Source organism: Xenopus tropicalis, chromosome 5 (genome assembly GCF_000004195.4).
Source record: "Xenopus tropicalis strain Nigerian chromosome 5, UCB_Xtro_10.0, whole genome shotgun sequence".
NCBI lineage: Eukaryota > Metazoa > Chordata > Amphibia > Anura > Pipidae > Xenopus > Xenopus tropicalis.
Window position 1 is genome coordinate 150,927,167 of NC_030681.2, and position 129,925 is coordinate 151,057,091.

Below are 129,925 nucleotides of genomic sequence, written 5' to 3' on the forward strand. Positions count from 1 at the left end.
CTGTACAGGCTATGGGCAAACTTAGGGGGCTGTTCCTGCTGAATTGTGCTTAGTACAGGGGAATCCCTATGTGACATAGTTTTATGGTATCTCTCTGTACAGGCTATGAGCAAACTTAGGGGGCTGTTCCTGCTGAATTGTGCTTAGTACAGGGGAATCCCTATGTGACATAGTTTTATGGTATCTCTCTGTACAGGCTATGAGCAAACTTAGGGGGCTGTTCCTGCTGAATTGTGCTTAGTACAGGGGAATCCCTATGTGCCATAGCTTTATGGTATCTCTCTGTACAGACTATGGGCAAACTTAGGGGGCTGTTCCTGCTGAATTGTGCTTAGTACAGGGGAATCCCTATGCTGCCATAGTTTTATGGTATCTCTCTGTACAGGCTATGAGCAAACTTAGGGGGCTGTTCCTGCTGAATTGTGCTTAGTACAGGGGAATCCCTATGTGCCATAGCTTTATGGTATCTCTCTGTACAGACTATGGGCAAACTTAGGGGGCTGTTCCTGCTGAATTGTGCTTAGTACAGGGGAATCCCTATGCTGCCATAGTTTTATGGTATCTCTCTGTACAGGCTATGAGCAAACGTAGGGGGCTGTTCCTGCTGAATTGTGCTTAGTACAGGGGAATCCCTATGCTGCCATAGTTTTATGGTATCTCTCTGTACAAGCTATGAGCAAACTTAGGGGGCTGTTCCTGCTGAATTGTGCTTAGTACAGGGGAATCCCTATGCTGCCATAGCTTTATGGTATCTCTCTGTACAGGCTATGAGCAAACTTAGGGGGCTGTTCCTGCTGAATTGTGCTTAGTACAGGGGAATCCCTATGCTGCCATAGCTTTATGGTATCTCTCTGTACAGGTTATGGGCAAACTTAGGGGGCTGTTCCTGCTGAATTGTGCTTAGTACAGGGGAATCCCTATGCTGCCATAGTTTTATGATATCTCTCTGTACATGCCATAGACAAGTGATGAAGAATGCTTATATTGCTCAACCCTGCTCATTAAAATGAGGGTATATAATATATATAATATTTCGAAAGAAACACTAAGCTGTGGAAAACAATATGGCAGTTTCTACTAATTATGTATAAATATAGATATAAGGAATCTGTGCATACAGCCTACAGCAACCCCTGGCTCACTTTTCCTGTAATCTGGGGCAGAATGGAGGAGGCACAAGTTGGATAGAAATAAAAATTTGAGCTACTAAGATGGAAATTGGAGATCAATAATTAGTGATGGCTATTATTATTTTCAGGGCAAAATCTTTACAAGATCCAGTAGTGTTAGTGTTGCAATTAACCTATTTGACAAAAACATTACTCTTCAGATCAGCTATTTATGTCAACTTTATTTGTATTGGCTCCAGTATCTCATCATATATCTATCTATCTATCTATCTATCTATCTATCTATCTATCTATCTATCTATCTATATGTACACTTCAGACTTGCCATTGAGTTTGAAACCTTACTCTAAGATATATTTTCAAGGGGACACAAGAATCAATAAGGCTACAGCCACCCAAGTCCAGAGGCACTGCGTAGGCCTGAATGCATCCTCTGGGAAGGGACTGGGGCTGTGGGATAGCAGGTATAGTAGGGAGAGATGGTGCCTATAGTAGCAGTGGGGGGATAATAGCCTCTGGGAAGGGACTGGGGCTGTGGGATAGCAGGTATAGTAGGGAGAGATGGTGCCTATAGTAGCAGTGGGGGGATAATAGCCTCTGGGAAGGGACTGGGGCTGTGGGATAGCAGGTATAGTAGGGAGAGATGGTGCCTATAGTAGCAGTGGGATAATAGCCTCTGGGACGGGACTGGGGCTGTGGGATAGCAGGTATAGTAGGGAGAGATGGTGCCTATAGTAGCAGTGGGGGGATAATAGCCTCTGGGAAGGGACTGGGGCTGTGGGATAGCAGGTATAGTAGGGAGAGATGGTGCCTATAGTAGCAGTGGGGGAATAATAGCCTCTGGGAAGGGACTGGGGCTGTGGGATAGCAGGTATAGTAGGGAGAGATGGTGCCTATAGTAGCAGTGGGGGGATAATAGCCTCTGGGAAGGGACTGGGGCTGTGGGATAGCAGGTATAGTAGGGAGAGATGTTGCCTATAGTAACAGGGGGGGGGATAATAGCCTCTGGGAAGGGACTGGGGCTGTGGGATAGCAGGTATAGTAGGGAGAGATGGTGCCTATAGTAGCAGTGGGGGGATAATAGCCTCTGGGAAGGGACTGGGGCTGTGGGATAGCAGGTATAGTAGGGAGAGATGGTGCCTATAGTAGCAGTGGGGGGATAATAGCCTCTGGGAAGGGACTGGGGCTGTGGGATAGTAGGTATAGTAGGGAGAGATGGTGCCTATAGTAGCAGTGGGGGGATAATAGCCTCTGGGAAGGGACTGGGGCTGTGGGATAGCAGGTATAGTAGGGAGAGATGGTGCCTATAGTAGCAGTGGGGGGATAAAAGGGACTGGGGCTGTGGGATAGCAGGTATAGTAGGGAGAGATGGTGCCTATAGTAGCAGTGGGATAATAGCCTCTGGGAAAGGACTATGGCTGTGGGATAGCAGGTATAGTAGGGAGAGATGGTGCCTATAGTAGCAGTGGGGGGATAATAGCCTCTGGGAAGGGACTGGGGCTGTGGGATAGCAGGTATAGTAGGGAGAGATGGTGCCTATAGTAGCAGTGGGGGGATAATAGCCTCTGGGAAGGGACTGGGGCTGTGGGATAGCAGGTATAGTAGGGAGAGATGGTGCCTATAGTAGCAGTGGGGGGATAATAGCCTCTGGGAAGGGACTGGGGCTGTGGGATAGCAGGTATAGTAGGGAGAGATGGTGCCTATAGTAGCAGTGGGGGGGGATAATAGCCTCTGGGAAGGGACTGGGACTGTGGGATAGCAGGTATAGTAGGGAGAGATGGTGCCTATAGTAGCAGTGGGATAATAGCCTCTGGGAAGGGACTGGGGCTGTGGGATAGCAGGTATAGTAGGGAGAGATGGTGCCTATAGTAGCAGTGGGGGGATAATAGCCTCTGGGAAGGGACTGGGGCTGTGGGATAGCAGGTATAGTAGGGAGAGATGGTGCCTATAGTAGCAGTGAGATAAAAGCGTCTGGACACCCCCAAACAGAAGCAGGACTGACAGTCTTCAAACCCTGCCACCCTCTCCTCATTTGTTGCTATAAATCCCTGCCCTGCCTCATTACACCGGGTGCTCGTTATAAGACTATCCTTCCCATTACTCAATGCATACATCTTCACTTCTCATGAACACTTCTCATTATTATACAGAGCGGCTCATTATAACGACACAGATTCCCTGCATGTGTCGGAGTCAGGTCAGTACAGGGGGACGAGATGGTTAGAGACGCAGTGGAAGACTCTGCGCTCGCTTGTAGAACAGTCTATGCATTAGGACTGACTCCCACATTCAGCTCCCCAAATCTCTTATTTGCCTGTTATTCCAATTGCCCCCCAATACCAAGTGGCATTTAGTCTGGGACTGAGGGGTCTGACTGTGGGAGGAAACCTTGAAATCAAGGTTTCACTTTTTGTTCGGCAGCTCTCCAGCTTGGAGTTTCAGCAGCTATTTGGTTGCTACGGTCCAAATTACCTTAGCAACCAGGGTGTGGTTTGAATGAAAGACTGATATATAAATAGGAGAGGGGCTGAATAGAAAAATAAGTAAAATGAAGTAACAATGAAGATATTGTAAGTATAAAATCACTTCCATAACTCAGAACTACCCCGAGGAGCCAGCTCCTTGCACTCTGTGTGCTCTAATGAGCAGAACGCGCCAGGCCCTGGCTATGTATAGCTCACACTGTGGGGGGAAAGGTGATGGCAATGTGACAGGGGAATTAACAGATTTAATAGATTTTCTCACATTTAATGAGCTTGCATGAATTGGCTCCTTATACCTCCCCTTCCTTGTTGGTAGCCTGGCGGCTCCACTTCCTCCCACTGAGATATAGAAATATTATGCAATAAAGGGGGAACTGGGGGAACTGATGATACAGGAGGTGGAAACTGTATGGTCAATAGCAGAAATACTGTTTATGTTTAATATTTGCCTTACTATTCTCTCTCCTTTCAAAGATACATGCCAAATGCCAGCCGGTTGCTAAGGTCACCGACCCTGTCAACCAGAGAGCACATACATTGTGAGGTTAGATGCTTATTATTATTCTTTATTGCTGAATTTTCTGTTCAGATATTCATTTTATTGACATTCAAATGACTCATTTTTAGGGTCAGTAAATCTAGCAACAATATAGCAATTCAAATTCAAACTGGAAATCTGCAGAATAAAAACAGTTATATCATTTCAAAAATATGAAAATGAAAAATAATTGCAAAATATTTTAAAATTGGTTCATTGTAGGGTCACTGTAGCCTTTGAGTTAATACTGAGCAAATACACTAGAAGATAATGAGAAGAAAATAAAGAAAATAAATACATAGACAAGTTTCCCCATAAATTCAAAGAACTCACTAACCTATTTGCTTCTTCACTGCTTCCCCTACGAGCCCCTACTAGTCCCCTACTAGTCCCCTACTAGCCCCTACTAGTCCCCTACTAGCCCCCTACTAGCCCCTACTAGTCAAGATAATTCTCTGTGCAGTCTAAATAAGACATTAAAGGGTTCAAGACTAAATCACTAAATCCTTCCATCATCTCTGCAAGATTTCTGAAATGCAAGTAGGAGTGAGTTTCTCTGTGCCAGTTGCTTACGCACCAAGTTCTTTATGAGCTTGCATGGGCACTACCAATGGGCACAACACTGTATTAACAGGCGCACAAATGCCTTGATCATTATTATGAACACTCAAAGTAACAAGGTTACAGATATATAGAAACATTGGGGTAACAGTCACCCTGCTATAGTTCCAGGGGTACCCAGGGCACAAATAAGCACTCACCCCAAATCCCCCCCTAACTGGCCTTCAGGCTGGGCCCCCTTAGCCCATAACAAGGTTACAGATATATAGAAACATTGGGGTAACAGTCACCCTGCTATAGTTCCAGGGGTACCCAGGGTACAAATAAGCACTCACCCCAAATCCCCCCCTAACTGGCCTTCAGGCTGGGCCCCCTTAGCCCATAACAAGGTTACAGATATATAGAAACATTGGGGTAACAGTCACCCTGCTATAGTTCCAAGGGTACCCAGGGCACAAATAAGCACTCACCCCAAATCCCCCCTAACTGGCCTTCAGGCTGGGCCCCCTTAGCCCATAACAAGGTTACAGATATATAGAAACATTGGGGTAACAGTCACCCTGCTATAGTTCCAGGGGTACCCAGGGCACAAATAAGCACTCACCCCAAATCCCCCCTAACTGACCTTCAGGCTGGGCCCCCTTAGCCCATAACAAGGTTACAGATATATAGAAACATTGGGGTAACAGTCACCCTGCTATAGTTCCAGGGGTACCCAGAGCACAAATAAGCGCTCACCCCAAATCTCCCCCTAACTGGCCTTCAGGCTGGGCCCCCTTAGCCTATAACAAGGTTACAGATATATAGAAACATTGGGGTAACAGTCACCCTGCTATAGTTCCAGGGGTACCCAGGGCACAAATAAGCACTCACCCCAAATCCCCCCCTAACTGGCCTTCAGGCTGGGCCCCCTTAGCCCATAACAAGGTTACAGATATATAGAAACATTGGGGTAACAGTCACCCTGCTATAGTTCCAGGGGTACCCAGGGCACAAATAAGCACTCACCCCAAATCCCCCCCTAACTGGCCTTCAGGCTGGGCCCCCTTAGCCCATAACAAGGTTACAGATATATAGAAACATTGGGGTAACAGTCACCCTGCTATAGCTCCAGGGGTACAAAGGGCAGTACTTTCATACCTATTTATAAATAAACATTCAGCCTTTGAATAGTAACCTAACTACCCTTCAGGGCTGGAAGTAGAGGTAGGCAGAAGAGGCATGTGCTAGTTCCATTCAGGATGCTGCCGCTTTGCAGAGCAAATTGACTAAATTAGAGAATTGGGCAGCCAACTGGCAAATGACGTTAGGTTATGCACTTTGGTAGAAGTAATTTATGTGAGTTATACATGAACAGGTATTATTTTGGGCCACCTAAATTGTCAAGGATCTGGGGGTTTTGTGGAAAACAGACTGTGTAACTCTAGGCAGTGTCACTTTGTGGCTACTAAAGCAAATAAAGTGCTGTCTTGCATAAAAAAGGGCACTGACTCAAGGGATGAAACATAATTTTGCCCCTTTATAGGTCCCTGGTAAGGCCTCACCCTGAGTATGCAGTGCAGTTTTGGGCTCCAGTCCTTAAGAAGGATATTAATGAGCTGGAGAGAGTGCAGAGACTGCAACTAAACTGGTAAAGGGGATGGAAGAGGTTAGAGGTTAGACTGCCAACTTTGGGGTTGGTTTCTCTGAGTGGACATGATTACTCTTTATAAGTACATTTATATGACATTATAGACAGATAGAGGAGGATCTTTTTCCCATAGAAGATATCAACATACCAGAGGCCCCCACTTTAGACTAGTGGAAACGAGTGATTTATGAAATCAGCGTAGGTGGTTCTTCGCAGTGAGATGTACAGTTAGTATAGGTATATACAGTTTATATATATGAGTATATAGAAAGGTCGGTATAAGTATCTGTATATACATGCACAGGGGTTCATTTGGAGGGGTTAACTTTGATGGGTTTTTTAACTATGTAACTATAATGAAACTGCACAGTAGTCTCCTCCTTTATCCTTATACATCTGTTGCTTAAGACCCTCTAGGGGGTTCTGCCTCCCTCTTGACACCCCCTGTAGCCTAAAACTCCTTTCACATGATCAAATAAAGGACTCTTGATCCTCTCCATTTACACCTACATTTCATGGTAGCTACCATTATTTAAGGTCTGCAGTTTCCTAATATTTGAGGTTCAAATCTTGTTCTCCCCTCTGAATAAGGTTACATATAAATAAAAATATGTATCGGCCTGAGTTTCAAGCACATCAAGTACAGCAAATAAGCATTCACACCCTGATATAAACTATATGTTGGTTAAGTATTCATCATTCTGGGGGTATAGTTTCCCTTTAAAGAAATGCAGAAGAAATTAGTTGATTAACAGGCTTGACCAGTGAATAGATTTGCAAGTCTGGCTTCTGCTACATTGTTCCTAGAATTCGGACCAGGAGAGCAAAAAGGCATAGAGATACTGCTTTTAATTGCAGTTACATATAACTTTACTTACTTTTACTATTACTATAACTTTACTTTACTAATACACATAACTTTAACACCTCTGAATTTTTTTTATAGATATATATTGGAAACTTGCTTGGAATTACTATTTTTGCCATTTTCTATTACATGTTATCACTTACCTGGACATATGTTACTGACTTACCTTGGAAACAACAAGGATGGGTTGGTACCAGTCAGACAGCAGAGAAGGATGGGTTGGTGCCAGTCAGAAAGTAGAGAAGGATGGGTTGGTACCAGTCAGAAAGTAAAGAAGGATGGGTTGGTACCAGTCAGACAGTAGAGAAGGATGGGTTGGTACCAGTCAGACAGCAGAGAGGGATGGGTTGGTACCAGTCAGACAGCAGAGAGGGATGGGTTGGTACCAGTCAGACAGCAGAGAAGGATGGGTTGGTACCAGTCAGACAGACAGCAGAGAGGGATGGGTTGGTACCAGTCAGACAGCAGAGAAGGATGGGTTGGTGCCAGTCAGACAGTAGAGAAGGATGGGTTGGTACCAGTCAGACAGCAGAGAGGGATGGGTTGGTACCAGTCAGACAGCAGAGAAGGATGGGTTGGTACCAGTCAGACAGCAGAGAAGGATGGGTTGGTACCAGTCAGACAGACAGCAGAGAGGGATGGGTTGGTACCAGTCAGACAGCAGAGAAGGATGGGTTGGTGCCAGTCAGACAGCAGAGAAGGATGGGTTGGTACCAGTCAGACAGCAGAGAAGGATGGGTTGGTACCAGTCAGACAGCAGAGAGGGATGGGTTGGTACCAGTCAGACAGCAGAGAAGGATGGGTTGGTACCAGTCAGACAGACAGCAGCGAGGGATGGGTTGGTACCAGTCAGACAGCAGAGAAGGATGGGTTGGTGCCAGTCAGACAGTAGAGAAGGATGGGTTGGTACCAGTCAGACAGCAGAGAGGGATGGGTTGGTACCAGTCAGACAGCAGAGAAGGATGGGTTGGTACCAGTCAGACAGCAGAGAGGGATGGGTTGGTACCAGTCAGACAGCAGAGAAGGATGGGTTGGTGCCAGTCAGACAGCAGAGAAGGATGGGTTGGTACCAGTCAGACAGCAGAGAAGGATGGGTTGGTACCAGTCAGACAGCAGAGAGGGATGGGTTTGCACCAGTCAGACAGAAGAGACAGATGGGTCGGTACCAGTCAGACAGCAGAGAGGGATGGGTTGGTACCAGTCAGACAGCAGAGAAGGATGGCTTGGTACCAGTCAGACAGCAGAGAGGGATGGGTTGGTACCAGTCAGACAGCAGAGAAGGATGGGTTGGTACCAGTCAGACAGCAGAGAGGGATGGGTTGGTACCAGTCAGACAGAAGAGACAGATGGGTTGGTACCAGTCAGACAGCAGAGAGGGATGGGTTGGTACCAGTTAGACAGCAGAGAGGGATGGGTCGGCACCAGTCAGACAGCAGAGAGGGATGGGTTGGTACCAGTCAGACAGCAGAGAAGGATGGGTTGGTACCAGTCAGACAGCAGAGAGGGATGGGTTGGTACCAGTCAGACAGAAGAGACAGATGGGTCGGCACCAGTCAGACAGCAGAGAGGGATGGGTTGGTACCAGTTAGACAGCAGAGAGGGATGGGTCGGCACCAGTCAGACAGCAGAGAGGGATGGGTTGGTACCAGTCAGACAGCAGAGAGGGATGGGTTGGTACCAGTCAGACAGCAGAGAGGGATGGGTTGGTACCAGTCAGACAGCAGAGAGGGATGGGTTGGTACCAGTCAGACAGCAGAGAGGGATGGGTTGGTACCAGTCAGACAGAAGAGACAGATGGGTCGGCACCAGTCAGACAGCAGAGAGGGATGGGTTGGTACCAGTCAGACAGCAGAGAAGGATGGGTTGGTACCAGTCAGACAGCAGAGAAGGATGGGTTGGTACCAGTCGGACAGCAGAGAGGGATGGGTTGGTACCAGTCAGACAGCAGAGAGGGATGGGTTGGTACCAGTCAGACAGCAGAGAGGGATGGGTTGGTACCAGTCAGACAGCAGAGAAGGATGGGTTGGTACCAGTTAGACAGCAGAGAGGGATGGGTCGGCACCAGTCAGACAGCAGAGAAGGATGGGTTGGTACCAGTCAGACAGCAGAGAGGGATGGGTTGGTACCAGTCAGACAGCAGAGAGGGATGGGTTGGTACCAGTCAGACAGCAGAGAGGGATGGGTTGGTACCAGTCAGACAGCAGAGAAGGATGGGTTGGTACCAGTCAGACAGCAGAGAAGGATGGGTTGGTACCAGTCAGACAGCAGAGAAGGATGGGTTGGTACCAGTCAGACAGCAGCGAGGGATGGGTTGGTACCAGTCAGACAGCAGAGAGGGATGGGTTGGTACCAGTCAGACAGCAGAGAGGGATGGGTTGGTACCAGTCAGACAGCAGAGAGGGATGGGTTGGTACCAGTCAGACAGCAGAGAGGGATGGGTTGGTACCAGTCAGACAGCAGAGAGGGATGGGTTGGTACCAGTCAGACAGCAGAGAAGGATGGGTTGGTACCAGTCAGACAGCAGAGAAGGATGGGTTGGTACCAGTCAGACAGCAGAGAAGGATGGGTTGGTACCAGTCAGACAGCAGAGAGGGATGGGTTGGTACCAGTCAGACAGCAGAGAGGGATGGGTTGGTACCAGTCAGACAGCAGAGAAGGATGGGTCGGTACCAGTCAGACAGCAGAGAGGGATGGGTCGGCACCAGTCAGACAGCAGAGAGGGATGGGTTGGTACCAGTCAGACAGCAGAGAGGGATGGGTTGGTACCAGTCAGACAGCAGAGAGGGATGGGTTGGTACCAGTCAGACAGCAGAGAGGGATGGGTTGGTACCAGTCAGACAGCAGAGAGGGATGGGTTGGTACCAGTCAGACAGCAGAGAGGGATGGGTTGGTACCAGTCAGACAGCAGAGAGGGATGGGTTGGTACCAGTCAGACAGCAGAGAGGGATGGGTTGGTACCAGTCAGACAGCAGAGAGGGATGGGTTGGTACCAGTCAGACAGAAGAGACAGATGGGTTGGTACCAGTCAGACAGCAGAGAGGGATGGGTTGGTACCAGTCAGACAGAAGAGACAGATGGGTCGGTACCAGTCAGACAGTTTAAGTGCTAGTTTGGATACCAAAGGGATAAGAGGTAGTTGCAGCCAAAGAGATGCTTTATGAGTGAAGCCCCTACAGACCTGCCATTTTGTTTTGGTTGACTGACTGCTTTCCTGCCTACATGGAGCCCCTGTGCATTTAGGAGCTATAGTTTGGGAAATACAGAGAGTAAAGTGGGCAGACTTGACTGCTGGGCTCCTTGGAAAGCAATGGGGACCAATTTAGTGCTCCCCACACCCTTCCCACCAAGTGCCTGAGGAGGCCATTTTGAACTCCCCAGGGGGTTGTGGGTGACAGCCACACTGAGTAGGTGTAAAGGCGGGGCGGCGGAGGTGACGTCACGCACCCGGAAGCGGAGGGTTTCCCCCGTTTTGCAGGAGAGAGAGAGAGAGAGAGAGAGTGTAGAAGGAGGTGGTGGAGGTGGAGGAGGAGGAAGATGGCGGCAAAGTCGGACGGCATGCTGGGGGTCGGCTCCGGTTTCGCCCAGCTGCATAACCTGGACGAGGCTGTGGCCGCCGCTGCGGCTGGAGAGAGGGGGGGCGGAGGGGAGGACGGGGAGCCCGGAGAGAGCAGCTCCATCCACATCTGTCACTGCTGCAACACGTCCTCCTGCTACTGGGGCTGCCGGAGCGCCTGCCTGCGCTCCCTCCTGGGCAAGGGCAAAGGTGCGGGCATGCTGGGCGGCCAGGCGGGGGGCAAGGGGGACAGGGCCTGGCTGGACTGCCTCTGGATAGTGCTGGCCCTCATGGTCTTCTTCTGGGACGTGGGCACCGACCTGTGGCTGGCAGCCGACTACTACAGCAAGAGGGACTACCTGTGCTCCAGCCTCACCCTGGGCTTCGTGTTGGTGCCCTCCCTACTGGTGCAGATCCTCAGCTTCAGGTGGTTCGCCCAGGATTATACTGGCGGGGGGCTGGGGGCGGTGGAAGGGCTGAGCAGCAGGGGCCCCCCTATGATGGGGAGCATTCACCACCACTACCAGCGGCATCACCCTTCCTACACCGCCGAGAGGTTCTGCAGGATCTCAGTCTGGCTCTGGCAGTCTGTCATCCACATCCTGCAGATGGGGCAAGTGTGGAGGTAAGGGGGGCAAGCATGGGGGGGGCAAGTATGGCATGCTGTGGGAGAGTGGCCACTAGGGCATGCTGTGGGAGAGCGGCTGGTTGCCATATTCAGCCTGTGGCCCTCCTTGCCTTCATTTCAAATCTTTGCTGAGAGTTACAGTTGGACATGGGGTCTGTAGCACAACAACATCTGGAGGGGTTACAGGTTGGACATGTTACACAGAGAGGTCATACAATGCTTATTGCAATGGGTCAGGGAAGCCCAGTCGGCGGCCCTCCAGCTGTCTGGACAGGCATTGGTACCAGACACTTGCCCCAGCCCAAATGGCTTAGTGACGTGGCTAAAGGGCAAGGAATGCACGGCCTGTGTCCCTTTCATCTGGTTTGGGGCCAGTCTGGATGTCCCTGTTTGGTACGTCAGGAAAGGATTGACACAGATTGGTATGTGCCATAAATAATGGTATGGTAGTCAGGGGTGGCTCTGGTGGTGTTTAATTGCAAGTCCCAGTATTCATTTTGGGGTCCCCTAGCAGTTGACTGATGGCTGGAGGGCCAAGCATTGAACTTGCATAATTGATAGGTCACACAAGGATACAACATCCTTCCCTCCACCCAGTTTTGGGGAGTGCTGAGTACGCTGCAGCTTCCCTCTGTCTGATGTTGTTATAACCTTCCCCCCGTGAGTAAAATGCCCCCCTATGCCCTAATGCTGGGCACCAGGCAGTGATATGCACACCCAAAGCATCTGTCTGCCAATGTTCTACCTGTACCAGCCTTGCATCCCTGAGATATACGAGCCCCCAGCTGTCTGCACGAAGGTGGGCCGAGCTGGATAACCTTCCCGTACCATCGGAGGTGGGATTGCTCACTGCAGATTTCAGGCCACTGCCGTCTACACACCCCGAGTATACCGAAATCTAAATTGCTTTTCATGGAGTCAGTAGATACACTGAGGCTTCTGATGTGATGCGTTTTTTTGGAGGGGAATGATTAATTGTATCCGGCTGTCTGTTTGGTGCAGAGCTATAGTGTGTCTGTGTGTGTCAGTGTGTGTAATGACAGAGCCATAGTGTGTCAGTGTGTGTGTGAGGGTAATGGCAGAGCCATAGTGTGTGTGTATCAGGGTGTCAGTGTGTGTGAGTGTAATGGCTGAGCCACAGAGTGTCAGTGTGTGTGTGTATCAGTGAGTGTGAGTGTAATGGCAGAGCCATAGAGTGTCAGTGTGTGTGTATCAGGGTGTGAGTGTAATGGCAGAGCCATAAAGTGTCAGTGTGTGTGTATCAGGGTGTGAGTGTAATGGCAGAGCCATAGAGTGTCAGTGTGTGTGTATCAGGGTGTGAGTGTAATGGCAGAGCCATAGAGTGTGTGTGTGTGTGTGTGTCAGTGTGTATCAGTGAGTGTGAGTGTAATGGCATAGCTACAGAGTGTGTGTGTATCAGGGTGTGAGTGTAATGGCAGAGCCACAGAGTGTGTGTGTGTCAGTGTGTGTGTATCAGGGTGTGAGTGTAATGGCAGAGCCACAGAGTGTGTGTGTGTCAGTGTGTGTAATGGCAGAGCCATAGAGTGTCAGTGTGTGTGTATCAGGGTGTCAGTGTGAGTGTAATGGCAGAGCCACAGAGTGTCAGTGTGTGTGTCAGTATGTATCAGTGAGTGTGAGTGTAATGGCAGAGCTACAGAGTGTGTGTGTGTCAGTGTGTGTGTATCAGGGTGTGAGTGTAATGGCAGAGCCATAAAGTGTCAGTGTGTGTGTATCAGGGTGTGAGTGTAATGGCAGAGCCATAGAGTGTCAGTGTGTGTGTATCAGGGTGTGAGTGTGAGTGTAATGGCAGAGCCATAGAGTGTCAGTGTGTGTGTGTGTCAGTGTGTATCAGTGAGTGTGAGTGTAATGGCAGAGCTACAGAGTGTGTGTGTGTCAGTGTGTGTATCAGGGTGTGAGTGTAATGGCAGAGCCACAGAGTGTGTGTGTGTCAGTGTGTGTAATGGCAGAGCCATAGAGTGTCAGTGTGTGTGTATCAGGGTGTCAGTGTGAGTGTAATGGCAGAGCCACAGAGTGTCAGTGTGTGTGTGTGTGTGTCAGTATGTATCAGTGAGTGTGAGTGTAATGGCAGAGCTACAGAGTGTGTGTGTGTCAGTGTGTGTATCAGGGTGTGAGTGTAATGGCAGAGCCACAGAGTGGGTGTGTGTCAGTGTGTGTAATGGCAGAGCCATAGAGTGTCAGTGTGTGTGTATCAGGGTATCGGTGTGAGTGTAATGGCAGAGCCATAGAGTGTCAGTGTGTGTGTCTCAGTGTGTGTGTGAGTGTAACTGCAGAGCCATAGTGTGTGTATCAGTGTGTTATCAGTGAGTGTGTGTGTATTAGTGTGTGTGTGAGTGTAACGGCAGAGCCACAGAGTGTCAGTGTGTGTGAGTGTAACGGCAGAGCCATAGAGTGTCAGTGTGTGTATCCGGGTGTGTGTGTGTATCAGTGTGTGAGTGTAACGGCAGAGCCACGGACTGTCAGTGTGTATATCCGGGTGTGTGTCAGTGTGTGTGTATATCAGAGTGGGTGTGTGTGTGTGTATCAGGGTGTGTGTGTATCAGGGTGTCAGTGTGAGTATAATGGCTGAGCCATAGAGTGTGTGTGTGTATCAGTGTGTCAGTGTAACGGCAGAGTCACAGAGTGTTGGGTGCTGTCCGACAGCCGGTGGTGCTGAACTGCAGAGGGCTGTGCTGGTTCCCAGCGGCTGTGGGACACACCATTCCCTCACTCACACGGGGAAGCTCCCCCCCCAGCCATAGATTGTAGGGGCCGCACAGCTCCATAACAGGGTAATGTCCCTACATTCCCATCCAATCACTGTTCCTATGGATCCCTATCCCTTTGCCACTCAGTGGCGCTGTTTCTGCCCCAGATGCGGGGGGTATGTATGGGCCTGGGGGGGGGGGGGGGGGGGGGGGGGGGGGGGCAGGACGTAGATCAGCGTGCCTATACTCATTGTGATGCCTTGCAGCCTCCTGAGCAGGGAAACCGCCTGAATGGGCCATTTTTCACACTGAGAAAGAAGACGTCTCGGCTTTGATAAAGGTGCAGCCTTTTCCTTATGCCTGATTGGCCGCGGGATGCTATTAGTGCGCTCGTTAGTGTGTCCTACAGCCGACTTTGTAGCCCGCAGGCCTTGCCTTATATCTGTGCCTGTGCTCCTCGGCCGTGGCTAGTAGGCACCCTTACACATTTACCAGCCTGAAATTGTATTAAAATATCCCTCATTTCCCACTGCTCGGATTGGGGTTAAATCCTTAGCATTTGGTTGTTTGTAGTTTACTGTGCTCCACCCCTTATACATGTATAAAGTTTATATTGTGAATAAAGTACCCCCTGTTGTAACATATAGGGATATTATAAGCCCCCGAGGAGTTCCTTATAATATATAGTGAATAAAGTGCCCCCTATTGTAACATATAGGGATATTATAAGCCCCCGAGGAGTTCCTTATAATATATAGTGAATAAATGCCCCCTATTGTAACATATAGGGATATTATAAGTCACCATTATACAGGTCATAGAACTCCAAAGTGACTTCTAATATCCTTGTATTTTACAACAGGGGGCACTTTATTTATTATAATTTACAAGTTTCAGTGAGTCATGTGACAGAAATGATATCGCCAAGCTTCAATTATAACTGATGACATCACAAAGCACCATTTATAAGGATATAATTTACAGTTTGGTCCCATAGATATAGGTATATTATCTAAATGGGGCTCATTTTTGCTTTAGAATAATTAGAACTGCGTTACTGGTTGTCATGGGAGATTGCATATTGTAAGTAGCATATATTGACTGTAGCTATCTTGTTATGGGAAATCAGTGGGTTGGACTACAACTCCCAGCACCCTCAACTCCAAGCTGTTAGTGTGATGTTGGGATGTATAGTTTAAACGTATCTATATGGGCTGTAGGATCTTTACCACTACTCTGAGAGTGTTCGAAGGTATTCTAATTAAATTTGTGCACTTGGGTGGGGGTGGGGGGTAAAGAGGCTGTTCACCTTTGAGCTAACTTTTAGTATGATGTAGTGATATTCTGAGACAATTTGCAGATGGTCTTCATTTTTCATTATGTGTGGTTTTGTCATAATTTCACTTTTTATTCAGTTATCTGGTTGCTAGGGTTCAAATTATCTTAGCAAACAGGGAGCGGTTTGAATGAGAGACAGAAATATTTATAGGAGAGAACCTAAATAGACGTTTAAGATATAAAAAGTAACAATAACAATAAAACTGGAGCCTCACAGATCAGTAGTTCTCTGGCTGCCGGGGTCAGCGACCCCCATTTGAAAACTGGAAAGAATCATATGAAGAAGGCAAATAATTCAGAAACTATAAAAAATGAATAATGAAGACCAATTGAAAAGTTGCTAAGAATAGTCCATTCTACAACATACTAAAAGGTAACCACCCCTTTAAGGCAACCTATGGGGCAGTTCAGGTAAAACCCCCTGTGTCTTGTCGCCGCTCCGACTGCCGCTCGCTGTATCCGTGACCACAGGGTCCCACTTTCATACCTGGCTGGGACGTCGCTGCTTCCGAGGTGACACTTTTTAGCCAAATATCAAGGTCGGCGAATGTTTATTGATCCTTGTAATTAGCGGAAATATGGCGATTTCAGGAAACAATATAATTCTCGTTTTTCCCCCTTTGCGCTATATATCACTAAATGATCGTTTCAGATGTCTGACATTGGCTTTGCAGCTGTAACCCTGTGTATTTCAGTATTCTCGCATCCTTACAGCCAAATTGATCATTTAATTCCGACGAGTCATGTGACTGCCCCGGCGCTGTGATTTGTATCCCTCCCTTTCCGTGTATAAATGGTATTGTCTGAATTAGACACAGTTGTTTAGGAGGGACTCCTCTGGCCAAGCATGACTCTCAGCTGCCGCTGAATGGGATTTAGGCGTTTGTGCGTTTCGCATATCCGTACGGCTGAACCATTCCATGTGCGCCCCGCTGGCCTTACACTGTATGTGCCGGGAATGTACCATTGCTTCCTTACAGGGGGGTTCCGGTGTGAGATTTAATTGGGTGCAAAACAAGCTGTTTTAATGGCTTATAATTACCAGGAGTTCATTTTATTGTGTGGGTGTCGGGGGGATTGTTAGAAACGCATGCCTATCTGCCATCAGCGTTCCTGCATGGAAATTGTCTCTAATAAATAAGAATCTTTTGCTTCGGTTTAATAGAGCACTGACACCTACGCTCCCTGGAACCTGTGTTGCGTGTGAGATTAGCGCACTCTCTCGCTGATAAATCTGCCTTCGCTTTGCTTCCACGCACAAGATGGATGTTCTGTTGCCGGAAAATATTGATAAATGACTGTGTCTGGCTGCTCCGTTGCAGTCGTGGTTGAGCCACAGTTTATCCGCGTGATTCGTGGCAACTTGTTACAGATTGTAATGGGCTCTTGTTGCTCATTTTGGGCACCATGTTGGTCATTTTGGGCACCATGTTGGTCATTTTGGGCTCCATGTTGGTCATTTTGGGCTCCAGGTTGGTCATTATGGGCTCCAGGTTGGTCATTATGGGCTCCAGGTTGGTCATTATGGGCTCCAGGTTGGTCATTATGGGCTCCAGGTTGGTCATTATGGGCTCCAGGTTGGTCAGTGCCTGGGACTTTAGCAGATGGAAAAGGTAACAGGAGGTGCTACTTCCTGCAGTAGGCTCCTGCATGGGTCCAGTTGGGCAGGCCCGTACTCACACCTGCAACCCCCCCACCCAAAATGGGGTTAATTACCAGCCACAAGACCAGAAGTGACATCACTCCAGAGGCTGATCAACCAGGTAATGGGAAAGAATTACTTGAACAGTAAGGGGTGTATTTATCATGCTGTGTTAAAAGTGGAGTGAAACATTACCGGTGATGTTGCCCAGGGCAACCAATCAGTAATTAGATTTCTTGGAGAATTGTGCTTACTTCAGGGGAATGCCTATGTAGGTTCGATATGTAGTTGGGGGAGAGCCATAGTGTGCTGCTGCCTACACTGCTAGCAATGTTACTCATCTTGTAATGCTGTGCTAATGGGAAGAGACAGGCAGCCTGAGTCCTTCATAGAGGCATGTGGAATAAAGGCATATAAATATACATGGACACTTAAAGGGACACTGTCATGGTGTTTATGGGGCACTTTTTATCTCTAAATGACGCTGTTACACAGCAAATAATTCCCTCTGCCATTTAACCTTTTATTCTTGTACCAACAAATGTATTTGTAGCTGTAATATTGGTGTGTAGGCGCCATCTCAGTGCCTTGTGCCTGAGTCTGAACTTTCAGCCAGCGCTACACATTAGAACTGCTTTCAGCTAACCTATTGTTTCTCCTACTCCCATGTAACTGGAGGAGTCCCAAGCCGGACTTGGATTTCTTACTATTGAGTGCTATTCTGATACCTACTGGGAGCTGCTATCTTGCTCCCTTCCCATTGTTCTGCTGATTGGCTGCTGGGGGGGGGGGATATCACTCCAACTTGCAGCGCAGCAGTAAAGTGTGCCTGAGTCTGAGCTTTCAGCCAGCGCTACTCATTAGAACTGCTTTCAGCTAACCTGTTGTTTCTCCTACTCCCATGTAACTGGAGGAGTCCCAAGCCGGACTTGGATTTCTTACTATTGAGTGCTATTCTGATACCTACTGGGAGCTGCTATCTTGCTCCCTTCCCATTGTTCTGCTGATTGGCTGCTGGGGGGAGGGGAGTGCTATTCTGATACCTACTGGGAGCTGCTATCTTGCTCCCTTTATTGTTCCTAACAACAAATGGTTCTGTGGGTCAGTACTGGCCTCAGGATTTCTGGGGGTCCCCAGCTAGGGGGGATGTCCAACCTGCAACCCTTCATTCCCTGTTGTACTGCAGCCTCCTTGGGATTTTGGGAGTTGCAGTTCAGCAAGAACTGAGTTGGTCTAGTTCCTGGCCAATCACAGCTTCCCCTGGTTACAGGCCTGGAGAAATCTTTGTTGGTTAGAGGAATGGAACATTCTGCTGGTTACCAGTAAGTGCAGATTGTCTGTGTCAGAAACGCCTGTGGTCTCATTTCACTGCTCATTAAAAATGCATAAAGTACATGTGTAGTACCGGCCCCCCGGGGAGCCCCCAGCGCTGACCTCTCTTATCCACTCGCTTACGTGCAGCCTTTGTTTCGCTAAGTGGGAGGGGCCTGTACTAACAGCGTTATCTAACAATGGAATGAGTGAAAGGCGCCCTGTCTGCGCTCACGTCAGCCGATATAGGGGCAGCGAGAACTTACCGGTGAGATGGAAATAGGAAACCTACACTGTTATAATTTCATATATTTATTAAAAATGGGTGCCACTTGGGTGCCCCTGAAAGAGGCACCTCTGATTATATTTGAATTGAAATCAATTTTTTGTGTGCCATACGTATATACAGTACAGATATGGGATCCCCTATCCAGAAAGCTCCGAATTACGGAAAGCCTGTCTCCCATAGACTCCATTTTAATTGAATAATTCAGAATTTTAAAACTGATTTTCTTTTTCTCTGTAATAATAAAACAGTACCTGTACTTGATCCCAACTAAGATATAATTACCCCTTATTGGGGCAAAACAGCCCTATTGGGTTTAATTAATGGTTAAATGATTCCCCTTTCTCTGTAATAATAAAACAGTACCTGTACTTGATCCCAACTAAGATATAATTACCCCTTATTGGGGGCAGAACAGCCCTATTGGGTTTATTTAATGGTTAAATGATTCCCTTTTCTCTGTAATAATAAAACAGTACCTGTACTTGATCCCAACTAAGATATAATTACCCCTTATTGGGGGCAGAACAGCCCTATTGGGTTTATTTCATGGTTAAATGATTCCCTTTTCTCTGTAATAATAAAACAGTACCTGTACTTGATCCCAACTAAGATATAATTACCCCTTATTGGGGGCAGAACAGCCCTATTGGGTTTAATGAATGGTTTATTGATTTTTTAGTAGATTTAGGGGTAGGAGATCCAAATTGCGGAAAGACCCTTATGCGGAATACCCTTGGTCCTGAGCATTCTGGATAACGGGTCCTATACCTGTATATATGACATACTATATTCAGCTCTTCGTTGGATTATACTGGGAATAAGGTAAGAAGCCTTAGTATAAAGGTGGCCATACACGGTAATATCCGCTTACTTGGCAAGTTTGCCAAGCGCGCAACCACCTATGGGTGGTCGATATTGGGCTAATTCGGTGGTTTGGCCCCAGGGCCAAGTTAGGACGGCAGGTATAGGCGCCTGTCATTCAGGGACCGCATCGGCTCGTTGATGAAAAATCAAACCTGCCAGATCAAGATCTGCCCGATTTCAGGCCCGTCGGTAGTGCCCCTACACGGGCAGATAAACTGCGGAATCGGTCTAAGGGACAAATACTGGAAGCTAGAATTGGGCCATGTATGGGCACCTTAAGATCTAGATCTGACGAGGAACTGGTTATATCTCTGGAGACATTGGCATTTATCCGCTTAGTAGACCCAGCCCTGTGCCGCCTCCCGCCGCGTGTTTGTCAGGGAGATTAGAGAGCAGAAGAAAATAACCAATTGCTAAACTTGTTTGAACCGTTTGAGTTTGTTTTTCAATAGAAAAAAAAATGTTTGTTTCCTCCAAAAGTTAGAAAACAGTATTTAAGTGCAGCTGGTGCTTTTGGTGGCGCTGCCCGAGATTAGCCGGGGGGGAGGGGGGGGGATTGTTTGCTTCGTGCAGCTGCCTGGCACCGGCCCCCTTCCCACTCACTCGCCATCTGGGTACAGACAGACTTGGCCTGGGATTAGCTGTGAGGGAAGGAGTCGTGCCGATATGGCGCCACCAGCACGGAGATGTTACGCTGATTGGTGGGGGGCATTGCATGTCGGTGGGCACACAGGGGGGGCAGTAGTGTAACTGCCTACACATAGGCTTCCTTGGGCTCCTAGGCTTGTACCTAAACAATGATCCCCAATAGTCACAGCGTGAAGGGAATAAGGGAATAATACATTTGTATTGTTGGGTCTATAAAGAAGCACCCCCCCCTTTTTTTTTTTTTTTTAAAATAACTGTCCCCCCCCCCCCCTCCATCTTCCCTGCTATAACTTTTGCTGGCAGATTTACTAATATTCATTTTTTTTCTGGCCTTGAAAGTCATATAAACTCGAGATGGGATACATTTTTGAGTTTACGTTTGAAAATTACAAATTTGTTCAATTGTTTGGGATTGTTAAATCCCCAAAACATTGAGTTTAAACGTTCATTTCCAGGAATTCTCTTTATTTTTCCCGAACAGGAATTACTACAGCAGCCATTTTAGGAGCATCGGAACAATAAAGTCAAATGTTTAAGTTTTATTTGAAACTGGGTTAAATTGAAAACAATGATGGGATTAACTTCCCCTTGAAAATGTGTAAAAAGGAAAAATTATGGGATTTAACTTCCCCTTGAAAATGTGCCAAGGACAGGCTGTCACTGACTATTAGAAGCCTCTATAAGACTCAATGATACTCAGCAGATCAAACTTGCAAGACTTTTTATTTTTTTTTACAAAAAAAAAAAGTTAACTAAACATTAATAAATCACAAATTATGGGAGTTATTTTCGGAAAACTCAATTTTTGGGGGGGAAAATTCAGAAAAACTCGAATTTTTCAAGAAACAATATCCGAAAAAGTACTGCCAAAAACCAATTTGTAGATCTCGAAAATCTCTAGAAGTGAGAAACAAAACTGACTTTTTCTCAAAATTGCTTAGTAAATGTGCCCCTTGGTGTTTATGGAAGGTCCAGTCGCCAGACCCGCACATCCCTCCATTGCAGAGCGCTGATAGGCTGCTATCCCTGCGTATTACTGTAAAGGGGAGGAGCTTGCATTGTAAGATATTATTGGCCTGTTTGAAAGCTGCATTTGCCCAGAGCAAGCGAAATGATTCTGATTGGCAGTCGGCCCATTGGGCTCAGACATTGGGCTCAGACATTGGGCTCAGACATTGGGCTCAGACATTGGGCTCAGACATTGGGCTCAGACATTGGGCTCAGACATTGGGCTCAGACATTGGGCTCAGACATTGGGCTCAGACATTGGGCTCAGACATTGGGCTTGGCAGCCAGCTTAGCTACAAATGGTATAATGTGGTGTTACTTTCATAGATAATAAGGGTAATAATTACTTTTTTTTCCCAGTTACTTTCATTTGTCCTATTTTGGTTTTGTTTTCTTGGAATAAAATTTGGGGGGGGGGGGGGGTAATCCTGTTTCTTCTTATACATCTACATATATGTAACACGTATGGACTTCATATTCCAACAATTTGTCAAAATTTCACATGTTTAAAACTCATTTTTTTCATAAAGTCTGATTTTGTTTTGTTTTTGTTTTTTTAATACCTCTTACTGTCTCACCATCTCCTTTTATTATTTTGAAATAAAACCAGTTTTACAATTATTTGTCTCATTTTATTTTTGGATTTCCCATTGAAGGGCTGATTTATTCATCTTCGAGCGAGGGGGTCGGGTAAATCGCCTGAGAAATCTGCGGGCTGGGTTCTCTATCAGGGTAACAGTGTTTTACAATTGAAGACATTTTATATGATTATTATTGACATTTGTATTAGATGATTATTTAAAAAAAATGCACTTGATTTCAATAATTCTCTATTGCGGTGAAGGAGATAATTGCACTTTTAAATATATATATATATACAGTATGTGTGTTTAAATATATTCATAAATCAGCCCTTTATTGTATTTTTCTCTGTTTCCAGCACTTTGTTTGGCATGGTGAATTGGTGGTTGATCTGGGGATAAGTCAGATGTTTGTTTCATACAGGTATGGGATCCGTTATCCAGAAACCCGTTATCCAGAAAGCTTTGAATTATGGAAAGGCCATCTCCCATAGTACATGTACTTGATCCCAACTAAGATATAATTGCCCCTTATTGGGGGCACACCAGCCCTATTGGGTTTATTTAATGGTTAAATGATTCCCTTTTCTCTGTAATAATAAAACAGTACCTGTACTTGATCCCAACTAAGATATAATTACCCCTTATTGGGGGCAGAACAGCCCTATTGGGTTTATTTCATGGTTAAATGATTCCCTTTTCTCTGTAATAATAAAACAGTACCTGTACTTGATCCCAACTAAGATATAATTACCCCTTATTGGGGCAGAACAGCCCTATTGGGTTTATTTCATGGTTAAATGATTCCCTTTTCTCTGTAATAATAAAACAGTACCTGTACTTGATCCCAACTAAGATATAATTACCCCTTATTGGGGGCAGAACAGCCCTATTGGGTTTATTTAATGGTTAAATGATTCCCTTTTCTCTGTAATAATAAAACAGTACCTGTACTTGATCCCAACTAAGATATAATTACCCCTTATTGGGGCAGAACAGCCCTATTGGGTTTATTTCATGGTTAAATGATTCCCTTTTCTCTGTAATAATAAAACAGTACCTGTACTTGATCCCAACTAAGATATAATTACCCCTTATTGGGGACAGAACAGTCCTATTGGGTTTATTTAATGGTTAAATGATTCCCTTTTCTCTGTAATAATAAAACAGTACCTGTACTTGATCCCAACTAAGATATAATTACCCCTTATTGGGGCAGAACAGCCCTATTGGGTTTATTTAATGGTTAAATGATTCCCTTTTCTCTGTAATAATAAAACAGTACCTGTACTTGATCCCAACTAAGATATAATTACCCCTTATTGGGGGCAGAACAGCCCTATTGGGTTTATTTAATGGTTAAATGATTCCCTTTTCTCTGTAATAATAAAACAGTACCTGTACTTGATCCCAACTAAGATATAATTACCCCTTATTGGGGCAGAACAGCCCTATTGGGTTTATTTCATGGTTAAATGATTCCCTTTTCTCTCTAATAATAAAACAGTACCTGTACTTGATCCCTCGATTGGGTTTAATTCATGTTTAAATCATTTTTATTTAGACTTAAGGCATGGAGATCCAAATTACAGAAAGATGCCTTATCCAGGAAACCCCAGGTCCCGAGCATTCTGGATAATGGGTCCCATACCTGTACCAGAGTGAAATTATTCCTGACTTTTATTTTTTTCCCCATATTCTGAATTTTCCAGATTGTTAGTTATTTTGCTTAAGTATTTAAAAGTATCACCATAAATACCGATATATTGACCATAAAACCCCGCTATAAAGCGAAGCTAAGGGGGCTATTGTCACCATAAATACCGATATATTGACCATAAAACCCCAATAAACAGAAGCTAAGGAGGCTATTGTCACCATAAATACCGATATATTGACCATAAAACCCCAATAAACAGAAGCTAAGGGGGCTATTGTCACCATAAATATTGATATATTGACCATAAAACGCCAATAAAGAGAAGCTAAGGGGACTATTGTCACCATAAATATCGATATATTGACCATAAAACGCCAATAAAGAGAAGCCAAGGGGACTATTGTCACCATAAATATCGATATATTGACCATAAAACGCCAATAAAGAGAAGCTAAGGGGACTATTGTCACCATAAATACAGATATATTGACCATAAAGCGCCCCAATAAAGTGAAGCTAGGGGGGTAGTAACTTTAGGCAGGTTGTGCCCCCGTGCCGGGTAGCGCCAAGGCAATACATTTGTACAAAGCCGCTCCTAGTTATACGGGCAGGACAGATCCCTGGAGTATAACAAACTCCGTACAATACAACGCCGCGCTCTTTCTGGGAAGCAGATAGGACATTTTTGTTTTCTGTAATTAATTAGACTGATAGATATCAGTATTTTATTTTCTCCAGTGCGTCAGAGTGAGAGCCATTGTTATTATTCCCGCTCAGTCGCGGGCAGTGGATTCATTAGGAGATTGCAATCCGTCGCTGTGTGGGCACGAGTCGCAATTTGTTCTACATCGGAGACATGATCGGCCTCCATCTTGCTTTCTCCAACATAAAGGCAAACGTCCTTTTATTATGAAATCAAATCTGGAAATGCCTGATAGAAACCCACGGATTATTCCCATCAAGCTACACTTACCCATTGGAATTTTATGGAAATCGGCGTTTTCTGCACTACAAAAAAAATCCCGCTCATCGGTATTACATGGGTCGCTGTCGATGTTATAGGATTTCATAATAATTTAGATTAAAATAACATGAAAACCAGAGCAAGCTTTAAAGGGGACAGTCATTAAAAAGTAGAAAATCAAAGAGGGGCATTCAGGTTTGTTTGGTATTTCTTTTTACATTTTATTCTGAGGGTGTTGGTGTTTAAACGATATGGTTGCTAGGGAAAGAACAGTTGCCGCGTACCCCCTTTTTCAACATGGGCTCGATGAACAGTGTGCGGAATATACTCTCTGTCTATTGTTTTAAAGGAGAAGGAAAGATAAAAACTAAGTAATATATAGAGCCCTCTATCAAAAGAAACACAGGATTTCTTGTCTCCTTTTTTGTAAACATGTTCTTCAGGTATCTGACTTCTCTCTCAGAAAAATCTTCATTCCCTGGGAGTCTGCGCAGCTCTCTCCTCTTTTCCCTTCGCCTGCCCCCCCCCCCATAAGAATTCACTCCCTCTCCCATCAGAATGTGTGATCTGAGCTATCAGCAGCCAGAGCTGTAGCAGGAAGCTACTGAGACCAATCTAAAATGGCAGCTGCTATCTTAAACAAACAGAGGGAGCTTCTAGGGCTGTTACTCGGGTATGGTAATGCTTTCTGCAGAATAAAGGTCCCCATACACAGGCTGATTCTAGCTGCGCTGTGTATGGGCAGTACCGACGGGCCTGCCTGACTGATATCTGGCTTGAAATCGGGCAGATATCAATTGGGCAGGTTAAAAAAAATCTAGTCGGATCGGGGACTGCATCGGCCCCAGGGCCAAACAATCAGATTAGCCTGGATTCTCCCGATATTGCCCACCCGTAGGTGGGGGATGTCGGGAGAAGATCCGCTTGCTTGACGACATCGCCAATCTGAAGGTGTATTGTTCTAGGTGGCACTAATGTGGCAAATCTATTGGCAGTAAAATGCCAAAATGACTTTCCTTCTCCTTTAATTAAGAATTAAGAAACGGAACTACTTTCACTTAGTAAAACAAGTAGGTAGCAAAACAAACTACCAGTCGGCAGACATGCCTTCCTTAATGAACTGCTCCTTGTCTCATTGCCTAACAAAGGCTGAAGTGTATGAAAGGGATCAGTTTGTTTATACAGAGCTCATTATCTCAGCTGATTTTTTTAGTGAGCTTCCTAAAAGTTCCAAACCGAGTATGTCATTTAAACAGAATTCTCCCTTTCTATAAATAACGGCAGGATACAGAAATACATCAATCTATCCATTTTCCTGTACAGTATTTAAGACCTTCCTGGCTGCTAATTCTAAGGAACCGTAGAGAGCAGAGCCGCCTTCTCCGGGAGACTGTAACTAATGATCTGACTGGCAAGACAGACCCATCTGTTCATTTGTTAGATTTTTTTTCTCAATTTCTAAGAAAAGGAACTAAAAAAAAAATGTTGAGTCTTTGCTCCAGTCTGGCTCCGCATAAAGATGGAGTCGGGCAGTGAGTTCACTTAGAGACGGCAGACCCTATTGGCTCAGTTGTCCTGGGAGCCACATATAGCGTATGGCTGGGCCACTGCCGCAAACATTATGGGGACATTTTCAATATCAATGTCTTTTTTTATATATCCCCAAACAAAAGGAATTCTGGGAATGAATTCCAAACTCCTAAAAAAAAATCCCATTTACATGGGTTTATCCTATAGGCTAAAGCTCCCCCACTGGGTTTAAAGCAAAAGCCAGGATAATAGCTGATCAGATTCCCAACTACAGACCCAGTTTTGCCCTTTTTTGGGGCTCATCGGGGTAGTGCAGGGTTTTATGATCAGCTTAGACAGAGCCAGGGGAACACAAGGAATTCTGGGAACTAATCTCAAAGAGCTCCAAGAAAATCCAATTTACATGGGTTTATCCTATAGGCTAAAGCTCACCCACTGGGTTTAAAGCAGAAACACGGATAATAACTGATCAGATTCCCAACTACAGACCGGTTTCGCCTTTCTTGGGGCTCATTGAGTTTGGAATTCATTCCCAGAATTCCTTGTGTTTGCTTTTATCTGTATGAGGCAGTCTCCTCAACCTTAATGATTTGTTTGTGAAACCACATGGTGACTCTCCCTAAGCTGATTGGAATATCCTACACTACACTGATGTACCCCAAGAAGGGCGAAACTGGTCTGTAGTTGGGGATCTGATCAGCTATTATCCCAGCTTTTGCTTTAAACCCAGTGGGTGAGCTTTAGCCTATAGGATAAACCCATGTTAGGAGTTTGGAATTCATTCCCAGAATTCCTTTTGTTTGCTTTTATCTGTATGAGGCAGTCTCCTCAACCTTAATGATTTGTTTATATATCCCCCAACTGTTTTGACGTGCTTGGTATCAAGCAAGGAACTTGGACGTCCTGGATTGCAGTTCTGATCGACAGCAGCCATTTTCTAGAGCAGTGATCCCCAACCATTGGGTCGTGAGCAACAGGTTGCTCCCCAACCTCTTGGGTGTTGCCCCCAGTGGCCTCAAAGCAGGTGCTTATTTTTGAATTTCTGGTTAGGAGGCAAGTTTTGGCTGCATAAAAACCCAATGTAATTGCCAAACAGAGCCTTCTGTAGGCTGCCAGTCATCATAGGAGCTATCAAACAGCCAATTATAGCTCTCATTGGCACCTCTAGGAACATTTTTCATACTTGTGTTGCTCTCCAAAACCTTTTCCATTTGAACGTGGCTCACGGGTATAAAAGGTTGGGGATCCCTGTTCTAGAGGCTTTAGTCTCCTGGCTGAGGTGGGCTTTTGATCGTTTCCTGTTCCTTTATATTTCCACCCCTGTAGAGGAATATCAGAGAACAAATGCACACTCCACTTCAATGCTTCTCACACAATGCTCGTCCCTGAAACGTCTCACCAATGTGAATAAAAAGCCGTGACGTTTTTGTAAGAAGCGTTGAAGCGGAGTGTTTCTTTTTGTTGATGTTACTTTATGAAAATACCATAGAGATAATATTGCTAAGACTAGTTAAGTAGGTCAAAACAACAAAGGCCAATTTAGATGGGGTTGACCCCCACTTCAGCTCTTTCATGTCTAGGTTGAACTTCAGCAAAGCGCAAAAGGAATAGGGGCACGAGCCATGTGTGCTGAAAGGCAACCAGTTCCTGGACCCAATTAAAGGTCCCCATACACGTTAAGGTCCGCTCGCTTGGAGAGGTCGCCAACTGAGCAGATCTTCTCCCAAAATCCCCACCTATGGGTGAGCGATATCGGGGGAATTTAGGCTAATTCGGTCATTGGGCCCTGGGGCCAAATGATCGAATTAGAACGGCGGAATAGGCACAGTCGGTTCGGGGACTGCATCAACGATCAGGGGTCAATGCAGTCCCCGATCCGACTGAATTTTTTAACCTGCCCGATCGATATCTGGCTGATTTCAGGCCAGTCGTTGTTTCCCCTACACAGGCCGATAAGCCGGCAATTGGTCTAAGGGACCGATATCGGCAGCTACAATCGGCCCGTGTATGGGCACCGTAAGGCTGATATCCCACAGAGCGGTTTAGTCGCCCGTGATAGATCTCTGCTGACCGCTCTGAAATAATGACAATGGAAGATGTGAAGGGCTTTCCACCAGCGAGTCTCCTATTTGCTGCCGGTGGAAAGCCCTTCGGATTTTCCAAGCCGTATGAAGTTGCCCATAGGCGGAAACTTTGTGTAACTTCGGGAATACTGAAGCGGTGCGACGGCCTTTCCACCGGTGACTCCTATTGTTGCTGGAAAGACATTTCGGAGCGGTTAGTTGACAACAGAGATCATGGGCGAATGGACCTCTCTGTGGGACATCAGTAGAGCTTATAAAGCTCCATCTCCTGGACTTTTATGAAAAAAAAATAGACCCAACTACTCTTTTTGATTATTTACAATTAAAACCCTGAAAGTCTCAGGTATAAAGAGTAGCACTGGCCCAAATCTACAATAATGTGAATAGCTTTTATTTGTGGACTTTTATGTTGAACGGACGATCATTTTGGTTTTATCTTGGCACGGATACTGATCATTTGGCCGCATTCTGGTCATTGTCTTTTGTTACTAGGGTGCTGTTAGCTGAGTAAACCCTTGAAATGTTATTTATTATTTTATTACTGGGTAAAAGGCCCACTATAATTTTCAGCTGGTTGCCCAGTTTGTCAGTAGAACATTATACAGGCCAAGTGACTACTAAGTAGTAACCACATGACTATCACCCCCACTTCCTGCTCGTATCCATAAGATGTACTTCCTGGTTACCGTATGAACGTGTATGCGGATCCCTCCCCTAGTAAAATTGCCCAGTCATGTGTTTTGCCGGATGCGCCGACTGAGAGACACTGATCTGTAGCAAGTAGGGGCCCTTAGGGAATTCAGATTTGAAGCAGAAAGCATAGGAAAGATGAGCTAGAAGAGTGCGGGTCGGCAGTGTTTGCCGCTATAAAATGGCTCCCATTATGGGACAGAACAGGCCTAAAATGGGTTTGTCGAAATGGAAAATGCATATTTGTTAAGGTGATTTATTTGCATTTACATACAATGAGGATATACTCGTCTGTACCAACTGCTTTTTGTAGCTTTGGGTGCAAACTTCTTACCCCACTCTCCATCGCCACCTCCGCTCTCCTGTTTGTAGTTTAAACTGCTCTGTGGTTGCTAGGGTGACTGTACTAATTTGTAACTAGGACATGAAAGGATTCGGGGTTCGACTGAGCCCAAAAATTGGGACCTTAGCTGACTCGTACTAGGGCAATGTAGGCCTTAAGGTGGGCTTATAGAAGCAGGTTTCAGCTGCCAATATGGGTCCTTTGGGTCCTGAACCCCAATGGGCCTACCCAAATGATATTTGGCTTAAAATTGGGCAGATATCAATTGGGCAGTTTTGATTTTCCGTCTGATCGGGGACCGCATTGCCTCGTTGATGAGGTTCTCGGCCCGATGGTGCCTGTGCCCACAATTGTGATTTAGTCTTTTGGCCCTAGGGACAAACGGTCGAATTAGTCCGATTTTGATTTAGGTGGAGATCAGGAGAAGATCCACTTGTTTGGTGACCTCACCAACTCAGCAAATCTTACCTTTATTCTTGGTGAGAACATTGCAGCTCATGGTTCCTTAATGACCATTAGGACAGCTGTATAGACATAGTGAAACTCCCCAGCATGCCCTGGGCCAGGTAAGACTTGTGTTATTTAATGCCTGTAGGGGAGTATCCAAGATCTTTCTATGGTGGCTTATTTAGCAGGTATTGTTTCGCTTTTTGTTGGGGGAAGCTGAGGCAGCAACGACTATTTCTGTCCTACAACCATCACTGGACAACAAGCGAGGAGTGTCAGCTTCTCAAAACCTACTGAAGACTCCAACTGTGAATACAACTTAGGGCGCTTAGAAGTCTAGACAAAGTCCTGAGTGTTGGGTTATGGTAGGAGATTGAATAGGCGAGTATGTGGGTCTGGGTTAAAATAAGAATGGTACAGAAGGTAGAGCAGCAGATTGCAGGATTCACTTGGAAAGAGCTCTGATTGGTTAAGCCAAAGACAGCAATAAAAAGGTATCTTTCAAACAATGTACACATACAGGACCCCAGCAAATGGAATAGTTCCAGAATCTTCTCAGCAAGCATAGGCCTGAGCGTTTCATCTACACAATTAGAAGCAATCTGTTCCCAGCAGTCCCTGGGGCCTGGAGTTGACCTATCAGGCACTTCATTAGTGGATTACCAGCATCTCATCCTAATCTCCCCGTTCTGTACATACTCGCTGAGCATTATCTTCCGTTCGGTTGCAGATACAGACGCACTCTCTTAATTGAATGAAGGACCTATAATCATATTGAGATAACGGTTCTATACAAATAAGGTTATGGAACGTTCCTGGTGATAAGAGGAGCATTGACGGAGCCTCGGCTCAGCCCCCAGCAGGTTCCAAGCTGTGCTTTCTTATTCAGATTTTCTGGGTAATTATGATTCGTCAGCGCTCTGTGCTGGAACCTCTCTGTCCCATCATTCCATGACTCCAAGTACCAACGGCATTGGGCTGCAACAGAATCATGTAGACCTAAACATCATTCCCAAGTCGTTCCGTGTATCACTTCATTGTTCCATAACCATTCCATAGACGATCATATGTTCTATGCTGATACATTGTGGGCTCTGTTCCTGCTGAGAAGGTCTCCTGTGGAAGTACGTAGTGCCATAGTATTGTGCCATATGTGCCGTAGTATTGTGCCATAGTATTGTGCCATATGTGCCATAGTATTGTGCCATATGTGCCATATGTGCCATAGTATTGTGCCATAAAGGGGGTCATTTACCTGGACCCAGGACAGAAGCACATCCCATAACGCTTGGGGTTATAGTTCCACCAAGGCTCAGGTTCTAGTTTGAGGCATGTATTATTTCATGTATTATTATTAGTACAGGTATGGGATCCCTTATCTGGAAACCCGTTATCTAGAAAGTTCCAAATTATGGAAAGGCCATCTCCCATAGACTCCATTATGAGCAATGATTTCCTTTTTCTCTGTAATAATAAAACAGTACCTGTACTTGATCCCAACTAAGATATAATTACCCCTTATTGGGGGCAGAACAGCCCTATTGGGTTTATTTAATGGTTAAATGATTCCCTTTTCTCTGTAATAATAAAACAGTACCTGTACTTGATCCCAACTAAGATATAATTACCCCTTATTGGGGCAGAACAGCCCTATTGGGTTTATTTAATGGTTAAATGATTCCCTTTTCTCTGTAATAATAAAACAGTACCTGTACTTGATCCCAACTAAGATATAATTACCCCTTATTGGGGGCAGAACAGCCCTATTGGGTTTATTTAATGGTTAAATGATTCCCTTTTCTCTGTAATAATAAAACAGTACCTGTACTTGATCCCAACTAAGATATAATTACCCCTTATTGGGGGCAGAACAGCCCTATTGGGTTTATTTCATGGTTAAATGATTCCCTTTTCTCTGTAATAATAAAACAGTACCTGTACTTGATCCCAACTAAGATATAATTACCCCTTATTGGGGCAGAACAGCCCTATTGGGTTTATTTCATGGTTAAATGATTCCCTTTTCTCTGTAATAATAAAACAATACCGGTACTTGATCCCAACTAAGATATAATTACCCCTTATTGGGGGCAGAACAGCCCTATTGGGTTTATTTCATGGTTAAATGATTCCCTTTTCTCTGTAATAATAAAACAATACCTGTACTTGATCCCAACTAAGATATAATTACCCCTTATTGGGGCAGAACAGCCCTATTGGGTTTATTTAATGGTTAAATGATTCCCTTTTCTCTGTAATAATAAAACAATACCGGTACTTGATCCCAACTAAGATATAATTACCCCTTATTGGGGGGCAGAACAATCCTATAAGACCCCTTATTCGGAAGACCCAAGGTCCAGAGGTTTCTGGATAATGGATCCCATACCTGTACTATAGCTTTTTAGCCAACATCTGTATTTCTTATATATCTGTAGAATAAACAGGGGCAGGGAGTCCAATAAGCAAAAATAAATTCAGCAAGTGTCCTTAATGTGGCCGAAGGGGCCCTGTATGTTTGTATGGGTGGGGCAGGGTAACTTTCACGTTACTGTGATTATATGATTGCTATTTTGATTTGATTTTTTTTTAACCAGCCATATAAAGGTAATTAAAGGTTTGCCATTAGCACATAAAGTGTTAGATTGTGCTTTAGCTCGCTAGGTAATGACAAACACATTAGGGAAGACTTGTTATGACACTAAGGGATGTTTCTTGCCTAATTGTGTTTAATGTTTGGCTGCTCGGGGACATAAAACCTTTTAAGTACAGTGTTAGCCAACACTCACAGGTAAGGGCTAATGGAATTCACTGTATTCGCTTCTGTAACATTGGGATATTCCTTCATACGCAATACACCTTTATAGGGGGACTAGATAATGGCAATCTTGTTAAAAAAATATATATATTTCAATGTATATCCTTCCAGTGATAGCACTGTAGCTATTTGCACAGAAGAACATGAGACCGGATCACTGGTCCCTATCAGAACTACTAATTATTGCTTTACAGCAGCACCGGGCAGATAGAAAGGTAAAGAGAAACAATCATGTAATATATAATATGTAGAGATGACCGGTAAAGAGCAAAAGTGATCTTGTGCTAGCCGGTAAGAGCAGGAGATGTTGGGCTAGCCGGTAAGAGCAGAAGGAGATGTTGGGCTAGCCGGTAAGAGCAGGAGATGTTGGGCTAGCCGGTAAGAGCAGGAGATGTTGGGCTAGCCGGTAAGAGCAGGAGATGTTGGGCTAGCCGGTAAGAGCAGAAGGGGATGTTGGGCTAGCCGGTAAGAGCAGGAGATGTTGGGCTAGCCGGTAAGAGCAGGAGATGTTGGGCTAGCCGGTAAGAGCAGGAGATGTTGGGCTAGCCGGTAAGAGCAGAAGGAGATGTTGGGCTAGCCGGTAAGAGCAGGAGATGTTGGGCTAGCCGGTAAGAGCAGGAGATGTTGGGCTAGCCGGTAAGAGCAGAAGGAGATGTTGGGCTAGCCGGTAAGAGCAGGAGATGTTGGGCTAGCCGGTAAGAGCAGGAGATGTTGGGCTAGCCGGTAAGAGCAGGAGATGTTGGGCTAGCCGGTAAGAGCAGAAGGAGATGTTGGGCTAGCCGGTAAGAGCAGGAGATGTTGGGCTAGCCGGTAAGAGCAGGAGATGTTGGGCTAGCCGGTAAGAGCAGGAGATGTTGGGCTAGCCGGTAAGAGCAGAAGGAGATGTTGGGCTAGCCGGTAAGAGCAGAGGGTAATGTTGGGCTAGCCGGTAAGAGCAGAAGGAGATGTTGGGCTAGCCGGTAAGAGCAGAAGGTAATGTTGGGCTAGCCGGTAAGAGCAGAGGGTAATGTTGGGCTAGCCGTTAAGAGCAGAGGGTAATGTTGGACTAGCCGGTAAGAGCAGAAGGAGATGTTGGGCTAGCCGGTAAGAGCAGAAGGAGATGTTGGGATAGCCGGTAAGAGCAGAAGGAGATGTTGGGCTAGCTGGTAAGAGCAGAAGGAGATGTTGGGCTAGCCGGTAAGAGCAGAAGGAGATGTTGGGCTAGCCGGTAAGAGCAGAAGGAGATGTTGGGCTAGCCGGTAAGAGCAGAAGGAGATGTTTATAGGGGGACTAGATATACCTCTTATCCCACACCTGCTATCCCACAGCCCCAGTCCCTTCCCAGAGGCTATTATCCCCCCACTGCTACTATAGGCACCATCTCTCCCTACTATACCTGCTATCCCACAGCCCCAGTCCCTTCCCAGAGGCTATTATCCCCCCACTGCTACTATAGGCACCATCTCTCCCTACTATACCTGCTATCCCACAGCCCCAGTCCCTTCCCAGAGGCTATTATCCCCCCACTGCTACTATAGGCACCATCTCTCCCTACTATACCTGCTATCCCACAGCCCCAGTCCCTTCCCAGAGGCTATTATCCCCCCACTGCTACTATAGGCACCATCTCTCCCTACTATACCTGCTATCCCACAGCCCCAGTCCCTTCCCAGAGGCTATTATCCCCCCACTGCTACTATAGGCACCATCTCTCCCTACTATACCTGCTATCCCACAGCCCCAGTCCCTTCCCAGAGGCTATTATCCCCCCACTGCTACTATAGGCACCATCTCTCCCTACTATACCTGCTATCCCACAGCCCCAGTCCCTTCCCAGAGGCTATTATCCCCCCACTGCTACTATAGGCACCATCTCTCCCTACTATACCTGCTATCCCACAGCCCCAGTCCCTTCCCAGAGGCTATTATCCCCCCACTGCTACTATAGGCACCATCTCTCCCTACTATATGATGTGGACAATAAATAAAAGCAGATTAAGCATTTACATTCTACATTAGTACCTTTCCATATAATCAGTTTACATTACTCCCTATTCCGTCACTGTATTTCTGTTTCTCTCCTCCCGGTGACTTTTTGCTCCTGATAAATTCTCCCGTTTACCTTTATACCGGGGAAGGGAAGAGGAAAGGTTGCTCAGCCAAATCATTATCAATGGGGAAAAACTGAGATCTTGCACATCTCTCTTTCTGGATCTGTCAGACTGTCGGCTGATGAGATTATTTGCGCTCTGCGGCTGAGACAAGAGCTCTCACGTCGCCAATTATTGCCTGTCAAATAAACCCCCCGCCATTCCTGCCCGCGGGGCTTGGGGTTGGAGTCGGACATCAGAGAAACGCAGCTTTACACTGACATTACAGTCATATAAGGCGCCATATTACCCTATAGGATACAAAGGTCTAGGAAAGCACTTTAATTCTATGCTATTATAGAACATAGCTGATCCAACGGAATATTGGGGAATAATATTGATATTTTTGCTTTTCAGTCAGTAGAAATAGTGTAATAGTGCTGCAAATGCTTGCCTAAGCTACACCAGTGCTGTAAAGTGCTGTTTAAGCTCCCTTTCTGGCAGAATATGATATTAGCAGTCTGTGGGAAGTTTGATCAAATCACATTGACTGCCACCTCCATTCCCCCTTCATTGCGCTACTTACTTTGCTGTTAAAAATTAAAGATGGCCGTGTGTTCCACAATGGAATGCACAGCCATCTTTAATTTTTAACAGTGATGTAAGCAGTGCAGCAGAGTGGAAGGGTGGGTGGCTGGGTCGTGAGCCTTTGAGTCAGGTACCTGGTGGGTCCTGGGTAGCCCAGTATGACTATTACTACGCCCATTGTACCAATTACTGCAACTAACATGCAAGGTGCAGTGAGTACTTTGAGGTTCAAGGGAGCCATGTTGTTTATGCCTGGCATTAACCTAGTGCACTGTCCCCAGCCTGCCTTCAGCCTGCCTCCTCCCAATCCCACAATTCCCTGCTGCACACGTGATGTCAATAAGGAAAGGAACATCCCAGTGCAATGCATTGTGGGTTATGTAGTTCCTGCATGCTGTCTGTAAGCTGTGGGGAAGTTGTTACAATGTGTAACATCAGTGTTTTAGTCCCTCCTCCCCTGCCAGGATTTCAAATGAGGCAGAAAGAGAAGATCTGTTTTGCAGCTGGATTTCAGCCTATAAACATGGGATTTATTAATACTTATTGAAGGAACAGATTACAGGGATAGGGAGGGGTGTGAGTGCCTGTAGTTCAGCCGCAGCAGGAGGGCTGCTTGTTAGTGGCATTTTGCTCTCCCACCCTCAGAAGAAGCCCCACGTACTGTACTGGTGACAGCCCATTTGTCACTTTAAAATAAAAGTCAGGAGAGTGAGTCCAACGAGAGAGAGATGTCTGTGCCTGGGGTCCCGGCTTGCACCGCTGCCTTTTAATTTATATGGAAATGATTCACTTGTCAGTGTAGGAAATGGGGGGGGGTTTGTGCAACTCATTTATTGCCCCCGCGTTACACAATTCTGATTGTACAGTATGGGGCGGATTCTACATCTGTCTGTGACGCTCCATTTTCTCTCTCTCTCGTTTTTGCACATGGGGCAGATTTCGGGCCCTTGTCCCTCAGTGATGAGCGCTGTATGGGAGGGGCTTAGGCAGACGTTATAGCGCCATTTAAATGGGACATAAACCCAAAAACATTTTGCATAATGAAAGAAATTGTAATTCTGAGCAACTTCCCAACAGCCATTCATTAATCATTTCATTGGTTTTAATACTAAGTTTAAATGTAATTTCTATTGAAAGCAGTGTCTGTCCCTTTTTTAATTCTCCTGCTACACTGTAGTACCTTTGTTGGTCTGATAATCGTCTGCCTTCTGCTACATTGTTTCAGGAGTCAGAACAAGACAACAGAAAGAGACAAAAAGACACAGATTTCTATTTCTTTTGTGATTTTTCAGTTATTTAGCTTTTTGATCAGTAGCTCTCCTGTTTGGAATTTCAGCAGCTATTTGGTTGCTAGGGTCTTATTTACCCTGGTAACCAGGCTCTAAGTTGAAAGAGAGACTGTAATATGAATAGGCAATAGGCTAAGTAGAAAGATATGCAATAAAAAAGTAACAGTACAGGTATGGGACGTGTTATCCAGAATGCTGGGGACCTGGGGCATTCTGGATAAGGGATCTTACTGTAATTTGGGTCTCCATACCTTAAGTCTTCTAAAAATCATTTAAATATTTAATAAACCCAATAGGGCTGTTCTGTTATATCTTAGTTGGGATCAAGTACAGGTACTGTTTTATTATTACAGAGAAAAGGGAATCATTTAACCATTAAATAAACCCAATAGGGCTGTTCTGCCCCAATAAGGGGTAATTATATCTTAGTTGGGATCAAGTACAGGTACTGTTTTATTATTACAGAGAAAAGGGAATCATTTAACCATGAAATAAACCCAATAGGGCTGTTCTGCCCCAATAAGGGGTAATTATATCTTAGTTGGGATCAAGTACAGGTACTGTTTTATTATTACAGAGAAAAGGGAATCATTTAACCATTAAATAAACCCAATAGGGCTGTTCTGCCCCCAATAAGGGGTAATTATATCTTAGTTGGGATCAAGTACAGGTACTGTTTTATTATTACAGAGAAAAGGGAATCATTTAACCATTAAATAAACCCAATAGGGCTGTTCTGCCCCAATAAGGGGTAATTATATCTTAGTTGGGATCAAGTACAGGTACTGTTTTATTATTACAGAGAAAAGGGAATCATTTAACCATGAAATAAACCCAATAGGACTGTTCTGCCCCAATAAGGGGTAATTATATCTTAGTTGGGATCAAGTACAGGTACTGTTTTATTATTACAGAGAAAAGGGAATCATTTAACCATTAAATAAACCCAATAGGACTGTTCTGCCCCTGAACTTTCTGGATAAAGGATCCCATACCTGTAATATAGAATATTCTATAGCATACTAAAATTAAGTACACCTTAGTGCTTTGTCAATTTCTGATTGTGTGATGATGAATAAGGGGTTTGCCTTGGAACTCAGTGTGTAGAGAACTTCCATGATAGCCCATAATAGTAGTTAACCGGTTGGCGCAGTGATGATGGCGGCTGAATTGTCAGGGAGTTATTAAGCCAAACGCAGTGAGTGGTTCCAGCAGTATCTGGGGCAGCACCGGCCTCATTAATGCAGCAATACAGAACGGGGCCCCCGGGGGTTTCTGCTGTGTCCCTCAGGCTGTCAGGCAATAGCAAATAGGCTCCTCCATTACTGCCGCTGTCCCCTATAAATATGTGATTTTCCTTAAGTCTTTCTGATGTCTCCCTTGGACTCGCTGCTAGAACTACACTTCTCTGTAACTGGGGCCGGGCAATCAGAGAGCGGCAAATCTGTTCTGCCCGAGGGAAGCTGCTACTTACCCCCTCGCCCCAGGGAAACCATCGCTCTTACAGATACAGATAAAGCAGCTTCGTACGCACAGGGTTGTACTGCAAGGGGCTTATTCACTGCATTCTGATACAGGTTCTGCCCCATAAATAGGCAAAATGCTGCTAAGGGAGGGCTTGGAGTTACAGTTCAACAACTTAAAGGGGAACTCTGACCTCATAAACAAAATCTGTCTGCCCCACACAGCACAGAAACCCTTAATATCCCTATCTCTGTAATCTGTTCATTCAAAAAGGTAGGAATAAATCCCATGTTTATATACTTAAATCCAGCTGCAAAACAGTTAATCTCTTTCTGCATCACTGGAAATCCTGGCAGGGGAGGAGGGACTAAAACACTGATGTTACAGATTGTAACAACTCCTCCCCAGCTTACAGACAGCATGCAGGAACTACATAACCCACAATGCATTGCACTGGGATGTCCCTTTCCTTATTTTATTTGAGTCCCAAAGTAGTCAGCCAGATCATCAGGGAAACAAGAGTTTCAGTAATACTCAGTCGGGGGTAAAATGGGCCCAGAATGAACTCTATCTATCACTTTCCTTGCTTTTTGGCCCGAGGCTTCCTGCAGAATAAAATTATTTACCACAAAATATCAAATAGAAAATTGTGCTTTCAGTTCCCATTGGAGTGTAAGTCTGGCACCTCAACCGCTTTACAGGTACTGCCCATCGGGGCTCATTTAGCAACCCCTGGCCTGAAAGTGACAATCTATTGCCCCCGTGTAGTCAGACCTGCCTTGTGTTTGTGTGCGGCCCAACCGGTGCCTGGGTGCCCATTGCCGTACTGTGCCCGGGCTGTGCCCAAGCTGTGCCAGTCCTGATTTGGCAGTTCCCACAGGCTGACGTAAGCTCTATGGGCAGACAGCTGAGTATTACTGCCCGTGTTTGCCCTAACGCAGAGCCTGGGACCCTGCCAGGGACTCGCACATTCTGATGCCAGGCTTGGATTCTGCATCAACATATTTATTTTTCTTTCATTCCTCACTACAAATAACAAGTTCCAGGAATCAGAAATCGTGATTTTCACCAGTTTGTTGCAGCCGGAAAGCAATGGGATCTTCAGGCTTAATAGTCAGTTATAAGAATTATTATTATGCTGCAGAGTAAAATATATTGTGATTATTACTGATTGCTCCCCATAATCCTACTGCTACGTAGGTACCGGTCCCTGAAGTGCCAGGGCGCCGTAGCACAGTGTAATCCTATGGAGCTTCACTGGGAGCGATAGAGAGAGACGTCAGAATTGTGTTGGATCTTGGTCTGTAGGGATTTTACAGGTCTGAATTGAGAGATGAGGATTTTCTGACAATGCAGGAAAGTGAGGGCCCCAACAGGGGGTGCAATGACATTAAAGGAAAACTATACCCCAAACAATGTCGGTCTCTATAAAAATATATTGCATAAACAGCTCATATGTAAAACCCTGCTTCATCTAAATAAACCATTTTCATATAAATATACTTGTTTAGCAGTATGTGCCATTGGGTAATCCTAAATAGGAAACTGCCATTTTATGTACTAAGGGCCGCCCCCTGGGATCATAGGATTCACAGTGCACACAAACAAGCCAAGGCACACATACATGCTAGGCCCCATCAGCCAATGAATGGGCAGAGTTCTGCCTTTACACTAGAACTGGTAGTTTACCAAGACCAGAAGATACAACTCACTTTCTGCTCATTTTTCTGCTAATGAGCAGATTTTTGGGTTCCTGGGTAATCTCCTAACACTCCAACAAGTCAGTTTATAAGCAGGAATCTTTCACATATACCAATAATCAATACTGTACCCCAGAATAGGGTCCCCACCTTTTTTGTGTGACTAATACTGGCCTTCGGGTTGGGGGCGGGGCATGATGTAATTTGGGGCAGAGCTATTATTTAAGGGGTGGGGAAAAGGTGGACGTGGCCAGTAAATGGGCGGGGAAATGTGAGGACTGGGTGGGGTTGTGGGCGGCGCATAGGGGAGTCCATAATTATAATGAGTGATTGACAGTGGGGAGGGTCAGGGAAGGGAGGGATTTATGGGGCAAATACATTACGGTAAATTTATAATGCCGGTGCCGCGGTAGCTGGTGATTTACTGGCTACAATCAAATAACAAAATATTTCAGTGGAATAAACAGACCATTTATTGGCTCTAAATCAAACAATTCAAAAATAAGCAGTAAACATACTATACCAGTGCTGTCCAACTTCTGTTGTACCGAGGGCCGGAATTTTTCCAACCTACGTGGTGGAGGGCCGATAATGGAAGCCAGTTTTGACCACTCCCCTTTTTGAAACCGCACCCACTTGAAACCACACCCCTGTTATCACATGACCATACCCATATTTATGGTTGTAGTACAGCAAAAACCTGCCATACTCTGCCTGCCCTACCCTGCCTTTGTGTGTGCCATACTCTGCCTTCCCTACCCTGCCTGTGTGTGCCATACTCTGCCTGCCCTACCCTGCCTGCGTGCCATACTTTCACTGTGTGTGCCATACTTTCACTGTGTGTGCCATTCTTGGCTGGTTTGTGCCATACTTGGCCTGTGTGTGCCATACTCTGCCTTCCCTACCCTGCCTGTGTGTGCCATACTCTGCCTTCCCTACCCTACCTGTGTGTGCCATACTCTGCCTTCCCTACCCTGCCTGTGTGTGCCATACTCTGCCTTCCCTACCCTGCCTGCGTGTGCCATACTTTCACTGTGTGTGCCAGTCTTGGCTGGTTTGTGCCAAACTTGGCCTGTGTGTGCCATACTCTGCCTGCCCTACTCTGCCTGTGTGTGCCATACTCTGCCTTCCCTACCTTGCCTGCGTGCCATACTTTCACTGTGTGTGCCATTCTTGGCTGGTTTGTGCCATACTTGGCCTGTGTGTGCCATACTCTGCCTGCCCTACCCTGCCTGTGTGTGCCATACTCTGCCTTCCCTACCCTGCCTGTGTGTGCCATACTCTGCCTTCCCTACCCTGCCTGTGTGTGCCATACTCTGCCTTCCCTATCCTGCCTGCATGTGCCATACTTTCACTGTGTGTGCTATTCTTGGCTGGTTTGTGCCAAACGTGGCCTGTGTGTGCCATACTCTGCCTGCCCTACTCTGCCTGTGTGTGCCATACTCTGCCTTCCCTACCCTGCCTGCGTGTGCCATACTTTCACTGTGTGTGCCATTCTTGGCTGGTTTGTGCCAAACTTGGCCTGTGTGTGCCATACTCTGCCTGCCCTACTCTTCCTGTGTGTGCCATACTCTGCCTTCCCTACCCTGCTTGTGTGTGCTATACTCTGCTTGCCCTATGCTGCCTGTGTGTATGGCACACACAGGCAGCCTACAGTGACACAATGCTGGCACTGCTCATACAGTCTGCACAATAACTATATATTAAAAAACTTTTTAATTGCAGTACCACCTCAGTATATGTTCTTTTTGTAGTGTGCAGGGATTATTTGTGGGTTTCTATTGCTCCTGAGGTGTGAACAGGGGAACAATGGGGGTGATTACAGCCTGAGCCTGAGGTGGGAACACTGCAGGGGGGGGAACAATGCAGAGATTAGAAGGTGTGAACAACACAGGGGATTACATGTTTAAACAATACAGGGGGATTACAGCCTGAATCTGAGGTGAGAACCATGCAGGGGACCAGTTAATCTCAGTACTGATACCATTTAAAGCTTACACAAGAGTAAGCCATCAAAGCAGCCAGACAGGTGGGGGGCCACACAGAGGGGGGTCGCGGGCCGCCAGTTGGACAGCACTGTACTATACCAAACAATTGATAGGTACATCCCAGTGCCTCGTGGTACCCACTCTCCTAACGCGTTTCGCACCATTGGGCGCTTCATCAGAGGGGGTGTGGCATATTCATGTCATTTCCTTTTTATACCCCCCTACATGATTTACTGGCTAGTCTGGTCAAATACCGGCTGGGGGCAACCCCACCCCAGCGTGACTATTATATTATTATCGTATGTGCCTATCCCTGCAGTGATCCTATGAGAGTCCGATCCCCGATTCCTCCCCCCTGTGAGTCTTTTCCCTGAACGAATTCCATGGATTTTTATTTACCAGCCAAGTTTGTAGAGACAGGGGTCTTAGTCATGAGCAGGGGGGGGGGGCGTATTCTCACCAGGTGATTTTTTTCTCTTCGCCATTGATCTCTCTGCATATTTAACAGATTTCATTCTCACAGAGACGGCTCATTACCCCCCGGTACCAGAGTACGCGGTGCTTATGTGTTTATCCTGCTGATACGCGAGGTGACGATTGGGACGCCGCATTTATTTGCAGTTTAAACTGAAGGGAGCGACTGAGCCCCCGGTATTGGGAGGTAGCGGTTTCTCAGTGATGGGATAAGGAATGAATTTGCATCATGAGGTTTAATGGGCCCATCCAGGCACCGTAGTGGCACTTTGTGTCTCTTACATACCAGTAACATATTGTGTGTATAGATTGTATATCGGCACAGTGTCTATATGACCCATTAGGCTGATGCCAGACGAGGCGTAGGGCGGATATTTTCAGCAAGCGGAAAATCGATTGCCGAAAATACCGCCCTACGCCTCCTGCACCCGAATGAATGGAATACGCTTGGGTGCAGGGAAGACTTTATGACTTTTTATGTGTATTTCCACGCATTCGGGTGCAGGCACAAGTAGGAGGCGTAGGGTGGAATTTTCATTGAACGTTTTTCCGCTTGCCGAAATATCCGCCTGATGCCTTGTCTGGCATTAGCCTTATATCGGGGTATAGTGTTCTTATGTTGTCAAACCGCAGGGGTAGCACTTATTTATAGATGTTACTGGATACTGATGTTTGTTTGATAGGCCTTTAGCTAAATGCGCCCAGACATGGGCCGATCCCCTTCCCTCTGACTGACCAGCCCAGGGGCTGCTATAAGGTGCCAGGCATGGCTGTATTTGGGTCCCTGGCACCCTACATGACATCACTTCCTGCTTATACTCACCCTCAAGCTTTGCCACTGGATTTCCATAGATTTCATCTGGGTTTTCAATTATATCGGCACCCTAAAGCTGCCACCCTAGGCACAGGCCCTTGGGTGCCTTTATATGAATATACCCCTGACGCCAGGGCCCATTTTAAGTCCTAGTCCAGGCCTGTCCCGCACAATATGGCCACTGTCCCATTGGTCCTCTCTACTAAATCATCTGCCAACGCACTTGCCCAACATTGCCCATTGCCCGATCATATTTTTGAACCTGCTTAATCTCTGGACTGGCCGATATCATTTTATGTAGATATTGATTGGCATGTGGGGAAAAGGGGCCCCCACATCTGAGAAATAACAGAAATCGGGCCTAACCTGCAGCCCACCGGGAGTTATTATACTGAAAACTCTCCCCATAATCCCTAGCGTTCCCCCATTCTGCCCAAATATCCTTGCCATAAAGCAAGACAGGGCTGTTGAACTTTACCAGAGGTGAAGCCACAACATTACTAGGAAATATATACTAACTGAGGTACAATATTACATATATTACATTTTAAGGGGCATCTCTTGAAGTCACACCCTCCTGGCATAAAAATATATATTACACATAATCCACCCCCCCACTCCATGTTTGTATAACTCATACAGCAGGCAGGGGCCCCGTGGGTGAAGATGTTATTTTTGGAACCCTCTCAGTCAGAGTCTGCTTCCATTATCAGGGCCAGACCAAGTCCCACTTAGTCAGGAAATTTCAGTTTGGGTGGGCTCAGGGGGGTGGAGGTAGGGTTGCCACCTGGTGGGGAGGGGTTATGTGATGTCATTTGGGGCAGGGCTATGATGTAAGGGGCGGGGACTGGGCAGGGGAAAGGTATTTCCCACTGAGAAATGGGAGGGGGAATAGGCAGAGCAGAGGCGGGCCCATAGTTATAGAGCGGGATGGGCAGCGGATAGAGTCAGGGAAGAGACGGATTTAGCAGCCGTTACAAGTACATTGCCAGTAAATTTGTAATACCGGTGCCGGCCCTAGCTGGGGATTTATTGGCCAGGCTGGTCAAATTCTGGCCAGGGGGCAACAGTAAGTGGAGGATTCCATTCAGTCATTTTTTGTTTAATTACGCCCCCCCCCCATTCATGTGCCCACTATACCCACCCCTAGTTCTGGCCCTGCCCACGTCAGTGGCCAATGTTAAGCTCTGAAATTCCCAGCAAACTCCCAGCATCCCCAGCTGCCCCCGTAAGGGCTTTGCCACAGATATTAAAACAAATAGGGAATGTGGATGAGCAGCTTGAAATCCCCGTATCTCATCGCGGCGGGTGAAAGGTTCCGCAAACAGAGAATTCGATTCATTTATTTTAACAATGTTTCTCGCCAAACAAGTTCCAGATAAGAACGGGCCCCGGAGCCAGAGCTTAAGTGGCGGACCGGAGAGCTTTGCACTAACGCTTATTAAGACTACACGGGTTTCCATGGTAATGGATGTTGAAGCCAAATGATATACAGGTGAAAAGCTCGGAAATGTAAATGTTGAAAAATTGCAAATAAATAGCCCGGCACGAAACAGAACGGCTGTCAGGGTTTCTCTGCGGCACCGCTTCTTTCCTGGTATTGTTATTATTCATTCGGAACCGTGAACAAATCCGGGGCCCACTGTCTAAATGATTGGCTTATACATGGCGACCCGCCAGGGGCCCAACTTACTTGTACCGTTAATGTTCCGAGTCCCTCTGGCACAGGGGCCCCTTCATTTCATGGCACTGCCCCCAGCAATAATGACACAGTGGCCCTAGTAATATATGACACAGTGGCCCCAGCATTTAATTACACAGTGGCCCTAGCATTATATGACACAGTGGCCCCAGCGATATATGACACAGTGGCCCCAGCGATATATGACACAGTGGCCCCAGCGATATATGACACAGTGGCCCCAGCGATATATGACACCGTGGCCCCAGCGATATATGACACAGTGGCCCCAGCGATATATGACACAGTGGCCCCAGCGATATATGACACAGTGGCCCCAGCGATATATGACAAAGTGGCCCTAGCAATATATGATACAGTGGCCCCAGCATTATATGACACAGTGGCCCTAGCAATATATGACAAAGTGGCCCTAGCAATATATGATACAATGGCCCCAGCATTATATGACACAGTGGCCCTAGCAATATATGACAAAGTGGCCCTAGCAATATATGATACAATGGCCCCAGCATTATATGACACAGTGGCCCTAGCAATATTTGACACAGTGGCCCCAGCAATATATGACACAGTGGCCCCAGCATTTAATGACACAATGGCCCCAGCATTTAATGACACAATGGCCTGGTTTTGCTTAACCTGTCATGAGTAAAAGCTACCATATTTGTTATTTACTCATTACAGGTATCAGAGCCCTTATCCGGAAACCCATTATCCAGAAAGTTCCAAATTACGGAAAGGCCATGTCCCATAGACTCCATTTTAATCAAATAATTCACATTTTTAAAAACAATTTCCTATTTTTCTGTAATAATAAAACAGTACCTGTACTTGATCCCAACTAAGATATAATTACTCCTTATTGGGGGCAGAACAGCCTCATTGGGTTTATTTCATGGTTAAATGATTCCCTTTTCTCTGTAATAATAAAACAGTACCTGTACTTGATCCCAACTAAGATATAATTACCCCTTATTGGGGCAGAACAGTCCTATTGGGTTTATTTCATGGTTAAATGATTCCCTTTTCTCTGTAATAATAAAACAGTACCTGTACTTGATCCCAACTAAGATATAATTACCCCTTATTGGGCACAGAACAGCCCTATTGGGTTTATTTAATGGTTAAATGATTCCCTTTTCTCTGTAATAATAAAACAGTACCTGTACTTGATCCCAACTAAGATATACTGTAATTACCCCTTATTGGGGCAGAACAGCCCTATTGGGTTTATTTAATGGTTAAATGATTCCCTTTTCTCTTTAATAATAAAACAGTACCTGTACTTGATCCCAACTAAGATATAATTACCCCTTATTGGGGGCAGAACAGCCCTATTGGGTTTATTTAATGGTTAAATGATTCCCTTTTCTCTGTAATAATAAAACAGTACCTGTACTTGATCCCAACTAAGATATAATTACCCCTTATTGGGGCAGAACAGCCCTATTGGGTTTATTTAATGGTTAAATGATTCCCTTTTCTCTTTAATAATAAAACAGTACCTGTACTTGATCCCAACTAAGATATAATTACCCCTTATTGGGGGCAGAACAATCCTATTGGGTTTATTTAATGGTTAAATGATTCGCTTTTCCCTGTAATAATAAAACAGTACCTGTACTTGATCCCAACTAAGATATAATTACCCCTTATTGGGGCAGAACAGTCCTATTGGGTTTATTTAATGGTTAAATGATTCCCTTTTCTCTGTAATAATAAAACAGTACCTGTACTTGATCCCAACTAAGATATAATTACCCCTTATTGGGGCAGAACAGCCCTATTGGGTTTAATTACTGTTTAAATAATTTTTTTAATAGACATAAGGTAGGAGATGCAAATTACAGAAAGATCCCTTATCTGGAAAACCCCAGGTCCCAAGCATTCTGGATAATGGGTCCCATACCTGTACTTCTACTGCTCAGGAAATATACAGCTTTTTTCTTCAACAACAGTTACTTCTACAGTACTGGATACAGTGCAGAACCCCCAGTAGCTGGGCCTCACTGGTGTGTTAGCCAGACCCCCTTCTCCCATTGCGGCCCCCCCACGTGGGATATGAAAGCTGCTCACAGACAGCAGTGACTGGGTAAGTGAGTAAGGAGACAGTCAGACATGACAGCCCCAGAACAAGAAGCCGGTACCATTCGGCTGTCGGGCCGGATATGTCTCTGTGTAGCAGTCAGGGTGAATTCATGTCGCTGTCACTCGGAAAATGAAAGGAAAGTCGTTCGGAATCTCAGGGAAGGAGGGATCTGCCATTCCCACGGATGTGAAATGTTTGTATTAGGGTTAGGGTTTATTAGGGTTAGGGTTATTAGGGTTAGGGTGTATTAGGGTTAGGGTGTATTAGGGTTAGGCTGTATTAGGGTTATTAGGATTAGGGTGTATTATGGTTAGGGTGTATTAGGGTTAGGCTGTATTAGTGTTAGGCTGTATTAGGGTTATTAGGATTAGGGTGTATTATGGTTAGGGTGTATTAGGGTTAGGTTAGGGTTATTAGGGTTAGGTTAGGGTTATTAGGGTTAGGGTGTATTAGGGTTAGGGTGTATTATGGTTAGGGTGTATTAGGGTTAGGCTGTATTAGGGTTATTAGGATTAGGGTGTATTATGGTTAGGGTGTATTAGGGTTATGGTTATTAGGGCTAGGGTGTATTAGGGTTAGGGTGTATTAGGGTTAGGGTGTATTAGGGTTAGGCTGTATTAGGGTTATTAGGATTAGGGTGTATTATGGTTAGGGTGTATTAGGGTTAGGGTTATTAGGGTTAGGCTGTATTAGGGTTAGGGTGTATTAGGGTTAGGGTGTATTAGGGTTAGGGTGTATTAGGGGTAGGTGTATTAGGGGTAGGCTTTTTTAAGGTTAGGGTGTATTAGGGTTAGGGTGTATTAGGGTTAGGGTGTATTATGGTTAGGGTGTATTATGGTTAGGGTGTATTAGGGTTAGGCTGTATTAGGGTTATTAGGATTAGGTTGTATTATGGTTAGGGTGTATTAGGGTTAGGGTTATTAGGGTTAGGCTGTATTAGGGTTAGGGTGTATTAGGGTTAGGGTGTATTAGGGTTAGGGTGTATTAGGGGTAGGTGTATTAGGGGTAGGCTTTTTTAAGGTTAGGGTGTATTAGGGTTAGGGTGTATTAGGGTTAGGGTTAGGGTTATTATTGTTAGGCTGTATTAGGGTTAGGGTGTATTAGGGTTAGGGTGTATTAGGGTTAGGGTTATTAGGGTTAGGCTGTATTAGGATTAGGCTGTATTAGGGTTAGGGTGCATTAGGGTTAGGGTGTATTAGGGTTAGGGTGCATTAGGGTTAGGGTGTATTAGGGTTAGGGTTATTACCGTTAGGGTGCATTAGGGTTAGGGTGCATTAGGGTTAGGGTGTATTAGGGTTAGGGTGTATTAGGGTTATTAGGGTTTGGGTGTATTAGGGTTATGAGGGTTAGGGTGTATTATGGTGAGGGTTGTTAGGGTTAGGGTTATTACCGGTAACCTTTTCTACTGTCCGTCTTTCTACCATCCGTATTTCTACTGTCTCTTAAGAATATAACTACACTATTGTGACCCATTCCTTTTATTTATGTATACAGTGTTGGACTGGCCCATCAGGATACCAGGAAAACTCCCAGTGGGCCCTCCTGCTCCTGAGCATTTTGGCTGTTTCATGGCCATTCCCTATTTCTGAATGGGGACAAAGAGGAAAAATAGATGGAAGGATAAATGCTAGCATGTAATTAAAAATAATTGGAGAATAAAGAGGTTGGGTGAGGAAAGGAGGAAAAATATTTTGGAGAGTGGGCCCATGGTCTAAGGTTTTCTGGTGGCCCCTGGGGTTCCAGTTCGATACTGTCTATAGAAGCAAAAAGGAGGGGAGAGAATGAAGGCGCTGTCTGAGAGCGGAGAGCAGTGTGGCCTCCTGATCCGAGTAACGGGCACATCATGAGGTGCTGTGTTGCGGTGCCGCGCTGCCTCCTGTTCGGCTGGGAGGGGGGGCTGGAGCTCCGACGGTCAGGCCGTGCAAGCTGTGGGAATCGCCGGAGGCACAATGAGCTGGCGGATTGCGGTCGTGTGACATTCCGTTGGTCTCAGGAGGAGCGGCGGCTTTTCATAGTGCGCTTAGCGGCTCTGGTTTTATCTCCGCCGTTTGTGCTCATTATAACTCCCATCATTAGCAATCAGCCTGATGGGGCTTGATAGAAGCGTAAGTGGGTTACTGCAGGCTCATATCTGTATCCGTGTGTGTGTGCGGGAATAGGGATCTGTGTGTCTGACTGAAACTGACTGAATAATCACGGATATCTACGGCTGTCACAGAATCTGATCCCACTAACACCTTCATATACATAAATATCACTGTGACACCCCCAGCCGCCATTCTGTCATGTTCTGTCTGTCACTCACTAGTCAGCTGGCAGCAGCGAGCAGATTAGCGGCAGGTACCAACTGTGAGAGGCAGGGGGGGGTACAGTGCGGGACTGGGCTGGCGGGAATCCGGGAAAAACCTGATGGGCTCTCCTGCCTGAAAAGCCCCCTCTCCCCCAGCAAGACCCAATCACAACACTTAATTAAGAAGGAGGGAAGTAGTTGACGTCACGCCTGTTGGGGGGGGCGGAGCCCTCATTTTGCACAGAGGGCCATTAAAGTTAAACTGGGCCACAGACACACCAATCTGACCCTGGGGGCATAACAGGCACTCCTTCATTCATTGGCTGATGTAGCCTAGCATGCGCGTGTGGCTGGGGGTTTGTGTGTGAGGACGATGGCCCTTTCAAGTCAGAGGGAGGGGTGTAATGTGCCCTTGGGGTGGTGCATCTGGCACAAGGCAGCAGCAAGCGTAGGGAAGGGCTTTGAGCCCATAGCAGTTTGCCCGACCCGCCCTGCACTTTCCTAAACTGCCGCAGGTCTCTGTGCTCCATGGAAAACTGCTTGGGCCCCATGAATACAGAGCTCCCTGTGTCCGGCAGCACTGTATTCAAGAGAGTTGGAAGGATACAATCCTTCTCCCCCACAGTTAGGGAGCGCTGGCAAGCACAGGGTTCAAAAGAGCCATAAGGAGGTGGCTGCCGTACCAATGTACCCTGCAGATTTCCAGTCCGGCGCCAGGTACAGAGTGTAGCCACGCCCAGGAAGGAAGTACCATTTGAATCAGCACTGAGGGTCAGAATAAATGTTTTATTACTGTGCTCCCTCAGCCTGATAATAGTGTTTGTCTAATAGGTTAAAAAAGAGAAAAAGATGAAGAAACTATCAGGCACAATGATTGCATGTGATATGTGTCTTTTCTCAGCCTCACCTACTATATAAAATATGTTTGTTTCTATTTCAAAAGCCGCTAGTCCGTGTCCTCAGGGTGTATTTATATTAAGGCAACTGAGGGCAAAATAAGTAGGAATAAATCCCATGTTTATAGGCTGAAATCCAACTGCAAAACAGTTCTTCTCTTTCTGCATCATTTGAAATCCTGGCAGGGGAGGAGGGACTAAAACACTGATGTTACACATTGTAACAACTTCCCCACAGCTTACAGACAGCATGCAGGAACTACATAACCCACAATGCATTGCACTGGGATGTTCCTTTCCTTACTGACATCACATGTGCAGCAGGGGATTGTGGGATTGGGAGGAGGCAGGCTGAAGGCAGGCTGGGGACAGGCGACTACTCACAAAGTAGCCAGCCAGATCAGCTGGGGAACAGGGGGCGGGCTTAGGGAACAGGGGGCGGGGCTTAGGGAACTGTTCCAAACCGGATTATTATATTAAATATCATAAAAAGTCTGTATATATTTTAATTGATGTATAATAAGTTTTTGTTTGGGTGAAGTTCCCCTTTAAGTGAAGGCTGTAGGTGGGAAGCTGGGAGTTGTAGTTTGAGGGCTGCAGGCCACCCAACCCTGACCCCTAGGCAGCATCTCAGTAAATGTGACCCCCACGAGGGCATCGACTCTTCCCAAACATCTGCTGGAGCCGAGTTACTCGATTCTCCTCCCCGGCAGATGGAAGGGGTGACAGAGCCCCACGCAAATGGCGGCGAGCGACACAGCGCATAGTTGCCAGTTAGCATACTGACTTCCAGATGGCGCATCAAACACAATGGGATGACTGAGCGAAGCAAAGAGAAATCAGGGTTTTCCCATAACATATGATATTGCTGGCAAAATGGCACAGAGTATGGACGCAGAGAGGGGAAAGGCAGATACAATAAAGGGGAAATAAACCTTATGTTTATGTTAAAGGACCAGTAACACCCCAAAGTGAAAGGGTTTTCTTTTCATTTACATGTACTGTTCTATTACTCTTTATTGGTCGAACAAGGTAGAAAGGGCGGTGCCTAACAGTAGCCAAGGTTAGTACTGTCCCTGCCCATGATGTTTAATGTAATAATCTGGTTTGGAACAGTTCCCTAAGCCCCGCCCCCTGTTCCCCCGCTGATCTGGCTGGCTACTTTGTGACTCAAATAAAATGTAACAGTAGTCACCTGTCCTCAACCTGCCTCCTCCCAATCCCACAATTCCCTGCTGCACACGTGATATCAATAAGGAAAGGAACATCCCAGTGCAATGCATTGTGGGTTATGTAGTTCCTGCATGCTGCCTGTAAGCTGTAGAGAAGTTGTTACAATTTGTAACATCAGTGTTTTAGTCCCTCCTCCCCTGCCAGGATTTCAAATGATGCAGAAAGAGAAGAACTGTTTTTCAGTTGGATTTCAGCATATACAATGGGATTTATTCCTACTGTATGAAGGAACATTTGGGATATTTGGGGTTTCTGTGCTGTGTGGGGCTCTTTTGGTTTGGAAAGTGGAGTTCCCCTTTAAACAGGACAGTCCCAGGGGTGGGGCTTAGAAAGTGGGCGGGGTTTTGGCGGAACCAGGGGCATGTTTTTCCAATGCAGGGAGATTTTGCCATTTGCTATTTAAATAGAACATTTCCAAGTAGGTTGGATGCGCATTTGAAGCAGTGGAGAGAGCGCTCCCCCGTGAGACTGCTCGAGAGCGCTGAGTACTTAACATTATAACTTCACCTTCATGTTTGTTGATGAGACCTGAATGTTCTTTCCCCACTAACATGGAGTTTTCCCTTCATTCCAGCAGCAAATCAGAGCGCAGTTGCTTTCTCTCCCCCGGGGGCATCTCTTCCTTTTAATAGAATTAGTTGCCTCTAACCTGGGAGCTCCATAATGAGAATGCAGTGAGAGAGACAGAGAGAGGTACAAAGAGACAGTCTGGGAACTGACCTCACCTGGGGGTTCCTATAAAAGGCTGGAAATACAAGGAGGGGGCATGTTCTGGCCTAATTGCCCCAGAATACCCCCCCCGACACCCACAAGGCCTGCTGGGAAATGGCGTGTTTTGCAGGGGACCCACAGGTACATTTGCCATTGGAAACAAAGGCTTTAGAGATCAGAAACCTTGTCGTGTATTAAAGGGGAACTTAAGCTCTGAGACATGCGCCTCCCTTTGTGCAGTTCCTGGGTGAATGTTCCACGGACTCACCAACTCTATCTCCTTAGTTTCTATACTACACTGTGGCCCTCGGGGGGGTGTAGGGGCGGGTTCAGCACTGCATCTTATATACACAGTGATCCCGATTGTGATTGATCGACGATAAACAGATGATAGATAGATAGATAGATTGATAATATATAGATATATAGATAGACAGATTGATGATAGATCATAGATAGATAATTGATAGATAAAAAATAGATGATAGATAGTTAGATAATAGATAGATAGATAACTGATAGATTGATAATTGATAGATGATAGATAGATAGATGATATATAGTTAGATAACAGATAGATAATTGATAGATATAGATAATTGATAGACGATAGATAGATAAATAGATAGATAATAGCCGTTAGATAATATATAGATAGAAAGATTGATGATAGATCATAGATAGATAATTGATAGATAAAAAATAGATGATAGATAAATGACAGATAGAGAGATGATATATAGTTAGATAACAGATAAATAGATAATTGATAGATAGGTAGATTGATCATAAATAATTGATAGATAAAAAATATATTATAGATAAATGACAAATAGATAGATAGATAGATGATATATAGTTAGATAATTGATAGATAGATAATTGGTAGATAGATAGATAGATAGATAGATAGATAATTGGTAGATAGAGCAAGACAACCATTTGTTGGAGAAGTTGCTGAGAATCTTCTAATTAACTGAACATGCTCTGACTTTTACAGGTTTAGCAAGTTTAATGAATTCATGTAATTAATGGAGATGCCAGTGTCACACTCACACCCTGATTGCTAGTCTCTGCGCTGTCAGATTAAGGTTGTGGAACAAAAGTTCTTACTTAACGTGAGCTTTAAAGGCGGTGTGTGTTATACACTTATTGGCCTGGGGCTGTTGGGGGCTGTGTGTGTGGGGGGGTGTCACGGGGGGGGGGGGGGGATTAATCATCAGCACACCAGGCTGGGGCTCTGTGATTGGTTGCCCCACAGTTGTACGGATCTGTATCATGCAGTTTTGAATCATTTGTATTTTACTTCTGACTCTTTCCAGCTTTCAAATGGGGGTCACTGACCCCGGCAGCCAAACCCTATTGCTCTTGGAGGCTCCAGTTTTATTGTTACTGTTACTTTTTATTACTCAGCTTTCTATTCAGCCGCTCTCCTATTCATATACCAGTCTCTCATTCAAACCATTGCCTGGTTACTAAGGTAATCAAGACCCTAGCAACAGAATAGCTGCTGAACTAAAAAGTAAACTGAAAAACCACAAAGTGAATTGGCCAATGCCTTTTAGTTCCGCCTGGTAATAGGGATGGAAGTGATGAAAGGCCGAGAAATTTGGGGGTTTTGGGTGAAAAACCTTCAGTTGCCTATAGGGACAAGTAATTGGGGGTGTCTCCACTGGTTGAAATGATCTTTGCTTTTGTTTCTCACTTGTAGGTGACCGTTCAAATCTCATTGCTGATTGGTTGCTATGGGCAACATCACTGGTGATGTTTGTCTCCAGTGGTCATAAATATGCCCCTCAGTGCGCCATGGCTGATATCTGGATATTTGTATCACCGTGAAGTTAACTTCCTGGTTGCTAGTGTTATTTGGACCCTAGCAACCAGATAGCTGCTCTTACACTTCAGTCCAGGGGCTTTGATAATGACCCCTATAATTTCTTGCCCCTGAATGTTGCACCAGACGACCCCTTAGCAACCAGCCCCCCGGGCAGTGCCGGGATCAGACGGACCCTCTGGAAAGATCCAGACAAGTTTCTGCTCCTTCTCGGCTACGGGCAATTTCCCAATAGGCAATGCCACATCCCAGCATGCCCTGCTTTAGCCTCGCCGCTTAATTGGAAAACTTTTTAATAATGGAGTGGTGAGATATGTTTATTTAATGGCTTGGGTAGTAATATTATCCATGGAATTTCTATACGGCCGGCGCAATTAGAACTTATGAATATCTTGCCCTTAGGGTACACTATGAATATTAAATCTGCCCCGTGTGTGTGTGCGGCCGCTGCCGCCCGGGGCAGATAGTGGTAAATGCAGCGTCTGGGCAATTTGGGCATTTTTACTATTAACAAGTGTTTCAGGAACTTCCAGGGGCCAATAGAAGCTGCCTATGTGGCCCTTCCTGGCAGCTGATTGGTCTGCGCGTGGGGGCTACCCAACTGATTTCTGGCTTCGAATCGGACAGGTAACTGTTGGACAGGTTATATAACCCCTTTGAACTTAAAGGGGTTGTTCACATTTGAGTTAACCTATAGTATGATGTAGAAAGTGATATTCTGAGACAATTTGCAATTGGTCTTCATTTTTTATTATTTGTAGTTTGTTATTTATGTTACTTTTTGTCCCGCAGCTCTCCAGTTTGGAATTTCAGCAGCTATCTGGTTGCTAGGGTCCAATTTACCTTAGTAACCAGGGAGTGGTTCGAGAGAGAGACTGATATATGAATAGGAGAGGGGCTGAATCGAAAGACAAGTAATAAAAAGTAACAATAACAACAACATTGTAGCTTCAAAGAACGATTTTTTGGCTGCTGGGGTCAGTGACCCCCATTTTGAAATCTGGAAAGAGTCAGATGAAGAAGGGGGCAAATAATTCAAAAACTATTAAAAAATTACCAGTTGAAAAGTTGCTTAGAATTGGCCATTCTGTAACCTAATAAAAGTTAAGGTGAACTATGCTTTTAAATGGCATAGATGGGACCATAGCTGTACCTTTATAGAAGCAAGGGAGAGCCCTTCAACAAGAATACACCCAAACATACATGGGGTGCTGCCCCTGCAGAGGCACCTACTGCGCCACACAGAGTGTAGATCCCAATCAGCCATAGCCCCCATTATCTATTCTGTTTATGAGAAATCTCTCCCATGGAATAGTCAGGGGGTCTCACAGTCTTATTTTTGCTACTTCTTGCCATAAATACCCATGTGCTAAGGGTGACCTCCAGCATTCACACTGTCTGTAATATATATATATATTATATATATAGTATAATATCTCTATTCATTATATGAGGGACTTGACCTTGAACCAACTCCTACACCATTAGTCTGGCTGCCACTGTACGTAGGCTGAGATTGTAGATTAATGGGATTCTGCCATTATTTTTATGGGGCACTTTTTATTTCTAAATGACACTGTTACACAGCAAATAATTCCCTCTGCCATTTAACCTTTTATTCTTGTACCAACAAATGTATTTGTAGCTGTAATATTGGTGTGTAGGCGCCATCTCAGTGCCTTGTGCCTGAGTCTGAGCTTTCAGCCAGCGCTACCCATTAGAACTGCTTTCAGCTAACCTATTGTTTCTCCTACTCCCATGTAACTGGAGGAGTCCCAAGCCGGACTTGGATTTCTTACTATTGAGTGCTATTCTGATACCTACTGGGAGCTGCTATCTTGCTCCCTTCCCATTGTTCTGCTGATCGGCTGCTGGGGGGGAGGGGGGATATCACTCCAACTTGCAGCGCAGAAGTAAAGTGTGCCTGAGTCTGAGCTTTCAGCCAGCGCTGCTCATTAGAACTGTTTTCAGCTAACCTATTGTTTCTCCTACTCCCATGTAACTGGAGGAGTCCCAAGCTGGACTTGGATTTCTTACTATTGAGTGCTATTCTGATACCTACTGGGAGCTGCTATCTTGCTCCCTTCCCATTGTTGTGCTGATCGGATGCTGGGGGGAGGGGGGGATATCACTCCAACTTGCAGCGCAGCAGTAAAGTGTGCCTGAGTCTGAGCTTTCAGCCAGCGCTACTCATTAGAACTGCTTTCAGCTAACCTATTGTTTCTCCTACTCCCATGTAACTGGAGGAGTCCCAAGCCGGACTTGGATTTCTTACTATTGAGTGCTATTCTGATACCTACTGGGAGCTGCTATCTTGCTCCCTTCCCATTGTTCTGCTGATCGGATGCTGGGGGGGAGGGGGGGGATATCACTCCAACTTGCAGCGCAGCAGTAAAGTGTGCCTGAGTCTGAGCTTTCAGAAGGAGCCAGCGCTACACATTAGAACTGCTTTCAGCTAACCTATTGTTTCTCCTACTCCCATGTAACTGGAGGAGTCCTAAGCCGGACTTGGATTTCTTACTATTATATCACTGTCCCTCCATAATATGTCAATGCCCCCTTCATATTTGGGTTGATAAAAGACATTAAAAAAGATGGCAACCCTATGTCTAATGTCCTATGTAGCAGACAGAACCATGTGACCCCTAGCGGGGTATTGGGCAGGGGTGTGATAGTGGTAAGTGCCCCAAGGATCGTTCCATGAGTGCCCAAGAGAACAAGACTATGTAGTTCTATTATTGGTACAGCAGCAAGTGAAATATTTAGAAACTCAGCGTATTTCCGATATTTAATTACATTTGTACAGGGAGTTGTTACATTGTGAGACCTACTATTTGCCTAATTAAACCCACGATTGTTTACACCAGTGTCGGCCGTATTTGCAGACAGTGGGGTAATTGTGCGCTGTGTGACAGTTTAACAGATGGGCGGGCAGCTGTCTGCTCCTAGCGCGTCCCCTTTCCTATAGACTGTGCCGAATCCGCGCACGAGGCCTGTTAGTGCGAAGTCTCTATTCTGGGTAACACAAAGCTGAGACTTGGCAGGAAGAGGCTCTCCCCGCACCCCGCGCTTATTAACTAATTCCCCTCAAGCGCTAGGAACAAGATTCCTCCATTCAGCAGCCCCCATGGAACCCACGTTGGGTAGAAAACCTTACTGTTGCCCCTGGGTCCTGCCATAAAGAGGATTTTGCTATAAGGGAGAATGTGAGGGAATAGTCTCTCCTCGTTTCATTATTACTTGTAAGAGCCATAGGCTGGAATTAATGCTGGCGAGGTGGCAAAACGAGTGGATCTTTTCCCAGTGTCAGACTGGCCCACCAGGATACCAGGAAAACTCCCAGTGGGCCCACTGACAGGGCCCTCCTGCTCCTGACCATTTGGCCTGTTTCATGGCCATTCCCTATTTCTAAATGGGAAGAAAGAGGAGAAATATATGGAAGAATAGATGCTAGCATGTAAATAAAAGAGACTGGGAGAATAAAGAGGTTGGGTGAGGAAAGGAGGAAAGATAGTTTGGAGAGTGGGCCCATGGTCTAAGGTTTTCTGGTGGCCCCTGGGTCCCCATTCCGACGATGTCTTTTCCCAATATGCCCACCTTGGGCCCTAGGGCCAAACAATTGGATCAGGCCATTGGGCAAGGACTGCGGCAATAAGCCAAAGCGGTCAGTTTGGTTTTCCAATGGGACTTCTGGACAATTGAGCTGCCCATTTGGTCTAAAAAGACCCAATTTTTTCCCCATAATACCAGCCTTGGGGTCAGGTGGGCACAGCTGGGGTACCGGGAAAAAAACCGGTAGGCCAGATCCGATCCCCCCCCCCACCAGGACACGCCACAGGTAAGTTTCTAAAAGGAGTGATCTGGGGAAGGGGACCTCTTTGGGGGGGTGAAGGCGGCGGGTGTCATCGGGGAGTCCCGGTGGGCCCTGCACCCCCCAGTCCAACCCTGGGTGGGCAGGGACTTCAATTGGGGGAGGGGCTATGACACAAAGAGCAGGAAAATGGGTGGATCGGGTGGGGAAAAGGGTGACTGTGACCAGTAAATGGGCGGGGAAATGGTGGGACTGGGCGGGGAAATGGGTGGGCAGAGGTGGGCCTGTGATTATAAAGGCTGATCAGCAGCGGAGAAGGTAAGGAAAGGGGGCAATTTATAGGGTATTACAATTTTACCGCCAAATACAATGGGAAGCTAGTGATGTCACGCCGGTTGGGGCGGGGCTTAGAACACACATCTGGTATAGAGGCCTTTTCTGCTTTGTCTCATTTTAGGGCAGGTCTGCAGGTCGAGTCAGGGAACCTGGGTTGGGTGCAGGTAGCGGGTCTGGATCAGATTAGATGGGATAGCCCCGATTCAAATAACCAATAAGGGGCAGGTCTTACACAAAATTGGGAGGGGATTTGAGCTGACAGGTGTTGTTCAGTGTATCAGGGTGGGGCCACCGTGACCACATGTTCCACTACGGATCCCCCATGTATGGAGTCTAACAGCAGTGCCTGTACATACTAATGTCCCACGTGTCCTGGCTGGGACTGTAGGAACAATGTAAGGCTTGTGGGGGAAAAGATTCAGAAAGTCAAGTTCAGTCAGTGTGGCAGCTCCTACACGTATGTGTAAATAGAGACGGAATGTGTGAGAGATGTATCTGTGCCTCTCTGGGAATGTTTTTCTTTGGGACTCTTGGTTTTCCAGCAGGTCGGCATCAATGTACCTTTATTTATCAGCATTTCCCTACTGCAAAGCATGGGTTAAAACAAACTGCTCGGTTTATCAGCAGTCCCTACGGCAATGTTTCCATGGATACGGAAATGATTGGTCCCACAATCCTTATCTTTCCTGACCGCTGAAAAGAAAAAGCTACTCATTCCGTTTCCAACTTTCATTTCCAAAGTGATAAGGGTTTTAATCAAATGAATCCAGCTGATTAATTGGTGGCCTTTGGATTTGTCGTAACCCAGCCGTGTTTTACCCCGTGCCTTCATTTGCCCCTGATGGGACTGGGTTTAGTAGGGATAACTACTGCCATTGCCTAATATATAGGGGCAGAGACAGGGGAAAGTTTTGGAAGGGTTACTGCCTGCCCTGCTCTCATTTCCCTACAGAAATAGGGGTTGGTAACACTAGGTAGGTACCTAATATATAGGGGCAGAGACAGGGGAAAGTGTTGGAAGGGTTACTGCCTGCCCTGCTCTCATTTCCCTACAGAAATAGGGGTTGGTAACACTAGGTAGGTACCTAATATATAGGGGCAGAGACAGGGGAAAGTGTTGGAAGGGTTACTGCCTGCCCTGCTCTCATTTCCCTACAGAAATAGGGGTTGGTAGCACTAGGTAGGTACCTAATATATAGGGGCAGAGACAGGGGAAAGTGTTGGAAGGGTTACTGCCTGCCCTGCTCTCATTTCCCTACAGAAATAGGGGTTGGTAGCACTAGGTAGGTACCTAATATATAGGGGCAGAGACAGGGGAAAGTGTTGGAGGGGTTACTGCCTGCCCTGCTCTCATTTCCCTACAGAAATAGGGGTTGGTAACACTAGGTAGGTACCTAATATATAGGGGCAGAGACAGGGGAAAGTGTTGGAAGGGTTACTGCCTGTCCTGCTCTCATTTCCCTACAGAAATAGGGGTTGGTAGCACTAGGTAGGTACCTAATATATAGGGGCAGAGACAGGGGAAAGTGTTGGAAGGGTTACTGCCTGCCCTGCTCTCATTTCCCTACAGAAATAGGGGTTGGTAGCACTAGGTAGGTACCTAATATATAGGGGCAGAGACAGGGGAAAGTGTTGGAAGGGTTACTGCCTGCCCTGCTCTCATTTCCCTACAGAAATAGGGGTTGGTAGCACTAGGTAGGTACCTAATATATAGGGGCAGAGACAGGGGAAAGTGTTGGAAGGGTTACTGCCTGCCCTGCTCTCATTTCCCTACAGAAATAGGGGTTGGTAACACTAGGTAGGTACCTAATATATAGGGGCAGAGACAGGGGAAAGTGTTGGAAGGGTTACTGCCTGCCCTGCTCTCATTTCCCTACAGAAATAGGGGTTGGTAGCACTAGGTAGGTACCTAATATATAGGGGCAGAGACTAAATTTACTCATAGCCTGTACAGTGAGATACCTCCCATTGGTCAAGACCATTAGAATATGGTAAGGTGGCTATATAATTATATAGCAAATAAAGTACCTCCTTTTGTAAAATATAGGGATATTATAAGTCCCCGAGGAGTTCCTTATAATATATAGTGAATAAAGTGCCCCCTATTGTAACATATAGGGATATTATAAGCCCCCGAGGAGTTCCTTATAATATATAGTGAATAAAGTGCCCCCTATTGTAACATATAGGGATATTATAAGTCCCCGAGGAGTTCCTTATAATATATAGTGAATAAAGTGCCCCCTATTGTAACATATAGGGATATTATAAGTCCCCGAGGAGTTCCTTATAATATATAGTGAATAAAGTACCCCCTATTGTAACATATAGGGATATTATAAGTCCCCGAGGAGTTCCTTATAATAAATAGTGAATAAAGTGCCTCCTATTGTAACATATAGGGATATTATAAGTCCCCGAGGAGTTCCTTATAATATATAGTGAATAAAGTACCCCCTATTGTAACATATAGGGATATTATAAGCCCCCGAGGAGTTGCTTATAATATATAGTGAATAAAGTGCCCCCTATTGTAACATATAGGGATATTATAAGTCCCCGAGGAGTTCCTTATAATATATAGTGAATAAAGTACCTCCTATTGTAACATATAGGGATATTATAAGCCCCCGAGGAGTTCCTTATAATATATAGTGAATAAAGTACCCCCTATTGTAACATATAGGGATATTATAAGCCCCCGAGGAGTTCCTTATAATATATAGTGAATAAAGTGCCCCCTATTGTAACATATAGGGATATTATAAGTCACTAAGGAGTTCCATGACCATATAAAGGTATGAGGCTGAAGGCTTAGTGCTTTTATACAGGTCATTGAACCTCAAGGTGACTTCTAATGTCCTAATATTTTAAAACTGGGTACATTATTTATTATAATACACATGTTTCAGTGAATCATGTGACATAAAATGACATCACTGAGCCCTGATTATAACTGGTGACATCACTAACCACCATTTATAAGGATATTATTAGAGCACATTATATAGTTATAAAATCTCTCATGGAAAACTTCCTATTGGTACCTCCCCAACAGATAACACTGCAAATGGGGGGGGGCCTGAGGTACACAAGGCCCTTGCACAGGGGGGCATGATGTTTCTGAAATGGTTGCCCGTCTCGCCATTGCGTTTGGTCATGCCATTTCCTAATGGAAGAATGAAGCTACAGACGGATAAATGTTCCTATATATGTATGTGTGTGTGTGTATATACTGTATATATAAGGATATGATATTGGTGTATAAAGGATATGGTAGCCAGTAGGTTGGCTCGTCTGTAAGGAAGTGACTCGCTGCTGCCCTTCACGTCTCGGTGGGATTTGGTATCAGTTGCTCATGAATTCTTTATGGGATTTTTCTGTCTGGCAAGGAGTAAAATATGTGCATCTCCCTGGGAGTCTGTTTATCTTCTGAGGGGGACATGTTGAAGAGAAAACCTATGATTGATTCCCTCCTGGGATGCAGGGAGTTTTTATTATCTCCTGGATGCAGTCTGGGGGCAGGAGAGGAATGATATGGGCAGATAATGAGGGGCACGGAGAGAAATAGAAATGTTGCACCATGGCGGGGGGGGGCATATCCGAAGCTTCTGCCCTAAAGGAACTCTGTGCCGTTATAGTTTGGAATGGGAATAGAGGTGCCACTTTGGGATAACGATGGTTACATGATAGGTAGGGGGCTCGGCAGTAATGTAAATGATACCCCAGCAAATCGAAGGGCCCTCCATCAGCCTGAAGGCGCAGTCACTTACTGTGACACAGTGTGAAAGTGCTAGATATTAACATTACCGTTCTATCAGTACAAGCAGGGAATGTACTGTATGGAAACGGTGGGGGGTCACAGCTCAGTGGGTGTCCCTGAAATAATCCTAAATAATTTATATACGTAAAATCAAGGACATTCATAGAAATCCTTTGTACTGCCGCCATGAATGTTAATAATACTAGGTATGGGTAGGGGGCTGTTCCTGCTGAATTGTGCTTAGTACAGGGGAATCCTATGTGCCATAGTTTTATGGTATCTCTCTGTACAGGCTATGAGCAAACTTAGGGGGCTGTTCCTGCTGAATTGTGCTTAGTACAGGGGAATCCCTATGTGCCATAGTTTTATGGTATCTCTCTGTACAGGCTATGAGCACACTTAGGGGGCTGTTCCTGCTGAATTGTGCTTAGTACAGGGGAATCCCTATGTGCCATAGTTTTATGGTATCTCTCTGTACAGGCTATGAGCAAACTTAGGGGGCTGTTCCTGCTGAATTGTGCTTAGTACAGGGGATACCTATGCTGCCATAGTTTTATTTATGCCTTTGTACAGGTGTTGGCCACACACACACACATACCCTGCTCACCTTGTGTGTCCCCTCCATAGAAGTGAATTGATTATTGCAGTGTATTTGTTATAAGATCATATCCCGCTGGCGCTTGGAGTGCTGGGCTGTACCGTAGCACAGTATCTGTTTGGCATGGAACAACCATTTAATGGCCAAACGCACTACTATAACCTGGAGCCGTGCCCAATCTCTCCCGCTCCTCTCTGTGAATGAATTAGGAGCGTCGGCAGGCTGCCCATCTCTGACAGTAACTCTATGCTTTTTATCAATGAAAACAACCCTTAAGATCAATAATGAGGCAGAGACGTCTCCCTTTGCAGTCTCCTAATTGCTCTCAGTTCTTGGGAGTCACCCTCCCCGTTTGTGCTCGGCATTTTTATCCCCCCCAGAACCCTAGCAGAGACGGGGGGCACCCACATACACACAACACCATCCGCCCTTTTATACTGAGCCCTCGGAGGCTGTCAGGCCCGTGGCTATTAAACCACCACAGGTTGTAATAAAGTAGAGTTACCATGGAAACAATACGGCGGTAGTTGCAGGCAAAAGAGCAACACAAACAGCAAAATATGATATTTAGTGAACGCGTGGCTAGTGATACAGCTGGCAGAGAGGAGGGAAAGGTCAATGGATGTCGGCTGAGTAATCTCAACAATCAAGTGCTCTTATCCAGTGTTTTTATTAGCTGTTCTTCCCGCGGCAGTGAGAGGTTTCTGTAGCACAACTCTGGCACAGTACCAGCTGCTGCAAACACATCCCTGAAACGTGTATAATATAATGATATAGAAATCTATCAGCAGGAGAATGCTTGCTCTAATCTGCCCCGTGCCCTCACTCATTTATACTGGGTTACCCACAGTCAGGGGCAAGTGGGAATATCGATTACTATGTTCCTCATAGCTACATTCGTTTTGCCTTCACTGGTACAGTTATACCATGATGGCTAAGTGGGAGGGGCTGTAACAAGCACTTTATGTGAGGTGATCCCAGGGTGGGCAGGTTGGTGGTTTCCCGCCAAATTGGGCTACTAATTTAAAGCCCAGGTGGGTTTCCAAAGTACAAACCTGCAAAGGTTTGGGGCTATTTTTTTGGAGCCTTGGAGTTTGGAAACTAGCCAAAGTTTTCCCCCCACTGCATGCTGGGTAATGTAGTTTGTATCTAACAAGTAGCCTACAGCTAGGATTAATATAAAACTACAATACCCAGCATGCAATTGGACAGTATAGACAGAGGCTCCATTTTGTGTTCCTTTTTGCTCTTTCAGGCTCAACCTGTCTGTTCTACCCTCTGCTCCCTGCTCTATAGGGTATGTGATTGTACTGTTACTTTCTACTGGGATGTGGGGCAGTTCTACCCCCTGCTCTATAGGGTATGTGATTGTACTGTTACTTTCTACTGGGATGTGGGGCAGTTCTACCCCCTGCTCTATAGGGTATGTGATTGTACTGTTACTTTCTACTGGGATGTGGGGCAGTTCTACCCCCTGCTCCCTGCTCTATAGGGTATGTGATTGTACTGTTACTTTCTACTGGGATGTGGGGCAGTTCTACCCCCTGCTCTATAGGGTATGTGATTGTACTGTTACTTTCTACTGGGATGTGGGGGCAGTTCTACCCCCTGCTCTATAGGGTATGTGATTGTACTGTTACTTTCTACTGGGATGTGGGGCAGTTCTACCCCCTGCTCTATAGGGTATGTGATTGTACTGTTACTTTCTACTGGGATGTGGGGCAGTTCTACCCCCTGCTCTATAGGGAATGTGATTGTACTGTTACTTTCTACTGGGATGTGGGGCAGTTCTACCCCCTGCTCCCTGCTCTATAGGGTATGTGATTGTACTGTTACTTTCTACTGGGATGTGGGGCAGTTCTACCCCCTGCTCCCTGCTCTATAGGGTATGTGATTGTACTGTTACTTTCTACTGGGATGTGGGGCAGTTCTACCCCCTGCTCTATAGGGTATGTGATTGTACTGTTACTTTCTACTGGGATGTGGGGCAGTTCTACCCCCTGCTCCCTGCTCTATAGGGTATGTGATTGTACTGTTACTTTCTACTGGGATGTGGGGCAGTTCTACCCCCTGCTCCCTGCTCTATAGGGTATGTGATTGTACTGTTACTTTCTACTGGGATGTGGGGCAGTTCTACCCCCTGCACCCTGCTCTATAGGGTATGTGATTGTATTGTTACTTTCTACTGGGATGTGGGGCAGTTCTACCCCCTGCTCTATAGGGTATGTGATTGTACTGTTACTTTCTACTGGGATGTGGGGCAGTTCTACCCCCTGCTCTATAGGGTATGTGATTGTACTGTTACTTTCTACTGGGATGTGGGGCAGTTCTACCCCCTGCTCCCTGCTCTATAGGGTATGTGATTGTACTGTTACTTTCTACTGGGATGTGGGGCAGTTCTACCCCCTGCTCTATAGGGTATGTGATTGTACTGTTACTTTCTACTGGGATGTGGGGGCAGTTCTACCCCCTGCTCTATAGGGTATGTGATTGTACTGTTACTTTCTACTGGGATGTGGGGCAGTTCTACCCCTGCTCTATAGGGTATGTGATTGTACTGTTACTTTCTACTGGGATGTGGGGCAGTTCTACCCCCTGCTCTATAGGGTATGTGATTGTACTGTTACTTTCTACTGGGATGTGGGGCAGTTCTACCCCCTGCTCTATAGGGTATGTGATTGTACTGTTACTTTCTACTGGGATGTGGGGCAGTTCTACCCCCTGCTCCCTGCTCTATAGGGTATGTGATTGTACTGTTACTTTCTACTGGGATGTGGGGCAGTTCTACCCCCTGCTCTATAGGGTATGTGATTGTACTGTTACTTTCTACTGGGATGTGGGGCAGTTCTACCCCCTGCTCTATAGGGTATGTGATTGTACTGTTACTTTCTACTGGGATGTGGGGCAGTTCTACCCCCTGCTCTATAGGGTATGTGATTGTACTGTTACTTTCTACTGGGATGTGGGGCAGTTCTACCCCCTGCTCTATAGGGTATGTGATTGTACTGTTACTTTCTACTGGGATGTGGGGCAGTTCTACCCCCTGCTCCCTGCTCTATAGGGAATGTGATTGTACTGTTACTTTCTACTGGGATGTGGGGCAGTTCTACCCCCTGCTCCCTGCTCTATAGGGTATGTGATTGTACTGTTACTTTCTACTGGGATGTGGGGCAGTTCTACCCCCTGCTCCCTGCTCTATAGGGTATGTGATTGTACTGTTACTTTCTACTGGGATGTGGGGCAGTTCTGCAGTTGATCCTTAAGCTATAACTCTCAGGATTGTGGCTTCTGAGAGTTGTAGTTCAGCGCACCCATATGTATATCATGCCTGGGGTTAATGCAACATTCTGAATCCATTTCTGTAGTGACTTCCCGGCTGGACTGGGGCACAGAGGGAATTATCAGCCATCCCAGTAACTGGGTAGTGATTTTACGCTTTAAAAAGGCAGGTTTTCCCATATATACTTTTGTTTTTTGAATTTTTTTTCATTGCTCATATTGGGCTACTTTCAAAGTGGCTTTTGGCTAGTTCTGGGCTGGTCTTAGAACTGACCTGGGTTCTCCTCATATCTACGTTATACCATGTGACCCAAAGCATTATGGGTAAGGAAGCAGGGCCTGCATGAAGTAGTTTATATAAGGCATTTGTTTGTTTGCTGATATGTCCTTTAGGCCAGACTAGAATATGTCCGAACGCCTCAGACAGAAGTAAAGCAAACTGGGGCAAATGCTAAGATACTAAGGGCAAGTTAAAGAGATGGCCATTCCTTTGGTTTTATTCTTCCAAATGGCCAGGTGTCTATGATCCTCCAGCCACAAAGAACCGTCGGTTTCATTTGGCTGCCGATTGTACATCCAGCGCCGCAGTGCATGATGGGAGCAATCTCCTCAAACAAGATGGATGACAGATGGGCATTACACAGACTAGCAGGGGCACCACTAATGTGCATGAATCTGTGAGACGCGACTGCAAAGCGCTGCCTTTCATTATGGGAAATATATCTCATTTTCACATCTCGTATTGTTTAGTAACAGAGTGAAATGGGTGCCATGGCAACTAATTAGAGCGTCGCTGGAGCTGTAACACATGAACCCAACTTATATGAACGCTTCGTTTGTCTCTTTTTAACTCCTTTGCTCTTTTTTTGCAGTTGGAATTTCTCAGTTTCAAGTAATAGAGCCGTGCTATATAAATAAAGGCTAATAATTAGAATAACGTAGCGCTCTATACTCTGTATGTACTGCCTGTGAGCACTGCCGGTTGAACTGGACATGGGCCTGGTGGGCTGCAACCCCAGTAGAACATGTGTTCCATGTCAGGCTGCCCCTGGCAGTATAGGTGTAAGTATAGGTGTAGGTGGAGAAAGGGTTACCCAGGGGGTTTCCAACACATGTACAGATACCTCAATATCTTGGGCACCAGCGGTTCTTAATCCACTGTAATTGGTTAATTTGCTGGATCTTACAACTCAGGATGTTACTGCAAGATGGTACAGTCCAGTCGGTTCATAAATAGCTCCCAATGCTCCCAACAGTATTTGCCCAGGCAGGATAGTACAACCGGTGGACAGAACTCACAAAGTGTTTAATTCACAAGTGCAAAGTCATCACAGTAAAACGTCATTGGGATGTCTCTCTCTCTCTTTAAGTTTGAGGGACATTTGAGTCCCTACTCTACTAGACGACACCCAGGGTGCTAACCCAACTGCTCTCCTTGACGGAGCCTCTGGCTGCTCTGCTGACAACCCTATGCCTAACTCTTACCCCTAGAATGAGCTCTAACAGACTCTAACCTACACTGGATAGTCCTATGTTTCTCCTACTGAAGCTTTCTACCTCAGGCTCTTTAGCACTGACCACCCCCTCCAGCAACTGGGTTCCAAAAGAACAGAACCACATGGTGATACCCCAACTAAAGACTAGGGACACATGACACCCCCCAACTATTAACAGACCCACCCAATGCTGGGGTTAACTAGGGTTGTCAACTGGTAAAACACCAGCCAAGGCCAGGTCTGTTATATAATATACCAGCAATATACTTGCAGCCACATTTGAAATACTCATTTGTTCCTATCCATGATCTGCCACAATCTTAGCATCATCTTACCCCTTCTCTGGCCAATGGTTCAAGGATTAAACCATGACACACCGCCACTTTACTTCATCGGCCTGCACCCCCCATGCCACCGAAACCCCCAGCACCCACCAACATGTTGATAACCCTAGGGTTACACTTCTGTAGACTTCCTACAATAACATATGTGTAACACTTTGCTTTGTAGAGCATTGCTATACATTATATCAGCCGAAATTATCCCCCCCACCCCCAATTAATGTACTGTGTATATTACATTTTGTGTAAATATTACCCAGTCCAGATGAAGTTGTAAATGGGGCAACCTTGTATCATTGTGTTGTTTGTATAGTACAGTTCTGAGAGCAATGGCTGTGTTGGAACTGGGCACTATATGCAATTTACTTTGTTGCTGAGGTCTGTATTCTCCCTGCTGTGCCGGCCACCTCGGGGGGTACATGGTGGATCCTTATAATGTTGCAATTACTGTAGGATACAGATGACTTGCCGCTGACACATCATCGCAACTTGAAACACACATAGATAGAAGGCTGCAATGATATTTTCTCCCAGTCCACCCTTTAGGTTGGTAATCAGAACTCTAGTGTAGCCGTTAATTAATGGATTTACCAATGAGGCAAATATTTTAGGGTCCTCTGTCCCCCCAAAAACTGTTGAGGAAGATAGCACCTGTGATCAGGTCAACAACTGGGTCCTAGGCTCTCAGCTGATGCTAGTTCTGCAGTTACTAGAAACTTTAAAGGAGAAGGAAAGGTAAAAACTCAGTAAGCTTTATCAGAAAGGTCTATGTAAATACAGGCATAAGCACTCACAGTAACGCTGCACTGAGTCCTCTATCAAAAGAAACACAGGATTTCTTGTCTCCTTTTGTGTAAACATGTTCTTCGGGTATCTGACTCCCTCTCTCAGAAACAGCCTTCATTCCTAGGTTCTCTCTCACAGTTCTCTCCTCTTTTCTCTCTCCCCTCTCCAGCTCTCTCCTCCCATAAGAATTCATAAAACTCATTCCCCCCACCCTTAAGAATGTGTGATCTGAGCTACAAGGACTAGAGCTCCAAAGAGGAAGCTACTTAAAATGGCAGCTGCTATCTTAAACAAACAGGGAGCTTCTATGGCTCTTTACTCGGGTATGGTAATGCTTTCTGCAGAATAAATATAGGGTTCTAGGTGGCACTAATGTGGCGAATCTATTGGCAGTAAAATGCCAAAATGACTTTTCTTCTCCTTTAAAGGCCTAGACCAACCCATGAAGCAGAATATAATGGTGGGGCTCGTTTCGGTGCTTATCATGTAGTTGTTGTGCATCTCACCATGAAACCATGAAACCATCTCCATTCTGGGTTCTTCTCTCAATATTCCCTTTTATCTTCATTGTCTTGCTACTCTGGGGGCACACCACCTCTCCCGTTCTCCTAACTGATAACCTTTCACTTACCCCATTCATGCAGCTCTTGTTACCAGTCTTCTTTGTAAAGGGCAGGAAGCTGTAGGTCTCTTTTTTTATCTGGTTGGGGGTCTACATTTCTGTGCCCAGTACAGCTCATGGCTACTAATCTCCTGCCTAAACACGTCTAACACCAGCTCAAGCTCTCTCTCAACATAACCATTCCAATTTTTCTGTAATGTCCTCACTGGGCACTAGAGTCCTCACCAAGATCCTCCTAATTCTGCTCCCTAAGCTCCATAATGTCTCGGGTTATATCTGAACCCCTAACTCTGAGCAATCTAATGGCAGACTTATATCAGTAGGGATGTTTCCCCATCACCCAGTCTAGACAGAGCAAGTACTGTGGATCCACAAACATTACAAATTCTTGGGGTCCATTGTTCCTTCATTGCCTGCAACTACCTCTACTCCTCGTCCATCCCTCCATCTTGCCGACCAACTTGGTTACTGAAATAACCGTTCCACTTCTGAATATCCTTAATTGCCATGTGCCCAGCCATCAGGGAACAAAATGACTCTTATTACACCTCATTATAGATGCTTTCAGAAGCACTTTAGAAGTTCTACCTACCGCTGCTAATGTGAGCTCTGTATAGTCCATTATTACCTAGAACTGGCCACTGCCCAATGCTTTTTTTGAACTTCGTGGGGGCCTATTATTTTCTGTTATTCTGTTGAGATGAATTGTATTTAGTATCAATCTTATAGGGGGTTTTGCAAATACTTTCCCTTTTTCTATATCAGTAGGTGAAGTTATGAACATTCATTAGGGCTACAATGCTTGGGGGAACAAATGACCTTCAAGTTAAATGGAGTCTTTATTGTGGCTACTGGGTGTAGCAGTAACAGAACAGATGGGCAATATTGTAGTTGGGAAATTAGCCAAAGTAGAATTCCACGACCATTTATTTCATTGTTTCCTATTAAATTGTGGCACAGTGACATCACCAATTACAGCCATGACATCACTAAGGAGAGATCTTACTGGTTGGTCAAGGCACAGGTGCATTATTAGAATATTAGAAGTCTCTCAGGAGTTTCATGATCACATAAAGGTGTATTTTGTGGTCATGGAGGCAGGACAGGCAATATATGTGGTCATGGAGGCGGGGCAGGTAATATATGTGGTCATGGAGGCGGGGCAGGTAATATATGTGGTCATGGAGGCGGGGCAGGCAATATATGTGGTCATGGAGGTGGTACAGGCAATATATGTGGTCATGGAGGCGGGGTGGATTATATATGTGGTCATGGAGGCGGTACAGGCAATATATGTGGTCATGGAGGCGGTACAGGCAATATATGTGGTCATGGAGGTGGGGCGGGTAATATATGTGGTCATGGAGGCGGTACAGGCAATATATGTGGTCATGGAGGCGGGGCAGGTAATATATGTGGTCATGGAGGCGGGGCAGGTCATATATGTGGTCATGGAGGCGGGGCAGGTCATATATGTGGTCATGGAGGCGGGGCAGGCAATATATGTGGTCATGGAGGCGGGGCAGGTAATATATGTGGTCATGGAGGCGGGGCAGGTAATATATGTGGTCATGGAGGCGGGGCAGGTAATATATGTGGTCATGGAGGCGGGGCAGGTAATATATGTGGTCATGGAGGCGGGGCAGGTAATATATGTGGTCATGGAGGCGGGGCAGGTCATATATGTTGTCATGGAGGCGGGGCAGGTCATATATGTGGTCATGGAGGCGGGGCAGGCAATATATGTGGTCATGGAGGTGGGGCAGGTAATATATGTGGTCATGGAGGCGGGGCAGGTAATATATGTGGTCATGGAGGCGGGGCAGGTAATATATGTGGTCATAGAGGCGGGGCAGGTAATATATGATTGCCAGCTCAGATTTTTAATTACAATTACTTTAACTTCCCATTCAGCACTTCCTAGATATCACCTAGATGGCAAATACATAAGATTTTGGGGGGATACAAAGCTCCGCCTTAATAACAGTGCACACAAAATGGCACTGGCCTGCTGGCTGTGACTGTAAATTCCAGGACTAAAGGGAAAAAAATGGAAATAGTTTATATGGTAGTGTAGCAGCCGTTCGCAATTCATATTTTTATACTTGGAATTAATGAATTATTTACCTGTCTGTTCTGATTGGCTCCAGTGTGGGATTTAATGGGGCAGTTCAGCTTAAGACACTTAATCATTTAAGTGGTTTTTGATGAATTTTCTTATTTTGCATTGTGGTTCTCGCTTGAGATTGAAGCGGCTATCTGGTTGTTAGGGATTAATTACTCTAACAACCAGCGGCAGTTGAAAGTTCACCATAAAAAAGATGAGCTAGTAACAATAAGAGTAACACTAAGGGGTAAAATTGTTGAATTGAAATTCAAATTTTTGCTGTGATTCAAGAAAATTCCTGGAAAAATTGAAATATTTGGAAACGTATTTACAGGGTCGGACTGGGGGGTGCAGGGCCCACCGGGGCTGCGTCACCCACACCCCCTGCAGGGGCCCCCTACACGACGCCCTCCCCAGAGTGTGCACGCAAGGGAAATGCATCATGGGAGGACTTCGACGGCAGGGGAAGTGGCAACAGGGATCGGGTCTGGGCCGCCGGGCCCCAGTGGGTTTTATCCCAGTGCTGAAAATTCGCGGTGAATCCATACCTGGTGAAAAAATTCGCTCATCACTATTTATGATTTAGGACGCACCCAGGTTTTCGAACCCCCGAATCCATTGTAAGGGATTCGACCGAATACCGAACCAAATCCACAGCGACATTTAACCCTTCAAATCCTAATTAGCATATGCCAAATCCGAACCCTGCTGAAAAAGGCAGAATCCTGGCTGAATACCGAACTGAATCCTGGCCGAATACCAAACCAAATCATGGCCGAATACCAAACCAAATCCTGCCCGAATACCGAACCAAATCATGGCCGAATACCAAACCAAATCCTGCCCGAATACCGAACCAAATCATGGCCGAATACCAAACCAAATCCTGCCCGAATACCGAACCAAATCATGGCCGAATACCAAATCGAATCCTGGCCGAATACCAAATCGAATCCTGGCCGAATACCAAATCGAATCCTGGCCGAATACCAAATCGAATCCTGGCCGAATACCAAATCGAATCCTGGCCGAATACTGCGCCAAATCCTGCCCGAATGCCGAACCGAATCCTGCCCGAATACCGAATCAAATCCTGCCCGAATACCGAACCAAATCCTGGCCGAATACCAAATCGAATCCTGGCCGAATACCAAATCGAATCCTGCCCGAATACCGAACCAAATCCTGGCCGAATACCAAATCGAATCCTGGCCGAATACTGCGCCAAATCCTGCCCGAATGCCGAACCGAATCCTGCCCGAATACCGAACCAAATCCTGCCCGAATACCGAACCAAATCCTGGCCAAATACCAAATCGAATCCTGGCCGAATACCAAATCGAATCCTGCCCGAATACCGAACCAAATCCTGGCCGAATACCAAATCGAATCCTGGCCGAATACTGCGCCAAATCCTGCCCGAATGCCGAACCGAATCCTGCCCGAATACCGAACCAAATCCTGCCCGAATACCAAATCGAATCCTGGCCGAATACCAAATCGAATCCTGCCCGAATACCATACCAAATCGAATCCTGGCCGAATACCAAATCGAATCCTGGCCGAATACCAAATCAAATCCTGGCCGAATACCAAATCAAATCCTGGCCGAATACCAAATCGAATCCTGGCCGAATACTGCGCCAAATCCTGCCTGAATGCCGAACCGAATCCTGCCCGAATACCGAACCGAATCCTGCCCGAATACCGAACCGAATCCTGGACGAATACCGAATCGAATCCTGCCCGAATACCAGACCGAATCCTGCCCGAATACCGGACCAAATCCTGCCCGAATACCGGACCGAATCCTGCCCGAATACCGGACCAAATCCTGGACGAATACCGGACCGAATCCTGCCCGAATACCGAACCGAATCCTGGACGAATACCGAACCGAATCCTGGACGAATACCGGACTGAATCCTGAATTCGGTGCAACACTATTTATTTTACTATCCTTTATTTTTATAGCCCCAAGATTTTCTGCAACATTTCTACAGAGTTTACACATTTATTTACATTATTTCTAACAGTCACACAAGCGGATTGTACCATTTTCCATGGGGAAACAATTAGGGATGAATTTACCAAAATTCAAGATTATGGTGTTTTGTGTAATCAAGAAAGTCGGGCAAAAACGCATTTCAAATATTCAGATTTCGAGTTTCGATCTTGAATTTTTGAGTTCTAGCAATTTAAAAAAAAAGGAAATTTAAATTATTTTGTATTTGTGGGGGTTAAAAGAGTTTTTAAAAACAAATGGAACAATAAGATTTTTATTGCAATCAGTTTTTTTTACCCTGCAACTTATTTTGGTCGTGTTTTTCTGATTTCTGAGTTAAATGTAAAAAAAAATTGAATTTGAAAATCTGTGAACGGGAATCAGTTTACAAAAAATGTCATTCTTACTTAATTGCGAAGAAGCAAACTGTATCTCTGCACTTATCTGTGTTTATACCCTATACACCCAGTAATTAGAGCTCCCCTCGTTACTGCCGGCGCCATTAAAATTTAATGAAATGGAAAAAGGTTTTATTGAATTTAGACACTTCCTGCCACCAAATTGTGCCGACCTCGTAGGGAACAATCAGAGCCCCCTAATGTATGTAACTGTGCCGAGCAACAATAGCTCCTACGCTTGCCTTTAATTGGTATGAAGAATGTCTTTCAGTGAAGTCAATATGGCCTTGTATCCATTAAATGTTATACACCATGTTTTTGCATATTCCATGTATTATAAGGGGTAATGTACCCCCTACTGTAAATGATAAGGATATTAGCAGTCACTGAGGGGTTCTGTGCCCATATAAAGGCACAAGGCTGCAGGCTGAGTTATACAGGGAACTCTGAGTATCACTCATGTATTATAAGGGATAATGTACCCCCTACTGTAAATGATAAGGATATTAGCAGTCACTGAGGGGTTCTGTGCCCATATAAAGGCACAAGGCTGCAGGCTGAGTTATACAGGGAACTCTGAGTATCACTCATGTATTATAAGGGATAATGTACCCCCTACTGTAAATGATAAGGATATTATAAGTCACTGAGGAGTTCCGTGCCCTTTTATACAGGTCATGGAATTCCGAAGTGTTAATTAGCCCCCGGGGCACCAGATACCCCCCCCCCCCTCAGATAATATAAAGCATTATGGTCCCTCCCCCAGTGTTACAGGAACGGAATCAAATCCAATTCTTTCCTTCCAAGTACGATTTTACTTCCCCTCCCCATTCGCCAGCTGTTCTATCCCCCCCCCCACGCACGTTATTTTTATCACTAGTTGGTTCCTGGGAAAGATCCATTACTGACGCTGCAATATTTTTGTATTTCGAAAGCATAAAGAGTTGTAGGTAAGCGTGTCGAGCATCTCGGCAGCGAGCGGAACCTCCGCCCGGGTTCCCTGCGTCACGGGGCAGTTTGTGAGAGAAACCCAAACGCATCCATTATTTTTTTCCCTCTTTTGGAAGCTCAGTACGATAAACGACTCTTTTATTGACTGCGCTCGCTTCCTGCTATGATTTAAACCTTGTTTTCTAAGAGCGCTGAAGTGTCCGTTTCCGACTCCAGAGCTGCGGAATAACAAGTGGCTTTAGAGCGGCTCAGATTTACAGCTTTGCTACAAAGGAACAGGCGGCGGCACGTGGGGATCTGCTCGGAATCCACATATAAATGGGTATCACCGGCAGGATCTGGGGGTGCAGTTCCGGAAAGGAGTTGTAGGCACCTCGCTTAGCCAGTGGGGGGCATTTATAATATCAAAATGTAAGCGTTTAGGGGAAAACATTTGTGAAATAATATGCACTGAGCGAACTTGGTAAATGGCCCCCAGTGCGCGCCTATAATAGAGCCTAGGTGCCTTCATATGAAGCCACCCTCTCTGTGTATTGGCCGCACCGTACATCAGAAGCCCAGATGGCTATCAGACCTGCCATGGCTGGGGCGGGACAGCTGCTACATTGCTTCATGAGTCACAAACAGATTCATATGCAGCCACTGTCTCTGTGTATTGGCCGCACCGTACATCAGAAGCCCAGATGGCTATCAGACCTGCCATGGCTGGGGCGGGACAGCTGCTACATTGCTTCATGAGTCACAAACAGATTCATATGCAGCCACTGTCTCTGTGTATTGGCCGCACCGTACATCAGAAGCCCAGATGGCTATCAGACCTGCCATGGCTGGGGCGGGACAGCTGCTACATTGCTTCATGAGTCACAAACAGATTCATATGCAGCCACTGTCTCTGTGTATTGGCCGCACCGTACATCAGAAGCCCAGATGGCTATCAGACCTGCCGTGGCTGGGGCGGGACAGCTGCTACATTGCTTCATGAGTCACAAACAGATTCATATGCAGCCACTGTCTCTGTGTATTGGCCGCACCGTACATCAGAAGCCCAGATGGCTATCAGACCTGCCATGGCTGGGGCGGGACAGCTGCTACATTGCTTCATGAGTCACAAACAGATTCATATGCAGCCACTGTCTCTGTGTATTGGCCGCACCGTACATCAGAAGCCCAGATGGCTATCAGACCTGCCATGGCTGGGGCGGGACAGCTGCTACATTGCTTCATGAGTCACAAACAGATTCATATGCAGCCACTGTCTCTGTGTATTGGCCGCACCGTACATCAGAAGCCCAGATGGCTATCAGACCTGCCGTGGCTGGGGCGGGACAGCTGCTACATTGCTTCATGAGTCAGAAACAGATTCATATGCAGCCACTGTCTCTGTGTATTGGCCGCACCGTACATCAGAAGCCCAGATGGCTATCAGACCTGCCGTGGCTGGGGCGGGACAGCTGCTACATTGCTTCATGAGTCAGAAACAGATTCATATGCAGCCACTGTCTCTGTGTATTGGCCGCACCGTACATCAGAAGCCCAGATGGCTATCAGACCTGCCGTGGCTGGGGCGGGACAGCTGCTACATTGCTTCATGAGTCACAAACAGATTCATATGCAGCCACTGTCTCTGTGTATTGGCCGCACTGTACATCAGAAGCCCAGATGGCTATCAGACCTGCTGTGGCTGGGGCGGGACAGCTGCTACATTGCTTCATGAGTCACAAACAGATTCATATGCAGCCACTGTCTCTGTGTATTGGCCGCACTGTACATCAGAAGCCCAGATGGCTATCAGACCTGCCATGGCTGGGGCGGGACAGCTGCTACATTGCTTCATGAGTCACAAACAGATTCATATGCAGCCACTGTCTCTGTGTATTGGCCGCACTGTACATCAGAAGCCCAGATGGCTATCAGACCTGCCGTGGCTGGGGCGGGACAGCTGCTACATTGCTTCATGAGTCACAAACAGATTCATATGCAGCCACTGTCTCTGTGTATTGGCCGCACCGTACATCAGAAGCCCAGTTGGCTATTAGACCTGCCGTGGCTGGGGCGGGACAGCTGCTACATTGCTTCATGAGTCACAAACAGCCTTCATATGCAGCCACTGTCTCTGTTTCACAGGGGTTGCCTAAGACCATGGGAAAACACATATTTCTGATGGGCTTAGGAATAATTTTATGGTTGGGGGTCACCACAACATGAGGAACTGTATTAGGAAGGTTGAGAACCACTGTTATAAATCCAGTGAGAATGAGTATCAGAAAGCTGCTTAAAATGACATTTCTTTCCCTGCATAAACCATATTTGGGTTTGTATCCCCTTTAATCTTTTGCTAACTGAAAGCAGACTGTGTGCCCTTTTCTGTTCATGGAAATGCAGAGACAGGAAGGAGTTCCTGACCGCAGAAACCCATTCATGGCCATTAATAATAAATGAGACTTCCTCTCACAATGAGCTGCCCCCCCCCCCGGGCTGTAAGCCCCCCCCCCCCCCCCCGTGCTGTAAGCCCCTTGCGCTTATATTCCTACTGTAACTTTGAATTTGGAATTAAAACATTTTTCACCTAATTTTAACTGATTACCCCAAAGTGCACCACTTGGCCCCTTATACCCCTGGGCTGCCCCACCAGTTGCGGGGTCTGCTTATTCTGTTTTTATCAGCCGTTATGGGGAGAGTAGAACAAGATGGCAACATTATAGCAAGATGGAGGCAGTAGGGCAACATGGACACAGTACAGCAAAATAGAGACAGTAGGGCAAGATGGAGACAGTAGGGCAAGATGGAGACAGTAGGACAAGATGGAGAAAGCAGGAAAAGATGGAGACAGTAGGGCAGGATGGAGACAGTAGGGCAGGATGGAGACAGTAGGGCAAGATGGAGACAGTAGGGCAAGATGGAGACAGTAGGGCAAGATGGAGACAGTAGGGTAAGATGGAGACAGTAGGACAATATGGAGACAGTAGGGCAAGATGGAGAAAGCAGGAAAAGATGGAGACAGTAGGGCAAGATGGAGACAGTAGGGCAAGATGGAGACAGTAGGACAAGATGGAGAAAGCAGGAAAAGATGGAGACAGTAGGGCAAGATGGAGACAGCAGAGGGAGACAATTACTGTAGGGCAAGATGGCAAAATATAAGCAAGATAACATGGTGACATTAGGGCAATATGAAGACAGAAGGGTAAGCTGGATGCAGCAGAGCAGATGGAGACAGTAGGGCAAGATGGAGACAGTAGGACAAGATGGAGACAGTAGGTTGAGACAGAGACCGTAAAGCAAGACAGAGACAGTAGGACAAGATGGAGACAGTAGGGCAAGACGGAGACAGTAGGGCAAGACGGAGACAGTAGGGCAAGACGGAGACAGTAGGGCAAGATGGAGACAGTAGGGCAAGAAGGAGACAGTAGGGCAAGACGGAGACAGTAGGGCAAGACGGAGACAGTAGGGCAAGACGGAGACAGTAGGGCAAGACGGAGACAGTAGGGCAAGACGGAGACAGTAGGGCAAGACGGAGACAGTAGGGCAAGACGGAGACAGTAGGGCAAGATGGAGACAGTAGGGCAAGACGGAGACAGTAGGGCAAGATGGAGACAGTTGGGCAAGATAGAGACAGTAGGATATTTTCCCCATGGTGGGACCCCCTAGTTCTAATAGGACCCCAGGCTGCAGTACAGTAGCTATTATGTTCCTCAGATTTACAAAGCAACATACAAAGTTTAGTCTGTGAGTAGAAACGTGAGCGCCTCACACTTGCCCTTAATTTCCCGTTGAAATTCCTCATTCTGAATACAATCTCCCATTCCTGCCCGGCAGGTAATCCCCCTTGACCATCCCGTATGTATTTCCCCCAAATGACTCCGTTCCATGTAGGGCCATGTAGCTGCGCTGTATCTGGCTGCGCTGTATCTGGCTGCGCTGTATCTGGCCGCGGGGGCCGTTTCCCAGCAGCACTAGCGCCAGTTCAGACGCTCATTGAAGACTCGGTCTCCTCGCACTTTCAGCTGTTAAATGATTTAAGGGACGTGATTGTGGGAGAGCGCCATACGGTGAGCGCTACATAAGCCCCGCACTCGCCTCCATTGATGTACAGAAATCAGACGCTGCTCCTGGCGCTTTCATCTGTACCGGCCCGGAGAATCCTATCAGCAGAAAGTCGTGTTAAACGCTTAGAACTGAGGTGTCAGGGAACCATGTTGTACTTACAGCGCTCCGGCTTGTACCCCTCAGATCTGAATTACACTCAACTAATTCTCTCATCCATGTGCTTGGCCCAATCCTACTTCTGCATTCATGGAACTGAGATGCCTTTATATGGGCACAGAACCCCTCAGTGACTGCTAATATCCTTATCATTTACAGTAGGGGGTACATTATCCCTTATAATACATGAGTGATACTCAGAGTTCCCTGTATAACTCAGCCTGCAGCCTTGTGCCTTTATATGGGGGGCACAGAACCCCTCAGTGACTGCTAATATCCTTATCATTTACAGTAGGGGGTACATTATCCCTTATAATACATGAGTGATACTCAGAGTTCCCTGTATAACTCAGCCTGCAGCCTTGTGCCTTTATATGGGCACAGAACCCCTCAGTGACTGCTAATATCCTTATCATTTACAGTAGGGGGTACATTATCCCTTATAATACATGAGTGATACTCAGAGTTCCCTGTATAACTCAGCCTGCAGCCTTGTGCCTTTATATGGGGGGCACAGAACCCCTCAGTGACTGCTAATATCCTTATCATTTACAGTAGGGGGTACAGTATCCCTTATAATACATGAGTGCTACTCAGAGTTCCCTGTATAACTCAGCCTGCAGCCTTGTGCCTTTATATGGGCACAGAACCCCTCAGTGACTGCTAATATCCTTATCATTTACAGTAGGGGGTACATTATCCCTTATAATACATGAGTGATACTCAGAGTTCCCTGTATAACTCAGCCTGCAGCCTTGTGCCTTTATATGGGCACAGAACCCCTCAGTGACTGCTAATATCCTTATCATTTACAGCACTCTGAAAAGAATACAGAGAGGGCAGGTTTGCAGCAGTGCAGTTATCCAAGGATTTTTAGTAGGAAGCTTTCATTGCTATGTGTTTTTCCTGCATGCGCCACCTAGTGGCAACATTTATGATTATTGAGTTATAGGTGATAGTGATTCCTCGGGTGGGTTTGCCTCAGTCACATGAGGGTGTGAAGGTGCCGCTTTATAGGGGTGTTGCTCAGTAATGGCTGCTGTGTATAACTGCGGGTCGGATGCCAAGTCACGGTAATGGCACAGAAGGTGACTCCACCGACGCTTTCCTTATGTCAGTCAGGATGAGTGGGGGCAATACGTAATTATCCTTCCGCACCATGAATCATTTAGCGAGTTATATTAAGCAGAGAGAACATTTTATTTTTAAACCGGCAGTAAATTGATTGGTGCATTAATAGCTACGAGAGGGACAGTAACGCGAGGGGAGTGGCCAAGCCCTGGGAAACAGAGCCAGTATTTGCTGCTTAAAGATGAATTACTTTATTCTCATTATTGCACCAAAAGGTTTTTTCTGACCCACACCCATCTTTTTGTAATTCTGATTATGACAAGTCTGCTGGAAGCTATAGCTCAGCCAATCACCAGTCACTTAAATATCCAATATTATAACAACATGGGGCTTTATTTAGTAGAATGGCTGTAACAAGGCAATAGCATCACAGATAGACATCACAAGGTCTAGTAACCCATAGCAACCAATCATAAAATAACATTTCAAACCACCTGTGAAATTAAACGTTATTGGTTGCTATGGGTAACTAGACCAGATGCATATTTTGCCCATTTTTACATTTCTGCTTCATGGAAACATTCTTAAAATGACTGAGCAGCCAGTGAGCATTCAGGCCTATTAGCGCCCCCCGCTGCATCCCTTTAATGCTGCCTCGGTGAGGGGCTAAATGCAGAGCGGGTGATGGGGGTGTTTGTGTGTAGAATTAAATGTGATATTACAGATCATTACATTTGCCTGGTAGCCCCGGCGTAATCTCTTGTGATGGCAGTGAGCGCCAGCTGTCACATCCCCTTAGCATTTCATGGCCGAGCTCTCACTTTCCTGCCTCTGCTCGGGGAGGATGAAGGGTTTGTATCCCGAGGCTCAGTGAAACATTTATTACATGCGATGGCGGCTCGGCGTGAGGAGTCACTTACAGCAAGAAAGTGAGATGGGGATGAAATACTGCCGGTTACCCGCTCACCCCCAGCTACGCGCTCTAAGGATGCAGTCATTATTACAGCCTCAGGGCTCTACAGAAAAGGTGTCAAACACTGCTGCTAATTTCCTTACCTTTCCAAGTGCTGTCAGGCACAACTCTTCTGCCCCAGCATAAGGCCTGGCCAACAGCTGGCATTGCCCTATGGGTAGGTACAGTTGCTTAGTGTTGGGTGCTTTAAGGGGGCACAATACATGTTAAATGAGCCCCCTAGCCAATAGCTGTCGGTGGATGAGTTGTACTTCAACAACAGCTGAACTCTGCCCCTGAGGTCCCTATTGCCACAGCCCCGCCCCTGAGGTTCTGTTGCTTGTGAAAAACCCCATACTTTCACAGTATTTTAGTGCCATGTAGCATCAACAGGGCACAGGCCATACCCTATTCTGTAACGTCAGGAAGTCTGGCCAGTGTGAGTGTAGCCTGGGCGTTGTGCCAGTAAAGGGTAAATACATTACTCATTGGTGCCAGGTGTCCTTTATAATGTAAAATCCACAAACTGCATTTACTTCACTTCATTAAGCACTTAATATTGCCCATGGATAGAATGGAGTAATATAGCCTATGGATAGAATGGGGTAATATAGCCTATGGATAGAATGGAGTAATGTAGCCTATGGATAGAATGGAGTAATGTAGCCTATGGATAGAATGGAGTAATGTAGCCTATGGATAGAATGGAGTAATGTAGCCTATGGATAGAATGGAGTAATGTAGCCTATGGATAGAATGGAGTAATATAGCCTATGGATAGAATGGAGTAATAATATAGCCTATGGATAGAATGAAGTAATATAGCCCGTGGATAGAATGGAGTAATGTAGCCTATGGATAGAATGGAGTAATATAGCCAGTGGATAGAATGGAGTAATATAGCCTGTGGATAGAATGGAGTAATATAGCCCGTGGATAGAATGGAGTAATATAGCCCATGGATAGAATGGAGTAATATAGCCCATGGATAGAATGGAGTAATATTGCTTATGGAAGAACACAGCCTTGGTTGCACCCAGGGCCGGGTAGCCTAAGCACCAGAGCATTGCTGCCAGAGATGTCTATAGATGAGAGGATCCCTAAAGGCCACAAGGAAATAAAGAAGTAGGCACCTTTCCAATACACTTAGGGGCGTATTTATTATAGCGGAAAACAAAGCAAAAAGCTGATTGGTTGCTATGGGCAACATGACCTGTGATATTGGCTTACCCGCTATAATAAATATGCCCCAGAATGCGAGAGTGCGGCTGAAGGCGTGTCCCTGCCCAGCTATGCCAGTGGCACTTATTGGCACGGGAGGAGCGCTGCTGGGAAGGCTGGTGATTAGGGTGGGTTGGTAGGGGGCACTCCATGTGCCTGGAATAGGAAGCAGCGCGGGCTCTCTCTAACATGGGGCAGATTTATGGGCACGTGTGATATTACAGCATTACATGGCGCAGTACCGCCCAGCCCACTGTTCTTCTGCGCTTTCCCTTTTATCTTTTCTGTAACGCGTGGGGAAGGGAAAACGAGCATCCGTGGCGAGAAAAAGTGACATCGCAGCTCATTTCATTTTCACTTCCCCGGCACAGAGCTGGCAGGGCGGCCGCTGGGCACTTGTATTCCAAGGAGAGGGGCAGGCAGATGTCGCTGGGGGCTTTTGGGGTCAGTGATGAAGTGCAGGGCAGGGTACAAAATCCCAAAACACCATGTTTTTTTGCACAATTGTGCCTTGCACTTGTCTGAATTGCTGCAGGTTTCTGCACCCTACTTGTATGTACCCCGTAAGTACAGCACTACCTGCATAGGTGCCCCCCACCCATGCCCTCACTTGCACATAATTCAGATGCTGGGGGCAAAGGCACCTATCACCTAAAACCAGGGATACCCCTGAGACGAGGGCTCATTTACACCTACTAGTGCAGTTGCTGTCCTTCAAATTTCTGGGAAAAAACCCCACAATGTGGGCAAAAAACATGGCCATTGCACTCATATTGTGCACTTTGCTTTCAGACGTAAATGAGCCGCTTATACTTCAGCTGTAAATAAAGAGTTAACGGATTGGCAGCCTGGCACGGCTTCCTTTCATTCAGATTCCCTCCCAGCACAATAAAGCCTTGGAATAGGAATGGGCGCGTCTATTTTCCCGCCATGGCTCCGGTATAGGTGAGGCCTTGCTGCCTTCAGACTCCTCGCTGTCCCATTATTTCATATTTGCCGTTGATTTCCCTAAAGAACTCAGCAATTTTCCATTTTGAGGTCTAATTACGCTCGGTCTGTACAGCTACCCAAGCAGCCTCCCTGGATCTCAGCCGCTCCGTCCTGGAATCTCAGTGCTGGATCCGTCTCGGCGGCATCTGTTGTGTTCCCTCGAGCGACTGCACCGCGGCACAATGTTGATATTCTTCAAGCAATGTTGTTTCGTGAATGAAGTGGGAGCAGATGGTCTCCTAGTCGCTTGAATACGGACCTCCTGCAAAGAAACAAGCCTGATGTATTGGCAGGGCCCGTATATAGGATATTCCCATAGTGGCTGGAAGGCAGGGATATATTATCTTCTTATTTCCCTCTCTGAACCTACAGTCCTGTCTGGCCAGTCATCTGGATCGAGTGTAGGAAATGATCCACAAACAGCACCATCACCAAGCTAGCCCCATGTTGGAAGCTGGCAAAGGGAAAACTTGATAACCAATCAGAAGGAGTGAGCCAGGCTCCAAGAGGAAAAACTTGATAACCAAGCACCAATCAGAAGGAGTGAGCCGGGCTCAAAGAGGGAAACTTGATAACCAAGCACCAATCAGAAGGAGTGAGCCGGGCTCCAAGAGGGAAAACTTGATGACCAAGCACCAATCAGAAGAAGTGAACCGGGCTCCAAGAGGGAAAACTCGATAACCAAGCACCAATCAGAAGGAGTGAGTTGGGCTCCAAGAGGGAAAACGCGATAACCAAGCACCAATTAGAAGGAGTGAGCCTGGCTCCAAAGGGAAAACTTGATGACCAAGCACCAATCAGAAGGCTTGGTGTCGTTAAAGAGGCCACAGGATGATCAAACGTGGCATTATTACACAATCGCCAGAAAAGGAATCTTTATGTAAATGGCGGTAAGGTTTCCGACGGGTCCTCGGATAGGTGCAACCGATAAGTGCAAATGCACCATACACTAAACCATTGTGTCCCTTTTATGGCACCAGTTCCCCTACTGCAAAAATGAATGGGAATAAGTTGCTGGACTCAGGGCACTGCGTGCAGGGTTGCTAGGGAGCCACTGGCCAACAACAATGTGGGATTGAGCAGCACCAACGTGTCAGGGCGGTGACTTTTATGTGCTTCCAAGACTAACGCAAATGGGAATAGGCCCCTTGGCCTCCTCTTTGTATTTGATGATCTATAATTGTCATTTATATGTACAAATAATAGGCACGGCCATGGGCACCTCTTTCACAACAACATCAAGTTTATCTTAATAGGATGGGTGGGGAAAGTACTCAGTCCCCCCCCCTCCCCATTTCCATATATAAATTTGTCAAGCTAAATACAATTATCAATTATAGTTGAGAGCCCACTGAATTATTTTTTTAGATCTCACCATCAAAAAAGATACAAGGGGTCACTCACTTAGCCCCGAGCAGTAACGCACCCCTCATTCTTTCCGGGATTTCTATGTTTCCTATACATTTTGGGGTGCCGGCAGGCTGATAGTCTTGCCCCAGCTTGTATTGGGGCGGATTGAGACCAGACAGGGCACCGAAGCTTTGTTTTTCTCCATACACTGAGATTTCTATCTGAAATTCCATTCCAATCACCTCCAATCCATATACACGTACACATCTCATGCATAGCAAGTGACTGAAATTCGCTGGATCTTTCCCATTTTTATCTGTACTTTTGCCCACCCACGCATAATCATCCAATTCCAGGAAAAACACTCAAAGTACTCAGTCATCGGAAGGCTCAGTACTTTTCCCACCCATCTTATTTAGATAAACTTGATGTTGTTGTGAAAAAGGTGCCCATGGCTGTGCCTATTATTTGTACAGGTATGGGATCCCTTATCTGGAAACCTGCTATCCAGAAAGCTATGAGTTACGGAAAGCCTGTCTCCCATAGACTCCATTTTACTCAAATAATTCAGAATTTTAAAACTGATTTCCTTTGTAATAATAAAACAGTACCTGTACTTGATCCCAACTAAGATATAATTACCCCTTATTGGGGGCAGAACAGCCCTATTGGGTTTATTTCATGGTTAAATAATTCCCTTTTCTCTGTAATAATAAAACAGTACCTGTACTTGATCCCAACTAAGATATAATTACCCCTTATTGGGGGCAGAACAGCCCTATTGGGTTTATTTAATGGTTAAATGATTCCCTTTTCTCTGCAATAATAAAACAGTACCTGTACTTGATCCCAACTAAGATATAATTACCCCTTATTGGGGGCAGAACAGCCCTATTGGGTTTATTTAATGGTTAAATGATTCCCTTTTCTCTGTAATAATAAAACAGTACCTGTACTTGATCCCAACTAAGATATAATTACCCCTTATTGGGGGCAGAACAGCCCTATTGGGTTTATTTAATGGTTAAATGATTCCCTTTTCTCTGTAATAATAAAACAGTACCTGTACTTGATCCCAACTAAGATATAATTACCCCTTATTGGGGGCAGAACAGCCCTATTGGGGTTATTTAATGGTTAAATGGTTCCCTTTTCTCTGTAATAATAAAACAGTACCTGTACTTGATCCCAACTAAGATATAAATAATCATTATTGGATACAAAACAATCCTTGTTTAATTAACGTTTTATTGATTTTTTAGTAGACTTCTTGGAAGTTGGTGCTGCTCAATCCCACATTCTTGTTGGCCAGTGGCTCCCTAGCAACTCTGCACGCCGTGCCCTGAGTCTAGCAACTTATTCCCATTCATTTTCGAGGACCTGTAGGAGACCTTACCGCCATTTACACTGGGATGTGGTTCTGCGGATCTGTACATTTATAACCTAAAGCAGGGGTGGGCAAACTACAGGCCGCAGGCCAAGTCCGGCCTGTTTAGCTTTTTAATCCGGCCCCACGACTCCACAAGTCTCTTCACGCGAGACTTGGACTGACGAGCGGAGACGGCGTAACGCTGGCCTGGCCCGTCTGTCAAACCCCCGGCCTGTCTGTTGGCCCCTGAGCGAAAAAGTTTGCCCACCCCTGGCCTAAAGGCAGGGATCCCCCAACCTTTTTTACTCATGAGCAACACTCGGATGTAGAAGTGTTGGGGAGCCACAAAAACATGAATAAGTCCCATTGGGATACCAAATAAGGACTGTGATTGGCTATTTAGTAGCTCCATGTGGCCTCCAGGAGGCTCTGCTTGGGGTTAAACTGTGTCTCTGAGCTTCCAGGCCACTGGGAGCAACACCCAAGGGGTTGGTGAGCAACATGTTTCCCCCGAGCCACTGGGGATCACTGGCCTAAAGGGGATCCATCATACTTTCACCACCGACCATAGGAGTATTTGTTGTTGCTCACAGCCTCTTTCTTGAGGGTAACAGATCCCAACCCTGGAAAGGAACTGTCTAATCTCAGTATGTTCTGTTGGGAAGAAGGGAGACTTATTGTACGGGACGTGGATACTGGATATATTCCTGGCCCATAAATGACTATATAAGCATCAGGCATAAAGACCAGGGATATGAGTTTCCATTTCTTTGCGCAAGTCTGGCTTTGTCAGACCCAGTAGAAGTTTTCAGGAGTATTTGTGGGCATTTGGGCAGCCCAGTAGGTACGCGGCATCATGGCTGTGGGAATGAGAGAGATGTTAAAGTCAAGCACAGGATGTGGATTATTTCCTAATGAATTTTTGATCAATAGGGCATGTCAGCATGTAGAGGGAATTCAGTGCAGAAAATAACCTTGCCAGGGCGGGGGCCGGATCCGTTAACTCTATACCCCGACACGCAGGCCGGTTCCCCTAGCACTGCCGTATGGCTTTGGCCGGTCAGTAGGAGGGAAGGGGTTAATGCGTCTGCTAATCGATATTCCATAACACAGAAGAACAACATTTATCGAGGGTCAGTATTTTCAACCTTATTTTTTTTTCCTTTCGGGAAGTCAACTAAATGAATCATTGGAGGGACAGGACTGATTCCTGTAGTGCTGACAGTCGGGGAAGATCTAATTGATTTCTCTCTGCTCTTCCACTGGCAGGAATGTTTATTTCCATTAACAGTCGCACTCGGCTAAATATCCTTCTCTCCCTCTCTTGGATCTTCTTTTTAGTTTATGGGGCAGCCTTGTCTTTTCCTACAGATGCTCAGGAATGGGCAAAGGGAAGGCTCTTCACCTTCCCATTCATTATTACTCATTACTCATGGTAATAGAGAGGACTAAGTTATGACTAAATCAAGTAGGGTCGTTATTTTATATCCCCATAAACACTCTCTGATCTATTGCCTAGTTACAGAGTCTGACAAAGGAAACCTATTCATCTTTATCAATGAATTACTTGTATGTACATTGGCTCAAACCCAAGTGTTGCGGTTGACCATCATTCCTTGATCTCCTTGGCTGTAGTGGTGATGTTCAGGCATATCATGTGACCTGGGCATCACTGCTAATTCTTAAATACCTGGCCATATGAGCTAACGCTCCAAAAGAAAGCCTAGTGCTATATATTCTAGGTGACAAAGTAGGCGGCCAACATATCCCCTACAGCAGGGGAAACTAAAGGAAGGAAGCCAAAATGGCAGCTATAAGGAATGGGGACAAAATGTAGAGCTCAGAAATAAAAATATAGAGGTTTAGGAGATCACAAGCGGAGCTACAGTGTTGGACTGGCTCACCGGGATACCAGGACAACTCCTGCTGGGCCTCCCTTGCTCATCCAAGGGAAGCCTTGTATGGCTACACCATGGTCATTCCCCATTTCTGTAAGCAAAGAGAGAAAATGGAGGGAAGTGTAGATAATAGTATGCAAAGAGAAGCGATTGAGTGACAGAGAATAGTGGGCCTGGGAGTTTTTTGGTGGCCCCTGGCACCCCAGTCCAACTCTGCAGCTTTATGTGCATTTAACTAATTGGTCCACCTCCTTTAAAATGGCAAATGTAAAAGTGAAGATCAACTAATAACCCAAAGCAGGATGGGAGAGAGGACCGATGTTGCCCTGTTCCTTTCTAGCTCCGGAATCTGGCTCCCCAGAGTTAAACCAGAGTACCCCGATGAAACCTACGGAGACCCGGAGAGGACATACACGCTCCTTACAGATAGTGCCCTGCCTGGAATTGAACCTAGGAGCCCAGTGCTGCAAGGCTGCAATACTACCCACTGCACATGCTGCCCAATGTGATTATAATATTGAAAGGAAATTAATGACAGTATATATAGTACCGGAGAATGTCCCCTATGAGCTACAGTGACCTGAAATGTTTTGCAGCTCTACATTCTTCATTTGTGACTGGGTCACTCTCTTTTCTGTACTCTCCAGAGGGTTGGGCTGAGCAGGGGGTGGGGCTTACCTTGGCACAATGCCATAGGCTGCTGGTGAATGGCTGGCTTTGGAGATACTGATGTGTTGCTACTGGAGTCCGACCCCCTTTTCTTACCCTTTATTCTTGCAAATGATATAATGGAAATTATTAGCTGCCATTGTGCAATCTCTATGTGATTATCTTTAATTGTGTGTGCTCAGTTGCCCTATTCTGTATAACAGATCCCCACCTAGTGTCTATTCCTCTATACTAATAAACTCTATATAAGCAAAGAGCATTATGGAAAAATTATCATTTAACCTCTTTAAAAGGATTTAATTTTTATTAATTATTTTATTAATGTTGATTACTAGAACTTTTTTCTTTTTTTTACCTCCCTCTCCCTCTGGTCTGGTCTTATAAATTCTATCACAACAATCTGGTTGGGTCTGGGCAGAATGTGGGCAGTTTTGGGAGTAGTGGGTGTGTTTGGGCAGTAGTGTAGCCTGAGGAATAACTTGGGCAGTAGTATAGCCTGAGGAATAACTTGGGCAGTAGTGTAGCCTGAGGAATAACTTGGTTGGTTTTATTTCTACTTAGCAGCAGGGTCGGTCTGGGCTGGTGGGACACTAGGAGAAAAACCCGATCCTTGCCGGGAAGCATCAGCGCTCCCCCACTGACCTCCCTCCCCCAATATTGCCTAGGTAAGTATGAGCTATGTCCACTGGGGGGGGGGGGGGTGGCAGTTGTCAGGCAGCAGGGGCCCCTGGGGTGGCAACCCCAGTGGGTCCGACACACCCTGGTCTTACCCTGCTTAGAAGGACCCACCAGGCCAAAAAGATTGTAGGCTATTAATCAAGGCCCATAGTTTTTTATCATGGACGTGACACAATTGATTGACATACTTGCTGGAACCACCACCAGACCAACTGGATCAGACCGGGCATGTGAGCCACCGGACCTTGAAACTAGTGATCCCAGAATCCTGAGTTTTTGGATTCAGCAAAATATTAAATCCCTAATGGTCCATATTTGGTTCCACTAAAGGAGTCAAACATAAAGTGCATTTGTCCAGCTCCCAAGCCCACACTCGGCACAGCCCTGTTTGAAATGGTACGGGAAACGGATCAGCGTTAGGCAGAACTCGGCGCTGAGGACATTTATGGGAGATGAATTTGTTTCTTGACATTTAAGAGGCAGCTGCAACATTAATAACCCCAATGAAGCAGAACTAATGTTATTTCAAATGGGAAACGATCCGCTGGTCCTTGTGCCCGACAGGATGAGTCTGTGCCGCTGGTAATCCCCGCGCTTTCCTGGGAAGAACACAAATACCCAGTTATCCCCACTATTGGACTTATTCTTACCCTCCATCCAGGCACATTGTATGGCCAGATGTGAACTGTTAGTGAGATGGTACTTTTGCCTATAGGAACCAATCAGATCCAATCTAATAACAACTAACTGCTACATGGTTGCTAGGCACTAAATCAAATCTAACTGCTAAATAGTAGCTTCTGTATGGGCAACTGCATTGCCTTAGATGTTGACATTAATGGGAAGCAGAGGGGCTGGGGGGGCACCCAAGCAAATTTAGTAATTGCAAGTGTAGGGTTACCGTAAAGGGGCTGTGAATAGGGGTATTGGGCCGAGATGCCTGGGGTAGCATAGTCCTTGGGACAATGATGAAGCTGAAGATGCCACCTATTTTTTCAATGCCATTAAAAGGGTTATTTTTCTTTGTTGTGGAAACTACTATTATTTGGGATTGTACAGAAGCAGAAAAATAAAACCACCTAACACACGGGACTATCAAACAGCCATAACAGGCAGCTCAGAGCTGAGGGTCAGCAGCTTATATCTTCATATCTTACGGTTTTACAGAATCCTGTGTAGCTTGAATATCACATATGGCTCCTCCCGTCTCTTTGTAATGTTACAGACTCAACTTCCCATGCCAGACTACAATACTGCTCCATTTTGTATTGTTTTGTAAGGGAAAAAAGAGAGAGATGGTTGGGCACAGGAAGCAAAGGAAAGAGAGGACAAGGAATGAAGGCAGGAAGGATAGTAAGCACAGAGAGGGTACAAAGAATCACCAAAATTAGAATGGGGACAAGGCAGAAAGGGAGGGAGGAAAGTAAAGAGAAGATGGAGGCAGGAAGGGAGGAAAGTAGAGAGAAGATGGAGGCAGGAAGGGAGGAAAGTAGAGAGGAGAGGGAGGCAGGAAGGGAGGAAAGTAGAGAGAAGATGGAGGCAGGAAGGGAGGAAAGTAGAGAGGAGAGGGAGGCAGGAAGGGAGGAAAGTAGAGAGAAGAGGGAGGCAGGAAGGGAGGAAAGTAGAGAGAAGAGGGAGGCAGGAAGGGAGGAAAGTAGAGAGGAGAGGGAGGCAGGAAGGATAGTAAGCACAGAGAGGGTACAAAGAATCACCAAAATTAGAATGGGGAGAAGGCAGGAAGGGAGGGAGGAAAGTAGAGAGGAGAGGGAGGCAGGAAGGGAGGAAAGTAGAGAGAAGATGGAGGCAGGAAGGGAGGAAAGTAGAGAGGAGAGGGAGGCAGGAAGGAAGGAAAGTAGAGAGGAGATGGAGGCAGGAAGGGAGGAAAGTAGAGAGAAGAGGGAGGCAGGAAGGGAGGAAAGTAGAGAGGAGAGGGAGGCAGGAAGGGAGGAAAGTAGAGAGAAGAGGGAGGCAGGAAGGGAGGAAAGTAGAGAGGAGAGGGAGGCAGGAAGGGAGGAAAGTAGAGAGGAGAGGGAGGCAGGAAGGGAGGAAAGTAGAGAGGAGAGGGAGGCAGGAAGGGAGGAAAGTAGAGAGAAGAGGGAGGCAGGAAGGGAGGAAAGTAGAGAGGAGAGGGAGGCAGGAAGGGAGGAAAGTAGAGAGAAGAGGGAGGCAGGAAGGGAGGAAAGTAGAGAGGAGAGGGAGGCAGGAAGGGAGGAAAGTAGAGAGAAGAGGGAGGCAGGAAGGGAGGAAAGTAGAGAGGAGAGGGAGGCAGGAAGGGAGGAAAGTAGAGAGGAGAGGGAGGCAGGAAGGGAGGAAAGTAGAGAGGAGAGGGAGGCAGGAAGGGAGGAAAGTAGAGAGAAGAGGGAGGCAGGAAGGGAGGAAAGTAGAGAGGAGAGGGAGGCAGGAAGGGAGGAAAGTAGAGAGAAGAGGGAGGCAGGAAGGGAGGAAAGTAGAGAGAAGAGGCAGGAAGGGAGGAAAGTAGAGAGAAGAGGGAGGCAGGAAGGGATGAAAGTGGAGAGGAGAGGGAGGCAGGAAGGGAGGAAAGTAGAGAGGAGAGGGAGGCAGGAAGGGAGGAAAGTAGAGAGGAGAGGGAGGCAGGAAGGGAGGAAAGTAGAGAAGAGAGGGAGGCAGGAACTACGGGAAGTAGAGAAGAGAGGGAGGCAGGAACTACGGGAAGTAGAGAAGAGAGGGAGGGAGGGAGGAAAGAAGAGAGAAATTGAGGTAGAAAGAAAGGAGAGAGAACAGGTGATAGGAAGAAGGGAAGGGGAGTAATAAAGGAAGGGAAGGGGAGTAATAAGGGAAGGGAATGGGAGTAATAAAGGAAGGGAATGGAAGTAATAAGGGAAGGGAAGGGGAGTAATAAAGGAAGGAAATGGGAGTAATAAGGGAAGGGAAGGGGAGTAATAAGGGAAGGGAAGGGGAGTAATAAGGGAAGGGAAGGGGAGTAATAAAGGAAGGGAAGGGGAGTAATAAGGGAAGGGAAGGGGAGTAATAAGGGAAGGGGAGTAATAAGGGAAGGGAAGGGAAGGGGAGTAATAAGGGAAGGGAAGGGGAGTAATAAAGGAAGGGAATGGGAGTAATAAGGGAAGGGGAGTAATAAGGGAAGGGAAGGGGAGTAATAAGGGAAGGGAAGGGGAGTAATAAAGGAAGGGAAGGGGAGTAATAAGGGAAGGGAAGGGGAGTAATAAGGGAAGGGAAGGGGAGTAATAAGGGAAGGGAAGGGGAGTAATAAGGGAAGGGAAGGGGAGTAATAAAGGAAGGGAAGGGGAGTAATTAGGGAAGGGAAGGGGAGTAATTAGGGAAGGGAAGGGGAGTAATAAGGAAGGGAAGGGGAGTAATAAAGGAAGGGAATGGGAGTAATAAAGGAAGGGAAGGGGAGTAATAAGGGAAGGGAAGTAATAAAGGAAGGGAATGGGAGTAATAAAGGAAGGGAAGGGGAGTAATAAGGGAAGGGAAGGGGAGTAATAAAGGAAGGGAAGGGGAGTAATAAAGGAAGGGAATGGGAGTAATAAAGGAAGGGAAGGGGAGTAATAAGGGAAGGGAAGGGGAGTAATAAAAGAAGGGAAGGGGAGTAATAAGGGAAGGGGAGTAATAAAGGAAGGGAAGGGGAGTAATAAAGGAAGGGAAGGGGAGTAATAAAGGAAGGGAAGGGGAGTAATAAAAGAAGGGTAGGGGAGTAATAAGGGAAGGGAAGGGGAGTAATAAGGGAAGGGGAGTAATAAAGGAAGGGAAGGGGAGTAATAAAGGAAGGGAAGGGGAGTAATAAAGGAAGGGAAGGGGAGTAATAAAGGAAGGGAAGGGGAGTAATAAGGGAAGGGGAGTAATAAGGGAAGGGGAGTAATAAAAGAAGGGAAGGGGAGTAATAAGGGAAGGGAAGGGGAGTAATAAGGGAAGGGAAGGGGAGTAATAAGGGAAGGGAATGGAAGTAATAAAGGAAGGGAATGGGAGTAATGGAAGGGAATGGGAGTAATAAGGGAAGGGAAGGGGAGTAATAAGGGAAGGGGAGTAATAAGGGAAGGGAAGGGGAGTAATAAAGGAAGGGAAGGGGAGTAATAAGGGAAGGGAAGGGGAGTAATAAAGGAAGGGAAGGGGAGTAATAAAGGAAGGGAAGGGGAGTAATAAGGGAAGGGAAGGGGAGTAATAAGGGAAGGGGAGTAATAAAATAAGGGAAGGGGAGTAATAAGGGAAGGGAAGGGGAGTAATAAGGGAAGGGGAGTAATAAAAGAAGGGAAGGGGAGTAATAAGGGAAGGGAAGGGGAGTAATAAGGGAAGGGGAGTAATAAAAGAAGGGAAGGGGAGTAATAAGGGAAGGGAAGGGGAGTAATAAAGGAAGGGAAGGGGAGTAATAAGGGAAGGGGAGTAATAAAAGAAGGGAAGGGGAGTAATAAGGGAAGGGAAGGGGAGTAATAAAGGAAGGGAAGGGGAGTAATAAGGGAAGGGAAGGGGAGTAATAAGGGAAGGGGAGTAATAAAAGAAGGGAAGGGGAGTAATAAGGGAAGGGAAGGGGAGTAATAAGGGAAGGGGAGTAATAAGGGAAGGGAATGGAAGTAATAAAGGAAGGGAATGGGAGTAATAAGGGAAGGGAATGGGAGTAATAAGGGAATGGGAGTAATAAGGGAAGGGAAGGGGAGTAATAAGGGAAGGGGAGTAATAAGGGAAGGGAAGGGGAGTAATAAAGGAAGGGAAGGGGAGTAATAAGGGAAGGGAAGGGGAGTAATAAGGGAAGGGGAGTAATAAGGGAAGGGGAGTAATAAAGGAAGGGGAGGGGAGTAATAAGGGAATGGGAGTAATTAGGGAAGGGGAGTAATAAGGGAATGGGAGTAATTAGGGAAGGGGAGTAATAAGGGAATGGGAGTAATTAGGGAAGGGAAGGGGAGTAATAAGGGAAGGGGAGTAATAAGGGAAGGGAATGGGAGTAATAAGGGAAGGGAAGGGGAGTAATAAGGGAAGGGGAGTAATAAAGGAAGGGGAGTAATAAGGGAATGGGAGTAATTAGGGAAGGGGAGTAATAAGGGAATGGGAGTAATTAGGGAAGGGGAGTAATAAGGGAATGGGAGTAATTAGGGAAGGGAAGGGGAGTAATAAGGGAAGGGGAGTAATAAGGGAAGGGAAGGGGAGTAATAAGGGAAGGGAAGGGGAGTAATAAGGGAAGGGAAGGGGAGTAATAAGGGAAGGGAAGGGGAGTAATAAAGGAAGGGAAGGGGATTAATAAGGGAAGGGAAGGGGAGTAATAAGGGAAGGGAAGGGGAGTAATAAGGGAAGGGAAGGGGAGTAATAAGGGAAGGGAAGGGGAGTAATAAGGGAAGGGAAGGGGAGTAATAAGGAAGGGAAGGGGAGTAATAAAGGAAGGGAAGGGGAGTAATAAAGGAAGGGAAGAGGAGCTGCAGGAAGGCAAATAAAATCTCCCATCACATTTCCCAGGCTGCATCTGTGCGGAGCTCTATGAAATTGACTCTGATCACTCATATACCAAGAAGGTCAAGTCAGTAGACAGAAATGTTAATCAGAATGTAATTAGACGCGCAGTGTTTGCAGTCAGTGGGAATAACGAGCATGTCTAATCATACAGACTGGGGGGCGGCCGGGGTGGCACATTGCTGGCTGCTTTATGGGGCATCAATATTGTTTAGATCTTTATATAAAGCCTGGGAATGAGCGCTTGTGTTTATTATTCCCTGCCCCCACGGTACGATCCCCTGCCTGCGTCGCTATGTGTATCTGTTGCATGGATACTGTCCTTCATACTGAGCTGCTCTGCCCAGTGCCGCACTTAGGGGCCTATTTATTATGCTGCGTAAAGCGACATACGCCGAAACACGGTGTAAAAAGCTGTGTAAAAAACAGAGAAGTTCCCATCTGAACGCCAGGTTTTACACTATTATTTTCTGTAGGTTGGAAGAAAAAATGTGTCAAAAATTGTGGCGTTTTTTTACATGGTGACAGTTTCAGCCAATAACAAGTCTGTCCTGGTTTGTGACATTTATTGCGTCCAACCCCTTTGTGCCCTTTGCATTAAACAATCGAAGCAACTTTTCAATTAGTCTTTATTATTTGTTTTTCATAGTTTTTGAATTATTTGCCTTCTTCTTCCAACTCTTTGCAGCTTTCAAATGGGGGTCACTGACCCCGGCAGCCAAAATCCTATTGCTCTGTGAGGTTCCACTTTTATTGTTATTGTTACTTTTTATTACTTATTTTTCTGTTCAAGCCCCTTTCCTATTCATATATCAGTCTTTCATTCAAACTACTCCCTGGTTGCTAAGATCATTTGGATCCTAGCAACCAAATAACTGCTGAAACTCCAAACTGGAGAGCTGCTGAACAAAAAGCTAAATAATTATAAAACAACAAACAATAAAAAATGAAGACCAATTGCAAACTGTCTCAGAATATTACTCTACATCATACTAAAAGTTAACTCAAATATAACTCGATTTATTTACAATTTTCCAGTGTGTAAATCTAATTGCAGGATCTGTTTAACCCTCTTTGTTCTCTGGTTCCGATGTTGCAGGTCTGTGTATCAGCTTGCCTCTGCTACATTGTCTCAGGAGTCAGAACCAGAAGTACCGAGATTTCCATATATACATTTCCCTCTCCATTTAGAGTCCCCAGCTTCTCAGCTGGCCGGGCTCTTCTTACATAACTGGGCCCTAAGCTACTCATTATTCCCCTGACTTCCAGCTTCTGCTGTATTCTCTGCTCCCCCCGGGGATCGGGACTGATTAGGCTGCGACGCCTGCAGCGGAATCTCAGAAGGGCACATTATTTATGTAAATATAAGAGATGGGAGGTGAGGAGTAATCACAAGAAAATGCAGCCATTAATTCCACAGCGATTCTCAGTTTCCCTGCGTCTGGGGAAGAGCTTCTGGCTCGGTTCAAAAGCAGAGAATAATTATATATGTGTAAAGATATTACCCCACAATCTATGATCTTTATGGATTTTACCCATTCTTTCTTAAAGGGATACTGTCGTAATTTTTATGGGGTATAGCAAATGAGCAAAATGGGCTTTCAGAAGGAGCCAGCGCTACACATTAGAACTGCTTTCAGCTAACCTATTGTTTCTCCTACTCCCATGTAACTGGAGGAGTCCCAAGCCGGACTTGGATTTCTTACTATTGAGTGCTATTCTGATACCTACTGGGAGCTGCTATCTTGCTCCCTTCCCATTGTTCTGCTGATCGGCTGCTGGGGGGGGATATCACTCCAACTTGCAGCGCAGCAGTAAAGTGTGACTGAGTCTGAGCTTTCAGCCAGCGCTACACATTAGAACTGCTTTCAGCTAACCTATTGTTTCTCCTACTCCCATGTAACTGGAGGAGTCCCAAGCCGGACTTGGATTTCTTACTATTGAGTGCTATTCTGATACCTACTGGGAGCTGCTATCTTGCTCCCTTCCCATTGTTCTGCTGATTGGCTGCTGGGGGTGAGGGGGGGATATCACTCCAACTTGCAGCGCAGCAGTAAAGTGTGCCTGAGTCTGAGCTTTCAGCCAGCGCTACACATTAGAACTGCTTTCAGCTAACCTATTGTTTCTCCTACTCCCATGTAAATGGAGGAGTCCCAAGCCGGACTTGGATTTCTTACTATTGAGTGCTATTCTGATACCTACTGGGAGCTGCTATCTTGCTCCCTTCCCATTGTTCTGCTGATTGGCTGCTGGGGGTGAGGGGGGGGGATATCACTCCAACTTGCAGCGCAGCAGTAAAGTGTGAGTGAAGTTTATCAGTATTCCATTAATTGTTCAGCTAAAGAGCCAAAGATCTTTTATCTCCTGTCCCACTAATGCCCTTGGCCTTCAAGACTTCTCCAAGACTTCTTTTAACACTGTCAGCCTTGGAATCTCCTTGGTTTGTTGATAGAGAAAACGGTTTCTATGGAATTAGGGACTGGCATCCGGGTCTTTTTCTGGGATTCCTACAACTTGCATCCAATGGCCCATCCTTTGGCTTTTTAGTTGTTGTTGATCTCCAGCAGTGATCCCTAATCAGTAGCTCGGGGGCAACAGGTTGATGTTGCTCCCAGGGGCCCCAAAGTAGGTGCCATTTTTACATTTCTGGCTTGGAGACAAGTCCTGGAAGCTCAGAGACACAGTTTTACCCAAAGCAGAGCCTCCTTCAGGCCAGAAGGCCACACTAGGCTACTAAATAGCCAATCACAGTCCTTGGCATCCCCAAAGAGCTTTATTCGTGCTTATGTGGCTCCCCAACACTTTTTACATCTAAATTTGTGATCTTCAGTATTACAAAGTACTTCAGTATACTGTTATGGTGGCCATACACGGGCCGATTGAAGCTGTCGATATTGGTCCCTTGGACGGTCCCGATTAGCCTAAATACCCCCGATATCGCCCACCCGTAGGTGGGGATATCGGGAGAAGATCCACTCGCTTGGCAACCTCGCTTTCCATAGCCGCCACTTCCTGATGCTTTTCCCAGTTGGCTGACATTGCCCGGTGTAGTTATATAGGAGGAGGAAAGACACAATTTGGGGGTTATGTCGGTGGGTTCCTCTGTGGCTGAGAAGGCTCCATGGCGCGCATCCCAGGGAGGGAGAAGAAGGCGCCCCGTTCCTGGCATACAGGTGACGCGGTGCTTAGGGGGCACTCTTGCGTTGCACAGCAGCTGGTAGGAAGCACAGGGTCGGCCAAGCAGGAAGGAGATCAGCTGTCGGCACCAGATGAGAGGAGCGACTTGCGCTCGCTGTTAATTACTGAAACCACGGAGAAGGCTGCGTAGGAATGAGGTGCAATGATTGGCCGGCTGCCATCATGAACTCGGCTGTCTGTCTGTCTATCTCTTATAGACCCAGAGCCTCACCCCTACATTTCCCTCTCTGCTCTCCAGACTCTTGGTTTGAGTAGGAATTGTGTCCTTGTATTTGGGTTCATTGTCCTGTGGTTTGGGCCCCGGGGTACCTGCCTGACCAGTATCTGGGCACTTTCATTTTCACCCAGCGAGTCTCAGTAGACCCTTTGTATGAAATGATCGGTTCAACCCAGTTTAGCCCAGTGTGGGGGTTGGCAAATCGGGCAAAGATGGGTGCAAATGTATCACTGCCATTCATTCAAGATACCTGCATCCCAACACAATCTGTACAACTTAGTTGTGCTAAGCCCCAATGTGCCCAATAACACACGGTGCCAGTTGCTCCTGGGCAACCCTGGAGCCCCACAGTTCCCCATTGGCCTAACAGACTTGCACCAAAGGAATCACCAGCTGATGCCATATTAATGCTGCGGCCAGAAGTCATGCCAACCCCACTGTGATATTAGCCGCTCAATTTGTGAAATGGCGAAAATTCAAGCATTGTCATTGGGCGCTTTTTGCTTGGCAGAATCATTACTATTAGGCGCAACTCGCACCTGATTTGTTTGCCAATTGGCTGCTGCTACATTGTGTCAGGAGTCTGAACTAGCAGTGCAGGGTATATACACAGCCAGACCAACACTGTGTTTAACAGCAATTACATTTATATATACATATATATATATATATACACACACACACAGAGACATATACACAATGCAAAGAGAGGTTTCCTGCTTACGAGGGACAGTTAGAGAGGGAGAGAGAGATGCAGATGGCCGGCAATTGGAAGCGGCCAATTAGTGCATCTCTTTATAGCGAGACCGAAATAGACTCACAAGTCTGTATCTCTTCCCTCCCTATTGATACAGTAGCGTATAAATAGCCTCCGCCCGTATACAGGAGCCATCTGCCTGCCGGCCCTGCCTAGTCACTGTCAGTAACGCTTAGGGGATATTTATGCCTTTTGTTTAATGTTTGGGAGCTGCCATGTTGTTTGGAGTGTGTATATCCTCGGGGTATATTCCTGGAAAGGGAGTTCAAACCATGGAAATAAGCAGTTTATAGTCTGCACGCAGTATTAAATGAGAAATAAAGACTTAGGCTAGAGATGCTAGAGCTTATATTGTGAGGTTCCATACCAGCCTAGGACCCCCACAGGCCTTTAGCAGGGAAGATCTGTGCCCCCATTAGCCCCCCATCTGCTTTTCTACTGATTCCCTGCACGTGCTCTGTGCTGCTGGCACTTACCTGCGCTTAGGGGCCCACTCACTATATACTGTATATATAGAATATAACACTCACTATATACTGTATATATAGAATATAACTCACTATATACTGTATATATAGAATATAACACTCACTATATACTGTATATATAGAATATAACTCACTATATACTGTATATATAGACTATAACACTCACTATATACTGTACATATAGAATATAACACTCACTATATACTGTATATATAGAATATAACACTCACTATATACTGTATATATAGAATATAACACTCACTATATACTGTATATATAGAATATAACACTCACACTATACTGTATATATAGACTATAACACTCACTATATACTGTATATATAGAATATAACACTCACTATATACTGTATATATAGAATATAACACTCACTATATACTGTATATATATAGAATATAACAGTCACTATATACTGTATATATAGAATATAACAGTCACTATATACTGTATATATATAGAATATAACAGTCACTATATACTGTATATATAGAATATAACACTATATACTGTATATATATAGAATATAACAGTCACTATATACTGTATATATAGAATATAACACTATATACTGTATATATATAGAATATAACAGTCACTATATACTGTATATATAGAATATAACACTCACTATATACTGTATATATAGAATATAACAGTCACTATATACTGTATATATAGAATATAAATGTCACTATATACTGTATATATAGAATATAAATGGCACACTATACTGTATATATAGAATATAAATGGCACACTATACTGTATATATATAGAATATAAATGTCACACTATACTGTATATATAGAATATAAATGTGACTATATAAGGCTGATAAGTAACTAATTCAGATTCACATTACATGACATTATAGAAACATCCAGAATCGAATAATCAGCTCTGTAGCATCAGTTTCTATGACAGATGTGACCTCACTTTCTCCTAATGTTCTGATGATTTCCCATGCCCCCTCCAGTGCAGCTTCTCACCAGCCCAGAGCCCACTGAGCACGTGCAGTGCCACTGACACACAAAAGATTGCCTCATAAAACCCAAAATGGGGAGCTGCTGGGGGCAACTGGGAAGGGCTGTATCATTACTGGTATAGGGCTGCTGCCCCTCTGGGCTGGTACAGTCAGTACAGTATATAATATACAGCATTTCTAGCCATATTCTTTATTAGGATGTTGTTCTCCTCACACTTTTCCACCCATTTAAGGGCAACATACGGACGTTATACTTATAAACACACTGCACAGATTCCCTTTAACCCGCCTGTAGAAATCTCTCTTTTCCGCCGCCGCTCGGCGCTTCCATCTTCCCATCCGCGGAGCCATCATTCAGCCCTTTGGCCCGAGCCTCTCGGGAGCGATTCCTTCTCAGCCCACTTGTACTGATTAAAGGAGGCGCAGATGAGCCAGGCAGTGTATATTGCTGTCTGTATCTGTACCAAGCACGTGCCTACCCCCTGGGTTTATTAGATGAAAGGCCCCGGGAATCCCTTATATATTCTATAGGGAACACATGATTGGCTCAGCCGGGGCTGGAGTGATCGCATTGCTTTAAAGGGGCAGTTTGACTTTACAATAACTTTTAGTATGATATAGAGAGTGTTATTTTGAGACAGTTTGCAATTGCTCAGAATATATAAACATTGGATTAGTAAAGGGGAATCCTAGTCCGTGCAGCGGCGGCCTGGCACCGGCACAGAGAGGCAGACGGAAGGCAGAAGGCTCGGCGGGAGTCTTTGGGCTCATTGGGAGGGAGCTGCGCAGTTGTGAATGATCTGTGCCAAGGCATTAGGGGGGCTGGGGGGGGGTTCCCAGTCAGTGTCGGACATCTTTACCTCTTTATTCCTCAGCTGCCCACATCTAAGGGCCCCGTGCTGCCAGCTGAGCCGGGGGGGGGGGGGGGCAGTGCGGGGATTACAGGTCTGAAAGGTTCTCTCTGTTGTATCTATTCCAGCACAGAGCAGCTCGTCTGTGGGTTCCAGTACCTGTTGGTATTGCAGGGGATGCTGGGAGTTGCAGTCACTGGGGAGGGCTGCAGGTTACACATATTTGCTAGGGGTCGCTGACCTGCATGGATACGTCCCTGCTGCTGGTACTAATGGGAATACTGCATGGGGATGAGTAGTGTTATTATTAGGGTGGGGCAGAGGGGGTCCCAAGGGCCCCAAGTCTTGGAATGGGCTCCTCTTATCCACCAGAGATTCCCCTTGCACTTATACCTTAGTTGATAGTGGAGCCTGAGTAACATTCAGTTTTAAGGGGTGCCCAGGGCAAATGTGGCCCTAACCTGTGGCCCTTCAGCCATTTCAGTCTTATTCTGTTACTGTCACCCTCTTGCCCTACTGGTACCATCTTTTACCAAGTTGCCCCCCTCTTGCCCTACTGTTACCCTCTTGCCCTTCTGTCACCCTCTTGCCCTACTTTCGCCCTACTGTTACCATCTTGCCCTACTGGTACTCTCTTGCCCTACTGTTACCATCTTGCCCTACTGTCTCCATCTTGCCCTACTGTTACCAGCTTGCCCTACTTTTACCATCTTGCCCTACTGGTACTCCCTTGCCCTACTGTTACCATCTTGCCCTACTGCTACCATCATTTACCAATTTGCCCCCATCTTGCCCTACTGTCACTTTGTTGCCCTACTGTTACACTCTTGCCCTACTGTCACCCTCTTGCCCTACTGTCTCCCTCTTACCCTACTGGTACCATCTCTCATCATATTGCCCCACCATTGCCCTACTATACCTACATGGCATCCAGTCGATTGGCCCCACATGTGCATCCCACCCTCACACTGGGGCAGAACCCCTGCGGGGCTGTATATCCCTTTGTAGCAGCAGCAGTCACTTCTCCTTCAAATCTGCTAATTATCTGTTTATCTGCTAAATAGTTTCAGGAGTCAAAACCAGGAGTGCAGAGACAGTAAACAGCCAGGCAGGCAGGCAGACACACACACACACAGACAGCCAGGCAGACACACACACAGACAGACAGCCAGACAGACAGACAGACACACACACAGACAGCCAGGCAGACACACACACACACAGACAGCCAGGCAGACACACACACAGACAGCCAGGCAGACACACACACAGACAGCCAGGCAGACAGACAGACACACACACACACACAGACAGCCAGGCAGACACACACACAGACAGCCAGGCAGACAGACAGACACACACACAGACAGCCAGGCAGACAGACAGACACACACACAGACAGCCAGATACACACACAGACAGCCAGGCAGACACACACACAGACAGCCAGGCAGACAGACAGACACACACACAGACAGCCAGCCAGACACACACACAGACAGCCGGGCAGACAGACAGACACACACACAGACAGACAGGCAGGCAGACACACACACACAGACAGCCAGGCAGACACACAGACAGGCAGACACACAGACAGCCAGGCACACAGCCAGACAGACACACAGACAGCCAGGCAGACAGACAGACAGGCAGACACACAGACAGCCAGGCACACAGCCAGACAGACACACAGACAGCCAGGCAGACACACACACAGACAGCCAGGCAGACAGACAGCCAAACAGACAGACAGACAGACTTTATGACCAGCGACAAAGGGTAAATGAATGGATATTGGGAAGTTGCTTAGAATTAGATTCCCCTTCACGGGGCAGTTTGGGGTAAATGGGGGCAGCTCGGGGATATATATTTGTGCTGTTGCAGAGGCAGCGGGGCCGGGGGTGCCTGTTTAGCAGTCTCAAAGCATCTCGGTGAATAAGAAGCTATCAGGGCGCTTGCCAGGCACTTCATTTTGGGGCCGGGCTGATCTCAGAGAGACAGAGTCAGACTGCAGCGGGCTGGTCTCAGAGAGACAGAGTCAGACTGCAGCGGGCTGGTCTCAGAGAGACAGAGTCAGACTGCAGCGGGCTGGTCTCAGAGAGACAGAGTCAGACTGCAGCGGGCTGGTCTCAGAGAGACAGAGTCAGACTGCAGCGGGCTGGTCTCAGAGAGACAGAGTCAGACTGCAGCGGGCTGGTCTCAGAGAGACAGAGTCAGACTGCAGCGGGCTGGTCTCAGAGAGACAGAGTCAGACTGCAGCGGGCTGGTCTCAGAGAGACAGAGTCAGACTGCAGCGGGCTGGTCTCAGAGAGACAGAGTCAGACTGCAGCGGGCTGGTCTCAGAGAGACAGAGTCAGACTGCAGCGGGCTGGTCTCAGAGAGACAGAGTCAGACTGCAGCGGGCTGGTCTCAGAGAGACAGAGTCAGACTGCAGCGGGCTGGTCTCAGAGAGACAGAGTCAGACTGCAGCGGGCTGGTCTCAGAGAGACAGAGTCAGACTGCAGCGGGCTGGTCTCAGAGAGACAGAGTCAGACTGCAGCGGGCTGGTCTCAGAGAGACAGAGTCAGACTGCAGCGGGCTGGTCTCAGAGAGACAGAGTCAGACTGCAGCGGGCTGGCACGGATTCCAAGCTGGCGCTTGTGGGTGAAATGAGGACACGCCGAGCCTCGTGCTGCTGAGATACAGGGGGAGAGGGGACAGCGGCACAGCCAGGCCTGATTTAGTGGAATAAACGGGATCACCCTTAAGGCGACAGTTACCAGCCAATGGTCACGCAGCCAAATATCCGTGTGGCGGCCAATGAAATGATTCCTATTAAGCCCTTTGGATTCGCACTTGTATTCAGCTCACATTCTCCCTCCTCTCCCTATAGAATTCCTCATTCCACTCGGCAGACTAATCCCCTAATCCTCCCTCAGCCCCCCGGAACATTCCACAGGGGTTTTACAGGGGTGTCTGGTTAGTGCTGCGCGGGCGCCATGCAGAATGGCATCTGGGCACAGTGTACATCAACTGGGGGGTATTCATTATTTGTTTACAGATACATCTTATGGTCAGTTGTCTGCTTGCATGTAGTCTCATGGTTCTACTTCATCTCTCTCACATAGCAGCAGTCCTGCCCTGCTTTATGGCTGAGATTCTAGCTATCTGTATAACAGAGCATTCTGTCACAGTGGCACAGATCCTATCTGATCCCCCCATTGTAAGCAGCAGTCCTGCCCTGCTTTATGGCTGAGATTCTAGCTATCTGTATAACAGAGCATTCTGTCACAGTGGCACAGATCCTATCTGATCCCCCCATTGTAAGCAGCAGTCCTGCCCTGCTTTATGGCTGAGATTCTAGCTATCTGTATAACAGAGCATTCTGTCACAGTGGCACAGATCCTATCTGATCCCCCCCATTGTAAGCAGCAGTCCTGCCCTGCTTTATGGCTGAGATTCTAGCTATCTGTATAACAGAGCATTCTGTCACAGTGGCACAGATCCTATCTGATCCCCCCCCCCCCCATTGTAAGCAGCAGTCCTGCCCTGCTTTATGGCTGAGATTCTAGCTATCTGTATAACAGAGCATTCTGTCACAGTGGCACAGATCCTATCTGATCCCCCCCCCCCCCCCCCCCCCCCCCCATTGTAAGCAGCAGTCCTGCCCTGCTTTATGGCTGAGATTCTAGCTATCTGTATAACAGAGCATTCTGTCACAGTGGCACAGATCCTATCTGATCCCCCCATTGTAAGCAGCAGTCCTGCCCTGCTTTATGGCTGAGATTCTAGCTATCTGTATAACAGAGCATTCTGTCACAGTGGCACAGATCCTATCTGATCCCCCCATTGTAAGCAGCAGTCCTGCCCTGCTTTATGGCTGAGATTCTAGCTATCTGTATAACAGAGCATTCTGTCACAGTGGCACAGATCCTATCTGATCCCCCCCATTGTAAGCAGCAGTCCTGCCCTGCTTTATGGCTGAGATTCTAGCTATCTGTATAACAGAGCATTCTGTCACAGTGGCACAGATCCTATCTGATCCCCCCCCCCCCCCATTGTAAGCAGCAGTCCTGCCCTGCTTTATGGCTGAGATTCTAGCTATCTGTATAACAGAGCATTCTGTCACAGTGGCACAGATCCTATCTGATCCCCCCCCCCATTGTAAGCAGCAGTCCTGCCCTGCTTTATGGCTGAGATTCTAGCTATCTGTATAACAGAGCATTCTGTCACAGTGGCACAGATCCTATCTGATCCCCCCATTGTAAGCAGCAGTCCTGCCCTGCTTTATGGCTGAGATTCTAGCTATCTGTATAACAGAGCATTCTGTCACAGTGGCACAGATCCTATCTGATCCCCCCATTGTAAGCAGCAGTCCTGCCCTGCTTTATGGCTGAGATTCTAGCTATCTGTATAACAGAGCATTCTGTCACAGTGGCACAGATCCTATCCCCCCCCATTGTAAGCAGCAGTCCTGCCCTGCTTTATGGCTGAGATTCTAGCTATCTGTATAACAGAGCATTCTGTCACAGTGGCACAGATCCTATCTGATCCCCCCATTGTAAGCAGCAGTCCTGCCCTGCTTTATGGCTGAGATTCTAGCTATCTGTATAACACAGCATTCTGTCACAGTGGCACAGATCCTATCTGATCCCCCCCCCACCCCATTGTAAGCAGCAGTCCTGCCCTGCTTTATGGCTGAGATTCTAGCTATCTGTATAACAGAGCATTCTGTCACAGTGGCACAGATCCTATCCCCCCCCATTGTAAGCAGCAGTCCTGCCCTGCTTTATGGCTGAGATTCTAGCTATCTGTATAACAGAGCATTCTGTCACAGTGGCACAGATCCTATCTGATCCCCCCCCCCCCCCCCCATTGTAAGCAGCAGTCCTGCCCTGCTTTATGGCTGAGATTCTAGCTATCTGTATAACAGAGCATTCTGTCACAGTGGCACAGATCCTATCTGATCCCCCCCCCCCCCCCCATTGTAAGCAGCAGTCCTGCCCTGCTTTATGGCTGAGATTCTAGCTATCTGTATAACAGAGCATTCTGTCACAGTGGCACAGATCCTATCTGATCCCCCCCATTGTAAGCAGCAGTCCTGCCCTGCTTTATGGCTGAGATTCTAGCGATCTGTATAACAGAGCATTCTGTCACAGTGGCACAGATCCTATCTGATCCCCCCATTGTAAGCAGCAGTCCTGCCCTGCTTTATGGCTGAGATTCTAGCTATCTGTATAACAGAGCATTCTGTCACAGTGGCACAGATCCTATCTGATCCCCCCATTGTAAGCAGCAGTCCTGCCCTGCTTTATGGCTGAGATTCTAGCTATCTGTATAACAGAGCATTCTGTCACAGTGGCACAGATCCTATCTGATCCCCCCATTGTAAGCAGCAGTCCTGCCCTGCTTTATGGCTGAGATTCTAGCTATCTGTATAACAGAGCATTCTGTCACAGTGGCACAGATCCTATCCCCCCCCATTGTAAGCAGCAGTCCTGCCCTGCTTTATGGCTGAGATTCTAGCTATCTGTATAACAGAGCATTCTGTCACAGTGGCACAGATCCTATCTGATCCCCCCATTGTAAGCAGCAGTCCTGCCCTGCTTTATGGCTGAGATTCTAGCTATCTGTATAACACAGCATTCTGTCACAGTGGCACAGATCCTATCTGATCCCCCCCCACCCCATTGTAAGCAGCAGTCCTGCCCTGCTTTATGGCTGAGATTCTAGCTATCTGTATAACAGAGCATTCTGTCACAGTGGCACAGATCCTATCCCCCCCCCATTGTAAGCAGCAGTCCTGCCCTGCTTTATGGCTGAGATTCTAGCTATCTGTATAACAGAGCATTCTGTCACAGTGGCACAGATCCTATCTGATCCCCCCCCCCCCCATTGTAAGCAGCAGTCCTCCCCTGCTTTATGGCTGAGATTCTAGCTATCTGTATAACAGAGCATTCTGTCACAGTGGCACAGATCCTATCTGATCCCCCCATTGTAAGCAGCAGTCCTGCCCTGCTTTATGGCTGAGATTCAGTGACAATCTGGTGACGTTGTTCATTACTGCTCACACCTTTACTGACAATGCTCCCTGCTCTGTACCATGGATGAATAATAACCAGTTGACCAATCCCATTGTTACACCTGGCCCCAAACCTGCCGCATGTCCAATTAAATGATCACATGTCTCAGCTGAGATTAACGACCTGGAATTCATTTTGCTAATTAGACACAAGGCTGTATTTGCACTCCCACCCTATTGGAATATATGTCTGTATGATATGAAGCATCCGGAGAGTTTTATCTCATGTTTTCCCGCCGCTCGTTGCCTCCAAAACCTCAGGGATCTTTTATTTGAATTGAGGTCGGATGTTTAATTTGGAAAGGGTAAGTCTGCCGATATTCCCAGAGTGCAATTCTGCTCATGTTCATCTGAAGGATCAAAAGCAAAGCCCCCCCCCCGGCGCTGGTTTATAATCTCTCAGTGAATGGTGCGGTGCTGCTAATTCTGTCTCATTCCGTAATGCGCCGTGTAATCAGCGCTCAGTCACGGTCTGGACTTTCCAGGGTACGACTGGGGGTTTTATAAAGGATCAAAAAGAGTTAAATAACTTTTGCAACAGAAATTGTTACAATGAGAAAGTCATTTTATTCTGCCTATCTCCAATACTCAATTAACAAGATGGAGACAGTAGGGCAAGATGGAGACAGTAGGGCAAGATGGAGGCAGTAGGGTAAGATGGAGACAGTAGGGCAAGATGGAGACAGTAGGGCAAGATGGAGACAGTAGGGCAAGATGGAGACAGTAGGGCAAGATGGAGACAGTAGGGCAAGATGGAGACAGTAGGGCAAGATGGAGACAGTAGGGCAAGATGGAGACAGTAGGACAAGATGGAGACAGTAGGACAAGATGGAGACAGTAGGACAAGATGGAGACAGTAGGACAAGATGGAGACAGTAGGACAAGATGGAGACAGTAGGGCAAGATGGAGACAGTATAAGGGTAAGATGGGAACAGAAGGACAAGATGGAGACAGTAGGACAAGATGGAGACAGTAGGACAAGATGGAGACAGTAGGACAAGATGGAGACAGTATAAGGGTAAGATGGGAACAGAAGGACAAGATGGAGACAGTAGGACAAGATGGAGACAGTAGCATACGATGGAGACAGTAGGGCAAGATGGAGACAGTAGGGCAAGATGGAGACAGTAGGGCAAGATGGAGACAGTATGAGGGCAAGAGGAGACAGTAGGACAAGATGGAGACAGTAGGGCAGGATGGAGATAGTAGGACAAGATGCAGACAGTAGGACAAGATGGAGACAGTAGGACAAGATGGAGACAATAGGACAAGATGGAGACAGTAGGACAAGATGGAGACAGTAGGGCAGGATGGAGACAGTAGGGCAAGATGGAGACAGTAGGGCAAGATGGAGACAGTAGGGCAGGATGGAGACAGTAGGGCAAGATGGAGAAAGTAGGGCAAGATGGAGACAGTGGGACAAGATGGAGACAGTAGGGCAAGGTGGAGACAGTAGGACAATATGGAGACAGTAGGGCAAGATGGAGACAGTAGGGCAGGATGGAGACAGTAGGGCAAGATATTCCCACCGTATCACACTTCAGCTGATGTTCAAAAACAAATTACAGCGCCAACTCATAGCTGAGGCCCCCTGGCCAGTGTGGCCCCGTTGCTGTCCATTCTGCATTTGGCGCCATATCCCCAGGGCAATGTATCCTGCTGGGAATACATTAGAGCTCTATGGTGCAATAGGGCTGCCCAGGGGTAGAACTGAGAGTGGGACAGGATGGGGTGATGGATCTAAAAGGGGCCTAAACGTCCTTCACTGTAAAGGCAGCTGCTGTAATGTTCTTTTATCCTGTGCTGCTTCCTCCCACTGTCAGCGTAAAGCAACCTCTTTGCCACCTGTAGTACTCCAGCTGGAAATATGAAATCTTTCATGTGTGCTCAGGTTTGGTTTGATAATGTTGATGGATCATAATGTGAGTTTAGGGTGCCATCTAGTGGCAGAATGTCTGTACTACTTGCTCCTGCCGAGATTATAGTCAGTGGCCAATGGGAATCCTGGTGTGCAAATGTGGTTATTGTGATAATAATCTAACTTGGATTCTGCACAGGCTATGAGCAAACTTAGGGGGCTGTTCCTGCTGAATTGTGCTTAGTACAGGGGAATCCCTATGTGCCATAGTTTTATGGTATCTCTCTGTACAGGCTATGAGCAAACTTAGGGGGCTGTTCCTGCTGAATTATGCTTAGTACAGGGGAATCCCTATACTGCCATAGTTTTATGGTATCTCTCTGTACAGGCTATGAGCAAACTTAGGGGGCTGTTCCTGCTGAATTGTGCTTAGTACAGGGGAATCCCTATGTGCCATAGTTTTATGGTATCTCTCTGTACAGGCTATGAGCAAACTTAGGGGGCTGTTCCTGCTGAATTGTGTAGTACAGGGGAATCCCTATGTGCCATAGTTTTATGGTATCTCTCTGTACAGGCTATGAGCAAACTTAGGGGGCTGTTCCTGCTGAATTATGCTTAGTACAGGGGAATCCCTATACTGCCATAGTTTTATGGTATCTCTCTGTACAGGCTATGGGCAAACCTAGGGGGCTGTTCCTGCTGAATTGTGCTTAGTACAGGGGAATCCCTATGTGCCATAGTTTTATGGTATCTCTCTGTACAGGCTATGAGCAAACTTAGGGGGCTGTTCCTGCTGAATTGTGCTTAGTACAGGGGAATCCCTATGTGCCATAGTTTTATGGTATCTCTCTGTACAGGCTATGGGCAAACTTAGGGGGCTGTTCCTGCTGAATTGTGCTTAGTACAGGGGAATCCCTATGTGCCATAGTTTTATGGTATCTGTCTGTACAGGCTATGAGCAAACCTAGGGGCTGTTCCTGCTGAATTGTGCTTAGTACAGGGGAATCCCTATGTGCCATAGTTTTATGGTATCTCTCTGTACAGGCTATGAGCAAACTTAGGGGGCTGTTCCTGCTGAATTGTGCTTAGTACAGGGGAATCCCTATGTGCCATAGTTTTATGGTATCTCTCTGTACAGGCTATGGGCAAACTTAGGGGGCTGTTCCTGCTGAATTGTGCTTAGTACAGGGGAATCCCTATGTGCCATAGTTTTATGGTATCTCTCTGTACAGGCTATGGGCAAACTTAGGGGGCTGTTCCTGCTGAATTGTGCTTAGTACAGGGGAATCCCTATGTGCCATAGTTTTATGGGATCTCTCTGTACAGGCTATGAGCAAACCTAGGGGGCTGTTCCTGCTGAATTGTGCTTAGTACAGGGGAATCCCTATGTGCCATAGTTTTATGGGATCTCTCTGTACAGGCTATGAGCAAACTTAGGGGGCTGTTCCTGCTGAATTGTGCTTAGTACAGGGGAATCCCTATGTGCCATAGTTTTATGGTATCTCTCTGTACATGCTATGAGCAAACTTAGGGGGCTGTTCCTGCTGAATTGTGCTTAGTACAGGGGAATCCCTATGCTGCCATAGTTATATTTCTGTGCTGTTACTGACTGGATGTATAAAGCCTGTATGACCTTTTCCCTCCACAGATACCTTCGAACTATGTACCTGGGCATCCAGAGCCAGAGGCAGAAGGAACACCAACGGCGCTTTTATTGGGCTATGATGTACGAATATGCAGATGTCAACATGCTGCGCCTCCTGGAGACCTTCCTGGAGAGCGCGCCACAACTGGTGCTACAACTGTGCATAATGATCCAAAAGAACCGCGCAGAGACTCTACCATGTAAGTGTAACGGGGCCTTGACCATGTCAGCTGAACCTACCCTCACCCGTTAGCCAATGAGAATGTATGTGGGGCGTGTGCTTAGACACTGGGTATAAGTCTATAAGTCTCCCCTCATCGCTCCAGCTCCATCCCACCAAGGGTTACTTACCCCAACACTGAACACAGGCTGAGGGGGCTGCATGAAATCATTTATTTGCTTGTGGGCCAATTTATTTTTTAGCAGTTTGCCCCGTGTATATTGCCTTTTAGTGCCCCCCATAGCCTCCCATTTGCCTGCAGTGCTTACCCCTAGCCTCAAGGCTCACTCGTAGCTTCTGTAAGTGCTGAGTGCTCACTCGTAGCTTCTATAAGTGCTGAGCGCTCACTCGTAGCTTCTATAAGTGCTGAGTTCTCACTCGTAGCTTCTATAAGTGCTGAGTGCTCACTTGTAGCTTCTATAAGTGCTGAGTGCTTACTTGTAGCTTCTATAAGTGCTGAGTGGTTACTCATAGCTTCTATAAGTGCTGAGTGCTTACTCGTAGCTTCTATAAGTGCTGAGTAATTAGAGCACTTACTCCCAGTTTCCTGAATACTCACTCATTTTTCAGTGCTGAGCACCCACTCGTTATTTCATACAATGCTAAGCATTCACTGCTAACTTCAAGCTCTGCTGAGTGCTCACTCATCTGGAAGTGCTGAGTGATCATTCTCACCTCCATCATTCCTTAGTTAATGTAGCACTGAGTGCTCACTCCAAGCATCACTTGTAGCAGTGCTGACACTTTCATTTGCCTCTATTATGTGGAAATAATGACCGTATGCGTGTTGTTTGGCAGGTGTTTCCTCTGTGGCCTCCCTCATGTCCCTCGCTTGGGTGCTAGCCTCCTATCACAAACTCCTCCGTGACTCCAGGGACGACAAGAAGAGTATGAGCTACAGAGGGGCGCTCATCCACATCTTCTGGCGACTTTTCACCATCTCATCCAGAGTTATTTCCTTCGCCCTCTTTGCTTCCATCTTCCAGCTCTACTTCGGGATCTTCGTAGTGGTCCATTGGTGCATCATGGCCTTCTGGATCATCCACGGCGGGACAGACTTCTGCATGTCCAAGTGGGAGGAAATCCTCTTCAACATGGTGGTAGGAATTGTGTACATTTTCTGCTGGTTTAACGTCAAGGAAGGCCGGACTCGATATAGAATGTTTGCGTATTACACTGTTATCCTGACGGAGAACGCTGTCTTGACGTTCCTGTGGTATTTCTACAGAGATCCCACCACTGACTCATTTGCCGTCCCAGCACTGTGTTGTGTTTTTCTTTGTTTTGCTGCCGGGGTTGCATTCATTCTTCTCTATTATGGTGTTTTGCATCCCACGGGGCCCCGCGCTAAGATATTCGCCAGCTCCTGTTGCGCTGAGTTGCTCTGGGGTATTCCTTTGCCTCCCGACGTTGAACCCATGGCGCCACAAACCCCGGGGTACCGCGGGGCCGAGGCCACACCAACCAGAGCCACCACGGAGCAACAGGATGACCTTACTGCAGACACATGCTTGCCAGTTTTCCAGGTGAGACCAATGGTGCCAACTACTCCGTCGGGGCGACCTTATTACCCGGAAGGGCCGCTGATAAAGATCGACATGCCAAGGAAACGGTATCCAGCGTGGGATGCGCATTTTGTAGACAGACGCTTGAGAAGGACTATCAACATTCTCCAGTACATCACCCCCTCTGCCGTAGGCATTAGGTACAGAGACGGCCCTCTCTTGTACGAGTTACTACAATACGAGTCTTCTCTCTAAAGCTCCACCTACAGAGGAACCTTATTTTTGTTTACGAAAAAAAAAAAGAAGAAGAAAAAAAAAAAAAAGACCCGCGGCTCAATGAAAAATAACAAAGGCCCCCCGCGAGCGGAAGCTTCCGCCGAGCTTCTCTCTCTCTCTCTCTGGCGGCCATCTGTACACAAAGATATTCTCTATGTTTTGTAAGTAAAAAAACAAACAAAAAAAGAACTTGGAGCGACGTACGCGCAAAGAGTCGGTATCGAGACATCCATACTAAGTTCTAGGGCGGAGGGAAGGGTTCTTCCGCTCAGTGTTTTATACATTATACACCAAGTGTAGAGAATTTATGGGATTGGTGCTGTTAGAACAAACTAACCTTCAACTGCCTTATGCCCTTTGGTGCTGAGTTTCATTAAGTACTGTCACCTTTCTAATGCAAAATCGGTGGTTATCAGTCAGGAAGCGATCGAGCCTCTCGTCCGGCTGTTTCTCGGGGGGCGCGGTGTGGAGGAACGTAGAGCCGCACATGATGAATGTGCCTCGACAGGGACATAGAAGGAAGGGGGGAGGGGGTTTCCAGTCTTCTTTAACCCTTTCGCTGGCGGCCCTCCCGCCGGCAGCCGAAGGGTTAACACCGTAGGCGAATTCTAAAAAAAAACAAAAAACGGTATTTCTCTTTCCGGAAATGGCAAACAAAAACCGTTGAGCTTTGATCATTGGAATATACAAAAATACCCAAAGCGACACCACTCAGTAATAATAAAACTCAGCAAGGTAGCAAAAAGAAACGACTCCGATTAAAGGCACAACACTCGATGGAGGACTGGCAAATTCAATCTTTTCGTTTTCTAAGGCTGCGTGGAGAGCACCGTGTGTGTTACAATAATCCGCTAGGGTCCTGTTAGCGTCTCTTGTTCAATCTGAGCCTTAAAGTGATTTCTAGTGCTACGTTATCTCTCTTTTTTTTTTTCTCATTTGGTTTTAGAAATGCGTTCAGTTTCTGAAACAAAGGAAAAAAAAAAAAAAACAAAAATCAACAATTCCAACAATAACTGGTGCTTTGTACTTCTTTGCATTGTGATTGGACGAACAACAAAAAAAACAAAAAACCCTTCACATGACATGGTGCGTTCTAGAGCTGCGCTAATCACGTTCTTCTGTCTGTTCTGTGTCTGGCGACACGAGCCGGGACCGCTGCTACACTCCTGATTCACGCGCAGTTCTACCACATCCTGACTCTCTTCTGTGTGAAGCTTGAAAAAAAAAAAACTGTTCCGTGTCTTTAATGTCTATCCAATTGTAACGGATTTTTGTTTTCTGTTTGGGGTCGTCCTTTGGTTTCTCTGACGTGTGAGTACGGCCTATGCTTATAGCGTGGGAATCCAGTTGTGCTATAAAAACCCTATATTTCAGGAATATCCACAACAATATTTTCTAATCCGGAGTATGGCTCCTTTCAAATAACGTGTTTTAGGGCATCTTTTTAATCCCACATTCGCTCTACTTGGACAAAGAAAGTTCTATATATATATATATATGATACATATAGAGTATATATTTAAGTAAATACTGTTAGTCTTTTCTGTGTGCACAATTAGAAGCCTTTGGTTTTCCTCTGACACAGTCTATGGTGCAAATCAGTGCTGACTTATTCCAAGCACTAGAAACTGATATTTTCATTGCTTTGGGGTCTTTTGTTGATAATAATATTTTAGCATACTTGAGGAATCTTGGTTAGTGTTGTACCATGTTAGCCATGAAGCCAGAAAGTATAGGGTACATGATACCTTTTATTGGCTAGCAGGGTCGGACTGGGCCGCCGGGAAAAAAAAAATCCCGGTGGGCCCCGGCGGCCAGACCCGACCCTTGCCGGCGCTCCCTCTGCCCGACCGTTCCTCCCGATGCGTTGGGTGGGAGACCCTGTGGGGGGGGGGTTAGGGGACGTGGCCAGCAGGGGCACCTGCAGGGCCCCAGTGGGCACACCCCAGTCCGACCCTGTTGGCTACCATCATGCCTGAAGTAGGGGGCCTACTAAATTAGCCGATAAAAGGTATCGCCTACCCGATATTTTCTGATCTGAATCTTTGTTTGGCAGCCCTGGGTTGAAAGTTGGGCATACCCCCTTGTTTTCCTGCAGCTTCTCGAAGAGGGTACGTCGTCAACGTATCCTGGCACATTAAACTCAAAATCTGACCAAAAAGAGAAAGTATTTATAGCTTATTGTGGGCTGCTGCACAATACTGTAATATATAAACCAAAATAGGTGAAGGCCCTTAGGTTCCGGTCTGACGCACACATTCCTTGGATCCCCTGAAACATTGAATCCTGCCAAAAGCCCCCCAAAACCCTAATTTTATAGTGCGAGGCATTGTTCCATGCTTCAAAATACTGTTTAACACATTAAGATCATCCACCAATGAGACGAGCATGTACACAACAATTTTGCCTTCTGTGTGGCCTTTGTCAGAGATGGAGGAAAACTACAGTAGGCTCGGCTGTATCTTCATGTTCAGTCCATTGTATTGAACTTCTGCTTGTTGTTGAGGTCAAACCTTTGCTCAAAGGGAGATGGTTATTAGAAACAACGAGCGATCTATATATTTCGGAAGCACATTCAGTACATTCACAAACAAAGCCTTGATTTCTCCACCCAAACCTCTTGTTGTCTGTCCCTCCCATACAATGTATGGAAGCTGTAGTTGCATGGATACATGTGCTGGTTCCTTGTAAGACTTCATGCTGTTAGTTGAACTTTATTTATCACTTCAGCAAATAAAGAAAGTTATGACTGTCACCAATGGATAGGCAAATACATACACAGATATTATCGTTATCCGACAGAATTTTCTAACCCAGAATTGTTGGGATGATAACTTGGAGCTCACACAAGGTAGGGAAATCTTGGTTTTGTATGATTATATTGGTGCGTGTGTGGCCAGATTTTCAAACCGTTGGTCAGGGAGTCATATAGCAGCCAATAGAGGTTTCCGAGGTGCTTTATGGGCAACAAAACATGGTGCTTTATGCCCCTTTACGATACAGAAACCTTTATGTTTTAACAGTGTTAGAGCTTTTTCATTTCCTTTTCTTTGGTCCAGAAAGTATATTATTAGTGACGGCATTACTAGGTGCCAGAAATAACGGTATATATTGGATATAAGCAGGTTATTGTGAATTGCATACAGTAAAAGAAGCAGAGAGACCAACCCTAAGCAGGACAAACAAACTGTAGGACTTTGGCTCCTATTTATAAGCACATATACATTGCAATAAGACGGATATTATGGTAAATTAATCATTTCCGGTGCTTTTTTCCTAATGCTGTTTTTGTTGTGTGGCCTCCAGGTTCAGACTTCACCGTTGCAGTAGGCTAGGCATCAGCAGTAAACATGAACATTAATACTTGCCTATGTGGCTACAAGGCTGATAATTCAGTTGGATAAATGCTGAATATAGGATTGCTCCGGAACCTATACAGGCTTTCATTAAGTTTATAAATATCCATTGTTTTAGAGGTGCTTTGGCAGTGGTTTATGTAAGCAACTGGCAAGCCAAGTGATTCTGGTGGCCCAGTGGGACAGCCCACAGGCTACTTAGAATTTCCACTACTTCCAGGTTCCAATTGAACCGGTGGAAACAACAGCTGATAATGACAGTTTAGACGAGTTGCCAATTTGCTAGTTGCCAATTTTTCCTTGCGCCTCTGTGGACAAAATAGCCAAAGACCTATGAAGTTGGGTTGCACAACCACATCTACTGGTTCACAAGTACGGCATGGGTCAATGCTGTATAGTCTATTTCCGCTCCTTTCTGACATTTACAAAAACTTTGTAAACTTTCTCCTTTCTGTGCTGGGAATGAATAAGAGTTTGCAGCTTGGGCACCTTGGAGTTTGCACCTTGGATATTTAGGACTATGTAGTCACTGTATAGGGTCACTGGGGTGACTTATGTTCTTTAGAAGAGGAGTAATCTATCCTATTTTGTACATGAGATACACAAGTGTCAGATGTCCTTCCATTTTAACAAGCAAAGTATTCATAAATTGGATGCCCTCCGCGCTTGTACCTACTAATATGTTGACTGTTTAGAAATTGTTCTATAGCACAAAAGGACCATGCTAGGAATACAATTCTAGGGTTTATATCCATCATAACTCCACTGATTATTGAATACCCCCTTCTTGACTTTCCCTTGAACCGAGGCAGGCGGGATTGGTGTCCGAATTCTTCCAAGTGCCAATTTCCTAACCGGTGACAGCTTCCGTAGCTACATGGAGCACTTCGGACTATTGGAGAGCAATAAACAGCTCATTTCTCCAGACCTCGTTGTGCCTTCTCACTTGGTGCTTATTGGTTTACTGTTACTCCAGCCGAGGCAGCAATATGTAGGAAATGCCAGCGCCTGCTGTATCCCCTGCTGTTGTGTCGGATACATTAAACCCTGTGATTATAAACAGCGGAGACACCATAAGATCTGGGGGGTACGTGTGAAGGATTATGTAGGTCCCTAAACTGCTTATTACATTTAGGAAAGGGTAGAAGCACAGTAGATGCAGGTCAGATTGTGGTAGCCATTTTTTTCCCATATAGGCGCCTGAGGGCCACCCCCCAAAGCTTCCAGCCTGGGCACCGGCCCTTGGGTGTCTATATAGAAATACGGCCTTGACTGTCCTCATTCTTGGACATGGATGGGAGGAGATCACCTCATCATCATTATGCCTCGGTAAAGGTTCTGGGGACGGCAGAATACGCCACTTGCAGTCTCGGACAGGGGACACAGGGGCCCACCAGAGAACCTTAGAACCTAGACCCGCTTTCCAAACTATTTTGCCTCCTTTCCTTACCCAACTTCTTTATTCTCCTAGTCTCTTTTATTTACATGCTAGCATCTAGCCTTCCATCTATTTCTCCTCTTTCTTCCCATTCAGAAATAGGGAATGGCCATTAAACAGGCCAAATGCTCAGGAGCAGGAGGGCCCACTTACACCTGGGCCCACCGGGAGTTTTCCTGGTATCCTGGTGGGCCAGTCCAACACTGGCCACTTGGAAAACCCATACATGACAGATATTGAGGCAGCAGATTGGTCAGTTTCATAATCATTGAACATTCAGCCAATAGAGGCCAAGGCCAAGCAACCACAGGAGCATCTTTAACTTTCTATAGCCTATGTTCAAAGTTACTAAACAACTACATCAGCATACGTAGCTTCCTTGCATTTTATTTGCAATCTACATTTTGTTTCAGAATTCTAATTACTGAATATTGTAAAGAATAAAGAAGAAATGGCCCTACTTGGTGGCCCAGAGCTTCACAGTCACATGAACTGAACGTGGCTTGGCTGAACTTTAGCCGAAGCTGAATTGTATGAAAAGTGCTTGGATTCAGTCTGATCTTGGACTTGGTGATTCCTTGTTGGTAATACTGAAAATAATATGCTGTAAGCCAGGGATGTCAAGCTTTTCAGTGTCACACCCCAGTTGATGGCCCCTTGAAGGTCCAAATTATATCGGTGTATCAGTCAGCTATAGTTTCAAGAACATCTTCACCCCAAGTCTCATTCCAACTGACCTTCAAGCTGGTCTTTCAGGTTTATCTAGGAGAGCCAATGGGCATTCTCCTTGATTCTCATTCAAACAGGAGGAACCCCCTTCAGTTTAGGAATCAAAGGTGTAAAGTTCCAGCACTTGTATATAAGGGTTAGCAAACCTAGTGAAGAACAGTACAGCCTCTCTAAGCTCCAGCTTGTTGGCCAAATACCGTTCAATGTGCATACTTTCAAGGTTGCCCAAGCAGTGGCTTTAATTAGGCTGATGTGATTGTTTGAACCCCATGCCAACAGTTCATCACATTGGTGGCCCATGAAGACCCATCTGGAGAGGCTACACCTAGAACCAAATGTAGCTCTTTGTGCAACAGAAGTCAGCCATATTAACATTGGCTCCATACATGGGCCAGTAGGCTAGTACAGTAGGCAAATCCATGTTCGCCAAGCTTCTCGTAGTGTGTCAAACAACTTCTCATATATTTGTGCATTCAGTCCTCCATACAACCAGTGTTACACACAAGACTAAGCTAATGGTCACAATTCCTAGCCTCATATGAGGCAGAAAACAAACCCTGACTGTCATATCAGTCAACGCACAATACAACACAAAGCCACTCTCCAGATCTATGCAATATCTCTATCTCTGTCAGAAAACACTGCACTTTGATTTCCAGGTACAAACCCGTGGGTTGAGCTACAGATACAGTCCCAACAGGCCTTGCTCAGATTAGAAACGCTAGGAAACCCACAACACATATTCACTGTTTTCAAATATATTTCATATTTTTGTGAGTAAAATAGAATTGTATGATTTATTGGTGAGTGTAGGAATGGGTTAAAGCAGTTTAACGTCTGTACTTTGGGAAAAACAGAGACAAAACGAACACAAAGACTAATTTTTGCTTAATGTACTGTATATACTGCAATATATATATAGGGAGACAGAGGGATGTTGAGTCACTTCCCATAAATGTACCCTCTGGCCGGGCAGGGCATTAGCATCTGCTCCCACCAACAGTAAGGCTACTTAATAGGACACCCTAATGATTTTGAAGTTCCATAACCACTAAAGAAGGACGTGTGTGTGTGTGTGTGTATATATATATATATATATATATATACAGTGGTGTGAAAAACTATTTGCCCCCTTCCTGATTTCTTATTCTTTTGCATGTTTGTCACACAAAATGTTTCTGATCATCAAACACATTTAACTATTAGTCAAAGATAACACAAGTAAACACAAAATGCAGTTTTTAAATGAGGGTTTTTATTATTTAGGGAGAAAAAAAATCCAAACCTACATGGCCCTGTGTGAAAAAGTAATTGCTCCCTGAACCTAATAACTGGTTGGGCCACCCTTAGCAGCAATAACTGCAATCAAGCGTTTGCGATAACTTGCAACGAGTCTTTTACAGCGCTCTGGAGGAATTTTGGCCCACTCATCTTTGCAGAATTTTTGTAATTCAGCTTTATTTGAGGGTTTTCTAGCATGAACCGCCTTTTTAAGTTCATGCCACAACATCTCAATAGGATTCAGGTCAGGACTTTGACTAGGCCACTCCAAAGTCTTCATTTTGTTTTTCTTCAGCCATTCAGAGGTGGATTTGCTGGTGTGTTTTGGGTCATTGTCCTGCTGCAGCACCCAAGATCGCTTCAGCTTGAGTTGATGAACAGATGGCCGGACATTCTCCTTCAGGATTTTTTGGTAGACAGTAGAATTCATGGTTCCATCTATCACAGCAAGCCTTCCAGGTCCTGAAGCAGCAAAACAACCCCAGACCATCACACTACCACCACCATATTTTACTGTTGGTATGATGTTCTTTTTCTGAAATGCTGTGTTACTTTTACGCCAGATGTAACGGGACATGCACCTTCCAAAAAGTTCAACTTTTGTCTCGTCGGTCCACAAGATATTTTCCCAAAAGTCTTGGCAATCATTGAGATGTTTTTTAGCAAAATTGAGACGAGCCATAATGTTCTTTTTGCTTAAAAGTGGTTTGCGCCTTGGAAATCTGCCATGCAGGCCGTTTTTGCCCAGTCTCTTTCTTATGGTGGAGTCGTGAACACTGACCTTAATTGAGGCAAGTGAGGCCTGCAGTTCTTTAGATGTTGTCCTGGGGTCTTTTGTGGCCTCTCGGATGAGTTGTCTCTGCGCTCTTGGGGTAATTTTGGTCGGCCGGCCACTCCTGGGAAGGTTCACCACTGTTCCATGTTTTTGCCATTTGTGGATAATGGCTCTCACTGTGGTTCGCTGGAGTCCCAAAGCTTTAGAAATGGCTTTATAACCTTTACCAGACTGATAGATCTCAATTACTTTTGTTCTCATTTGTTCCTGAATTTCTTTGGATCTTGGCATGATGTCTAGCTTTTGAGGTGCTTTTGGTCTACTTCTCTGTGTCAGGTAGCTCCTATTTAAGTGATTTCTTGATTGAAACAGGTGTGGCAGTAATCAGGCCTGGGGGTGACTACAGAAATTGATATTGAAATTGAAAATTGAAATTGATAAACCACAGTTAAGTTATTTTTTAACAAGGGGGGCAATCACTTTTTCACACAGGGCCATGTAGATTTGGGGTTTTTTTTCTCCCTTAATAACGTAAACCTTCATTTAAAAACTGCATTTTGTGTTCAATTGTGTTATCTTTGACTAATAGTTAAATGTGTTTGATGATCAGAAACATTTTGTGTGACAAACATGCAAAAGAATAAGAAATCAGGAAGGGGGCAAATAGTTTTTCACACCACTGTATATCTCAGGCCCAGTGTATTTTAAGTTTAAGAGGCCCTAAACAGTTTTTTTCTTTTTCTATCAGGGCCCATTGGGCCTTTCCTGGCAATGATTAGGCCAGTGATCCACAACCAGTGGCACAGGGGCAACATGTTGCTCCCCAACCCCTTGGATGTTGCTCTCAGTGCCCCCAAACCAGGGAGTTATTTTTGAATTCCTGACTTGGGGGCAAGTTTTGGTTGAATAAAAACAAGATTTCCTACCAAATAAAGCCCCTGTAAGCTGATAGGGTGCATAGAGGCTGCCTAATAGCCAATCACAGCCCTTATTTGGCTCCTCCATGAACTTTTATGGTGCTTGTGTTGCTGTCCAAGTCTTTTTACAATTGACTGTGGCTCACGAGTAAGAAAGGTTGGGGTGATGGTGATTACAAAGGTCTGACGCGCTGATCATGGCGGGACGGGCCATTATGGGGCCACAAAGTCACATATATATATGTGTGTGTGTTCCCTTCCACTTTCCAAAGGAATAAAGCCTATTAAACTGGATACTAGGGACGCACAGAATCCACTATTTTAGGATCCGGCTGAAAAATCCTTTGATTTTTGCAAAAAAAAAAAAAGACTAAAATAGAAAAAAAAAATGATATAGGCAATAATACACTCCTATTGTAAGACATGAGGATATTAAAGTCACGTCAATATAGGCATAAGGCCAAGATAAGTTCTAATATACTTACATTTTACAACAGGTCAAATAACTGCTATCACTTACCACTCTTAGGATAAATCTTACAGTGTTTTGTGGCAAAAATCGTGAATTCAATTTTTTGAAACGCGAGTTATTTTTTCAATTTGAGTTGTCGAGATTTATTTGAAAATGATGGGTAGAATGGGAATTCACTGTGTTTACTCCATCAAGTTTTTTTTAGATTTGAATGTTTAGTTAAATAAGGAAATAGAAAACAATTCGAAAATTCAATTTTTGATAAATTGGCCTCCCCATTACAGAGCAAATTTACAAAATAAAATCTCACTAGATAAGCCTTCATTACAGGACGGAAACTAGGTGTTAACCTCATGTCTGTGCGTGGCCAGTTATCTCCAAATACCATCCGTTTCCTTCAGATAGGCATTAGCTTTACAGCACATAGGGGCACATTCATCAAAGTACGATTGTTTCCGAAAGTTTTGCACTGTGCGAATTTTTTGAGACTTTTTCATTAATTTGCGCAACCTTTTCGTACTTTGCGACAATTTGCGTGACAAAATCGTGTTTGTCGCAACGAGTAGGAAAGTTTCGGATTCATTCAAGCTTCGGTATCGTGACTTTCCTTGGGCCAGGTTGGAGCTGCAGAGTGCCAGAAAGTCAGAAAGGTTTTCCCGCCGTTTACGATCGTTCGGATACGAAAATTTTGTGACTTTCGGATTGCAAATACGATATTATCGTGACTATTATTATTTTTTCGGAAGCATTTTCGTGACATTTGCGATGATCAGAAATTATTGTATCTAATCCGAATTTTAACCATTTCGGGATTCAAACGCGTACTTTGATGAATCTGCCCCATAGACTCAAAATGTAACTGTCCCTAAAGGTGGCCATACACAGGCCAATTCTAGCTGCCCATATCTGTCCTTTAGAACCGATTCGGTAGCTTATCTGACCATGTATGTGCACCAATGACAGACCCCCCCAACCAATATCTGGCCTGAAATCAGGCAGATCTCAATCGGGGAGGTTTGATTTTTCTGTTGGATCGTGGACCTCAACAGCTAATTGATGCAGTTCCCAAAACCAAAGGCGTCTATGCCTCCATTTTAATTCGATTGTTTGGCTCTAGGACCAACTGATCGTAGGTGGACATATCGGGAGAAGATCCCCTCACTTGGTGACCTCGCCCAGCAAGCAGATATTACAGTGTATGGCCACCTCTATTTGCTTTACATACTGATTTAGTAGCCACTTACTAGTCGGGTTGCTGGACTTCGGCTAGACAGATAGCTAGAATAAGTGGGAAATTAAAAAGCAAGCTATACCAAAAAAAACTAAATGTCAAGCTTATATTGAAATTCCTTCAACCTTTTGTTGATTATGGACCTTTTTAACTCAAAATAATTATTATTGGAGATGCCCTGTTTCTGGGGTGGTGGTTGTGGGACTTCAATGTAAGTCCAAAGTCCAACCGTTGGTCAAAGTCCCCCTTGGCTCATATCAAGGTTATAGATATAGGGAAATATTGTTGTATCAGTCATTCAACCAAAAATATCTAGGACAGCAAATGTTTTTTACCCCATATCTCAAATTAATGTCCATCAAGTTGGTCTTTAAAGAAAACTATTCTCCATATATATTACCTTTACTAGCCTTCAGGCTGCCCTCCAGCGATTGCTCCAAGCACCATAGTTATGCAGTCAAACCCTAATTTTATGTTTTTTATGTAAAATTTGGGAAAATGGAAAAAGGGGGTAGGCAAAATCAAGGCTTTCAAGGGGGTTTTAAGGAAAACTGGCCAAAAGTACGACAAAAAGTTGGGAAAATGTACTTAATATCCAGAAAATGTTCCTACGGAAATACATTAGAACATGAAGGGACTGGGAAATCTGGGAAAAAGTAAAAAGAGGGAATGTAATATTGGGGTTTGACTGTAGGAATATATAAATGGGTTCCATGGGCCTCATTCACCATGAATTTGAAACCGATAACGTTAAGCCAAACTGGGAGAATTCAGTATTCGAGCTTCTAAGTGTTCTGTATCTACCTCGATTCTTTCATTTTCTGTGCATATCTGGTGTGAGCATTTTCAGATGTAATATGTAGATAAATATATATATATATTTGAAAATATCTATTTTTTGCTTTGCAATAAAGAACATAGCTATATCCGTCGGTTGTGGCCTCAGCGAAGGCTGTGAAATCGGAACCTTTGTACGCGTGTGTATGAGTTGTTAGTTACGGTTGTACTGTGTAAACAAACAAACAATAATAATAATCAGCTTTCAAAAGGTGCTTTTTGTCTCATCCTATATCAGATATTTGGGTGAAATATTGAACAGGAAAATAAACAAAAAGTAGTTCCCCCTCCAGTATCGATTGCTGCTTCTGAAACTGTGTATAGAATGGGAGATTTCTCTCTATAGCGACAATTACTCTGTATAGCGATGTACATACATGTTAAATACGGCATTATGTAATAAACTGGGCTAAATTATATCAGTCATTTAACATAAAGGATTAATAATGGTGCTTCGTTTATTAGGGATTGTGACTGACAGTCTATAGTTTTTTATTTTATTAATTGCTTCAGCAGTTTGTCCATTCGGATATTTACAAAGTACCTATCTTGCATGTTGTACAGTATATGAACCGAAGGAGCCGATTCCTCTCCTACATACCCACGTGGCCACACTCCATATATATTTTTGAAACACAAACTGCAAATATGTTTTTTTTTTTTTTATAGATAACGACCTCTGATAATTAATCACCATGGTTATTCTGGGAAGTAACACTCAGTTTAGCCTAAGGCAATGTGAGAAGTCTATCTGTCTTTACTAACCCGGTCAATAATATATATATATATCTTTATATACAAGGCCTAAGGATATAATGTATTGAATCAATATACAGTATGTGAAAAGAACAACAATATCTAATGCAGCCCAAAATAGTCTAAAGACTATTCACAAATGAAGTATTATTTTCTTAAATATGAAATGGGAAATGTAATACAGGTATGGGACCCGTTATCTAGAATGCTCAAGTACAGGTACTGTTTTATTATTACAGAGAAAAGGGAATCATTTAACCATGAAATAAACCCAATAGGGCTGTTCTGCCCCCAATAAGGGGTAATTATATCTTAGTTGGGATCAAGTACAGGTACTGTTTTATTATTACAGAGAAAAGGGAATCATTTAACCATTAAATAAACCCAATAGGGCTGTTCTGCCCCCAATAAGGGGTAATTATATCTTAGTTGGGATCAAGTACAGGTACTGTTTTATTATTACAGAGAAAAGGGAATCATTTAACCATGAAATAAACCCAATAGGGCTGTTCTGCCCCAATAAGGGGTAATTATATCTTAGTTGGGATCAAGTACAGGTACTGTTTTATTATTACTGAGAAAAGGGAATCATTTAACCATTAAATAAACCCAATAGGGCTGTTCTGCCCCCAATAAGGGGTAATTATATCTTAGTTGGGATCAAGTACAGGTACTGTTTTATTATTACAGAGAAAAGGGAATCATTTAACCATGAAATAAACCCAATAGGGCTGTTCTGCCCCAATAAGGGGTAATTATATCTTAGTTGGGATCAAGTACAGGTACTGTTTTATTATTACAGAGAAAAGGGAATCATTTAACCATTAAATAAACCCAATAGGGCTGTTCTGCCCCCAATAAGGGGTAATTATATCTTAGTTGGATTTTTAAAAATTAGAATTATTTACTTATAATGGAGTCTATGGGAGATGGACTTTCTGGATAACGGGTTTCCGGATAACAGATCCCATACCTGTACTGTACTTTCCGGATAACAGATCCCATCCTGTACCTACTTTTTACACCAATAGAAAAGTCTCTAAAAAACGTACACAAAAGGCTACAGAAGGGTTAATGGTTTGGCCGAACCCCAAATCCTTTGTGAAAGATTCGGTCGAGCCCCAATCCTAATTTGTATATGGAACTACAGAAGGGTTAGATAGAAGCGCGTGACTTTTGTTCATGTAACCAAAAATCATTTGTTCCTGCCGAGCACAAAAACATTATGGTGACAAAATACTTACACAGAAATTGTTACTGTAAATTTTAAAAAGTTATGGATTTATTTTACTGCAAAAAAACATATTTTATTAAAGTTTCATTGTGGCTCTGTAACATACACGTAGGAATCTGATACTGAGAAATATCTCATTATTGATGTAAATAATAACATGTAGTGACAGTTTTTATTTCTTCAGCAAATTAAAAAAAAAAGTCAATTGTAAATTTCACGAATGATTTAGGCAGCGCCGCGCTGAGGAGCCAATTAACTATTCTATCTCTATTTTTTTACTGTATTTTGACTATAGGAAGGCGTTGTGTCTGCGAAGGGACGGCTGAATAATGGATAGAATGTTAAATATTAAAAAAAAAAGTTGAACCATCGAAAATCTTTCAGGCATTTTGTCACTCTGAAGCTTAAATCAACTTCAATAGGTATTTTTTTATTTAAGAAGAAAGCACAACTAGTCGCACAATATTTAGATTTTTTTTTTTTAAATAAGAATGAATTTATTAGAATGTTTTGTATTTATTAGAATTGTCATGGGAAAACATGTTTGTTACAAACCCATCAGTTAATAGAGCTTCTCCAGCAGAATCCTGCATTGTAATCTGTTTTTCCCATGGGGCTAGCCATATTCTTCATTTCCCAGGGTGCCACAGCCATGTGACCTGCGCTCTGATAAACTTCACTCACACTTTACTGCTGCGCTGCAAGTTGGAGTGATATCCCCCCTCCCCCTCACCCCCAGCAGCCGATCAGCAGAACAATAGGAAGGGAGCAAGATAGCAGCTCCCAGTAGGTATCAGAATAGCACTCAATAGTAAGAAATCCAAGTCCGGCTTGGGACTCCTCCAGTTACATGGGAGTAGGAGAAACAATAGGTTAGCTGAAAGCAGTTCTAATGTGTAGCGCTGGCTGAAAGCTCAGACTCAGGCACACTTTACTGCTGCGCTGCAAGTTGGAGTGATATCCCCCCTCCCCCCCAGCAGCCGATCAGCAGAACAATGGGAAGGGAGCAAGATAGCAGCTCCCAGTAGGTATCAGAATAGCACTCAATAGTAAGAAATCCAAGTCCGGCTTGGGACTCCTCCAGTTACATGGGAGTAGGAGAAACAATAGGTTAGCTGAAAGCAGTTCTAATGTGTAGCGCTGGCTGAAAGCTCAGACTCAGGCACACTTTACTGCTGCGCTGCAAGTTGGAGTGATATCCCCCCTCCCCCCCAGCAGCCGATCAGCAGAACAATGGGAAGGGAGCAAGATAGCAGCTCCCAGTAGGTATCAGAATAGCACTCAATAGTAAGAAATCCAAGTCCGGCTTGGGACTCCTCCAGTTACATGGGAGTAGGAGAAACAATAGGTTAGCTGAAAGCAGTTCTAATGTGTAGCGCTGGCTGAAAGCTCAGACTCAGGCACAATGCACTGAGATGGCGCCTACTCACCAATATTACAGCTACAAATACATTTGTTGGTTCAAGAATAAAAGGTTAAATGGCAGAGGGAATTATTTGCTTTTTCAACCTCAATAACAAGTAAATGGTCTAGTTGTTATAAAAGGGAGAAAAAAATAGATCTTATCTAAATTAAACTAGTCTACAATTGTAAGATCAGAATAGACAACAGTAAATATAAAAAGTTAAAAGACTCTAAAATGGTCAAAACTAGTTTTTTTGGTTAACAAAGCAAACACAATAAATGCTATTTAATCCCTATAAAAGCATTAATATACTGTTAGTGATGTAAATATTTTGAATAAATGTTTCTTATATAAAACCAGCTAAATACAGAGAAATATATTTTAACTATTATTTTTGTTTCTTTGTTTTTGTTCTGTATGTCGGTACAGTAAGTTCAACTAAAGGGTAAATCAAATACCGATTTTATTTTTCTTATTCATATGAATTTCATATATATTTGCCTCACTAGTTAGTACTATTGTACACGCTCTGTATATTCTTGTTGAACTTGGAATAGACCTTCAAATATTTGTGGTGCAAATTCGGAGTTTAGTTATTATGGGGTTTAGCCGGTGTTTTGTTGTGTTTTTCTAATGATCACTTGGAGTTGTCTGGAGTTATCACAACGTTTATATCTGATGTAAATACTAAGAAACACACAAGTGTAAAGCATTTGGGTTCTACGATAGGATTTGGGTTCTGCCATAGCATTTGGGTTCTACCATAGCATTTGGTTTCTACCATAGCATTTGGCTTCTACCATCGCATTTGGCTTCTACCATCGCATTTGGGTGGGTTCTACCATAGCATTTGGGTTCTACGATAGGATTTGGGTTCTACCATAGCATTTGGTTTCTACCATAGCATTTGGGTGGGCTCTACCTTAGCACTTGGGCTCTGCCATAGCATTTGGCTTCTACCATAGCATTTGGGTTCTGCCATAGTATTTGGGTGAGTTCTACCATAGCATTTGGGTTCTACCATAGCACTTGGGCTCTGCCATAGCATTTGGCTTCTACCATAGCATTTGGGTTCTGCCATAGTATTTGGGTGAGTTCTACCATAGCATTTGGGTTCTGCCATAGTATTTTGGTGGGTTCTACCATAGCATTTGGGTGGGTTCTACCATAGCACTTGGCTTCTACCATAGCATTTGGGTTCTACCATAGCATTTGGGTGGGTTCTATCATAGCATTTGGCTTCTGCATATTATTTGGGTTCTACCATAGTATTTGGGTTCTACCATAGCATTTGGGTTCTGCCATATCATTTGGGTGGGTTCTACCATAGCATTTTTGGTGGGTTCTACCATAGCATTTGGTTTCCACCATAGCAATTTTTTTGATAAATGCCAAAACTTTTTTTGTTACCCTACTGTATATTCGCAGTTTTTCTTATTCCCGAACATAAAGGCTACGAGCCCCACAAGCACAAAATCCCACGTATCAGGTCCAAAGGTGCTAAACAAATTCAGGTATTTCGGTGGTTCATTTATTGTTTCATTTATATCTGTTGAAGGCCAAAGTGATGTACCCACCAAACGACTCTGTTTACCTAGAATTAGAGAACAATTTACAGATCGTATTTTTAGATTATCTTCATGAATTATGTAGAATTATGTATCGCACATATATACACACATGTTTTATGAAGTCGTATAAAGACCATCTAGAACAGGGGTGGCCAGACTTTGTCCATCGGCGATCTACTGTTGACTCCTCCCCCAAGACGCAGCGCATGTACGCATTCACGACGCACTTCCGCATCTACTGGCTTCGTTGCGGTCCACTAGAAATCCACTGGGGATTGACTAGTCCACGATCGACGTCTTGGCCACCCCTGATCTAGAAGGAGGTATTTGAATGTTTGGTGAAGTGACAAAGTCTGACACTATGTTCCATTCATTCGAGTAAAACAATTTATATCGCCAGTATGTACAATGGGTGCTATTACTTCTCTAACACAAGGCCATTTTTATTTCCACCGGTATATAAAAAGTAGGGATGCACCGAACGCAGGATTCGGCCAAGATTCAGCCTTTCTCGGCAGGATTCAGCCAAATCCATGGTCCTGGATGAACCGAATCCGAATCCTACAAATCACGTGGCTTTTTGTCATGTAAACATGGAACAAGAACATTTTTCACCGCACGCTAAGGATTCGTATTCTGTTCGGTATTCGGCCGAATCCTTTATGGAGGATTCGGGGGTTCGGCCGAATTTAAAAAAGTGGATACAGTGCATCCCTAATAAAAAGTTGCTTCCAAGTTGATATTAAAGGTGGGTCGTTACATAAGGACAAATAACTATGTTAAGGAGACCAAATATCATGTCTGTGTGACTGATACACAGCTATAGGGACTAATTGTGATTTTGCTTTCATGTATTCATTGTAGTACTTGTATTTTATTACACTGGGTGTATAGTCAGGAGTTCACCTTAGTGGCTCTTGGGAAGCAGATATTAATTGGCCTGTTGGTAAAGTTGTCACATACGTAACTGCCATTCAAAAAATTAGCACTAGTGCATAACAATAAATTCAACTTCATTCAGTAAACTCAAAAAAACTTCCACTTGTTGGTATAAATAGCTTCATTTAAACTCAAAGTATTTTATAGGATACCGTTGGCTCTTTTTATTTATAAGTACTAGTTACCATTTGTACATAAACTATAGGAATCGGCCAGTACCGGGGCGAGGCCACAAAATATATGAGAAAATATTTGTGAATCCATAGGGCTGAGGCTTATTTATCAAAATTCAAATTTGTTTTTCAATTTGAATAAACTCGAAATTTGAATGCATTGAATTCACATGTGAAAAACTCGGACTTCAAAAAATAGCTTAAATTTTGCCAAGGACAACGCTCACCGACTTCTACACAATCTCACAAGTTTTTAAAATGCCGAAATTTTACATTTGAGTTTTTTTAAAATTTTTGTAGCTTAATAAATAACAAACATTTGAGTTTTGGAACCTATAACTTACAATCCAATTCACATCAAAAAATCTAATTTGAATGTTGATAAATCAAGCCCTTTGAATTAAGGATGCACCGAATCCAGGATTCGGTTCGGTATTTGGCCTGGATTTGCCCTTTTTCCTCAGGGTTCGGCCGAATCAGAATATTGTAACTAGGATTTGGTTCGGTATTCGGCCAGGATTTGCCCTTTTTAGTCAGGGTTCGGATTCGGCTGAATCAGAATATTGTAACTAGAATTCGGTTCGGTATTCGGCCAGGATTTGGCTTTTTTCGCCAGGGTTCGGATTCGGCCGAATCAGAATATTGTAACTAGGATTTGGTTCGGTATTCGGCCAGGATTTGCCCTTTTTAGTCAGGGTTCGGATTCGGCTGAATCAGAATATTGTAACTAGAGTTCGGTTTGGTATTCGGCCAGGATTTGGCTTTTTTCGCCAGGGTTCGGATTCGGCGGAATCAGAATATTGTAACTAGAATATTGTAACTAGAATTTGGTTCGGTAATCGGCCAGGATTTGGCCTTTTTCGCCAGGGTTCAGCCGAATCAGAATATTGTAACTAGGATTCGGTTCGGTATTCAGCCAGGATTTGGCTTTTTTCGGCCGAATCTCTTGGAATGATTTGGGGGGTTTG

The 129,925-nt window shown here is 45.4% G+C and overlaps 1 protein-coding gene across 1 annotated transcript; it reads left to right on the forward strand.

Moving 5' to 3' along the window:
• Nucleotides 1-10,685: 10,685 nt before the first annotated feature.
• Nucleotides 10,686-112,588, forward strand: xkr6 (X-linked Kx blood group related 6). Its single transcript, NM_001033943.1, is given in 3 exon segments — nt 10,686-11,388; nt 109,846-110,042; nt 110,861-112,588. Coding segments are annotated over 3 exon segments (1,803 nt in total). The 5' UTR covers nt 10,686-10,744; the 3' UTR covers nt 111,823-112,588.
• The last annotated feature ends 17,337 nt before the right edge of the window (nt 112,589-129,925 follow it).